Source organism: Salvelinus namaycush, chromosome 30 (assembly GCF_016432855.1).
Source record: "Salvelinus namaycush isolate Seneca chromosome 30, SaNama_1.0, whole genome shotgun sequence".
Lineage (NCBI taxonomy): Eukaryota > Metazoa > Chordata > Actinopteri > Salmoniformes > Salmonidae > Salvelinus > Salvelinus namaycush.
In genome coordinates this window covers 19,053,426-19,175,321 of record NC_052336.1, presented here as the reverse complement: position 1 = coordinate 19,175,321, position 121,896 = coordinate 19,053,426, and the positions used below count along the sequence as shown (strand labels likewise).

At 43.9% G+C, this 121,896-nt stretch overlaps 3 protein-coding genes across 9 annotated transcripts; all 3 read right to left on the bottom strand.

Annotated features, from left to right (window-relative positions):
- Positions 1 to 326: 326 nt before the first annotated feature.
- Positions 327 to 21,202, bottom strand: LOC120025041 (CTD small phosphatase-like protein 2-B). Of its 3 annotated transcripts, none has more exons than XR_005472966.1 (13): positions 21,015 to 21,202; positions 13,576 to 13,766; positions 10,472 to 10,610; positions 10,192 to 10,344; positions 9,691 to 9,924; positions 9,481 to 9,574; positions 5,044 to 5,155; positions 4,525 to 4,611; positions 4,254 to 4,316; positions 4,058 to 4,137; positions 3,661 to 3,787; positions 3,418 to 3,538; positions 327 to 3,162 (listed from the first exon to the last, which is right to left on the bottom strand). XR_005472966.1 is itself a non-coding variant. In XM_038969477.1 (13 exons), exons 2-13 carry the CDS (start codon positions 13,741 to 13,743, stop codon positions 3,097 to 3,099), a joined length of 1,419 nt encoding a protein of 472 aa, XP_038825405.1. In that variant the 5' UTR covers positions 13,744 to 13,766; positions 21,015 to 21,202; the 3' UTR covers positions 327 to 3,096. The 3 variants fall into 3 exon arrangements, 2 of the variants coding, with proteins under 2 accessions (XP_038825405.1, XP_038825406.1); XM_038969477.1 differs by having other exon boundaries at positions 3,418 to 3,513; XM_038969478.1 differs by lacking the exon at positions 21,015 to 21,202 and adding an exon at positions 20,723 to 20,881 and having other exon boundaries at positions 3,418 to 3,513.
- Positions 21,203 to 22,573: 1,371 nt separating this feature from the next.
- Positions 22,574 to 41,825, bottom strand: LOC120024929 (protein GOLM2-like). Of its 5 annotated transcripts, none has more exons than XM_038969297.1 (10): positions 40,382 to 41,825; positions 29,016 to 29,070; positions 28,578 to 28,680; positions 28,294 to 28,384; positions 27,928 to 28,033; positions 27,733 to 27,816; positions 27,330 to 27,626; positions 25,974 to 26,120; positions 24,962 to 25,129; positions 22,574 to 24,081 (listed from the first exon to the last, which is right to left on the bottom strand). In XM_038969297.1, the coding sequence occupies exons 1-10, from the start codon at positions 40,706 to 40,708 to the stop codon at positions 24,005 to 24,007; spliced, it is 1,455 nt and encodes a 484-aa protein (XP_038825225.1). In that variant the 5' UTR covers positions 40,709 to 41,825; the 3' UTR covers positions 22,574 to 24,004. The 5 variants fall into 5 exon arrangements, with proteins under 5 accessions (XP_038825225.1, XP_038825227.1, XP_038825226.1 ...); XM_038969299.1 differs by having other exon boundaries at positions 25,043 to 25,129; XM_038969298.1 differs by having other exon boundaries at positions 27,733 to 27,813.
- A 13,423-nt stretch (positions 41,826 to 55,248) lies between these two features.
- On the bottom strand, positions 55,249 to 82,335 carry LOC120024840 (protein FAM189A1-like). The gene is made up of 10 exons (XM_038969161.1): positions 82,231 to 82,335; positions 76,050 to 76,181; positions 71,249 to 71,356; positions 68,529 to 68,689; positions 61,368 to 61,521; positions 57,739 to 57,817; positions 56,872 to 57,570; positions 56,605 to 56,676; positions 56,051 to 56,370; positions 55,249 to 55,901 (listed from the first exon to the last, which is right to left on the bottom strand). The coding sequence occupies exons 1-10, from the start codon at positions 82,327 to 82,329 to the stop codon at positions 55,686 to 55,688; spliced, it is 2,040 nt and encodes a 679-aa protein (XP_038825089.1). The 5' UTR covers positions 82,330 to 82,335; the 3' UTR covers positions 55,249 to 55,685.
- Between the last annotated feature and the right edge of the window lie 39,561 nt (positions 82,336 to 121,896).

Genomic DNA, 121,896 nt, shown 5'->3' with positions numbered 1-121,896 from the left:
TATCAGGTAGAACAGAAAACCAGCTCCAGACCTCATAGGGTAAGAGTTGAATACCCCATATCTAGAGTAGGGTTTTCCCAAACTCAGTCACAGGGCCCCAAATTTTATTCTTGCCCTCGCGCCACACAGCTGATTTAAAAAACTCATCAAGCTTTGAAGATTTTAATCAGCTGTGTAGTGCTAGGGCAAAAACCAAAACTTCCACCCAGGGGATCCCAAGGAGTTTGTGAAACCCTGATCTAGAGAAAGTCAAGTGTAAATAAACTACAAGAGAGTTACAATACCATGTTCAATAGGAAAGAAAAACAGCATGCTGGATGGTTTAACTTTAAAACTTTGTTCAATACTTCAATGCAATTTGGTATGTACATTTTACAACATGGTTAACAAAGATGTCATTTTAAGCATTTAAAAATACATTTTAAATACACCTTAACGGAAATTGAAAAAAGTTAATTACCACAGTTGTTCTTTTCTGCAGAAAAAGTGCCAAGATTAAAATTTAATTCAGGACTTCCCCACAAAACAAGATTCTGTACATACATGCTAGGTTTCTAACAGTTCAGTGACACTGCCCTAACTAAACATACACAGATATTTGTAAGAAAAACACTCCCTCTGATGTAAAGTTAAATCTTAATGAATACATTTAAAAAGTAGATGACATGCCTTTTGAAATAAAAAATACAAAAAGATTTTCCTTTAACGCAAAGCTGCATGTATTGTACAATTTCCATTGTACAATAAAACAGGTAGAATTCACATAAAAATGAACTGGATGTACATGTCAAATAGCCCATCCTTAAACAATTACAAAGTAAGCTCTCCCTTGATAGAAAAGTGCCAGGCCCCCTTTAAGGAGCAGGTTCATCCTCCTAGGGGCCATGTCAGGCTTATGGGGCCAACTCTCAACCAACCGCTAAAGTGGGTATGGATAGGGTTGCATATTTGAAAATGCTATAGAATAGGGTGTTCATTATTTATATATATATATTTTTTTATATACAAATGGCGGAAAAAAATTACTCGTTGTGCGCGTTCAAAGCAGCAAAAATCTAAGAAATTGATAGATCCTTTGGATCATGGACTTTTGATTTGTTAATTCCCCCCCATTTTGGGATCAAGTGTGGGAAAAAATTACATTCATAGTCTGGAAATATTTAGGGTCGGCAAAAAAATCTAAAAACAAATATCCGCCCTGTAGTGTAACTCATCTGTCAGTTCAGTTTTATAGGGTGATGATTTCCAGAAAGGCAATGAGAGAGCAGGCTAAAAGGACTGGTATTCTACAGGGTTTTTACCCTCAGTCCTTCAGATGTTTGGCAAAATGACATGCATGATTAGCTGGGATAGGGCACAGTTGGATTCACCTAACAACTTTGTTCGCATGGCACAATTCAATTTAGAACAAAAATAGAGCAAACGGACCAGAATTTCCTTTCCGATTTGAGTGTTTTGATATTCGAGGGTTGATTGTCTCCGACTTAAACACTTCCAACAAGAGAGAGAGAGAAAAAAAGCTGACATGGGTGGCGATGTTTGATCATGTTAGGAAGGAGGTTTTTATGGCACCATATACATGACCAGCTAATGTACAAGTCCATAATATCAACAAAAGGGCCAAATGGACATGGAACGGTAACCGTTTTAGGTGTAATTTTTTCCTTACAGTTTATCATCAATAAAGTGTCTATGATCTGGTTAGGCCACATGAAATAACATGACTAGGTACAATATCTGACAATGCATCATGGTATATTTCTCTACAACTCTCCCAAGTCTGGGCAGAAACATCCAGACATTCATAACGAAGGTTCTCCAAAAACGCTGCTTCTTTCTACTGCATTTAAAAAGGCTTTAAAGCCATATAATAAAACCAATTCCTAAAACAAAAAAAACCTACTAGGCAGGTTGGGTTTATACCACAGTGCCGAGGCTTGCTGTTTATATGCTGGTGGTGCTACATTTTGGGCTGTTTCAGGACCCAGCCATCTATCCATCCATCCATCCATCCATCAATCCATCAAATTGCCCCCAGTAACAGACAGGGGTGAAATCTACATGAGTTATAATTCAATACTAGACATATCCATAAAAATAAAACCCTGGTTGAGTAAAAATACATTGAAATATATGAATGACAAATAAAAATGTTACTATAAAAGAAAAATGTCAACACGTCACTTGAGAAGCGGGGAACATTTAGTCAAACGAACTGTCTGTCCCTTGATGCAAATTTCTTGAACGTTATACTAATTGATTGATTATTGGCAAAGTGTCCTATTAATTCAAACAAAGCCAACTATTGTTTAAACAGAAGTACAAATTATACAGGAAGCTGTGAATTTGTTCAATTTGATTTGACATAGCATGGGGATATCCTACCATAACATCAATGTTATTTTCCAATCAACAGCCTTGGAGAACACCTACATAAAACATAGGCAGAAAAAAGCAAATGCAACATTGTGAAATGGGGTAAAATAACACATTGCGGTTACAACGAGTGTCTACAAAACAAAGAAATTCAGCTAGAGGAATGCATAATGAGATCCTATAGGCTACTGGTAAAAAGTTTGTAAAAACCCCAAGCTGGAAAGAAAAGATAAGCTATGTACCCACACACAAAACACACACACTTTACTGGCCATTCCTGTTCAAATTGGTCTGTAGCCAATGAGTGTCACTGTCAACAGTCCCATGAAAGCACCAAAGGGAGCAAGTATAATCCTCTTCTCTGTCAGCTAACACATTCAGTCCAGACAGACAGCACCTTGGCCCCTCCGATAGGAAGCAGGGAGAAAGAAACTGCTCATGAAAAAAAGCCAGTCAAAAGGAGGAGCCTTCTTGATCTTGCCCACAGTAATGTGATCTAAACATGTGGCTTTGTAAATTATTTTTAACCAGATGTTGCTTCAAAATTTTTACTTTGCATTGTCATTATCAATGAAAGAAAAAAAAACTATGTGGGGTAAAAAGAGAAAAAGCGAAACCTTAAACAGTAATGGCAATGTTGTAATCCAAAGAGGGCTTTTTACATGTCTGTGTTGGTTTATTCAATCATTCGTTATCTCTTCTGTCCGTCTATTCCAGGGATCAGTCTGGGGGAAGAAGCTCGTGCAGACGAAACCGTTCTCGAACATGTGGCCTCACATCCTCGTTCTGGAGCACAGGAGACAGACTATATTAATACCACAGTGATATGAACCTAAACCAATGATTTAAAGAGATGATTTCTCTGTAGTGGCGAGACCATTTCCTTTTGTAAAAGACTTTGGTAGCGGGCTACTAAAAAGGAATGTTGGGGGCATCGCAAAGCACATGTCAATGACAGCTCAAGCATGTATTACTTAGAAATAAACAAATGATTACTATCCAAGCATTAGTAAAACACATAAAATGTAGTTTTGTATGTACCAGCTCAACAAGCTTCTCCAAGAACGGGACAAGCTTCAGGAGTTCGTTGTCATTTTTGTCCATGAACCAGCTCTCAATGGGAATCCCATTGGAAAGCTGTAGGGATACAGGAAGGTATACTCTGTATTGGATTGTACAACAGCATATATCAATTCTGTGAATATCATTTAAAATGCAAACAATAGGCTTAATTATGCTGTGCTAGGTTGGGCTACAGATGTCACTTGGGACTGAAAGGCTCACCTGATATGCAAAGGCTTGTGGTGAATTGTCAATGATGACGGTCTTGGACAGGTCTCTTCCAAGGATGTTCAGGTCCTTGATGTAGTTCCCTTGTACGCAGACACAATGCTCACGAAATAACCTGTGTCTATGGTTGGTGGAGAGGAAAATAAATCAATCGTTAAGTCTAAAGGTCTGTTTATGAATAATTCAGTCAAAACAACAATGTTGACAACTGAACAGCCCCAAAACCACAATCAACAGACACAGCAACTGCAATCTCATACAAACAGAACACTATACATGCATGTCAAAGCTAAGGCTTGGTATTCTATTACAAAAACACAGCTGTTACAACATATTAGGACTTCCAATGCATCTAAATTAAGGAAGGGGTAGAAATAAACATTTAACTTACCTAACCAACTGTTTCTTGGGATCCAAGATGTTGAGCAACTTGTCTGCATAAACCTTCTTTGAGGCAGTGAAGAGAATGATCTAACGAGGAAAAGACAACTGAATACATTTCTCATTTCCGAGTAGCTTAATGCAAGTAACTGTACTCTTTCCATATACTGTTACAATTAAATAGGAGAAAAGGAAGCCCAGTTTACCTCATAGATTTGAGACGTGCGCTCCAGGAACTCTCTGAAGAACGGCCTTAAACGCACATACACCTGCAGACAAGCAAAGTATCAGTTATTTGTACAAAGTATTCAGAGGCCTCCGTTTCTCCTAGAAACTGATTCTGCATTTCCGACTTTCACCTGTGGCTGTCTACAATGGCACAGCTTTAGCACCCTCTGGTGGAAAAGTAAAATGCTTAATTATGTCCCATTTAAAACAGAAACGCCTCAATATCAAATCTCAAGAACTTCTGTATACCTGGTAAATTACATCTTGAAACAGGACCGGGAAGGTAAGTGCTGCATCGTCCAGCTCATTCAAGCTACAGTGCACCAATGTCTCATCCTGGTAGGAATCACAAAAATAGTTGTAAGTTGCAAACCACCATAACAATACCCGTTAAGTGGATGTACCATTTACAATAAAAATAAATATATGTTTGACCCGAAATATGTGGTCGGAGGCTCCATACGGAGGGTGTGACAATTGCAGAGCCTCCGGAGGCATGTAGAGGCCAAATTGAGCCTACCAAATTTTGGAACAATGCCGAGGGCTCCGTATAGCTTCGCATTGACATGATTGGTTGACGGCAGGTAGGGGGGGGGGGTCCGTCCTGTATAAACAAACTCACTTCCTTCACAACAGCTTGCTCAAAAGCTCTGAGCTGCTCTGGGAAGCGCAAGAAGTATGAATGCCCTGACATCTGCAGAGGCCGTATCACTGTAAAAACTGCACGGCCAATGTCGGATTGAAGAGCACCATGTAATCATCACTCACCAGGTCGAGAACCAGGGAGAACTCTGGTGTACTGCGGGTCTTTAGTGGGAGGGCAGGCTTCCTGGTCAGCTGTTCCTCAGTCAGTGGAGGTACATGCTTGATGAAGAAATACCTGGACAAACCCAAATCAAACCATTCAAAGGTAAATACAGGACGTTCAATGAAATCACACACAAAAAAAGAAACTTCACTGAACAAAAATATAAACGCAACATGTAAAATGTTGGTCCCAAGTTCCATGAGCACAAAAAGCTTAATACTCAAGTTGAGCACAAATTTGTTTACATCCCTGTTAGTGAGCATTTCTTTGCCAAGATAATCCATCCACCTGACAAGTGTGGCATATCAAGAAGCTGATTAAACATGATCAATACACATGTGCACCTTGTGCTGGGGACAAAAAGCAACTCTAAAATGTGCAGTTGCCACAACAATGCCACAGATGTCTCAAGTTAAGGAATTGTGCAATTGGCATGCTGACTGCAGGTACAGTTGAAGTCGGAAGTTTACACACACCTTAGCCAAATACATTTACACAGTTTCACAATTCCTGATATTTAATCCTAGTAAAAATGTTCAGTTTTAGGTCAGTTAGGATCACTTTATTTTAAGAATGTGAAATAATAGTAGAGAGAATGATTTATTTCAGCTTTAATTTCTTTCATCACATTCCCAGTGGGTCAGAAGTTCACATACACTCAATTAGTATTTGGTAGCATTGCCTTTAAAATTGTTTAACTTGGGTCAAACATTTCGAAGTAGCCTTCCACAAGCTTCCCACAATAAGTTGGGTGAATTTTGGCCTATTCCTCCTGACAGAGCTGGTGTAACTGGGTCAGGTTTGTAGGCGTCCTTGATCGCACACGCCTTTTCAGTTCTGACCACAAATGTTCTATGGGATTGAGGTCAAAGCTTTGATGGCCACTCCAATACCTTGACTTTGTTGCCCTTAGCCATTTTGCCACAACTTTGGAAGTATGCTTGGGCCCATTTGCGACCAAGCTTTAACTTCCTGACTGATGTCTTCAGATGTTGCTTCAATATATCCACATAATTTCTCCACCTTATGATACCATCTATTTTGTGAAGTGCACCAGTCCCTCCTGCAGCAAAGCACCACAACATGATGCTGCCACCCCTGTGCTTCACAGTTGGGATGGTGTTCTTCAGCTTGCAAGCATCCCTCCTTTTCCCTCCAAACATAACATTATTATGGCCAAACAGTTCTATTTTTGTTTCATCAGACCAGAAGACATTTCTCCAAAAAGTACAATCTTTGTCCCCATGTGTAGTTGCAAACCATAGTCTGGCTTTTTCATGGCGGTTTTGGAGCACTGGCATCTTCCTTGCTGAGCAGCCTTTCAGGTTATGTTGATATAGGACTCGTTTTACTGTGGATATAGATACTTTTGTACCGGTTTCCTCCAGCATCTTCACAAGGTCCTTTGCTGTTGTCCTGGGATTGATTTGCACTTTTCGCACCAAAGTACGTTCATCTCTAGCAGACAGAACACATCTCCTTCCTGAGCAGTATGACGGCTGCGTGGTCCCATGGTGTTTATACTTGCGTACTATTGTTTGTACAGATGAACGTGGTACCTTCAGGCGTTTGGAAATTGCTCCCAAGGATGAACCAGACTTGTGGAGGTCTAAAAAAAAATTCTGAGGCCTAGGCTGATTTCTTTTGATTTTCCCATGATGTCAAGCAAAGAGGCACCGCGTTTGAATGTAGCCTTGAAATACATCCACAGGTTCACCTCCAATTGACTCAAATTATGTCAATTAGCCTATCAGAAGCTTCCAAAGCCATGACAATTTTCTGGAATTTTCCAAGCTGTTTAAAGGCACAGTCAACTTAGTGTATGTAAACTTCTGACCCACTGGAATTGTGAAACAGTGAATTGTAAGTGAAATAATCTCGGTCTAAACAATTGTTGGAAAAAAAACACGTGTCATGCACAAAGTAGATGTCCTAACCGACTTGCCAAAACTATAGTTTGTTAACAAGAAATTTGTGGAGTGGTTGAAAAACGAGTTAATGACTCCAAACTAAGTCTATGTAAACTTCCGACTTCAACTGTATGTCCACAAGAGCTGTTGCCAGAATTTCATGTTAATTTCTCTACCATAAACCGTCTCCAACATTGTTTTAGAGAATTTGCAGAACGTCCAACCGGCCTCAACAGCAGACCACATGTATGGCGTTGTGTGGGCGAGCGGTTTGCCGATGTCCTTAGTAAACAATGTTGACAACTAAGACAATTGCATTTTTATCAATGGCAATATGAATGCACTTTCATTTATCCTTTATTTAAGTAGGCAAGTCAGTTAAGAACAAATTCTTAATTACAATGACAGCCAATCCAGGACAACTCTGGGCCAATTGTGCGCCGCCCTCTGGGACTCCCATCACGGCCGGATGTAATACAGCCTGCACATATGGTGCAGTCGGAAAGTATTCAGACCCCTTGACTTTTTCCACATTTTGTTACGTTACAGCCTTCTAAAATGAATTACATTAACAGAAGTATTCAGACCCTTTACTCAGAACTTGGTTGAAGCACCTTCGGCCTTCTTGGGTATGACGCTACAAGCTTCACACACACCTGTTCTTGGGGAGTTTCTCACATTCTTCTCTGCAGATCCTCTCGAGGATTGGATGGTTGGATGGGGAGCGTCACTGCACACTATTTTCAGGTCTCTCCAGAGATGTTCGATCGGGTTCAAGTCCGGGGTCTGGCTGGGCCACTCAAGGATATTCAGAGACTTGTCCTGAAGCCACTCCTGTGTTGTCTTGGCTGTGTGCTTAGGGTCGTTGTCCTGTTGGAAGGTGAACCTTCGCCCCAGTCTGAGGTCCTGAGCACTCTGGAGCAGGTTTTCATCAAAGAGCTCTCTGCACATTGCTCCGTTCACCTTTCCCTCAATCCTGACTAGTCTCCCAGTCCCTGCCGGTGAAAAGCATCCCCACAGCATGATGTTGCCACCACCATGCTACAGCGTAGGGATGGTGCCAGGTTTCCTCCAGACGTGACACTTAACATTCAGGCCAAAGAGTTCAATATTGGTTTCATCAGAGCAGAGAATTTTGTTTCTAATGGTCTGAGAATCCTTTAGGTGCCGTTTGGCTCCAAGCGGGCTGTCACATGTCTTTTACTGAAGAGTGGCTTCTGTCTGGCCACTACCATAAAGGCCTGATTTTTGGAGTGCTGCAGAGATGGGAGAACCTTCCAGAAGGACAACCATCTCCACAGAGGAAGTCTGTCAGAGTGACCATGGGTTCTTGGTCACCTCCCTGACCAAGGCCCTTCTCCACCGATTGCTCAGTTTGGCAGGGCGGCCAGCTCTAGGAAGAGTCTTGGTGGTTCCAAACTTCTTCCATTTAAGAATGATGGAGGCCACGGTGCTCTTGGGGACCTTCAATGCTGTAGACATTTTTTCTACCTTTCCCCAGATCTGTGTCTCAACACAATCCTGTCTTGGAGCTCTACGGACAATTCCTTCAACCTCATGGCTTGGGATTTGCTCTGACATAGACAGGTGTGGGCCTTTCCATATCATGTTCAACCAATTTAATTTACCACCAGAGCACTCCAATCAAGTTGTAGAAACAACAAGGATGTTAAATGGAAACAGGATGCACGAGAGCACAATTTTCAGTCTCATAGCAAAAGGTCTGAATAAGGTATGTAAGGTATGTTTTTTTTTTTTTTTATGTGTAATACATTTGCAAAAATATCTAAAAACCTGTTTTCGCTTTGTCATTATGAGTTATTGTATGTAGATTAATGAGGAACTTTTTAAAACTTAATCCATTTTAGAATGCTGTAACGTAACAAAATGTGGAAAAAGGGAAGGGGTCTGAATGCATTCCGAATGCACTGTAGACACCGTGACAAGATCCTGAGGCCCATTGTCGTGCCATTCAGCCGCTGCCATCACCTCATGTTAGAGCAGAATTCACATCCCAGTTCTTCCATGGCCTGCATACTCACCCATTGAGCATGTTTGGGATGCTCTGGATTGACATGTATGACAGCGTGTTCCAGTTCCCGCCAATATCCAGAAACTTCACACAATCATTGAAGAGGAGTGGGACAACCGGCCACAATCAACAGCCTGATCAACTCTATGCAAAGTACATGTGTCGCGCTGCATGAGGCAAATACTATTTATTTGGTTTTCTGTGACTAACAGTTGCATGTCTGTATTCCTAGTCATGTGAAATCCATAGATTAGGGCCTAATGAATTGATTTCAATTGACTTATTTCCTTATATGAACTGTAACGCTTTGAAATTGTTGCATGTTGAGTTAATATTTTTGTTCAGTACATTTTTCTTTTTTATATTCACAAGATCAAAATTAATTCTAAACATTCATATTTTGGCCTTAACTAAGGCTGGAATATTTTGCATAGAGGGAGCAGATTTGTACTTACGGGTCAAAGACCTCCCAGTCCTCCTCGTATGTCCCCTCTGCACGGGCTGTGGGCTGTGCCTCCACATAGCCTCCTTCTGGAGGGGCGTCTGGGGCTGAGAGGATAGGAAGGAGGAGACCAAGAGAAATGGGCAGGAGAGAAGTGAGCATGATCCTTGTCCATAATGACATGGACTCTACACCAAGAAGACATTTCTTTATCTCCAGCTACCTGTGAGAGGAGGCATGTCTGTGACGACCTCCTCTTCCTCGATGGGCACTTCTGGAGGGTGTGGGGGCCGCATGGGGGGCAGCATGTTGCTGGAGTAAATGGGCATAGTCGTACACACTTCCTCGGTGGAGGTGGCAGTGCAGGTGGGGGTCTCCTCCACCGTCTCCATGTCCAGCTGCTTGACGATCTCCTCAGCCTCCAATGCCTGGTCTGGGGAGTCCGAACCTGACGTGGCTGAAAATTACATTAGATTACTATATTTATACTACTTATTACCGTAGTTCTGCAGGGAAGTTAGATTTGACCACAATATATAAAATACAATAACATAAATGAGCATCATACAAGATTGAATGAAGACTGAGGTAATATAGTAGGCCATTTATCAGTGCAGGGAGTAGAGACAAATATGGAACAATGTAGACCAATATAACATACTTTAAGTCAAGTTTCTGCAGAGTAGTTGGCACTTCTCGACCTAGCATCATTTTGGGGTATTACCATTTTTATTTGCTGGTGAGAAGAAGTTGAAGACTGGAGAGAAGATGGTTCCCAGGAGTTTTGTTCTAGGCGGACTGGTCAAGGTCTCTGCCGCCTCCTCCAGCTTCCCATTGGGCTTCACAGGCTTACTACTCGTGTCATGGTTTGTCGCTTCTGTGGTTTAGGGTGAGGAGCAGGTAAGAACAACATGATATGTCGCTTTATCAAGGCATGCAAAGGCTTGTTGGTGTGGAAGGTATGATTACTGAACAGAATAACGTTTCACTCTTTCCAAACTCACCCCCGTTGACCGAGTTTCTCCTGCTAACCCTGGAGATTGTCCTCCTGGGGGCATCGCCGCCTTGTGGTGTGGAAGAGATCAGGTTGTCGTCTACGTCGCAGGTGAGCCGTGTCTTCTTTGCTGGGTTCTCCTGCTCTACCTTAAGTAGAAACACAACTCTCATATCAGAACTGATGGAAGGAGTATAACTTTAGAACAAAGCAAATTCAAAAAAAATCTTAGTGTTCAACATTTAATTTTGAATCTACCCACTAGCAGAAGGCCAAAGGAATTCTGACTCATATCTGGTTGGATGTACAATGGACTTATAGTATGCCAAGTGACAATGTTCCAAGACAAAGAACCCATATGCCTTCCCAGGGGGATCATTTCTCTCCTGAAATATTGTTTCAGCCAACCCTAGCTACCTACTTGGGCTGCACGATTAATCGAATTCAGATAGAAATTGCGATATTGATGTGCAATATCCATATCACAAGAGGCTGCGATTCTCTACTTTCTTTGACTCTAGACTACGGTACCTTCTCCAAAAAGATTCTCTAGACTCCATTTACTCTCTACATGCACAGAGGATGCTGACCAATCACAAGCGGACTCTCACTCTTTGTAAGGCATGCTGGCTAATCATAAGCATCCCACAGAGCACACAGTTAGATGCTGGTGAGGAGAGAAAGGGCTTTACCTCAGAACAGCGATTTGGTGCCAAAGGGCGCATCTTCAGTGGCATGGCAGTATTCCAGCTACAGATAACCGGTGTCAACCAAATGCACGTGGTGCAAAAAGTGCCTCAGAGTTGTAGCGACAACACAAAAAATGCATTCAATCTTTTGAAGAACCATCCCCTACTTCACGACGATTGCATGGTGGGAAAAAAAGCGCCCGACCGCAGCAAAGCCCCTCAGCCACAGCTAGCCACCTACGTTAAACAGGAATTGACGAGGGTAACGCCCTACGAAAAACATCCCGCAGGACACATAGAAATCACCCAGAGGCTATCACCCAGCCAAAGAAATGGTTCACATTTAGTCAGCAAAGTTATTTTTTTTTATTATTATTTTTTTTTTTTTAAAGAGGATAAACAAGCTGGACAGGACACAAGATTCCATCTCTCAAGTCACCATCCCAACGCTGTATAGCAAAATTAAGGGATAAGTTGAAACAGAACTCACATGATTATTACGTGACTACAACATAGGCCTGTCTTTGGTCTATTACAACAAAGGGATGGGATTTGCCAGGGACCTCACAACGCGATATCACTCTACTTAGGTGTCGATACGATATGTATTGTGATTCGACACTGATTTTATTGTGATTCAATGTTCCAAACATATTGCTTACCATATGTCTGCTGCAGAGGGATAAGAGAGCCATGTGAAAACGAGTTGAGCCATCAAGGAAATAAAAGTGCTGAAAAACTAAAATTGTTTAAAAAGATGTCGAACGAGCTATGAAAGGAAAATACTGGAGTTGTGCAAGTACAGCCAACTAGAGCAAAAATAATATTGTAAAAGTCAAAACAATTCGATATAGCGTTACAAATAACCCAATATGTAATTATCCCCCCATCACTAATAATAACAACCAAGCCCTACATTAGTTTGACAGTAGGCTACATTTTATTGATAAGAAGTTTCAACTGAAAGGTCCGTGCTTGCAAACATTATAGACTACTTCCCCAGAGATCACAAGAAAAAAAACATAGCTCTGGGGTTAAGAGAAGCTTTAGCCGCTTGAGGCCTGAACGAGGAGCATTAAGGGTGCATAACGATCACACATGGTGAAGGCCATCACGTTGAATGACTGGACCAGACTGCACCTTGTAAATTGGTAGGTTACATGTTTTTAAATGAACTTTGACTTATGTTTCAGCCTACTTATACATAAATACAATCATAAGCTTCCTATTCCATCTGCAGCTTATGGCTGGCTGAATAAATAATGAACTTAGCTTTAAATAATTAACTTATGGAACTCCATGGTAAAATAGGAACTCATGTTATTCATTGGTTAAATGAACAACATGCTACACTTATAGCACACTATATTTCAAGGATCATCAACTAGATTCAGCCACAGGACATTTTTTTCTTCAGTGGATGGTCAGGGGGCAAGAACATAATTACAAATAACTTGTAGGCTGCAAATTGACTGCAATAAGCTCCAAAAATATATAATATGACAAAAACATAATTTCAACTGTTTACATTTGTATACCTTCACATCTCTCTACCATGCGTGGGAATACTTGAGAAAATATTTCCTAAATTAAAATCACTTGGAGCTGATTTCCTGGTGTTTTTACAGTCTATTATGTGCAACAATGGGGGCAATGGGGCTCAGAAAACAAATGAAACCACCTGCAAGCCAAATCTGACCCACCAGTTGGGGAACCCTGCTATAGTTTGATGAGCATGTTAAATTAGGTTTGTTAATATGTAGGTGTAGTAATCCTATCATCATATGTATAACAATGTTGGAAAATATTTGCTTAATTTGGTTTTGTATTCATTTAGTACAGTGTGTATTAACTCATGATCTCATTTTAGAAATGTTGTTTTCTACCCAGAAACGTGTTTTAAACATGTCTGATGGAATTACCAAGTTTTCGCAATTACAATATCTGGCCCCCAAAAATTGCAATAATTTCCCCCCCCCCCCAAATCGTACAGCCCCACTACCTACTATCCTTCTACAATCTCTAGAGCCACCGCTAAAATTAGAACACTGCTGGAGTTCTAAGACAACCTGCTGCAATCCACCATGCATTTCTAGGGAAACATGACACTGGGGGTACTGAAACAGACTTTACTTCTTAAATCTGGACAGGGGCTAAATAAAGGTCTAGGGGGTGTGTGTGGGGTGCAAAAAGGTGCTGCTTACATAACACGTTGCTAAGATGTTAAGCTAAGGACTGCATGTAACTTTAGTGATCAAACAGCTGTGGAATGTTGGAGGGGGGAATATTACCATCGGAGATGGCACCCTATTCACTATCTAGTGCCCTACTTTTGACCAAGACTCACAGGGCACTGGTCAAAAGTAGTGTACTATATAGGGAATAGAATGCCATTTCGGAGACAGATAACAGAGAGACGGCTCACCTTGACAGCATTTCCTCTGATTAATTTCTTAATGGTGGACAGCAGGCCTCTCCCGCCACCTGTCGGCGTGCACTCCTCCACTTCTGAATGCCTCCGCTTGGTCCGGGATGGGCGGGGCGCATGGGCAGGACTCGACTGCTGAGATGCCTTCCGCATTCTCAGCCTCATTGTTTTAAGAGCCACATGTAAGACTGGAGGACAGACAGGGCAAAGCGGGTTGATGGGCAAAAGCGGACAAATGGGGGGAGATTGGGTGGGAAGAGAGAGAAAGGGGAAAACACTTAGTGCAAGACCTGATTTTGCCCCTCTTCATACGTTCACATAACATACAGCCTAACAGCTAAAAAGGCGTGGACAAGCTGGTGATTTGAAAACCCTCAGTGAACAAAAACACCAGCAGAAAAAGTACTGCTGCTAACATCTGGTTGCATTCAAGACACCATTTCCTCTGCATCACAGTACATCATCGCTGCCTCAGTGAGCCAAAGACCCATCACACGACCCGACAACTGAGTACTCAAGACTATTTCAGTGAATGTGTTTATCTAACAACTGAAAAGACAAATTGATCAAAAAGTATGAGGACATTAGAGATAAGATGGACCTATGGTTTTCATTAACGAAAAAAACATGCACAAGGAAAGTGATTTACTGTAAGTAACCACAGCTCTCTTCTCTCAAAGAGCACAACCCCCCCCCCCGTACTTACTCTTACATGCTGACCAAACCAGCTCTGCACACGTTGATTTTGAACTATTCCCACCAGACAGGTTCAATATCAAAACCAACTATATTAAATTTGGGGACAGGTCAAAACATGCATGGACATTTAGCTAGCTTATCGTCCTGGGAGATAAACAGTGGGTTATTTTACTTGAAATGTTCATGGTCTTTTTTGCTGGATCTTTGTAGAATTTCACCCATTGTGAGTAATAACCGTAGGTTCTCTTCCCCCAACAATTTTTCCACAGATAAAAATGGGAAACCACGTTAATTTGTTTTTTTTGATTCATCACTCCTTGTTCATTTCTCTGTGGATTTTATATGGCAACTTTATTAAGGTGCATTACTACAACCGAGTGGAGTGTGAACCTAATTTTTCTTTCAATTCACCCACGTGGGTTAGTATGCTCCTAAACACCAATGAGGAGATGGGAGAGGCGGTACTTGCAGCACTTCACGCATCTAAAATAGAACCAGGTTCTATTTTCGCACTTGGCTACAGACACCCATTGACGCGTGCAAGCTCGAGGAAATTATAAAGTGCATTTTGCAAAGCAAGTTTTGGTCAGCATCCTACATTACATAACTGTCTGAAAATGTGTTCAGACATGTCCAGGACCCATCAGGCACCATGCCAGACAGTGGACACACAGCCCTCTCTAACCACCACTCCCATTGCACTGCAGAGAAACCCACTGCTTCACTACATCTGCATTACATTACCATGGCGCCTGGCCTAAACAGTGAACACACTTTCTCAACAGATCCTAATATAACAAAGTCCATTTACTTCTCAGATAAACCTGGAGGAATGTGAACACAACATCCCCTTTTTCAGTCACTAATGTAAAGTTTCCATCCCTTGTCAAAACATGTGATGGACAATTTTTTATTTTATCACCCACATTAAATGAGCAGTTGATTACAGGGCAGGGATTCGGGGAACGTATGTGCCTTCAACAATATTTCCATAGATACAAGACAAGTAGCCAGACTTATTCAATACAAGCCACAGGGAGGATTATTTCCAAATGAACACTACAGTCTTCACCGTGACGAAGCAATAGCCGTTATGTTGAACTAGCATAACAGGGATGTTACGTGGTACTATTTATGTAATATGACAGCATTAGTGTCCTTGTAAAGACTGCAAGCCCCATGGGCACAGGGGTGCCAGTGTGAGCAATGCAATGCGACAATGGAGAGGTTAGCTACAAATCAGAGATTAAAAATAGCTTCAAATCCAGAGACAATATTTTTTTTACGCCTAGATAATAATATAGCCAGTAAATAAGATTATTTACGAATGAAGGAATGACCTAGCTCTCGGTTAGGCTAAGCCAGGGATCAAACAAGGCCCGTGGACCGAATCCAGCCGGCGCACTGATTTGGGGTGTCAATTCATTTTGGCCCGCTTCCACACCGCCCATGAAGCACTGCACTACAAGTCACAGGAAGCACTGCCAACATGATGCACGCCAAACAGCAGTGCATTGCCACACACACACAAGCATGCGGTATCATATCACTAAATGGCAGTGACCGAATCTACCGGACCGAAAGTTTAAAGGTGTGGTAGGCCATGCCAAGTGTCAGTTCCAACTGATCATTGCTGTAGCCTACAGAAAAAACAAACAATAGGCTATGTCTGGCCCGCAAATTTGTTGTGGTTTTTCCCCCCAATATGGCCCATGTGCTGATTGAGTTTGATACCCTTGGGATAAACCATCCAAGGAGCCAGCAAATCTTCCAATGCAGCAGAAACGGCATGCCTCAATTTTGCCAACAGAACTCAGCAAGGATGCAAGAGCCAATGAAGATGAATCACACATACAGTTCCTCTAGTCATAGCATGCCTATTTTTTACCACCTCAAAGCATGACTCATTCACAGCTTCAAACAACCCAAGGCTGCAGCCGGTAGCACCAGAAACACTATACTGGGGGAAGAGGATTTCCTTATTTCGCTTTCTTTCTAAGAACAAAGGAAATCTATGGATATATAATACACACATCAAGTAAGGTTGTGGATAAAGCTATATTTCAGAAAAGTATAGTACAGACTATCCATTTTCACTGCCCCCAGATTTCTGAAATTACAACCAGCTGTTACACATGCTACAAAGAAAACAACCTCTATAGTAGCTAGATGCTCACACACCATTATACACCATATGCTTTCTAAAACAAATGTAAAAATATATATATAAAAAAAATAAGATGTGTGAGAACCATTGAAATTGCCTCATGCACACACAGCTCAGTGGTGTGACCGTGATGTAAGTTGTTAAATTTAAACAGGTATTACCTCATTTTATCATGGCTCATTTTATCATGGCTCTGTTTACCCTACTGCACGGTTATTCAACTAAATTCTTACGGGGCCTAATTTGAAAAAGGTTGTTTATATTATAATCTTATGAAGCACTTTCATAAAAATGTCGCTAGAAGTTCATTTGCGTGCTTTAAGAGCAGCCTAATTCAGTGCATCAAATTGTTTAAATAATGGAACACATTTGTAGTTATAACAGTTTACCGCATTCACATTCATTAATTTCTACTTTCCTGTCTGTTTTACATGCATAGCTTCATTTTATTTTTATTTACACATAGGAAACCTTTAATGCATAGCATATCTCAGATGACCAGCATCAAATTATGTCCTATTTTCAATTTCTTCATTATTTTCTCTGTCTAGTTTTGTTATTTTTTACACATGGTATATCTCAGATGACTAGTTTTTGCAGAGCAGTCTCTCTCCCTACCGCGTCAGTAGAGAATGGGTGCCTTAATAAAAAAGCACCACCTCTGTAGGGACTAACATTACAACATTTTATGAGTTTGCTTTCAGTTAATCTAAAAACTCCAACATCACAGGAGTGATTTGTACTAATGGCTGAATATAGTTGCGCAGTGAAGGGAAAATGGAAGGTTTTGTTTGAGTTTAAATCAGGAGAAAAAAAACATTTTGAAAGTCTGTTTTACCAATCATGTCAATGGCTGTTTCATCCCTCCCCTGTAGTCCCAAATTAAGTCAATTCAATTGATTGAAGATGTCACAAAAACAAAACGTGATACGAGCTCCTCATGCATTTTCGCTAGATATTTGTTGGCTTTCTTGTGGTGGAAATCACAGAGAAAAGCAACCATCTCCTCCCAAAGATCACAATGCTCTCGAGAGCATTACCCTTGCTTAGCCATCGAACATCATTGCGTAAAAGTAGATCATGATGCTCAGCAGACTACAAAACAAGCAATGTTGCAGGCTAGGATGTTGATCAGATAAAGTTAATGGTAGTCCAGTGTTTTTTAACTCACAGCCGAGTTAAGCACAAAACACTCTCTGGTGTAGTGATCTCATCTGTGGTGAAAGAGCTGATAGGCGGGCAGACAGACCCTGTACCCGTTAGCAGCGCTGATTGGCTGTAACTGGTATGTTAGGTGATATTGACAGCACTTAATGGGCAGGACTAGAGGAAAACATTTCTTCCATTGGAGAATATTGAATGAGGGCTCCATTTGGTAATAAAAATGAAATTCTTGCTGGAAATGGTTTGCTTTTTTCATATGAATGTTCAGAAATGTATCAAAGGGCCATTCTAAATTGATAAACGGCCAGTTGAATAGCCCTGCCCTAGAGTATGACCAAATTAATAATTTCCCAAGGAGTACATGAAAAGTTCAGTTAAATTGTTTGCGTCAAGACCAATCTTGAGTTGATCTGGGATCCAAACTGAATATTAATATTCAGTTTGGATTAACCACCAACACTCAACGTTACTCACCAATATGATGTGTTCAAAATGTGAGCTTGTGTAATGTAGTAACACATTGTCCACATCAAGGAAGGTACCGCAACCTAAAATAATGAAATATGGCAACTTCCAATATTTTAATTTAGTATGACGCAAACTCAGCTGCACAATTTAGGTTGTGTAGCACTTATTTCTCAATGCCAGAAATGCATATAGATTTAGAGCACCCTAAGAAAACATTCCCAAATTACAAACTGTTAAACCAATTGTTATATTATAATGTTGATCGATCTCAACTTTTAGAGGTCTCCAAATAAACTGACCTCAGAAAAAAAATACCACAACACCCCGCGGTCAGCGTCACACGATGAATGTAAAACTTTGTAAAAAGTGGGATTAGTGAGAGGGAATAAACTGGGCGATTTGGGCATTTACTCTGCAGGTCACATTTCATCCCTGAGAACTTCCACGGCTATCAACAAAGGAAGGAGTATTTGAGCAAGAAGTTGCTTCTCAAAGTGGATGGTGCACCTCCCATCAATGTGGCTTTAAAGCATCAGGCAGCAGCACCAGCCGAGCATGAGCATCATCATGGGCTTCAGTGAGCATGGAAGTCAAGCGGGAAAGTGAAAGAGCAATGCTAACGTTAGCTAGCTATAACAGATTTAGCTCACGTCATCTAAATAACACTGAAAAATAAAACATGCTTTAGTTTAGTTCACGCAAATATATTCACAGAAATACATATTTCCACATATAATTGATTACATTTCTTCTATAAAGATTGTAATTGTGTCAATATGTTGTGAATATTTTAGAAAATTAGTTTTCCATATTAAAAAGTGGAGGTGCCACTTATCCGCTCACCATGTACAGTAGACTACAGGCAATATGTTCCTCCACCATGTACAGTAGACTACAGGCAATATGTTCCTCCACCATGTACAGTAGGCTACAGACAATATGTTCCTCCACCATGTACAGTAGACTACAGGCAATATGTCCCTCCACCATGTACAGTAGACTACAGGCAATATGTCCCTCCACCATGTACAGTAGGCTACAGACAATATGTTCCTCCACCATGTACAGTAGGCTACAGGCAATATGTTCCTCCACCATGTACAGTAGACTACAGGCAATATGTTCCTCCACCATGTACAGTAGACTACAGGCAATATGTTTACATTTACATTTAAGTCATTTAGCAGACGCTCTTATCCAGAGCGACTTACAAATTGGAAAGTTCATACATATTCATCCTGGTCCCCCCGTGGGGAATGAACCCACAACCCTGGCGTTGCAAGCGCCATGCTCTACCAACTGAGCCACACGGGACCATGTTCCTCCACCATGTACAGTAGACTAATATGTTCCTCCACCATGTACAGTAGGCTACAGGCAATATGTTCCTCCACCGTGTACAGTAGGCTACAGGCAATATGTTCCTCCACCAAGTGAATCATAGAAACTAAAATCTTGCGTTCAGGGCTTTCCTTATATGAGGGGTGCATAAATTGTAAACAAAGATATTTTAGAGTTAAAACCCATGTATATTTAAGCAGTAAGGCATGAGGGCGTGTAGTATATGTCCAATATACCATAGCCATGGGCTGTTCTTACCCACGATGCAACACGGAGTGCCTGGATACAGCCCTAGTGGTATATTGTCCATATACCACGAGGTGCCTTATTGCTATTATTGCCCTGAATGCCGATTGGCTGAAAGCTGTGGTTTTTCATACTGTATACCACGGGTATGACAATAAATTTATTTTTACTGGTCTAATTGCTACATGGACTTTAATTGGGGGCTCTAGAAAGAGTACCCATAGTGACTGCAGCAGCCCATTCATTCGCCCTCACTACTAATCGTTTGGTGGTGGCGGTCCATCGTTACATAACATGTGGAAGGTATGGTTATATGAGGGAATGGTCTAGCAACATGAGTGGCAAGTGGGAACACCACTCACACTTCATTGAAATAGCTAGTTAGCTAACTTGACAAAGTTTGTTTAAGTCTTCTGGCAAGTTAATCGAATTGTCACTGTTAAACATGTTTCTGATTCCTTCGTGTAATGGGTCGAAGCTGGTTACAATTCAAAAGAAAACATGTTAAGCTTTCGCACTTGTTCCGCAGCTAACCTAACCAACTAACTTCTGCTATGTCCATGGACGGGCAGCGCTAACCAGGCTTGCATACACAAAGTGGGCGGGAAATTAAAGCTTGCTACCGACCACTCGTGTCCAGGTAGAAGGCCGTAAAAACAGGGTACCAATAGTAACTAACTAGCTAAACATCACGCGAGTTCGCAAGCTGCTAACAAGTAACAAACATCGAAAGCAAGGCGCGAGGTTAGTTAACGGTAGCTAGCCGCTAGCAGTGGCGGCTAGCTCGCTAACTAGCAAAAAAAATGCAGTACCTAGATAACTAGCTACTGTACCTGACATTTCTCAGTCTATTTTCAATTGAGAAATGTTAGCTGTTTAGTTATGCTGTTAGAACATCTAGCTAATGAATTTAAACGTAGATTGTGAGAGGCTGGACAAGCAATATTTAGCCCCTTGTTCTGTCCAAAGGCACATTTGACTAGGTAGCTAACTAACATTAGCTAAACTTAATTAGCTAGCACTAGCCAAACTTTGCTAACTGATTAGTTAGATACCTACCTTGGCAACATGTATCTAGTCAATTAGCTGCCTTAGGCAATAGTTAGCCAAGACTGTTGTAAATGTATAAGAAATCAAACCAACATTCACAAAAACATTCAGTAATTTTACGCTGCGAAATGGTTACATGTTAGCAAACCAGGAGGCCGAGATTGTAGCAAGACATAGGGTCAAATTGGCTGGCTAGCTACTGTAGATTGTTTTTGTCCATGCCTTGGGGGCGAGAAAGGAAAATATTTATTTGTACGTCACTCACACATGCTGAAAGACGCTTGAAATAATCCCTACTTACTTTACAGTACTCCACCTTATCTAGAAAACGAGTTGACTGATCAAGCACTGCTGGCTGCCACGGTGCGGACAGCAGCTGCTTTTTCGTTTTTTTAGTTCCTCTTTGCTGTTTTTATGAACGGTCTAGTAGCTGATACTGCGATGTGCTCACAGACGCCATTTCCCGCCTCCTCACCCACACTCTCTCGATGGCAGATACCCGGATGACAGAGGACCGCTTGAGCCAGAGGCGTCAATGAGGTGGTTCGTTTATCTGGCCCGGGTTACCCCGGTGAGAGGAATTTGTTTGGGTGAAGTGATTGCATTCATTGTGGAACCGGACTGCTTCCGTGCGTGAGCCAGGTGCCCCGCTCTGGCGGACAGCGAAGTCGGCTCAAAACAAAAGTAACTTAATTAAGCACGAATTCTAAATCGAGTTTTGTGTTTTCACATTCAAAAGTGATTGCTTTGGATAAAAACCCTTTACCTGCCTTCCCAATGAAAACTAGTTTGAAAATTCCAACATTTTGATGGAAAAGAGATGTACGTTTCTGGACGATGCACCATGCTGACATGACCAAACGGCGCAGATTACTGTTTGATTTGAGAAGGGCGCCCCACCCTCCCGCTTTCGCCCTATAATGTGACGGGCCATTGCCCGGTTCAACCCGGGCCAGCGTAATATAACTCAATGTTTCCTTTGCTTGTGCACATGAACGCACACCCCTTTTATTTGAAAAACAGTACAATACCAGAGATATTCTGACAGTACATACCGTTACCTGGTCCTGAATCCCCCGAGCATCCATGCGTGTGGTTCCTTTCGAGGTGTCTTCACCCCGGGTATTTACTTGCAATTGCTTGATCTTTTGGGGTCTTCTATGCAGACTAATAACGCTTACGAATGTTGAGAAAAAAGAGCGAGTAAAATGTAAAATACTAGAAATGTTACGGTGGCTTTATGGGCATTTGAACTGCATCAAGATAATCTGGTGATATGGATTTTATTACAACAGAGAGGCTTCTGGTAACACTAACATAGTATACACTCAGTAAACAAAACATTACGCACACCTTCTCTTTCCATAACAGACTGACCAGGTGAAAGCTATGATACCGTATTGATTTCACTTGAAGTTAAATCCACTTCAATCACGGTAGATGAATGGGAGGAGACAATGTTTAATAATCCTTCTTTAACCTGAGACATGGATTGTGTATGCGTGCCATTCAGTGGGTGAATGGGCAAGGCAAAAACATTTAAGTGACTTTGAACAGGATATGCTAGTAGGTGCCAGGCGCAACAGTTTGTGTCAAGAACGGCAACGCTGCTGGGTTTTTCACACTCAACAGTTTACCGTGTGTATCAAGAATGGTCCACCACACCCAAAGGACATCCAACCAATTTGACACAACTGTGGGAAACATGGAGTCAACATGGGCCAGCATCCCTGCCAGAATCACAAGCAGTTTTCCCATTGCCAGTCACATTTTCAGGTAAAGTACAGTTCACATGCACATTCCAAAGAGGTTACAGAGAACAAAATATATATTTTTAACAAAATCATGGAGCAGAAGGCATTCAGGGGCAAACAGAAACAATCGTTTAATTACTTGCATCAATAATGACCACTTAAGAATGACTTATTCTTCAGTATGAAATGATAAATGAATTACCCAAAATCACAGTGATACCAACAGTTTTTAATAATCCCCAGCAGATTAGTAACATGGAATTTGAGGGAAAGCTTAGCTCGGAACAGACTGACTCCACAGTTTATCCATTAGCATCTAAATTGCACAGTTGTAACAATTAACTACACAAATATCTTAATTACATTATGATGATCTTGAAAAACCAAACATCAGCAGCGTACATTCATTATGCCGACCTTCCATATGAAAATCACCAACTTTTAAAAACACACAACTGATTTTATGCTTATTATTCAAAAGGAAGAATAGTCCCAAGTCCTACAGTTAAAATAGAAACAGTTCAAATATGTACATCTATGCCTACTGTAGTCCATTCATAACAGCAGGACAGATGTGCATTTAGTCTTCCACAGGATTCCTAATTCTAAACTGGTCTAAGTATTGCCTCCAGCTTCAAGACGTTCTTCAGGTTGATTAATAAAAATTACATGCATTAATAGCAACAGCATAATTGTAAGACAGAATGAGCACTTTGGAGAGTTATGTCTGTGACAGAAATAAGGTGAACAAATAGGTTTAAGAAGCCTTGAAGTCCTTGGCATAAGCGCTGAGTTGGTTGGCGCAGCGGTGTTCGAAGTGTGGGCATCCATACAAGAGTCCAACAATATGAGAATGTGCCAAAGAAACCATCCTGTCAAATTCATTGACACAGTTTGGAGCAATAGTTCTCAGGTTTTTTCTTTATCAAGCAACAGCTGTCCCAAATCAAAGGGAAACATATTCCGTTTTAGGTAAAAGACAAGTCAAATTAAAGTTGATAATTTCAAGCAATATGCCATGCCTGCAAGTCTAGGTGACAGGGTCAGCAACAGAGTCATCCAAGACAGCGAGGTTCTGGCCCAAACTGTCTCTTCCAGACCACTTCAGTCTATTCTTGCAGCTGACAGTTCATTCAAATTAGTAAACAAAACAAAAGTATCCATAATCTGTCATGAAAAAAACAAAAATGTACACTGTATAGCACTCTTGTACATTATATCATTGTAATCGCTAAGGAATTCTAATACCAAATAACTTATAAAACAAGTAGCTGCAAGTCAACAGCTGCACAGAATGATATCATGAACTGTTTTATAGATTCAATGATACATGGTTTTAGGTCAAACTGATTCATGGAATAATAATCTGTAATCGTATCTTCAGAATAGTCCATCGCCATAAGAGATGCCCCTAAAACGACTTCATGATTTCAACCAGTCCTAAGAATGACATCTGTAGCACCATTGAAACAATGCGGAGGAATAAACGCTTTTGTTAGAATGTTCTATCCCAGATCCTAGAGCAAGTTGAGAAGGTTTACAGAATGTCGATGGCTTGACGTCTCTTCCCATAGTCCACTGCCCGGTCTCCCTGCATGTCTCGATCTTCATCATCTGAAAGGAGATTGACGACAGAACAAATCAGGGAGTAGTCATCTCTCTCATCCCTAAATTACATTTGCTAGATGGGATTTCCTTTTTAAATCTAAAAGATTATCATTAGGAATGCTCCATAGAAGAGCAACATACTGTACGTATTAGTCTGGTGCCATATTGGCCATAGAATTCCTAACACTACTTTGTTATCACAGTAGCCTATTTATCAATGGCATTTTCAATAGCAGGGACAACAATAGCTGTTATAAATGTCAAGATGAAGTGGTTAAGTGACTAAGGAATAAGGACCTACGTGGAAATCTGTTCCATTAAAAGGGTAACACACAAAACACTTCACAACCTAACCCGTCGTGGAGAAATGAATGACAGCCGTACAATAATGACAAGACAAGAACGCACATGCATTTAAAACTTCAAGTACTACTCAAACACAGCATCTACTAATCTACTGCAGGTGTACACAGAGATGACCAGTGGGCACAAACAGGTGGTGGAGCACAGATAGTGGGGAAGCGCACGGCTGGATGAGGCATGCAGACATTGGAGTGGAGTCACAAAGAACCATAAGTCACCGAGGTGGAGAAGTGCCCCCCCCCCCCCCCCCCCCCCCCCACCACATGTAGAGGTAGGGCTTTATTGTGGTATACAATGATGGGAGGCTTGCCCTCCAGCCTAAATGACCCACTGAACAGTCCTCAGGCTTAGACCCTGAGGCGCGGTTGTTTATGGATGTTCCTGAGACAGGAATGGTGGGTAACTCAGGGTGCTGTGAGCTCTGGCCGAGCTGGTGGTACTCAGTCTAATGCAGGGACAGCAGGAGTGGAGGAGGGAGAAAATGGTGATACAGCTGGACTTGAAGACCCCTGGCCTGGCTCACCTTGGACGTCTTCCTCCCCACCATCACCATCCTCTTCCTCATTGTAGGCCAGCTCGGCCTGCTTGTCCGCCTCGTACTCACCCACGTTCCCATCGTCCCCATTGTAGTCCGCCAGCTTAGAGCCGTGCTGCGGATCTACAGGGGACTCGTTCTCATCAAAGAAACGGCCTGTAGAGGCAGAGAAGGGCCCCATCAGGAAGGGAGGGAAGCAAAGAGATTGTGACAGAGTCACAAGAGAAAGGTTGGAGAGAGTATGAAAGAGAGGATGATGAAACTAAGAAACGGAGGGGATCAGATGGACTGAAGGAGGTAGTGATGGTTTGGACTGTAAAGGTATGGGAGGGAGGCATAGTGTATATGTTTAAGGGGATTTTTTGGGGGACAATAGAGTCATTGGCAATGAAGTGATATGTGTAAAGAAACTTGTGACGAAAACAGGACGAGTGTGTATGTGTGGTGCAGAGTGTGTGAAGATGAAGCAAGGAGAGGGGTAGCTGGTAGGGCAGCTGGTTGGGGTATTGTTTGGAGAGTAGGCAGCGACGGGAGGGAGGGAGCAGAGCTGAAGCCAGGCAGGCAGCAGGAAGGAACACCCTGAGACCCTTGAAGTCAGGCGGCCTCTCCCACTGTGTGCACTCTGACATCTGGCCATCTCTTTCAGTCTGTGGCGACAGCACCTCTAATATGTATGACTTTATGAGCAGTGTTGAAGGTTTGTTAAAACCCTGATAGCTAGGGAAGGCAACCACTTATAGTAGACCTAACGCAGCCTTGAGAAAGAAAACTCTAGATAGGGCTCGGACTGTAGAGTGCGTTCAAAAATAACTTACGTAATTGTAAAGGTTATGTTGTAACCTTGACACATCTGCAAGTGAGAGAAACTCTTCTTACTGGGACGCTGCAGCTAAAGGTCAGAGTAAAGACACAACCACAGTCTCCATGTGTCACATCTCCTGTGTACTGAGAGGTACTCAGTCTCCCCCGCCCATCCCCATCAGCCTTTGGAGGCACTCACTCTGTCTGTGACGCAGGGGCTCAGCAGGCTTGGGGTCTCTGGCATGCCGAGGTTCTATAGGGTTGGGCACCTGGGCGGGGTTAAGAGGCAGAGGCAGTTCTGCCCCTTTCCTCTGTACACCATCTGCTTTCATCACATTGGCAGGAGCTTAAAGGAGACATCGAAACAGAGGTAGCATCAATAATGACTTTTTCCCCCGTTAGAAATATTTCACCTGAAATTTGGTCATCCCTTTTGGGCTTTTCATTTCTAATGTACAATAGGATAGAGGTTTAGGGTGCACTCTCTCCTGTAGTATGGAACGTGCTCCTTCACAGAGAGCTAGCCTACAGTCTGAAGGAGCATGTTTCAATCTCCGGGAGAAAAGGATGAATCACCTTTAAAAAGACAGAGGTTGCCAAACAGAGCAGAGCACTGCGCCAACGATACGTTTCCCTCCATTTTCTACACAAACAATCCATGAAAAAAAATCTGAACTGAAAACAGGAAGCCAGTATGGCTCACGTTTTATAGCAGCTAGTGTGGAGTTGGAGGCCAAGAACAGCAGGGCCTCTGCTGTACAGCCATTAAGAGCCCATTCAGAGCAGTATTTCTCCTGTCTCATCCGGTGTGAATTTAAATATATATTTATTCTCTCTCTCCCCCTAACCTCCCCTATCTGGCCTGATGACTTCTTGCTGTCCCCAGTCCAACTGGTCATGCTGCTGCTCCAGTTTCAACTGTTCTGCCTGCGGCTATGGAACCCTGACCTGTTCACCGGATGTGCTACCTTGTCCCGGACCTGCTGTTTTAGACCCTCTCTCAACCACACCTGCTGTCTCTAACTGAATGATCAGTTATGAAAAGCCAACTGACATTTACTCCTGAGGTGCTGACCTGTTGCACCCTCTACAACCACTGTGATCATTATTATCTGACCCTGCTGGTCATCTATGAACGTTTGAACATCTTGGCCATGCTCTTATAATCTCCACCTGGTACAGCCAGAAGAGGACTGGCCACCCCTCATAGCCTGGTTCCTCTCTAGGTTTCTTTCTAGGTTTCTGCCTAGGTTTTGGCCTTTCTAGGGAGTTTTCCCTAGCCACCGCGCTTCTACATCTGCATTGCTTGCTGTTTGGGGTTTTAAGCTGGGTTTCTGTACAGCACTTTGACATCGGCTGGGGCTTTATAAATACATTTGATTGATTGAGTACCCAGGCCATGACCTCAGGTCTCAAACTCAATGGCAGACACACAATAACAAGTCACCACTAAAGCATTACTGCTTTAAATAAGTGGCTTTGTCCCTGGGCAGCAAAACTAATCAAGTGAACTGAAAATGCAAATATGGAGTGTGTGGAGTGTGAGTTGACATACCTCTAAGTGGTCTGTGCTGCTCTCCGAACTCATCTGCCTGGATGGCTGCCTTGTTGTCCTCATCAAAGAGGATGGGTCTGTCTGCCACCGCCTGGGGGGGCTGCTGCTGGAGGGCCCCCGCTCGTCCGTCCATCCCCAACCCTAGGACCTTGTCCTGGATCTGGAGCACAGGCCGGTCCAGAGAGAGGTCTCGACCAGCCCCCTCACCTGCCCCTGCTCCCATACCGGCCCCCACCTCTCTTAACCCAGTATCAGGTATCTCTATGTGGTTCTGGGTGATGGCTGGCTTCTTCAGGGCTGGAGAGAATGAGGGGAGGAGGACAGTTCCAGTTGAAATTTCACACTAATCTTACTGCCAGAATCGTTATCAAAAGTAGAATAACCAGAGGGAATAAATACTCACCAAATTGCACATCATCTATTTTTCCCACTTCACTGTCCTCAATACCAGGCATACCAGCATCACTGCCAGGCTTTCCCAAAACTTCTATCCCAGGAGGGAGAGAGAAGAATGGATGGGGTGGAGGGAGAGAGAGTGGGTTAGCTCTGAAACATTACAGAGGCAGAACGTGGCAATATGAGCTGGTTGTAATGTTACCTTTGAGGTCAGTGTCTCGGTGTGTGGCCACAGTTGGGTGCTCTCCTGCTGTCTCCACCTCAGTCCCTCCTTCTGCAGCTCCAACCTTCCTGCTATCCAGCACACTCTGCAGAGGGCGGGCAGGAGGGAGGGAGGGACAGAGAAAAAGACAGAGGGGAGAGATGAATATAATCACCTTTACTATTGCTGGGTAAGTAAAAAAGTCACAATGACTAAGTGCAGAGCTGCTGACATCCAGGGCAAAGGATAATCCACAGAGTGTATGATCTATGAACACCAGCAGGGGGTGGTAGACAACTTACATTACTGGGGAAGGAAAGGAAAGGCAGGGACATCATGACTAGGTGCTCTGACAGAGGGCCTCACCTTTCTCAGCTTCACCGCCTCCTCCTCCAGGGTCTTTTTAGCTTCTTCATACTCGTCCATTAGTTGTGTGATTTGACGCCCACACTGCAAGCTATCATACACACAAACAATTGGTTAGACATTTTTTTTTTTTTATAAATCAGAGAGAAAAGCAACGATGCTCGTGTCAGAATTCACACCAATAGCTATATTGGTGCGATAGTCATCATAACCTGAACTTTGCTGTGATTGAGAGCCTAGAGCAAAAACATGAAAGATGTGTTGCAAGAGTTCATTCTCTCTACCTCTCATACTCCAGCTTCCTCTCCAGGTTGGTGCTGTTCTTCTTCACCTCCCTCAGCTGGATCTCCTGCCTCATAAACTCCTGTTTCAGCTCCTTCAGCTGCTCTACACCCCCGCCCCCCCAAATAACATTATAACCTTAGGGTTCATATTCTATGAACGAATACAATTTCAACCATGTAGTGATATTAGGCTACTGCGTTAGTGTTGAACAATCGTTCAATAAAGAAACTAGGATTGACAACATTGCAAATCTGTATGCATTAGAGTCCACTTGGCACACGGGGGACTTGAGATAAGATGTTTTAACAGCATTAAGCAAACTGCTGTTACTGCTCCAGGCTCCATCTGTGGTAATACAAGCCCATACTGCTTTCTGCTAGCCTAGCCTTAAGACTCCAACAGAAGTGTGCCCTCTGCTGGCCAGTGTCTGCTCTTACCTTTCAGCCTCACAACCTCTGACATCAGTGTTGTGACATCACCCTGCACCTTCATCTGGAAAGGAGAGAAAAGAACATCAGTCTGAGGAAAAGTCACCAGAACGCTTTGTTACCAGAACCCTTTATGTTCATTGTTACATTCCCCAGTTTCTGTGTTGTTGTGGGTTTGTAAGTGTGTGCATTTCAGGAAATGGCTTCCTGGATTCCTGAAGCAGCTGATTGGTTGGCCCCATTGCTGATTGGAGCTCTGACCCCCTCCCTTTCGTCAGGGAATACAGCTGTCTCGTCAATTACCAACTCCTTCTCCAGCTTGATAAAAACCAGTGTTCCTTTGTCAGAGAAAATAGCTTATTTTTATGTCCTGTTTTGGTTGTTGTGGCGGGCAGTAAAAGTTTTGTTGATATTATTTTGTAGCCCTATGCCAATAGGGCTTAGGGTTTTTGGCTATTGAAATTTTTCACTTAAAGTATTCTGTTTCATTTGTTCCCAGGGGGGAAGGCACCTTGGGAGTGTTTAGGCGAAAGGCCTGCGGGGATACATAACCAGTCGTATTTAATCTGTCTATGCACACTAGGTAAGACCTGGGCGGACCACCCCCTGTATTTTGGTTAGCGCGCCAGGTGGTGCTTAAGGTTAGGTAAGAAGTGGTAAGGTAGGAGAGGGGACTAACTTACTTTGGTTCCGTCCAACCCCTTTTCCCCACATTACCGTGTTAAGGAATAATAAACCCCGCATATGGTATTTTTCTCTGCCTCTGTCGTCCTTCCCCGCACCTACGATCACATACTATTTTCACTCCACGGGGAGTTGAGATGTAGCAGTGTGCTGCGTTCCATCCAAGAGGCGTACGTAACACTCCTCCTAATGACAAATACAACCGGTTTAACAGGACATCTACATTATTACATGGCTGAACTAGCCTAACTGGAAAGATATCATTTTTATACTATGTTCTGATGCAATAGCATTTGAAATGTCAGCTCGACAACAGTAGAGATATCTAGCTGCATAAAGGTTCTGTTGAGTGAAAAGTCTGCTTGCAAAAGACTCCATCTCATTCATTGCGTCTGACCAGCCGAGTGACTGGAGGACCATCTGCAGCCAGATATCGAGTCAGATTAGATGAATGAGAGATCCTAGGGGACAGCCAGGCTGAGGCAGTCAGAAAAGAGCAGCAGCCTTCATTAGATCCCCTCTCCCCTTCATAATGAAGCCTGATAGAGACCTAAGCTGAACGCATCTATGGCTCACTGCAATAGGAATATTTAAGATGAATAAGTTCACATTTAGAGTGATTGTATAAATATGCTAAACATTCTCTTTCTGTAATAGACTATTTGCATTGCCCCCCCTCCCCTCTTTTACGCTGCTGCTACTCTAGCTATGCATAGTCACTAACTACCTACATTGACATATTACCTCGACTAACCGGTGCCCCCGCACATTGACTCTGTACCGGTACCCCCTGTATATAGTCTCGCTATTGTTATTTTACTGCTGCTCTTTAACTACTTGTATTTCTTATTTGTATTTTTTAAACTGCAATGTTGGTTAGGTGCTGGTAAGTAAGCATTTCACTGTTGTGTTCAGCGCATGTGACTTATACAATGTGAAATGGTTTCTAGTGTTCCGTTTGTGACACTGGGGTTGATGCTCTAAACTGGATGCTGTATGTTATGGATCAAACTCATATCTGTTGATAGCGATTGATGCCAGACTGGAGGACACTGATTACGATTGTATTCTGTGAAACACTGATTCTGTAGCAGCTGACCAAGTCCATGCCTTTTGTTTTGACTTCCTAATAGCTTCTCGCGTTTACAGAACCATTGGCTGCAGTTTAGGATAAAGGGCCGTCTCAGAGAAGGTCAGTTAGACATTTTCTCTGCTTCTGTGTTCGAGGTGTCTCCCTGTTGCAACTTGTAATAAACTGGATTGATTTTTGATTGACTTTCTGTGACTGCTCTTTTGTGCATCAGGAAATTCATAATACACCCCCAGACCGCTTAGAGTGAAACCACCTTAGTCAGAACAATGCACCATTGACACATTACACACTGACTGGCTAAGGGGTTATTCAATTTATTTTCATACATGTACAAAGAAAAAATTAAATCTCAAGTGTTTTTGTTGCCTCCACCAGAGGAGAGCGGCTGTGGCTTTGAGGTAGATTTATGGAACAGTGGGAGGGGTGCAGGCGTTTGATCTCAGGAGACTGAGGGGAGGAGGTGAATGAAATGCAGCTGGGAGAGAAACAGGAAGGAAGGCCATCCCTGGGGCACCATTTATGCATGCTTAGAGGGACAGAGAACATGAAATGTCTACATGTCTGGTATCTGTATCCATATGCACACGTTTGACAGATATTAGCCTACGTGACCACACACACCTGAGCTGTATTAATGTATACAGTTCTTTGTATTGAACATAATAGAACACAGTAAGAGGTGAGGGTGTGGCAACATTATGCTACGCCAAATAAGAGTAGGTATTTGCGGATTTATTATAAAGGCATTGTGAGCTTAATTTATGCATACATCCTGTGTTCAGTTTCATGTCTAATTGTGCAATGGTTGTTTCAAAAGGAGACAAAATCCTAATTCGTCCAGTTCGCTTTCCTTTGTCCCGTCTTTCCCCTCCCCCTACCTTGACCACAATAAAAGACGGCTCAGCGCCCAGTGTTGCCCAGTGACCTGAAGAGGGAGCCGTCATCGCAGCGCTCCTCATTGGCAGTACATGTCGCAGAGGGGGCTACTGCACATGCACAGCCTAATACTTGTTAGATGTGCCACATCACATTTGCAATACTCATTTTGAATATATCAAAGCATATCTAATTGAAAGCACTCAAGCTGTCCAAAATCCAGCACAGGCCATATAGGTCCAGTCAGGTCAGTGGCTGAGAGGCCGAAGACAGAGAGTTCTGTCCTCCTGAGCCCGACTGATCCAGACAGGCCCCTGTCTGCCCTGCACCCAATTACCCCATCTCCCTTATCTGGGGTCTGACTAAGTCTCTACAGCCCAGCCAAACATATAACCACTCAGAATGAGCAAAACTGTCACCAGTGCAAGGACAGGAGATCCCAGCTGCTAGAAACACAGGCAAAGGACCATCAAACATAGGAGCTTCTTAGACCTACTGTATCCTACACCCTCAATGCATGAAATGAACATCAAAAGACAAAAACATCAAACCCAGCCCAGAGAAACCAAATCGATTTGAGCATGGTGCAGACACCAAGGGGATGCCTGGCTGGGATTACCCTTCCCAGGTGGCAAGTAACCACGTGTCAAAAGAGATCCCTACTTTGTTTGCCTGCGCCCTGGCCCATATGTGCAATCCAATACTAGTCTCTCCCAAAGCAGATTCTCTCTGATAGCTCCATTGGCCCAGTCACTAAACATTTTATAGCTGTGTGGCATAGTGGCTGAAGGAACCGTTATTTATAGGCTAATGAGGGAATAGTATCCAGTCAGGCACCCCTATCTGACTGTCCCAGAGACAAACTCCTCCACCACAAATGAGATTCACATCCCCATCAGTTGTCACTAGCCACCAATCAAATCACAGGGGTGGATTCTCCAGGGAGATCCAAGAGCTTGAATCAAATCCACACAGAGAGGGGAGGGAGAGAAAGAGGGTCTCAGAACTTTAATGAGGCAGAATGCACAGAGGAGTGTCAGTAATTACAGCATCAATGTCAGCCATTGTAGAGATAAAAGCTTCATGCTGTCACCTTCCCTGCAGAGAGAGACACTGAGTGATTCACAGTATCTCCACCAAATCTGCTGTGTGGAAAATAACAGTGCTCTTTCTAGGCACCCACAAAGCACACTGCAGATGTGGAGACCGAAACATTAAAGCAAAACACCTCAGACATTTACATTGTGTTGCTTCTCTATCCTTCAGCAGTACTAACATGAGAGGAGTATTGGCCTAACTAGGCTATGCTAATACAGCTTGATTACTACTACCACCACCACCGTAACTCAAATCCCATTCCTGATATGGTGTGTGACTGACAGTTGCTAACACTGTCCTTGGTAGTGGTGTTGACAGAGGCGTGGAACACCTGCACAGGAGGAACAGAGTAGAACAGGATGCTGGTTAGGGTTGGGCGATATTACGATAGCATCATCAATCGACGACGACATCATGATATGACAGACAGTTTATTAGTCACATGCACAGGGTCGCAGATGTAACCGCAGAGTAAAGTGAAATTCTTATGCTCTGAATGAGACATTAGCCTATTTCATTAAATATGTTAGTGTCTTCAGAAAGTATTCACACCCCTTGACTTTTTCCACATTTTGTTGTGTTATACCCTGATTTTTAAATGGATTATATTTCGATTTTGTGTCACTGGCCTACACAACATAAAACCACTGATAGTGACTTTTTTTTATTAATTAAAAATGAAAAGCTGAAATGTCTTGAGTCAATAACAGTTCAACCCCTTTGTTATGGCAAGCCTAAATAAATTCAGGAGTAAAAAACAAGTTACATAATAACTGCCATGGACACTTGTGTGGAATAATAGTGTTTAATAGGATTTTGAAATAACTACCTCATCTCTGTACCCAACACATACAAATAATTGTAAGGCCCCTCAATCGAGTAGTGCATTTCAAACAAGGGCACCCATTGGTAGATGGGTGAAAATATCCCTTTGCGCATGGTGAAGTGATTAATTACACTTTGGATGGTGTATCAATACACCCAGTCACAACAAAGATACAGGCGTCCTTCCTAACTCAGTTGCCGGAGAGGAAGGAAACCGCTCAGAGATTTCACCATGAGGCCAATGGTGACTTTAAAACAGAGTTTAATGGCTGTGATAGGAGAAAACTGAGGATGGATCAACAACATTGTAGTTACTCCACAATACTAACCTAAATGACAGAGTGAAAAGAAGGAAGACTGTACCGAATAAAAATATTCCAGAACAGTAAGGCACCAAAGTAAAATTGCAATTTGTTTTTACTTTATGTAAGGAATGCAAAGTGTTATGTTTGGGGCAAATCCATCAACATCACTGAGTGCCACTTCATATTTTCAAGCATGGTTGTGGCTGCATCATGTTATGGGTATGTTTGTCATCGGCAATGACTAGGGAGTTTAAGGATCAAAAGAAACTGAATAGACTTAAAAATGGCTGTCTAGCAATGATCAACAACCAACTTGACAGAGCTTGAAGAATAAATTGTGCAAATATACTACAATCCAGGTGTGCAAAGCTCTAAGAGACGTACCCAAAAAGACTCAGTTGTAATCACTGCCAAAGGTGACCCTAACATGTACGGACTCAGGGGGTTGAATACTTAATCTAGATAAGTATTCATTAATGTTAGAATTTTTATTCCACTTTGACAGTGTATTTTGTGTAGATCGTTGACAAAAAAAGGGACAATTAAATCCATTTTAATCCCACTTTATAACAACAAAAAGTGGAAAAAGTCAAGGGGAGTGAATACTTTCTGAAGACACTGTATGGGCTAAAGCACCCCATTGTGGCATCATGACTTCACATTTACTGTAAACAATGTAACTTTTGACACAAATCGGCTACTTTGACCACTTTACCAATAAATTAGACAAAATGTTATAGGGTATGACAGCTTTGTCTACTTCTCTGCTACTCAAATCTGGAACAGAAATATCTTGTAGAGATTAAACAAAACAGCTGTTTTAGTATCCGCATCAACAACTTTTTGTATATATATATATATATATGTACTTTAACAAAATGTGTTTGAGACAACTTTTCCTAACAAGTTATACACAATGTTAGAGGATATGACATCTTGGTCTACCTCTGCTATTCAAATCTGGAATCAGAACAAAAATATATTGTACATATCTAATGATACAGACGTTTTAGTATCAACATCAACAACTTGTTGTATAATTTTTTTAACTGCGGTTGACCTCTTTCCGAACTGACAAAAAGTTAGAGGGTATGAAATCTTCCTCCACTTCTCTGCTATTCAAATCTGGAAATAAGAACAGAAATTAGAGGTAGACCGATTATGATTTTTCAACGCCGATGCCGATTATTGGAGGACCCAAAAAAAGCCGATACCGATTAATAGGCCGATAGATAGATATCTATGTGTAATAATGACAATAACAACAATACTGAATGAACCCTTTTATTTTAACTTAATATAATACATAAATAAAATCTATTTAGTCTCAAATATATAATGAAACATGTTTAAATAATGCAAAAACAGTGTTGGAGAATTAAGTAAAAGTGCAATATGTGCCATGTAAAAAAGCTAACGTTTAATTAAGTTCCTTGCTCAGAACATATGAAAGCTGGTGGTTCAATATTCCCAGTTAAGAAGTTTTAGGTTTTAGTTATTATAGGAATTATGACGCATCGACTATTTCTCTCTATACCATTTGTATTTCATATACCTTTGACTATTCTATGTTCTTATAGGCACTTTATTGCCAGCCTAATCTTGGGAGTTGATAGGCTTGAAGTCAGAAACAGCGCTGTGCTTCAAGCATTGCTAAGAGCTGCTCGCAAACGCAGTAAAGTGCTGTTTGAATGAATGCTTACGAGACTGCTGCTGCCTACCACCTCTCAAGTCAGACTGCTCTATCAAATCATAGACTTAATTACAATAAAAACACAGAAATACGAGCCTTTGGTCATTAATATGGTCAAATCCGGAAACTATCATTTCGAAAACAAAACGTTTATTCTTTCTGTGAAATACGGAACCATTCCGTATTTTGTCGAACGGGTGGCAACCCTAAGTCTAAATATTGCTGTTACATTGCACAACCTTCAATGTTATGTCATAATTATGTAACATTCTGGCAAATTAATTACAATCTTCGTTAGGAAGAAACACAGTTCGCAACGAGCCAGGCGTCCCAAACTGTTGCATATACCCTGACTCTGCTTGCACTGAACACAAGAGAAGTGACAATTTTCCCAGTTAATAGTGCCTGCTAACATGCATTTATTTTAACTAAATATGCAGGTTTAAAAATATATACTTCTGTGTACTGATTTTAAGAAAGGCATTGATGTTTATGGTTAGGTACATTTGTGCAACGACTGCTTTTTTGCGAATGCGCTTTTGTTAAATCATCACCCGTTTGGTAAAGTTGAAGTAGGCTGTGATTCGATGATCAATGCGGCACCTGTTAAGTTATTATATGCAACGCAGGACAAGCTAGTTAACCTAGTAATATCATCAACCATGTGTAGTTAACTTGTGATTATGTGAAGATTGATTGTTTTTTATAAGATGAGTTTAATGCTAGCTAGCAACTTACCTTGGCTCATTGCAGCCACAAGGTCCTTTTGATGCTGCACTCGCGTAACAGGTGGTCAGCCTGCCACGCAGTTTCCTCATGGATTGCAATGTAATCGGCCATAATTGGCATCCAAAAAGGCCGATTAAGGATTGTTATGAAAACTTGAAAATCGGCACTAATTAATCAGCCATGCCGATTAGTCGGTCGACCTCTAACAGAAATATCTACTACCAATCAAGAGGTATAGCCGTTTTAGTAACAAACTAATTTAGCTAACTTTCTACTGTTGAATTAACTGCCATGAAACTTCAGAACATTCAAATTATAACAATGGGGGAGCACAGTCTAAGCATGAGAAAATGATTGTTTCTCAATTTGCATGCTACCGTGCTCCACACTCAAGTGCATTCTCTCAGGATGTTCTCTTAAGTACGTTCTTGTGAGGACAAGTGTGGAGAACGCATAAAACATTACATTTGAGAAGAACTCGCTGCACCTCCACTGAACCTTCTTCCAGCCAAGACAATGGCAACAATAGAAACTAAACAAGATACATACGCAAAACAAACATTTTACTTATCAGCTAGTTATATGTGAATCATAATAAATCTAGCCAGCTAGTGTAATAAATACCATTTAAAATAACACAAGCATAGTGCTATTACGTTGTTATAACTAACTTCTTTCAAAACAGGGTTTCTCACAAACTCATAAGCAGATACTGAGACCCACACACACCCAAGGACAGAGGGCTGGCACAGACCTTTCATAAACACTGATAAGGCAGGAAAGGCCTTGATCAAAAGGGTGCTTGGGTCTGCATTACACGAGATACTGAGACACACACACACCCAAGGACAGAGGGCTGACGTAAACCTTTCATAAACACTGATAAAATAGGAACATCTACGCACACACAAAATCTCCTGTTTTAGCTGAACATTTTACAGAGACACACAGATATGTCAAAATAGGAACATCTACGCACACACCTAATCTCCTGTTTTAGCTGAACATTTCTGAAGACAAAGAACTCTACTCAGAGCCAATGGGACAGTGATACTAGCCTGAAGTGGACCTCGCCCAACTCATCAGGACCAACCAGAAGACCAGATCTACCAGACTCAACCTACTTTATTTATCCAATATAATGTCTGCACAAAGTGTTTCGGGGCTTCTTTCTGATAGTTCCATTCGAGCTTGATGAACGAGTCCGTGCACGCTATTTCAGATATCTTTACCTCTGAATAAACTGCTTTTTATTATACGAATATCCACCCTGTCCAGAGTCTCTACTTCGTCTCAGTTCTCCAGTAAACTTGTGATATCAACACTAGTTCAACAGGCAACATGACCTAAAACTATTTTATGCAAGGTAGATGTAAAATCTTTGTAGGTAGCTAGCTAACAATTCTTCGTGGCTATCTGGCTAGCTAACAGTAGTAGCTAGCCAGTTAGCCCTATTGACTTACTATGGGCTTGCAATCTACACATACTACAGTGGGTATTGTAGGCAGGTAAACAAACCAAAATTAACACAGCATGTATTTAACGTATCAAAATAAATATATTAAAAGTAGTAGTTGGGCAACATACAAGATGTGAATAAGCAACATTTCATTCCGAAGTCAGAGTGCATTTTCTCTCGCTTCAGCTCAAATAATGACCGCCATTAATTTCAAGAAATGTTGCACAATTTTTTACGTGGTTGCGTCACCATTTGTGCATTCTTTCCGTTGAAGCTTGCGTCGATGCATGCTTAAAAATATATACAAACGGAGTACGCATTCGAAAAGATGATTTGGACTCATACTCTGACCCTCCCGTGCTCGGAGCATGGTGGTATGCATTTTGAGAAACAGCCAATGAGCAAATGTGTCTTTTGACAAATCAGCTACCTTGACCACTTTTCCCAACAACGCATCATAGATAAAAAGTTCAAGGGTATGACACCATGGTCTACTTCTCCGATATTCAAATCTGAAATCAAAACAGCAATAACTACAACCAATCACATAATACGCCAGTATAGTGTAGAGAACCATTGTACCATCTAAACCGCTGTGAAATACAATATTTTTGGTTATGATAAATGTATTTTCAGCTGGTGTACAAAACCAAAAGTAAGACCCAGAATAACTCAATTTAAGAATGGGAACCATAGCAATAGTGCACATAGAACCGATCTACCACTTCTTAAACTTGTTTTAATGACAAATCTATAACTAATTTCTATGTAAATTTGGTCAGGGTCACCCAAAAAGTTACATATTCCAGCTTTACATTTATTTTAAACTACAACAATGCCTCCTTGTTTTCTGTACTCTATTATTACAGTTTGCATATACACATACACTGTGGTATTGTAGTAAGACAGCGGAAAAAAGTGCGGTAGGCTAGTCAGTATAGTTATTTGTGATGAAATATGGGATCTAACTGCCTCACAATCCAAAGTAATAAGGTTGATAGTGTAGTCTATCAAAGCAAGACCATTTATTTTACAAAATCTAACTTTGAATATATATTTAACTGCTTGGCTTAAGTAAAACATTTTAAACTTCTTCCACAAAAACACTTGTAAAGAGTTAAAGCAAGTCCCACCAATTTTTCTTCATGGAAAATAACCATCTAGTTTATTTTTCTATTATTTTATGAGGGAAATAAAGCAATTATTAATCCATTCTGAAGACTGTAGACTGCTTCTATCCAGCCCATGATCTAGGCCTATAACCTAGCACACTATGGTAAGACAGCTCGTTCCTCATCAGACAGTCACTGCTGCTCCATCATGTGTTCGCCATACAGAGACACACAAACAAACCTGTTCTGCTACACCAGAAAGGAATATTAGAACATATTTGCCTTTGCCTGTACTTAGCTTTTTTCCAGGCTTTTAACATTATATTTTGTCATGATTCATCCAGTTGCATTCAATTTCACGACAGAGCCCAACAATTTTTTATGGGGGGGGGGGGGGGGGGGCGCAATAGGGGCATGTTTTATGGGTACATAATCACAATCGGACTAATGATGACATCGACCAAACCCTAACACTGGTAACATCAGAAAATGAGATCCTGATACGGGACACAGAGTAGATTAACGCTGGGAAAAATCTGGGATTGGCCTTACACTACGACATCCCTCATGTTGAACAGAAGATTTTAACTGTTGGACACCATTAACATTCAGGAAATGAGCTGTAATTAAAATATACAACCCGGTTTGGGCATGGCTAGCCCACACAATCCGAAGAGCAAACATCCGTGTGGGTACGGCAGAATGCTAATGAAAGGTAGGCACTCCCCCTCAGCTGTTCCACACCTCCTATGCAATCTGGTGAGACACATAAGCATACATTGAGGCTGTTGGGACGGGGGGGGGGGGGACAGGGGGGCTGACTGTAGTAAGGGTAAAAAGAGGCTGGTCCCCAGCACTGGGCACACAGATGGGCCCTTGCAGAGGGGACCCAGCTGGGACTCATAACCCCCATGTCTGCAGGGAGGGAGACTACCTCATGTAAAATGACTAATATAAGTGCACAAATACACACCAATATACAATGTGCAAACTGCAATGCCAGGTTAGCAGGCACTATTGTGATGGGGGAAAAATGAGTTAAGCTGTTACATGATATGGCTTTTGAAATCACCTTTGAGATTCAAAGGATCTGATGGGTATCACAGCTTAAGTAGATTAACCTACATTTAAAATGACAACAAGACTCATTCCATGAATTAGGAAGTAAATAAAAAAAGGTGTCAGTCACTTAGGTACACATCAGTACAACCTCAAACTCATCTGAGGCTTAGATGACCTGAGGCTTAGATGACAGTTAGTCCTATGGCACTGGGACAACCCACTTTCAACTGCTCAGTCTTTACCCATGTTGGTAGGTGTCACTAGGTTGACATCATTGGTTTTGCCCTCCACTGTAATACAACAATAGGATGCAGGTGCAAGGCTGCTTTCCACCTGTCAAACCTATGGCACAGTTAGTTAATAAGCCTGAGATCTGCAGGAACTATGAAGCATAGGTACTACGGATGGATGAAGTGATCTAGTATCGAGTCCTACCCACCTTTTCATCCGTACACTTTTTGATGAGAGCTTCGCGAGCTTGCAGCTTGCCCTCCAGCATGCTGTTATCTCCGTCCTTCTGATCGATATGTTTCCTGTGGGTGTCTACCTGCACCATCAGCTCCGAGTTGCGCTTCTCCAGTCGACTGCGCGCCGCGTCGGTCCGCTTCACCTGTGTCTGCACCTCCGCCAACTCGTCCAATAGGCGCCCTTGCTTGTTGGACACAGTCCAGTAGTTGAAAGACAGTATGGCAATGATCACAATCAGCGCGATCAGGATGAAGGAAGGGAGACGGCCTCCTCGTCGGTTTGCGCCAAAGCCAACCATTTCAGAATGTATTCGATAATTGATCTAGAAAACTAAAAAAGCTTATGCTTCCACTGGTTAGGTGACATGCCGTTCAATTACGGCAAAAATACAGCGACTGAGAAAGTCTATAAAGAAAGCATTTGTATCAAACGAGTTTCTTGCATTAGTTAGCTTCAGGGAATAGTTATTCACGCGTCTTCCCTCTTCCGCACAGTTGTCGCCTGTCTTGTTTGCATTCATCCAACGACGCTGTCAGTGGATGAAATGCATCTGCAGCGACGTGGCCTAAATGCAACAGCAAACGTGGACAAACACTAGCCAAGCACGCAAGTGACAAATTATTTAGCTATCTAACGAGTCCAGTGTCAAATTATCTGAGCGATTCTGGTGGGCCCTGAATCGTTTCAAGATAGATAGTGTATTTATCCACCAAATCGTAAACCTACAGTAGTTAGCTAACGCGCTAACACAGATGAACCAAACTGGTTTGGCTAGTTGCTTGTACTGAAAGTGCTAGTCAGACACACTACAAAACTACTATCGTCATCCTAATGATACATCTTGATTATGGATCTTAATTATGTACATAGAAAATACTGTATTCAAACGTTAAATCTAGCTAACCTTTCTAGCGATATCCAACGCAATTCAACGTAGTTGCTACCCGTTAACTGCTAATCCAAGGAGCTACTACGCAAGATAACGATAACCCTATATAGAGATTTTCTTTGTAGCTAGCTACTAGACCCATTGAAATAAGGTTACACGTGGTAAACGCTTATTTTACCGATAGATAACAATTTCCATTACTAGCTGGCTAGTTTGCTGTCAGATTCCTAATCCGATCAGTTTTGTTTTACCCCTGTCCCCTAAAGATAGTCCCCAGTCTCGAGCCTGTCTTGTCTGTTGATATGGTTACTTTAGCTACTTCCACCTTGGTTTGGCTGGCATATCCTCTGTTGTTGGTGCCTCTTGACTCGTGGATGCGAAACGCAAGCGACGTTGAAAACAGTGATTAGCTATATCGTTATAAAGGTTAGACAGTTAACGTTACATTGACAAATGCCTAGCTAATGTAGACACACAATACAAGCTAGTTTGTCAAACCACCCATTTCAGATTTCTGAAGTGTAGCCAAGGCGTGCAAGGTGCGTGGTTAGGTTAAAGTGACAGTACAATTATCCAATCATGACATACGTCTTGCAATAAAGAACACATTCTATTGGGTAGTTCTTGCAATTTTGGAAGCACATTGGATGAGAAAAAAATGACATGAACGGGGTTTTACAGATCATGAGGGGGTGTTGGATTCTGATTTCTAACGCGCTGAAGTTCCGTGTTCGTAGGCAATGCAGAACACAGCGGACAGAAATATGATATGATTCAGGATCATCAAGTCAAATGTATCAAAACTGCTGGTGTCTGACTCTGGTGGAAACGTGTGTGTGTGAAGGGCCGGTTCCAGGCATAAGCGAAATAAGTGGTCAATTAAGGGGCCCCAACCAATTATATATATATATATATATATATATATATATATATATATATATATATAAAATAATCATTTCAGTTTATGTGACAAAACAAGCTATGTCTAGTTTAGAGAATCATTGTACCTTCTAAACCGCTGTGCAAGGACTTTTCAGTTACCAAAAATAATGTATTTTCAGCTGTTTGAAGGTGTTGTACAAAACCGAAAGGAAACATGTAAATACCAAACTTAAGCACGGGACGCATAGAAATAGCGCACATAGAACAGATCTACCGCTTCTTAGACTTGCTTTCAATGTGAATGACATTGCTTTCAATGTCTATGTGGATTTTTATGTGGATTTGGTCGTCACCCAAAAAGTTACATATTGCAGCTTTAAGAATAGTAGATTGCACCAGGTGCAATTTCGAAATGGGGTTGTGCATTAGCAGTTTTTCTCTTATAATGTCTTTCTCTTATCACTCAATTATTATTTCTCTTATCTTATTTCTCTTATTTCTCTTATCACTCAATTATCCAGCTAACAATTTTTTGATTGGTATTTAGTCTAGCCAGCTATCTAAACTTGTAGTAATCATGGCCAAATACCAACCATACACATGCCCAGGGGCCCTGACCTCAAGGGGAGCCCCATTGATTTTGTTAGTCACTGTCACTCAGATATCATATAAACATGGCATAAGTAATTACAAAATGGGTAGAATTGCAGGAAATGAACTGTAAAACTGCAATGTTTTTCCCTGGCCCATGGCAGAATGTGTAGAATTGCACAAAACTTGCTGTAAAGGTGCAATGCAGTGTTTTTATCTCTATCAAATTATTTCTGGGTAACAATTAAGTACCTTACTGTGATTGTTTTAAATTAAAATGATAAAAAAATAACAAAAATAGCTTCTTAGCAAAGAAAAATTTCTCAAGGAAACATTTTGATAGGACTGTCTGGGAGTGGTCTGAGTGGGGAGGAAAAAACAGAAAAACTGTTATTGGCAGAGAGGTTTGGAACTCTTTCTTATTGGTATATTTAAGAAATAAGGCACGAGGGGTTGTAGTATTTGGCCAATATACAACGGCTAAGAGATGTTCTTATGCAAGACTCAACGTAGATGATGAAAAAATATGGCCCCGGGAAAACAAGGCTGACGGTTTACTTATTACTAACCAATTGTGTTTTTTTGTTTGTTTCTTTGCATTGGTTGTAACTTATTTTTTTAAACTTATTTTGTACATAATGTTGCTGTTACCGTCTCTTATGACCGAAAATAACTTCTGGACATGAGAACTGCGATTACCCACCACGGACCGGCACAATCCTTTTTTCCTTTAACGAGTCCGACGAGCCTGACGTGAATGATATACTGCTTCCCCGGGAACAGGCCCAGATCCCCATCATTTACGTGAAGAGAAGGTAGAGAAAAAGTGGCCAGAGGGCAGGCTGCCTTCTGAGAATTCGTAGGCAATCAAATAAACCCCCACTTCCTTCCATTCTGCTAGCAAAAGTGCAATCTTTGGAAAATAAAATCGATGACCTACGCAGAAGATTAAACTATTAACGGGACATTCAAAATGGTAAAATCTTATGCTTAACAGAGTCGTGGCTGAACGTCGACATTATCAACATACAGCTGGCTGGCTATACGCTGTATCGGCCCGACAGAACCGCGGCGTCTGGCAAGACAAGGGGCGGTGGACTATTTATTTTTGTAAATAACAGCTGGTGCACGATATCTAAGGAAGGTAGCACAGCCTGGAATATGTTCTGGGATTCCTCCGATGGCATTGAGGAGTACACCACATCAGTCATTGGCTTCATCAATAAGTGCATCGATGACGTCGTCCCCACCGTGACCGTACGTACAGTGGGGAGAACAAGTATTTGATACACTGCTGATTTTGCAGGTTTTCCTACTTACAAAGCATGTAGAGGTCTGTAATTTTTATCATAGGTACACTTCAACTGTGAGAGACGGAATCTAAAACAAAAATCCAGAAAATCACATTGTATGATTTTTAAGTAATTAATTAGCATTTTATTGCATGACATAATATTTGATCACCTACCAACCAGTAAGAATTCCGGCTCTCACAGACCTGTTAGTTTTTCTTTAAGAAGCCCTCCTGTTCTCCACTCATTACCTATATTAACTGCACCTGTTTGAACTCGTTACCTGTATAAAAGACACCTGTCCACACACTCAATCAAACAAACTCCAACCTCTCCACAATGGCCAAGACCAGAGAGCTGTGTAAGGACATCAGGGATAAAATTGTTGACCTGCACAAGGCTGGGATGGGCTACAGGACAATAGGCAAGCAGCTTGGTGAGAATGCAACAACTGTTGGTGCAATTATTAGAAAATAGAGGAAGTTCAAGATGACGGTCAATCACCCTCGGTCTGGGGCTCCATGCAAGATCTCACCTCAGAGGAAGGCCCTAAATATTGTCAAAGACTCTAGCCACCCTAGTCATAGACTGTTCTCTCTGCTACCGCATGGCAAGCGGTACCGGAGCGCCAAGTCTAGGTCCTAGAGGCTTCTAAACAACTTCTACCCCCAAGCCGTAAGACTCCTGAAAATCTAATCAAATGTCTACCCAGACTATTTGCATTGCCCCCCCTTTTTATACCGCTGCTACTCTCTGTTGTTATCATCTATGCATAGTCACTTTAATAACTACCTACATGTACATATTACCTCAACTAACCGGTGCCCCCACACATTGACTCTGTACCAGTACCCCCCTGTATATAGTCTGTTACTGTCCTGTTATTTTACTGCTGCTCTTTAATTACTTGTTACTTTTATTTGTTATTCTTTCTCATATTTTTTTAAAACTGCATTGTTGGTTAGGGGCTTGTAAGTAAGCATTTCACTGTAAGGTCTACACCTGTTGTAGTCGGTGCATGTGACTAATATCATTTGATTTGATTTGATTTGAGTGCTTGGATACAGCCCTTAGCCGTGGTAAATTGGCCATATGCCACAAACCCCCGAGGTGCCTTATTGCTGTTATAAACTGGTTACCTATGTAATTAGAGCAGTACAAATAAATGTTTTGTCATACCCGTGGTATACGGTCTGATATTCCACGGCTGTCAGCCAATCAGCATTCAGGCCTCGAACCGCCCAGTTTATAATAACTAATTTAGCACATGGTGATTTCACCATGGAAGGCCAAAACTCTATCACACCAAATATGGCTGACATTGTTGGTGGTCTTTTCAAACTGCTCTTACACTAAAATGGCATTATCATGTTCACAATTTCACAGTATTATTCCAACCTCATAATGTGGAAACATAAAGCACAGGACAATCACCTTTAAATCTGCAACGTTTTCTCTACGCCTTATGGCAAAATGTGTGGAATTGCAGTAAATGAACTTTAAAACTACAATTTTTCCCTCCACCGTCAAGAGGGGGGGCACTAAAATGTGTGTGTGTGTGTGTGTGTAATTTCTCATTGTATCTACAACCTCAAAGAATGAGAACCAATCAAGAATCAGAACAGACATTACACTGAAAGTGTCAGGGTGGCAATTGATAGAAAATACAGACAATTGACAGAAAATAAGCAATTTGATAGATTTAAATGGTGTTCAGCTTTTTTCTTAACTCTCAAGGAGATTTAGTTTATACTCCTACAAATGTTATATTTATATTGAGTGCTATTGATGTGTGGAAATGGTACAAAATGCACCAATGCTGTTTGGAACACAACAACCAATGTCATACCTGAGGGGTATACTACAAAGCAGGATCAATGAGTTAGCCAGCTAACTTTGATAAACAACCAGAAATAACTACACCTACTGATTTTCTGTTTCATTATGAAAGTTAAACTTTGATATGTGTTTTTGGCTGTTGAGTCAATTACACCATGTTATTTCAGAATATTGGGCAAGTTATCTGGCTAACTCATTGATTGTAGTATAACCCTCTGGTTAGTGGTCTGGCTCAATAACCTAATTTTGAAATGAAACAACCTTGTCACGTTGATGTAAGCTACAATAACCAGGTTTCCATCCATTATCTGTATACAATGACGAGATGCTCATATCTCCACGCTTACTGTAAATCCAAAATAAACACATTGGGCTTATTTTGGACAGATTTTGTTGAGAGTGAAACCTCTCGCTTTGCCTCTTGCTCTCTGTCTCCATCCAATAATTTCATGCGGATGGAACGTATAAAATAAGTCACGAGAGGCCTTATGGAAACAGCATATTTATCACTGTAGCTAAATTTCCATCCAATTGGCAACAGATTTTCATGTGAATATTTTAGAATCCGCATAAAAGAAAAGTGACTTTCCCCACCAGTTGTTTCCACCAAATGGACACGTTGCAGATAAACAGTGTGTGATGACGTAGTGCACACAATGTACTTTTGCGCTTAAATTTCCATTTACCAACTAAAAATCTACAGTTCAATGTGTTTCCATCACATTTTGAACCCTACCAATAGTTATGTCACAAAAACGTTTGCGTTAAATAGCCTACTCTGGTCTTGGTACGTGCGCTCTATACAACAGCTTGCAGATAGCCTACAGTGCAGGTAGGATGTGCAGGTAGTCTAGTCTACATAATGAGATTATGGATAAGAGCAAGAATGTTTTTATTTGTCAACCTGCAGTCAAGCATCGATCATCATGTAACCAGAATAAGATTGTCAATATTTATTGGAAAGGAGCATCAAGAGCACAGTGCACTTTCACCACCCTGTGGAGTTCATCATAGCATGTCATCTGTAGCCTAATAAACTGCATATTTTCCCAAGTTGTAGTGTGAGGACACAACATACGCATATCATAATGTTACTCCAAGTTTACTGGTTATTACAGTGGCTTGCAAAAGTATTACCCCCTTGGCATTTTTCCTATTTTGCTGCCTTACACCTGGAATTAAAATAGATTTTTGGGAGGTTTGTATCATTTGATTTACACAACATGCCTGCCACTTTGAAGATGCATAATATTTTTTGTGAAACAAACAAGAAATAAGACAAAAAAACAGAACTTGAGCGTGCATAACTATTCCCCCCCCCCAAAGTCAATACCACCTTTTGCAGCAATTACAGCTGCAAGTCTCTTAGGGTATGTCTCTATAAGCTTGGCACATCTAGCAATCTTTAAGTCAAACCACAGATTATCAATTGGATTGAGGTCTGGGCTTTGACTAGGCCATTCCAAGACATTTAAATGTTTCCCCTGAAACCACTCGAGTATTGCTGTAGCAGTATGCTTAGGGTAATTGTCCTGCTGGAAGATGAACCTCCGTCCCAGTCTCAAATCTCTGGAAGACTGAAACAGGCTGGAGCGAGAGGGGTTGAGACAGGGTGAGCAGGTCCGGAGGGGAATCCAAGGGGGTAGTTGAGTGAGGAATCCAGGACAGAGGAGCAGGATGATGAGACATGGAACAGGAGACAGGGACCAGAGTCAGAGCGGGCAGAACTGTAGCAGAGAGGAAAACAGCATCAGACAAGGAAAACATGCACAACAGGATAGCAGGCTCTGAATATTAACAAACGGCTAGCCCATAGACTGACTGAGCAGTGATTACGATCCGGCAGCATGGAAGTGGCAGGACTGAGTATTTGTAGAGGTGTTGGTTATGGAACGAGTTGCAGCTGGTGGGGGATCGCTCTGACTCCAGCACACCTGTCTCCGCCCACACAATCACACACACACACAGAGAGAGAGGAAGAGCGAGAGAGTACTGGCCGAATGGCGGCAGGTCAAGGAGACACAGGATGAGCAGTAGAGGGCGTTGCAGGAGCAGATGTGACACTTTATTTAACTAATTATGTGACTTCTGAAGGTAATTGTCACATCTGCTCCACCCTTCTTGACCTGCAGTTACTCCCCCTGTACACTCTCTCTCTCTCCTTGTCCCTCTCTGTGTGATTGTGTGGTTGGAAACAGGTGTGCTGGAGTCAGAGAAGATCCCTACCAGCTGCAACTCGTTCCATAATCAACACCTCTACAAATACTCAGTCCTGCCACTTCCACTCTGCCGGATTGTAATCTCTGCTCAGTCAGCTCATGATTCTAGCCATTTATTATTATTCAAGATCCTGGTACTCTGCTGTGCCTGTTTCCCTGCCTGACACCGTTTATCCTCTCATTGCAGTTACCGCTCTGTCTCTGACTCCTGTTCCACATCTCACCACCCAACTACCTTGCTCTCGATTTTACTCACCACCACTACCTTGGATTCCCCTCAGGACCTGTTTACCCTGTTCTACTCAGCCAAGTCCAACCTCAGTCTCCACATCTGGTTTTTCTGCAACTCATCCGAGCTTCCCTGGATCTGCACTCCATATCTCCCTGTGTAACAATACATATTTTGGTTCATTCATCCCTGTTTCCTCATCTGAGTCTGCTCTTGGGTTCCCCTGTGTCGCTCCACTTAACAGTAATTGGTTGCATCAGATCTTATTTAGGGGCTTCATAACAAAGGGGTGAATACACCTTTTGAAACAAGTTATTTTTTTCATTTCACTTCACCAATTTGGACTACTTTATATGTCCAATACATGAAATCCAAATAAATATCAATTTTAATGACAGATTGGAATGCAGCAAAATAGGAAAAACGCCAAGGGGTGAATACTTTTGCAAGGCACTGTATATGATTTTTGTTGTTGTCAATTGGCAGTCAAGCATCTATAATCATGTCACCAGAATAAGACCCTAGGATATTTATTGGAAAGGAGCATCAAGCTCATCACCTTGTACTTTCACCACCCTGTGAAGTTCATAATTTATTTAATCTGTAGCCTAATAAACTGTATGGTTTCCCGAGTCTTAGTGGGAGGACCACACACCATATGCATATCATCACGACCCCAAGTTACTATTATAACAATATTTGCATAAAGGCGTTTCCACCGCATAATTCATTTTATCGACACAAAAAGATCCCACCCTGTCGAATGAACAAATTATCTGTTTGCTTTTATAAAATTGTACCGAAACATCCTGTTTCCATCACAGCTGTCATTATGTTTTTTATGTGGTATGACTTTACTCTCATAAAAACTGTGGATGGGCCCACTTGTATTTCCAATTGAGTTTCAGCAGCTAAATGCTTCCATAGTATGTAAATGTGGTTAAAGAGCAACTGCCTTTAAAAAGCAACAAATCCCTTTGAAAACGGCCTATGTGGCATCGATATGAGCCAGAAACAGTTATTCTAGTGTCAAAATCAGGGGTGCAACTTTCCCTGGGGACGGGGGACATGTCGTTGTCGTCCCCCCCTCCCCCAAAATGAGGCATCAGTGTGCTTTAGGAAAATGCAGACGCCTCCGGGCAGTCTGGTAGGCTGTTTGGAGTGTTTGTCCGACTGGATAAAATAAAAAAAATATGTCCCCCCCACTTCTAAAACCAAAGTTGCGCCCCTGGTCAAAATAGACTACAAATTGTAAACAGGATCATTTTGGTCAGTCTCGTCTAAAACGGAGATTGGAACATCCATGCATCACGACCATTTCGAATCCCACCGTACCTTCTCCGCTATGCAATCTGGTTTCAGAGCTGGTCATGGGTGCACCTCAGCCACACTCAAGGTCCTAAACGATATCATAACCGCCATCGATAAGAGACATTACTGTGCAGCCGTATTCATCAACCTGGCTAAGGCTTAAGACTCTGTCAATCACAACATTCTTATTGGCAGACTCAACAGCCTTGGTTTCTCAAATGATTGCCTCACCTGGTTCATCAACTACTTCTCTGATAGAGTTCAGTGTGTCAAATCGGAGGGCCTGTTGTCCGAACCTCTGGCAGTCTCTATGGGGGTGCCACAGAGTTCAATTCTTGGGCTGACTCTTCTCTGTATACATCAATGATGTCGCTCTTGCTGCTGGTGATTCTTTGATCCACCTCTACGCAGACGACACCATTCTGTATACCTCTGGCCCTTCTTTGGACACTGTGTTAACTAACCTCAAGACGAGCTTCAATGCCATTACAACTCTCCTTCCGTGGCCTCCAACTGCTCTTAAATGCAAGTAAAACTAAATGCATGCTCTTCAACCGATCGCTGCCCGCACCTGCCCGCCCGTCAGCATCACTACTCTGGACAGTTCTGACTTAGAATATGTGGACAACTACAAATACCTAGGTGTCTGGTTAGACTTTAAACTCTCCTTCCAGACTCACATTAAACATCTCCAATCCAAAATTACATCTAGAATCGGCTTCCTATTTCGCAACAAAGCATCCTTCACCCATGCTGCCAAACATACCCTCGTAAAACTGACCATCCTACCGATCCTCGACTTCGGCAATGTCAGTTACAAAATAGCCTCCAACACTCTACTCAACAAATTCGATGCAGTCTATCACAGAGCCATCCGTTTTGTCGCCAAAGCCCCATATACTACCCACCACTGCGACCTGTATGCTCTCGTTGGCTGGCCCTCGCTTCATACTCGTCGCCAAACCCACTGGCTCCAGGTCATCTACAAGTCTCTGCTAGGTAAAGCCCCGCCTTATCTCAGCTCACTGGTCACCATAGCAGCACCCACCCGTAGCATGCGCTCCAGCAGGTATATCTCACTTGTCACACCCCAAAGCCAATTCTTCCTTTGGCCGCCTCTCCTTCCAGTTCTCTGCTGCCAATGACTGGAATGAACTGCAAAAATCTCTGAAGCTGGAGACTCATATCGCCCTCACTAGCTTTAAGCATCAGCTGTCAGAGCAGCTCACAGATCACTGCACCTGTACATAGCCCATCTGTAAACAGCCCATCCAACTACCTCATCCCCATACTGTATTTATTTATTTATCTTGCTCCTTTGCACCCCAGTATCTCTACTTGCACATTCATCTTCTGCACATTCTACCATTCCGGTGTTTAATTGCTATAATGTAATTACTTCACCACCATGGCCTATTTATTGCCTTACCTCCCTTATCCTACCTCATTTGCACATGCTGTATATAGACTTTTTCTACTGTATTATTGATTGTATGTTTGTTTATTCCATGTGTAACTGTCACGTTCCTGACCTTATTTCCTTTGTTTAGTCTTTGTTTAGTTGGTCAGGACGTGAGCTGGGTGGGCATTCTATGTTTTGTGTTTCTATGTTGGGTTTGTTGTTTGGCCTAATATGGTTCTCAATCAGAGGCAGGTGTTTGTTATTGTCTCTGATTGGGAACCATATTAAGGTAGCCTGTTTTCACTGTTTGTTTGTGTGATTGTTCCTGTTCCAGTGTTTAGTGTTCACGTTACGGGACTGTATCGTCTTCGTTCCTTTTTTGTCGGTTTGTTGTTTTGTTCGGTGTTTAAGTATTTTCCCATTAAATATGGATGATATTCACGCTGCATCTTGGTCCTCCTCTCTTTCACCCGAAGACAGTCGTTACAGTAACTCTGTGTTGTTGTATGTGTCGAACTGCTTTGCTTTATCTTGGCCAGGTCGCAGTTGCAAATGAGAACTTGTTCTCAACTAGCCTACCTGGTTAAATAAAGGTGAAATAAAACAATAAAAATAAACAATGGATAAAAGATGGTTGGGTTTTGATTTGAAGATGTCCATTTGCCCACTAACATGGGGTGAACAGCTGCGTTGATTGCTCTCTATCCAATAGCATACAGTGTGACAGACCTGCTCAGCAGCGCCGACTATTTACATAAGACAGCACGTCACCATTTTTTTAACTTGAGAAATACTGCACCAAACACCTTAGTTAGATGTAAAATTGTGCAACTAAAACATCATCTACAAAAAGGTAAAAAATAATTAGATTTCTTGAGTTATCTTAGATTCATTCTGGGGATTTTGAGGAAGTGATATAGGCTTCCGTGTCTACAGTGTCTCATGGGGGACAAACATCATTAACCAAATGAGGAATTGGTCAGGAAACACATTGCAAAGACTGAAATCTAATTTTTCTAATGAGCAACAGAAAAACGCACGTGCCAATCGGCGTGTTCAGTGGCTCTGAAATGTCAACAATACTTAATACGCTAGACAAGGGTCACGGATAGAAGGGACCCTAGACCAAGGTGGGATGTTGGCTGAAAATAATGCTGCGCAGTGATTGGCTTGAATTTACAATGACCCAGGGTAGCTTAAAGCGACAGCTACGGCTGGACATTAAGATTCGACAAGATATGTTGTTTGTGTTGCTCTCAAGAACAGGGCGCCATTGAAGGGAGTGATTACTGGGGTAGAGGCAGGGTTGAACATGGATCAGCTGAAGGGGAAGATTCCCAGTGTTTGTGATGCCTGCCATTTGATGCGACAGAGACCCTGTGGAGAGTGGGGTGAAATAGAAGAGTCACTGTCTGTTCTTTTGAGTTGATGATGTTGAGTCTTTACTTGACTAAGTCATGTTAGGATATATCAGTTATCCAGTACGAGGTTTTGTGCTGAACCTGCTGCAGTATTTCAGGTGCCAAGTGTATGGTCATGTTGCAACAGTGTGTAGGAGGAAGATTCCTAGATGTGAGAAGTGTACAGGAGGGAATGAGACAAAGGAATATGTAGTATCGGTGGGAAAAGTTGTGTGTGTTAACTCTAGGGGTACACATGGTGCTGGAGATCAGAAGTGTCCTCTGAGAGAAAGGCACATTGAGGTTGCCAGGATCAGAGTAGTACAGAAGGTGTCATATGCTGAGGCAGTGAAGAGGATCCCTGTGAGTAGGATAAGGCCAATAGATATTGATAGGAATAACATGTGCTTCATGTGCTGTGTTTCTTAGCGTCCATAGCTATCGTTATCATCTGTACCGCAGTAATAGAACGTAAATCTCCGAAATTAGATGTTGTGTTGGCAGCTGCAGAAAAGCACTTGGTTGTATGTGATTTTACTGCAGAAGAGTTACAAGGTGTGTTGAACGATAGTGTCCCGTCCTCCCAGGCTGCTGGTCTGCTGTAGGATCAGATAGTGGTGAGGTTTTAAAGGGTATAGGGTTAGTTGGTAGGGCAGTTTTACTCCCTTTTCCCCATCTGTTGTCCCATCCCTTTTTGTCTCACAAAGTGTAATGAATTCACACTCCAGAACAGTAGACGGAAACACAGGGCTAGATAAGATATATAGATGAATAGGGAGGCTGTGACAGTACAAATTTAAAGAAGAAGAAGGTCGGGGCAGGTGAAATAGATTATGCAACAATTACGATGGACACGCTTTTATGCGTGTCGTAAGCAGTTATGTTGTAGCCTACTACCACCACGACATGTAAAAGCAGAGTTTATAGGCAGAGGGAATAAGGTATGATGAACTTCATAACTTATTTCCTAACTTCATAACTTACGGTGGTTATGTGCACGGTGATGAGCTTCATGCACATTTTCTAATAAATATTGAGGGTAGGCTATCATTTGAATGATGCTGTAGCTAGCAGATTGTAATGGGCTAATGTGATGCTCCATTAGCCGTTACAGGATAGGTACTGTTTGGTGTAGCAGCGGATTTTTGACAAACCTTTTTAACTTGGCGAAACTCTCTTCGTTCTTGATTCAGCAAAACATTTATCTTCTAAAATGTCTGTGTCCAGTTGTAGGTGGTTCGTTAGAATTTTTTAAATGCTCTGTTATTAAAATAAATAAATGTTTTGCTCCATGAAGTAATGCAACAATGTGTACGCCGCCATTGTCTATTTCAAATCCTCTCTCATTGCTTGAGACAGGTGCGTCCATCCAGGGGTAAAAGTAAGGTGGTACGGTCTGGTACAGAGTCCCAGCAAAATAAATAGTGGGGGTACACCATACTGGTAAAACATGAGCCTATCATAATAATTAAAACAAAATGTCAACAAAACTGTATGCTATTACGCCATTATTAATCATTACCGTATGTCAGAGGCATGACAAATTTGCGATTGGACTTGAAAACGGTGGTATAGCGGCCTATACACTCCAAAATGTGATATGGTTCAATGAGAACACTGACATTTTGCCGAGGCAGAGATGAGTAGTGGCGGAAATCGAGACGCAGGACAGCAGTGGATGCATACATTTTAGCCTAATGACAATCACCAAATGACATATGTCATTATACTTTTTGGTGTTTTGTGTAACAGATGTCTCTTTTCATTTACCACTGTATGACGGCTGGAAATATGTTGCGAGTAGGGTGAATGTGCGCGGGTAGCCTAGTAAAGGAGCCCTTTGAAGTATGAATGTTTGAGAATCAGATGAAGACATTATGACTGGTTGTGTTAATGCCACAATAAAAGGTCATACATTTTAAAAGTTAAATGACAAATCTTTAGGACTAGGCCCACAGAAATCCTATTGAATTAATATGAAGTTCTATGATTTGGCCCATCATTTTTTGGGGTGTGTGCACACATTGTCCCGTACTGGGAAATGTAATCTACAGTTACCCCTGGGTCCTGCATGTCACGATGACACTCACCTGTCTCGATCAATGAGAGACATTTTTAAAAACATCTATAAGTGACTTTCTTGAGGTTCACAATCAATTTTAGATACTTTCACATGATTTGGAAATTATGCCCAAAAAAGTATAATATATATTTGTGCCAAAAATCTTAAAACGTTAGCATATGGAAACAGTACCAGGGAAATTAAACCAAAGCATGGATTGCTGTCATACCTTGTCCATAGAGTGCTTACATGGCAAGGAAACCAATATGTCATTTTGTAATTTGGGTAAACTATCCCTTTAAACTTCAATTGATTTATTCAGTACATGAAAACGTAAGTGCAAAAGTCATTTTATGTACACTACGTCATCACGCACAGCATTTTATCCGCTAATAAGTCAGTTTGATGTAAACACCTCTGTTGGGGAAATTTGCATATTGTTTCTATGCAGATTTTTGAATATTCACCCGAAAATTTGTCGCCAGTTGGATGGCAACCTAGCTCATTCAGAATAGTTTGTCAAACCACAAGTTCTTGATATTTCGAAAGTTACAATGAACAAGGTTTTCAAAATATTACATTTTTTTTTTTTTACTATTCAGTTGCGCCATGCATCTTCTGTAAGCATGGCTTTTGTGTCTCTCACGCCTCCTAAAATGTATGTAATGTTCAAATGACATACCGTTGTTGAAAGGAGGTCGACTACAACATAGAAAGTCATATTTTATTGTAACACTGATAAGAACTGTAACACATTGAGGTAAGTTAAATAATCCACTTTTGTAAAGTTCTCTGTCCTGCAGTGGCACGCAGTATTCAGCCAATCAGAATCCACAAAGTCTGCAGGAGCTAATACCATCCCAAAACTGTCCAGTTCACAGTTTTAATACAAAGTCGTTTTTTTCCCTTTTCATAAAGTAGAGCACTAGTTTTTCATCATGTCATCTCCATTTAGTTGGCTTACAAGTGTGTTTACAGGGTTGAGACTGTTAAAAAATCCCCTGAGGGAGAAGAGAACATTCTGCTGTTTTTGATATGAGAGAGAAAAGAAGCCAATCCACTCCAGACATGACCTACTGAGTTTGTTTCTGCTAAAGTCTTGGCACAGTCTCACAGGGATAGAAATAGAGGTTGAGTCCTTGGTGGGGAGGGAGGGCAGTCAAAGGATGGTCTCTCTACACAAAAGGCTTTGAGTGCGTTCAGAGGGTGAGGGAGAGGAGTCCAGGGAAGCAGGGGGGTTGGGAGGCCCTGGTGCTGTAGGTGGACGGCGCAGGGATGAGGAAGGGGAACTCAAGGCCCCACAGCTTTGGAGGTGCAAGTCTTCATGGGCACGCTTCCTTGGGCTGCCGATGATGCATTGTGACTGTGTCATCACCTGTGCAAAGTAACAGACACAAACAAACAAATCCATCAATATCACTGACCAACAGTTTAGACCAGAATGATCCAACAATGGTTTCATTAAGTTATCTGATCAGCTTATTTTGTATATGCATTCATACCCATGCCCATCAATAGGCGTACCTGATCTATGACATTGGCACTGAATATAGCTTCCTCCATGTGTCTCTCGTCAGACTTGATGACATACTTGATGCTGTTGACCACCTGCTGGACCTCTTGAGGTAGACTGCAGCTGGAGTGCTCCAGGAATTTGGCCACCAGGATTTTGGTGTCTTTATACGTCTTGAGGTCAGCCAGAGAGTGTGGGCGCTCGTTGGAGACCATGTGCAGGGCTCGCGGTTTGAGGCGGATGTCCACTTTCCTCCCCTCCTTCTGCTTCCTACCACTGCGGGTGCTGACTTTGGCAGCGGCGTGGAGAGGAGCTGCCACCTCTGTAGACTCTGAACACACCAAAGACACAAACATACAACAACATCCAATCAGGCGGGACTCAACATATTCAACACATTTGCACATTCAACGCTATTTTCACCTACGAGTCGCTGGTCTAAATGGGTGTTTTCACCAGGGGTATGTGTAGACTGCCAGGTTAGGTGGGGAGTGATCTGGTGGGGAGATGTGAAAGGCGTACATAGTAGAGAGGTGGTAAAAGGCTCTGGTGGGGTGGGCGTTACCTTGCTCTGGTGAAGTCTGAGGAGAATCTTCAGGAGGAGGGTTGCTTGCAGAGGGGCAGCCACAGCTGTCACCTGCAGAGGAAGATGTTAGCCTTATGGTGAACAAGTACTTATGCTAAAGTATATTATTTGCATTTCACCAAATGAAGTGATGCTAGCTGCCTATGTGGTCTGATTAACCTGGTTCATCTCAACAGTAATGACAGGATCTTTCCTAAACAACACATGGGGAGCAGTGCCGTGCCGACACAGGAGCAACTCACGTACTTCCAGATATGGAGGTACAGGAGATGGGGTCGCTGGTGGAGCGTACGATGCGAGCCAGCTTGCGATACCTCCTGCCAGACCGGAGTATGCGGGGTCGCTCTGCTGGCGCTGAGGTAGAAGGGGGCTGCGAGGCCGGGGAGGAGGAAGAGGAGGATGGGGACCACACACTGAAGCACAGCCGGGAGCCACGGGGCCGGGCAGGGGGGGACGGGGAGGGGCAGGCAGGGAGGCTCTGGGCTGCTGAGGCTACCTCTACGGAGGCTGTGGCTACGGCTGCAAAGGGGGAGGCAGAGGGCAGGGAGGGAGGAGTAGGAGGGACAGGAAGAATCAGCTGCTTCCTACTGGCTCGTTCTCTGAGGTTTGCGTGTAGCTTTGCTCCTCCCTTGGGCTCCTCGTGCTCCAGTATGTTGACGTTCTCTATGGACCAGTCTGGAGAGCGGGGTATGGAGTCCTGGGTGTGGGAGGACTCGCTGTAGCCAGTGTCGTCGAGCCGGGCCGGGCCGCCGTGGCGGTGGGAGAAGCGGGCACTAAGCTCTAGACTGATACAGCTGCCATCAGTGGGGGCGGTGTGCAGCGTGCCATAGGGAGAGGAGTCAGAGCCCTGCACCTCCAGAGAACAGAGATCCTCTGAGGAGCAACTGTGGTCTGGAATTTCTGCCACCTCCTCTGATACCATTAGAGAGGCACTGTCCACCGAGGCTGGGACAAGACACAGGAGAGCACAAGCATCAGCTGCACCAAATTACAGTACAGGCATAGATATCAAACATGGCTCACCCTTATGGGTGAGATACACCAGCCTGTTTACACACACAGTCAAAGTGGTGTGAGGGGTGGCTGTAGTGATAGTTATTAAGCCTTCCTTACCCTGAGTACTGAGACCAGCTGTGGTGTTTCTCTCACAGAGGCTGGACTCAGTGGCCTGCTGATCAATGCTGGTAGTGACCTGCAGAGAGGAGCACATGGACAGACAGACAGACAGACAGACACACACAAATTATTAGTTTTTACAGTTGACAAAGGAGACACACATTTCGAAAGGGATAGTGAGTGAGGGAACCAAATAATTCTGCCACTAGTGAAACCCTTGTTAAAGATGAGGAACAGGTGGGAGAGGCAGAGAATCCTTTTGGAGAACATCTGTCAGAGGCTGCTGCTTCATCCCGACACATCTGGCAACCATGTGCTCAGTACCACACTCTGGCCAGTAGAGAGCTCTCTAAGCACACATCACCCACTCTACATCAGGAATTCCATTGGGATTTTAGAGGTGGTGAACTGTCACTATAATGTGGTTTTCTTAGGTAATTGTATGCTTATTACGTTATATGTAATGTGTGCTTTCTTTCTCATCTCATCATGATGAGTATTTCTAAATCATAGCAGTGAATATGAAAAAGGATAATCAGGGTCATAGAAGCATGTAATGTAATGCCGTGTAGTGTCTTTAGTACCATTTAATATAAAGTATGTTCCAATACAATACCTCAGTCTTACCAATCATAAGCTGCAGTCACCTGTACAAACGGATCATTTCGGGTCTATACCTCTATTCTAGTCAACCTGCTAGGTGAGCGACGAGTGTCTATTCAAGGGGAATCTAGATCCTTCTATTGCAGCTGCTCCCCTATGAGGCATACATCTAACAGCAGCCAGTCCCCTCAGGTGCTCTCCCTGCATCAACACTTCAAAGGCATGTACTTCAGGTGAGAAAACGCTATATTGATTTGACCTCATTCACAGAATCTTTGTTGGAAGATCATTTTCAGGAGATCTGTGCAGAGAGCTCTAAAAGATGAGGGGAAGCCTTTTGGTATTACATTTTAGAGCAAATAATATATCTTGTTCTAAAATGTTGGTGCACAATGTCTCCTAAAATATCAAAGGGACACAAAAGGCACTCTTTTTGTGGAACGACGCAGCTTTGTTACAGATTGGATTCCTGTGTCTTTGTCTCCTGTGGTTTCCCTTCACTGTCATGTAAGAGACAAGATACCTTGTCTGTCTTAGGAGAGCCACAATGAATGTCATTTTTTGTGAAGCTTGCATTCAATTGCACTCCCTGTTGCACACAACAAGCTTCCATCCCCCCTGTCACAAGGGGATATATGGCTGATTTAAGATGAAATCGTCAACCCTGTTACAGTCAACCCTGTTACTTTATTTGGCACTTAATAGGCAATTACTATAGTATTTTTTTTATTTAACCTCAAGAGATGGAAAAACATGTTTTTTATGAAGTTGAACATGTGCTCTTTATGTCAATATTAAAATGAGATTTTTTTTTTTTACCAAGTATGACTTCTCAAAAGATACCCAATTGGTGGAACGACCCAGCGGCATTCAACAGAAAACCAACTATATTCCTTGAAGAAGTGACATCTCACATTTTCTCCAGGTGGACAACAATAGTACGTCCATGATTGAGTTCATAGGACAAACACCAAACTGAAATCTATACCTGCTCTGATGTTCTACCAGACAAGATGTGTCTTCTGTATCTCATCTAAATTAGACTTTTTCCATCACACCTACAGTGCATTCGGAAAGTATTCAGACCCCTTAACTTTTTCCACATTTTGATATGTTACAGCCTTATTCTAAAATTGATTAAATAAATTGTTTTCCTATCTACACACAATACTCCATAATGACAAAGCGAAAGCAGGTTTTTAGAAATGTTTGCACATTTACAGTATAAAAAAGATACCTTATTTTCATAAGTATTCAGACCCTTTGCTATGAGACTCGAAATTGATCTCAGGTGTATCCTGTTTCCACTGATCATCCTTGAGATGTTTCTACAACTTGATTGGAGTCCACCTGTGGTAAATTCAATTGATTGGACATGATTTGGAATGGCACACACCTGTCTATATAAGGTCCAACAGTTGACAGTACATGTCAGAGCAAAAACCAAGCCATGAGGTCAAAGGAGACGTCCGTAGAGCTCCGAGACAGGATTGTGTCGAGGCACAGATCTGGGGAAGGGTACCAAAAAATGTCTGCAGCATTGAAGGTCCCCAAGAACACAGTGACCTCCATCACTCTTAAATGGAAGAAGTTTGGAACCACCAAGACTCTTCCTAGAGCTGGCCACCCGGCCAAACTGAGCAATCGAGGGAGAAGGGCCTTGGTCAGGGAGGTGACCAAGAACCCGATGGTCACTCTGACAGAGCTCCAGAGTTCCTCTGTGGAGATGGCGGAACCTTCCAGAGGACAATCTCTGCAGCACTCCACCAATCAGGCCTTTATGGCCTCAGTAAAAGGCACATGACAGCCCGCTTGGAGTTTGACAAAAGGCACCTAAAGGACTCTCAGACCATGAAAAATGAGATTCTCTGGTCTGATGAAACCAAGATTGAACTCTCTCACCTGAATGCCAAGCGTGACGTCTGGAGGAAACCTGGCACCATCCCTACGATGAAGCATGGTGCTGGCAGCATAATGCTGTGGCGATGTTTTTCAGCGGCAGGGACTGTGAGACTAGTCAGGATCGAGGTAAAGATGAACAGAGCAAAGTACAGCGAGATCCTTGATAAAGACCTGCTCCAGAGCGCTCAGGACCTCAGACTGGGGCGAAGGTTCACCTTCCAACAGGACAACGACACTAAGCACACAACCAAGACTACGCAGGAGTGGCTTCGGGACACGTCTCTGAATGTACTTGAGGGGCCCAGCCAGAGCCCGGTTTTGAACCCAATTGAACATCCCTGCAAAGACCTGAAAATAGCTGTGCAGCGATGCTGCCCATCCAACCTGACAGAGCTTGAGAATATCTGCAGAGAAGAATGGGAGAAACTCCCCAAATACAGGTGTGCCAAGCTTGTAGTGTCATACCCAAGAAGACTCGAGGCTGTAATCGCTGCCAAAGGTGCTTCAACAAAGTACTGAGTTAAGGGTCTGAATACTTATGTAAATGTGATATCTGAAAAAAATAACTGTTTTTGCTTTGTTATTATGGGGTATTGTGTGTAGATTCCATTTTAGAATGAGGCTGTAACGTAACAAAATGTGGAAAAAGTCAAGGGGTCTGAATACTTTCTGAATGCACTGTATGTGTGTGCTGCTGTCTTAGGGGAGGCCTTATGAGGTCAGCAGTGAATTGGGTCATCTGCATAAGGAAATGTTACACATCTTTATTATGTCTCCTTTATTAGAGCCTGTGGCAGCAATTTACACAGAGAGAGAGGAGCATAAAATCCTCTCGCCTCACTAATCCTCAACCCAAATAGAAACTTTAACTGAGTCCAGCTAGCTAGCTTCTCTCTGTGTACTTCTCCTTCTCTCTTTGTGATCTCATACAACAACTTCTTCTGAAGTCAAAATGCCTTTCTTAGCACTCTCCTTTGTAGTTGTGTTCTTACAATGTGCATGTAAACAGGGACGTATTCAACAGTGAGAGGGGTTCTAAACTACTCTGACTGTGAATAGAGAACGTGTAATGTTAGAAAGAGGCTGGTATTCTATGGGGGAAGGATGGTAGTGATACTCACCTGACTGGCAGGGGTCTGCCCCATCCCCATCCCCATCCCCACCACAGACTCATATGACGGGGGCAACTCAGAGGGGTAGAGTGTCCCAGGGCTGTTGATGGGCACTCCATAGATGGCACTGAACGGGGAGTGTGGAAAGTCCAGGTGTAGACTTCTGAATGTGAGAAACATTATGGAGGAAAGGTGTGAGGAGAGAAATAATACAAATATCCTATTCTTCCTCAATCCAGCAACACTTCATTTTAGAGTAAACAAACACATTCAATTGGTTGAGAGACACATTGTTTTTCATGTGGTGTTAATTAAAAAATATCTCACCCATGCAAGAGCCATCTTTTTTAATTAAAACCCATTCTCCTGTGAAGTGGCAGAGTATAAAATACAACTTGAGTGTCTGAATCAATCATCCAGCGCATGATGATGTCATGACATGTTTCTGCCCTCAGCTAGGGGACTCTATAAAGGCTTCCTCTGCATGTTTCTATTTACAGCCTAATTGACAAGAACACATGGCATCTAGCCAACCAGCTGGATCAGCATGCCTTCAAAGATGTGGAAATGGAACTGATTGTCTTATACCAAGTGGAAGGAGATCAATGGCACATTTACACAAGGCCATGGATGTTACCAGTGCTCCTTAACAAAGCACTACAACATTCTGATAGTCCATACTAAGCATTGTGAGTGGCTTGGCCCAAGGGCTCCACAGAATAAATATTTAGGATCAAACTTGCTCTAGCCACTTACAAGATACCTATTTAATAAAACATATGTGTTTAGTTTCAGCTCTGTCGTCAATCACTAAAATAGAATATGATTCTTGGCGAGAACAAAACCAAATAATCAAACTAGGGAGTTGTATCAAACCTAACCTCGTCGTGAACCAGGCTTCCCTAAAACAGGAAACCTGGGGAAGTTCCATGGCAAAAATCAGCTAAAGAGGGGTGCGAACCAGGTGTAAATCACAGTGCAAAACACGCCTACACGGGAGCCCGGGTGAGATTAATCAGACCCCCTCAGTGCGTGAAGACAAAAAAAATCAATTAAACAAACACTGGTGACAAAACATTTAAGAATGTTTGCGGCACAGTGGTTTTTACAGCATTTCTCTGTTGTTTTGAGATGAGATGAAGCTGCAGCAAGAGGGGAGAAATGGTCTACAATGCTGGCCAGTTCAAGATTTCTTATTTGGACTTTTCTGGGGTGATATTTGGGTGTGCAGTGTTGCAAGAGCCCCGGGACAAGAAGTAGCTAGTCACAATGAGGTTCATTTTGAGAAAAGTCAGTTAACCTTGTAAGCTACCTAGGTATAACTAGCTACAAGCTAGTTCAATTTCTCTCAGGATTATAAAGGCAACAAAATGTTAATAAAAACAGAATATTATTGACCTAAAGGTTAGCTGTGTTAGCCCAGTATTTAGCTTATTCAGGGTCAGTGATACATAAAGCAACCATGGTACTGTCTATCTCCCTCAAACTCAACTCTGGACCTAGAAGCCAGTTCCACGGCTTTCACTGCTTTCATTGTTCCCCTTTAATCAGGGACTAATTTAGACCTGGGACACCAGGAGGATGCAAATAATTATCAGGTTTGAAGAGAAAACCAGCAGACACCGGACCTCATAGGGTAAGAGTTGAATACGCCTGGTCTATCTACTATGGGAACAACGACAACCTTTTTCGCAAGCAACATTGCTAAAATTAATAAAATAAAATGAACCTCAAAATATGTTACCTCTAATGCTCATCTCCTGTAACCGAATTGTCATCGCCTTACTTTCATACTGTACCTAAATTACAAGGGTTGGATTTTTACACTAAACAATTTTGTCAGCACTCAACCTGGTCTCAGAGCATTTTGTATTATTCTGTACGTAAATCCGTATGATATGTTATGAATTACAATTCATATTATATGTTACGAATTTGCAAAATGTACAATATGTTACGCATTTTCAAAATGTACAATATGTTATGAATTTGCAAAACGTATGATATGTTATGAATTCTAGCTAGGTGGCGAATGTTAGCTGGGCTAGGGGTTAGCGTTAAGGTCAGTGCTTAATTTGAGCCGGAACAGGATCCGGCACCTCTCCGTTCTTCTTTCCGGAACCTATTTGGCCAGATCTGGTACCTCTTGTGGCATGAAAAATAAGTGTAACTTTTTGCAATGTAAAAATTCTAATAAAAGCGATCAAAGTTCATTTGAGTTGCCTCTTCGTTAATTGTCCTGCTTTAATTGTTTTCCACCATTCATTTATCCCATAGGAGATTTTAGAAAGAGTTCAAATAAGGACTGTGTTTCGTGTAGACTTACGTGGCATTTTGATAACTGTGTAAATCTCTCTAGGACAAGGTGACTTTTTTATTTATTATATTTTTTACCCCTTTTTCTCCCCAATTTCATGATATCCGATTGGTAGTTACAGTCTTGTCTCATCGCTGCAACTCCCGTACGGATTCGGGAGAGGCCAAGGTCGAGAGCCATGCGTCCTCCGAAACACCCTGCCAAGCCGCACTGCATCTTGACACACTGCCCACTTAATCCGGAAGCCAGTCGCACCAATGTGTCAGAGGAAACACTGTGGTGCAACTGGTGACCGAAGTCAGTGTGCATGCGCCCGGCCCGCCACAGGAGCCGCTAGAGCGCGATGGGAAAAGGACATCCCGGCCAACCAAACCCTCTCCTAACCCGGACGACGCTGGGCCAATTGTGCGCCACCTCATAGGTCTCGCGGTCGCGGCCGGTTGCAACACAGCCTGGGATCAAACCCGGGTCTGTAGTGATGCCTCTAGCACTGCGATGCAGTGCCTTAGACCGCTGTGCCACTCGGGAGCCCCCTGACAAGGGGACTTTTATCAATATGTTATCCTGTATTTACTCCCCAAAAATGAAATGCTAATTAGCTGCTAATGTGGCTATCATAAAGAACTACAAATACCACGATCTGGATGAGACAGCCGAATCGAGGCAAAAAGGTAAGAATATCTGGATTAACTATCTAATGTTAGCTACATTTAGTCATGAATAAATTGGCTAAATGTTTTTAAATTCATAATTCTGTGAACTGTCTAAAGCAAGTTTTAAATTGACACAATACCTGTTAGCAAAGGTGTCAGCTAGAGGTGATGTGCACAAGCTTGCAGGGATTTGTAGTCTTGAATGATCTCTACTTTGATGCTAATTAGCATGTTAAAATCTGAGAATAAATAGAGCCAAATATATTGATAAAAGCCACCTTGTCCGAGAGAGTTTTATATGTTTATCAAAAAACATCACGCTAGGGTAAGCCTACGCGAAACACAGCCCTTATTTTAATTGTTTCTAAAATCAATGGTGGAAAAATGATTGGAACAATTTCTCTGTTTGAAACCGCTAGGTTTTATGGGTATTATGACACCTCCACTGTGGGGCTCTATTTGAGTGTCCCGGATGTACGTTTACTATGTTACGTCTAGTCTATGAGACCAGCCTGCAGCACTGGTATATGGTTTGCCTCATATATATTGTCTACTGGTATAATTTTAAATAAAGAACATATAGCTCAACATGTAAACCATGTGAGAGTTTAGCTATTCTCTGCTTCAGATGACAGATCCCCATAAGGCCAGTGGATTCAGATAGCTGATATACTGAGACAGAGTGACAATCAAATAAAACTGATTGGAGATCTTACAACTAGACAGACAAAAAAGACATGTTCATTTGAGAATACAACACAGAAACACAGACACAGAGACATAACCCCTTCCCCTCTTTATTGCAGGATTGTGATTCATCAACATTGACACTAGTTTATTTTGAATAATATTTTAACAATTAAAACAAGTTTAAACATTTAATCAAAAACAAAATGTCCAAATAAGCTAACTCGTATGTAAAGATTAGACATCGTAGTCTAAACAACAATAGAAAATTGAGTGATAGTAACACGTAGGCTATTATTACTAAAGCATAATTTCAGGTGAACAAAAAACTCCATACCAGCGGTGACTAACCTTGCTCCATTGATCCCTGATCTACTGGGTGAGCAGACTTCTGTTCCAGCCCAGCAATAGCACACTTGATTATCAACTCATTAGGTTTGATAAGTTGAATCAGGTGTGTTATTTCTGGGCTGAAACAGAACCCTGCACACCTAGCAGAACCCCAGCAGGGTTGGCCTTCTCCAATTCTAATAGGTTTATACATTGTGTGTGATGTTCAACTGTTTTTGTATACAACATTTGCTAACATAGGTAGGCCTACACATATAACCCAGGGCATATACAGTTGAAGTTGGAAGTTTACATACACCTTAACCAAATACATTTAAACTCAGTTTCTCACAATTCCTGACATTTAATCCTAGTAAAATTCCCTGTCTTAGGTCAGTTAGGATCACCACTTTATTTTAAGAATGTGAAATGTCAGAAAAATAGTAGAGAGAATTATTAATTTCAGCTTTTATTTCTTTCATCACATTACCAGTGGGTCAGAAGTTTACATACACTCAATTAGTATTTGGTAGCATTGCCTTTAAATTGTTTAACTTGGGTCAAACGTTTCGGGTAGTCTTCCAAAAGTTTCCGACAATAAGTTGGGTGAATTTTGGCCCATTCCTCCTGACAGAGCTGGTGTAAATGAGTCAGGTTTGTAGGCCTCCTTGCTCACACACACTTTTTCAGGTACGCCCACAAATGTTCTATAGGATTGAGGTCAGGGCTTTGTGATGGCCACTCCAATACCTTGACTTTGTTGTGCTTAAGACATTTTGCCACAACTTTTGAAGTATGCTTGGGGTCATTGTCCATTTGGAAGACCCATTTGCGACCAAGCATTAACTTCCTGACTGATGTCTTGAGATGTTGCTTCAATATATCCACATAATTTCCCTACCTCATGATGCCATCTATTTTGTGAAGTACACCAGTCCCTCCTGCAGCAAAGCACCCCCACAACATGATGCTTCTACCCCCGTGCTTCACGGTTGGGATGGTGTTCTTCGGCTTGCAAGCATCCCCCTTTTTCCTCCAAACATAACGATGGACATTATGGCCAAACAGTTCTATTTTTGTTTCATCAGACCAGAGGACATTTCTCCAAAAAGTACGATCTTTGTCCCCATGTGCAGTTGCAAACCGTAGTCTGGCTTTTTTATGGCAGTTTTGGAGCAGTGGCTTCTTCCTTGCTGAGCGGCCTTTCAGGTTATGTCGATATAGGACTCGTTTTACTGTGGATATAGATACTTTTGTACCGGTTTCCTGCAGCATCTTCACAAGGTCCATTGCTGTTGTTCTGGGATTGATTTGCACTTTTCGCACCAAAGTACGTTCATCTCTAGGAGACAGAACGCATCTCCTTCCTGAGCAGTATGACGGGTGCGTGGTCCCATGGTGTTTATATACTATTGTTTGCATACTATTGTTTGTACAGATGAAGGTGGTACCTTCAGGCATTTGGAAATTACTCCCAAGGATGAACCAGACTTGTAGAGGTCTACAATTCTTTTTTCTGAGGTCTTGGCTGATATCGTTTGATTTTCCCATGATGTCAAGCAAAGAGGCACTGAGTTTGAAGGTAGGCCTTGAAATACATCCACAGGTACACCTCCAGTTGACTCAAATGATGTCAATTAGCCTATCAGAAGCTTCTAAAGCCATGACATAATTTTCTGGAATTTTCCAAGCTGTTTAAAGGCACAGTCAACTTAGTGTATGTAAACTTCTGACCCACTAGAATTGTGATACAGGGAATTATAAATGAAATAATCTGTCTGTAAAAAATTGTTGGAAAAATTACTTGTCATGTGCACAGTAGATGTCCTAACCGACTTGCCAAAACTATAGTTGGTTAACAAGAAATTTGTGGAGTGGTTGAAAAACGAGTTTTAATGACTCCAACTTAAGTATATGTAAACTTCTGACTTCAACTGTAGTATACCAGCAGTGTTTTTGTATACAACATGTGTTAGCACATGTTGTATACAAAAACACTGCTGGTATACACAATTACTGTGTGAGAAGGTGTTAATGTTAGTCATTGTTATGTAAATGTAGGCTGAAAAGTACCAGTGGCCTGGCTTTGGCCCCAAGTGAGAGCAGGTCCACCGAAGTCATGGCCCAGACACGGGTGCCGGCCCACGTAGATGGAAACAAAAAAGTCTGAGCCTTTTAGGTAAAACACCCTGTCTGGAAACGCGCCATTAGTCTCTTCCTAGGCTGTTATCAACAAATGCATTTGGAAACTGTTTTTAATTTACAATGATTACATCAAGATACTGTAGTTAGGTAATAGAAAGTTATCTAGATGATGACATTTAATTCACTTAGCTAAGCAGTGTGTAAAGTTAGCTTGCTAGCTAGCAGCTCAGTTGAGTTAGCCTACAAAGTGGCCTACTAGAAGTGTAATACATAGTTTAACATTTCAAAATATATTTACTTACTTGAATAGTTTTTTGAGCCCTTATCTTTTATAATAATGGGCAATCTTCAAGATTTTTCGGTGGTAGCAAAGCGCAGCCATATGGACAAATGGAGACAAGGTAAAACGTGTGTTTGTCGACAGAGCAGTTTAGAACGTGTTGTGACGTTTGACTTAACCAGCGTAATCCACTTTCAATTCCAACAAATATAAATCGCAGATTGTCGGCCACACTTGATCATTTGAAAACGTCCACTTGAAACTACCAAACGCAACAACTCTACAAAATGTGTCCTACCCGGACAGAAAACAGTGGCACACATAACACCCCCCCCCCTTCTACGGGTGTGTGGGGAAGGGTTCTTAAAATGTAACAGCCAATCAAAATCTTGCAGAACTATTCATACCGTTTTTGCAATACAAAATTCCCCAGGCATGACAACAACATGATTTTGGAGGTATGGCAACGCAAGACTATATCAAACCCAATGTGACAGGTGCCAAAGGAGTTGCTACAGCCAGTCATTCAAACAGGCATGTTGCTATGTTGGTCAGCCAGGTTGTTAGGAGGTTGTTAGGAGGTCAGAGTGTTGTGCTGCAGCCAGTACATCTGTACATCTATCACCGAAGTGCAGGTGTTGTGTTGTGTTGCTTTGCTGTAGTACCTCAGTTCGCCCATCACCGAGGTCAAGGTGTTGTGTTGTGGTATGTTGTGTTTGTTCTGTTCTGTTGTGTTGTGTGATGTTTTTTTGCGATACCTCTGTCCGTCCATCACCGGGGTGCAGGTGTACTCTGGGGGGTAGTAGGGTGGTGGAGGGATGGGTGGGATGAACTCGTCAAAGTCAAGGGTCTGGTGCAGGATGGTGCCGCGGGGAGTCATGCAGTCAGCGCTCAGGGCTCGTGCTCTGTGTGGCATGAACTGAAACAGACAGAGAGACAGAGACATAAACCCAGCTTTTATTTCAGACACAGGAAACCTTTGTCTATTTGTCTCATTCTGAAAGCTTTATACTGGGACCATTGAATGTATCAATTTCAACAACATTCTGTAGAAAAAAGGCATCCAGAATAAGATTATCTTGCAGACACAATGATGTTTATTTTAGGAGACTTGGATAAGGGAACTATGCAGTAGCATGCGTCATTATCGGTGGCAAAGTCGTTAATGGCAGGGCTAATAAAGCCAGACACAATGGAGCAGTGGGAGGAAAAAACGCTTGCTAGATTAATACGTGTCAAGTGAAGGAAGCCTGCCTTGGCCTGGCCAGCACATTGTGCATTGGGTCAGTCAGGCTTTAGTAGGTAGCTAGCTTTGTTCCTGGGAGCTGAAATCTTTCCTTGTGAAATGGGAATGAAGCCAGATTGAGAGGGGCTCTGTGAGTGTACTGGGAATAGGAGGAGACAGGTCCTTTGTCATTCACCCTCCTGTGACCTTACGGCTGTACAGGCCAGTTTAATCTCTCCTGGTCTGTGTTTTTAAAACAGTGGCGTGTCTCACATTCCTCCTGCTCACAACCAGACGACGACGTGCCATTGAGAAGTTCCCATTCAGGACGCACTGCAGTTCAGCCTGTCTACTTTGAAGTTTAAATCTGACTTTGAAAAATGTGCCCATCTGTCGCTTTGCGTCTGCCATCAATCATGTGTCATACAAGAAAAGCATTGAAAGTTTATATAGATATATTCTTTATCAGTCAAGGACAAAGACATGAAAACCTCTCATTGAAATTCTGACTGAATAGTAAAACCTTGCCCTTACCAACCAAATGACTGTGATCTGTATCATTTTAGGTTACAAAATGTATTGTTTTGCAATTTTCTTCTCGCCACAAAAGATGAAGACACTGAACCAAATGCAAAATCAAACATATTGTCCTGCTCTTAAGCTTCTGGTCCCGTAGCTCATTGTGCCTGTGCGGTGACTGTGTAGCTGGGATCACTAGTGATGTCTTGCATTGCCACCTTGTGCTCCGAGATGAAACTAATCCTCTACTGCTCCAGTAGGCTGCAGCCTCCACTCTAGCCTCTGCAGCAGTCCCATTGCTAACCCCTACATCTGCATCAGCGCCAGGCAGTCCCAGCCCCTGCATCAGCCCCGGCTCCAGCCCCAAACTCCTGCCTCACTAATATAATTCAGCTCTATCAATCTCCCACCCTGGGCTTATCTGCCATATACCCATCTAGGAGGCCAGACAATTTACAGCTCAGCTCATAAACTGTATACAAAGCCTTCTTGTATAGAATGTTAAAACGTTATTTCTCCCCTGTAAAAAATTGCCCAGAGATATTAAAGGGGTGCAGACAACCTCCGCTGGTATCGCTAGTATCGCTTTGTTTTAATGGTGGCTATGAGGGCGCTACAGCCCACCAATCATCTGGGAAAGTCATTCTAAATGGGCTGAGAGCATTGCTCTGAAGGGCAAAGGGAGCACCCCGCCACATTGATTTCCCTGATGACAGCAAACCATTTAGGTTTTGGGCACAGTCATTGTTTCCCTTGTAATGCGAGAGGGTCGTTTTAAGGACAGCATGCCTTTTAAGGTGTACATATTACCAACTACAGTGAGGGAGAAGAATCATTATTTCCCCCTTTATTATTTCCCCCTTTAAAAATCCTCTGTGATTTTTAGTGTGATGTGGAGGTTCTGAACTGTTCTGGGATGGGTGCCCTTCGTGATGTGGAGGTTCTGAACTGTTCTGGGATGGGTGCCCTTCGTGATGTGGAGGTTCTGAACTGTTCTGGGATGGGTGCACTTTGTGATGTGGAGGTTCTGAACTGTTCTGGGATGGGTGCCCTTCGTGATGTGGAGGTTCTGAACTGTTCTGGGATGGGTGCCCTTCGTGATGTGGAGGTTCTGAACTGTTCTGGGATGGGTGCCCTTCATGATGTGGAGGTTCTGAATTCTTCTGGGATGGGTGCCCTTCGTGATGTGGAGGTTCTGAATTCTTCTGGGATGGGTGCACTTTGTGATGTGGAGGTTCTGAATTCTTCTGGGATGGGTGCCCTTCGTGATGTGGAGGTTCTGAAATCTTCTGGGATGGGTGCCCTTCGTGATGTGGAGGTTCTGAATTCTTCTGAGATGGGTGCCCTTCGTGATGTGGAGGTTCTGAATTCTTCTGGGATGGGTGCCCTTCGTGATGGGGAGGTTCTGAATTCTTCTGAGATGGGTGCCCTTCGTGATGTGGAGGTTCTGAATTCTTCTGGGATGGGTGCCCTTCGTGATGTCTGTTGACATTATCTAAGATGGTCAGACTGAAGACAATTTATTCCAAATCTGTATGGTACGACAATACCACTGTTACTACTACCGCCATATGAGGGGGAGAATTATGAAGCCAGCATTAGAAGGCCAGGCGTGTTTACCTTTCATGATGGTTCAGAGCTGCTCTCCATAAGGCTATAGATCAGTCTCATTGAGTCCAGGTCAGACAGAGTCAGAGACAAAGTGTCCATTGTGTTCTCTGTCACACTACTTACGATCTGTAGCACATCAGTGGAGACCATCTGCATGCAGCACATGGCAGTGGCCAGGGCACAGACGATGGTGGAGATGACATTCAGGGCGCACACACTAAACAGGAGCTCCTACAGGACCCAGGCAGAGGGAGAGAGGGAAGGGAGAGAGGGAAGGGGGAGAGAGGGAAGGGGGAGAGAGAAGGGAGAGGAAGTCACATTTGAGCCACAGTGAGGAAAGCTAAGCAAATATTACAGCATGAGAACACAAGAGAGGAGAGAAATATATAGAGGGAACAAATGAATGAGAGAGGGACTGAAGGTGACTAAGGACAATGGTGATGTCATTACCATGGCGACACAGCACAGCAGGGACTAGCTAGCAGGGGAGCACTGCAGAGGAAGGATACAGTACATCATAACAGCAGCAAATCGCCCCTTAAATCTGAGAATGATCCAACCAGGAACAAATTCACCCTAATAGCTCAGCACTGCATTTTCTGCAGCGCCATCCTCTTCCACTCATTAAACCATGTGGGAATGAAGCAATATGAATCCCTGCCGGCCCTGACACTTCAGGGCATAAAATCCTATTTACAGACAGCTAGCTAACTGCAGCCCAGACTTGCTACTTTGAACCCCGAGTCAGCAGCATTGCTTACAACCACAGGAACAGTCTTGAAAGAAATGAAATTGTGTGAGTTTGACATTTGCCCAAGCTCTCTTTTTATTTTGACATGCGTTCACCATTGGGAGGCAACCGATGTTGAAAATGGTTGAGGTTATAGCAATGGATTCCCATTGATATGACAGGTGAAGTCTCTGATAACCTTGGTGTTCTTGCGACCAGAGAGCTCGAGACTCACACAGCCTTTCACAGATGCAGCCTACATTTGGCAGGTGAGGTCCCGAGTCTGTGAAACAGATTCTTTCTCAGTCCCTTTGAGAAACACATTGTGTGGTGAGCAGGCAGCTTAAAGCTAACTCCTGCCTCTCTGGAGACTGACAGGAGAGGGGAATGAGGAGGGGCCTACCAGAAACACTGTGAAATAGAACATCACGGCCCTTGGTAACCAACCAAGACCATGAACAGTGCCTTCTACTGTTGAGGTGTGATATAATAGGACTGCATGGCTATAGGCCCAGATGCTCAGGTTGCATGTCAAGAACAACTCTTGTCCCGAAAGAAATCTCCTATAAGGTTGGTATGTTGAGTACTTCAACACAGCTTAACAATAGTAGCGCCATTGTAAAGAAGCATGGATCAACAGGGAACCATCTCTCTTCCTAGTCTCTAGGTAAGGTGATAATAGCCCCCTGAAGAGGTGTCAGTGTTCCAAGGTTATGCACTGACATAATCTGATTTATTGAATTCTCAGCAATAATAAATATGCATACTAGTGAAATGGAACCCCATGCAACCTGAAAATAGGCTCTTGATTTCCTTCCATGTTGCTTTTCTTTGTTACTTGGCTAGACTTCAAGGTGAAATAATAAGCCGGTAAGTGTCCTCACCCATACAGTGCTTTTTCTAATAGCTATCTTCTGGCATTCTGATCATGTGGATACTGAATAGGGAGAAATGCACAGCCTGAGCTAAGCACAGTGAAGACCACAAATTACCATGGTATTTGACTCTCATACTAAATACTTTATTTTCATTTTCAAACAGACAATGGAGGGCTATTATGGATGAACAATGTTTGTCTGGAACACAGTATTATTTCCTAGTGATATTTACTATACATACTAGTACCACAGTATGGAGTAATGTCATTGTAGCTTTGGAGAGATTTGACAAGCAGTGTAGACAGACCTATAGGTCAAACAACAGGCAGATCTGTCACTTCTGGCCTTCAACTATGTTCTATCACTTCCCTGTCTGGCCTAATATGATCAATCCCTAACACGCATACAGGATCATGTTATTAGTTCTGACTCAGACACTTTATTTGACACTTGGGAACAAAGTGCTAGCTTGGCAGAGATGCTCCTCTGTACTAAGAGAGGTGAATAATACATGGAGATTGGTACTTCAGTATAAACATGCATAGTAACTATTTTCAAAGTGGAGACATTTGGTTTATTTTCCTTTTCTTGTTTGAGGTGTTGACACAGCTGATTTCTCCTCATCTTTTTGGGATACGTTTCTGTTTCATGCCTTGCTAGTCACACAAACCCAATCCAGATACTGGGAGTCACAGGAGACCCATGTCCTCATTCAGCGTAGCCTATTTCATTATTCAGTTCTCTTTGCAGTGTTGCATCACCGTGGGCATCAAATCTACCAAACAAACCGGCATCAATGGTAAGTTCAATGGCTCACTCCGGGGAAAGGAATAGAGAGAAGAGGATGCCAAATGAATGATTCTTGAGCTTCAAGAGAAAAATAGACTGAGATCTAGGCATTGAACATGTACTGTACATGTCATTGTCCAGTCTCATCAAAAGCAGAACGTGAAATAAAAGTATAGATTGGAATTCAAGTTTTGAAAATCCCAATGTTATGTTTTGTGGAGTTTCTGGTAGAATGTTATTGCTGTTTTGTTGCTGTGCGAAATCATGCTGTTGCTTTGTGAAGAAAGATTAGTGTGCATAGCGTATACATTTACATTGAATCGTACATTCATAAAGAAAACAATAAAAATACCCTTCATGAGTCATGGGCTATATTGAATATAATGACTTCTAAGTGTTTCTAAATGCTACATACGTGTATTTCCTGAAATATATATACATTTTTTGTATTTTACCCCCTTTTTCTCCCCAATTTCCTGATATCCATCGCTGCCCAACGGGCCCAGGAGAGGCGAAGGTCGAGTCATGCGTCCTCCGAAACAGGACCCACCAAACCGCGCTCCTTAACATCCACCAGCTTAACCCGGAAGCCAGCCTCACCAATGTGTCGGAGGAAACACCGTTCAACTGAAGACCGAAATCGCTAGAGCGCGATGAGCCACGTAAAGCCAAACCCGGCCAAACCCGGCCAAACCCGGCCAAACCCTCGACGACGCTGTGCCAATTGTGCGCCGCCTTATTGGACTCCCGGTCACAGCCGGTTGTGACACAGCCTGGAAACGAACCCGGGGCTGTAGTGACACCTCAAGCACTGAAATGCAGTGCCTTAGACCGCTGCACCACTCGGGAGGCCCCCGTATTGCCTGTATTTTATTGAATCATTGAAAAATGTACAGGTGAAACTGTACACAACTTCTCTTGTAATTAAAGCTCTGCCTTTTCCTACAAAGGAAATTAGGAAAACCAATGCAGGAAATATAGGTCTGTGAAAGAAATTAACACATGCATTTGGGCCGTGGCAACACACTATAAATCACATCTTTCTAAACAAAAAATACAACTGCATATTATTGTTCCATTTTCATTGGTTTTGGGCGATCCTAAAACTCAGACAGCACATTTGTGTTGCAGCTGTGTTGTATACATCTGCCTTGCAGATGTGAGAAGAAATATTACTTGTGTGTGTTTTCCCTGGCGACTAACATTTGCATATTGACATGGTAAATCATGTCAGGGTAGCAACTGTAATAATACCTTGAAGGAAGCTGTTAATAAGGTGTTCATACAGAGTTGAACCTCCCTGAACACAACAGCCCTGCCTGCGTACCTGGAGCCAGGCTGGGGTCAGGCTGGGGTCAGGCTGGGGTCAGGCTGGGGTCAGGAGCTCCACTGCCAAGGTTACATACCCCGCCTTCACTCAGGAATCCACAAATTAACTGAATCCTCATTCCACACTCATTACTCATGGCTTTGGGCAATGACAAGAAAAATTCAGGAAGAGGAACATGTGATTGGAAGCACTGTGAATGAAACCAATACTTTGGGGTATAAGTATTAAAATATCTATGGGGATATGAACCTATTCTGTTTTTTTACAGAAAAAAATGGTTCTGGTTTTACTTGTTCTGGTTTGAAATGGATAGTTAACTGTGAACTGTGAACTACATTGATACGCCAAAGTGGTGACATACATGCATGTAACTGACTTGTAAAGTATAATTTTTCAATCTAGGCTGTGTATTGGAGGAACGTTTCGACAGACAGCAGCAGTATTACTTAATATTAATATCTAGACAGAGGATAATGGAGAGCCGTGATGGCCATTGCCTTATGTGACATCTGACATAACTCACCCTATCTGACTTCCTTAGCACATAATACAGTTTTATAGTGTCCATTCTGACATCTTTTTAATGGTCTATGATCATGATGACTAACAGGGTTGGATCTTTCCTCTTTCATACCCATGCTTCATTTTAAAGGGACTTTTATTTAGTTATCAATGTCTTATAATCAATCAGTGGCATGAAATGAAAGCATTTGAACACTGTAATCCAATAAAGATGTAGCGGCATATAGATCACCATGCCGACAGAAGGCTTTTCAGTTTATATAATCTCCAGAGATCATGAACTGAGCGAACTGGCAAAGCCAAGTTGACAGACCATGCAATTAATATGACTAAGAGCTATGCGTGGATTAGAAGACAAATGCTGTTGCCATTCTCAATTTCCTGTTCTACTATGAGCCTATAAGTTTCCACTTGTGTTTTACATTGTCTGTGTATCAGCTAAGCTCCCACGACTTGTTATTCATTACACCGAGGTATACCAGTACAGAGTAGGAGAATATTTCAGCTTGAAGAGGTTCGGAGGATCAAGTTATATGAACAACATAACATAATAGGAATAATTTCCATAGAACGAGGCTATAGAGTACACATCAAAGAAGAAATGGTGTAACATATACATAACTGTCTATTCACACACATGCACGCGCACACACACACTCTCTCACTTCCACCCACCTTGAGGTGTTGGCGTATGGTGTCGCAGTCGCTCAGTGGGTTCAGTTTGAGCGTCTCTCCTAGGTTGTTGCAGCTGGAGCTCTGGTGCTGCAGTTCACAGCACACACACACACCGTCACTGTCGAACTTTATCTGGGGGAGAGAAAGGACAGGGGTAAGTAAAGGGGCTATTGGATATCAGTGAGAACTCACTGTACTATTTCCCACACTTGATAATGTTACAACACACCCTAGCCCTGTGTCTTCTCTTCCTCCCTTGCATAAAGCAGAATCTTAATGCTTCTCTATGATGGAGATCAGACTTGCACCTCTGTCTCTGCCCGCTCTGATACTTTCCTTGCCAGAATAAACTCTTAGAAAAAAAGGTGCTATCTAAAACCTAAAATGGTTCATAGGAGAACCCTTTGAAGAACCCTTTTTGGTTCCTGGTAGAACCCTTTTGGGTTCCATGTAGTACCATTTCCACAGAGGGTTCTCCCTCGAACCAAAAAGGGTTCTCCTATGCGGCCAGCAGAAGAACCATTTTTTCTAAGAGTGTAGGTCTCTAACATGACAACGGAGGAATCTACAGTACAGGAGGATTACTTAACACAGTGAGTTGTAAGGCAGAGTTAACAGGGGGAGGATCTTGCTGCTACAACGACTAACTATGTGACCCAGATTGTAAGAAGGCGGGACGTGAACCTACCCATCATGGGTTAATTGCATGGGGGAGTGAAGTCCATTAATATTTCAGTCATAGCGCGGTATGTATGGTCTCCAAGGAGCCGTGTACAGTAGTAAAGGGAACTGGGGAGAGGCATTTAGTCTTGTATGCTAATCACTCAGTCAGGAGTAATGATGTGCTGCTGGTGAAAATGACAGATCTCTGGACCATTGTTGTAGTCTGGCTCTATACTCAACACACTATGAGGAACGCAAGAAGCTCTACAGGGCAAATCTCTCTCCTGCTCTCTCTCCTGCTCTCTCACTATCTCTCTCCTGCTCTCTCACTATCTCTCACTATCTCTCTCCTGCTCTCTCACTATCTCTCACTATCTCTCTCCTGCTCTCTCACTATCTCTCACTATCTCTCTCCTCCTCTCTCACTATCTCTCACTATCTCTCTCCTGCTCTCTCACTATCTTTCCCCTGCTCTCTCACTATCTCTCACTATCTCTCTATCTCTCTCCTGCTCTCTCACTATCTCTCTATCTCTCTCCTGCTCTCTCACTATCTCTCTCCTGCTCTCTCACTATCTCACTATATCTCTCTATGCTCTCTCTCTCTCTATATCTCTATATGCTCTCTCTCTCACTATATCTCTCTATGCTCTCTCTCTCTCTATATCTCTATATGCTCTCTCTCTCTATATATCTCTATATGCTCTCTCTCTCTCTATATCTCTATATGCTCTCTCTCTCTCTCTCTCTCTCTCTCTCTCTCTCTCTCTCTCTCTCTCTCACTGTGGAGATCCTTGGAGGAAGTAGGCTCATATGTGTTGATGGATGATGTGGTGTACATGATGACTAGATGGACACACAGGGGGTCTTGCAGTATGTCAGTGCCATATGAAGGAACAATTAGATCAGAATATCTAAGTCAGCAGAGCAGCACAGCCATTGCAATCTTGTTTTCATTTTGATAATCTATTCATGCATTGCTTTTATTTAATGGTGCAGTGTATGACAAGCTCTCTATATCTGCAGATTTCTACGTTTTGGATGTGAAACGGCGCGTGAAACAGTGATTTGAACGTCTGATGTCACTAGACACAACCGGAGTGGTAATCTACCAGCCTTAGTCACATGAGCACTCCACATAGGACCCATCATGCATTTCACCAGCCCATCTAAGACAGGCTTGATGAGACAAGTGGTTTTTCATTAGCCCAGAGAACCACCAACAACAACGGAGCACGCCTTTCAGTTCACACACACAAACACCTCCTGCTCTGCTCTGGTTCCTGCTTTCCATTCCAGAAGCGTTGAAAAATCAATTTCTACTCAGAAAGAAACTGCATAAAAGAGGTTGATCCTTGCCAAAAACGTGGGATGTCTTCTAAACTAGTTATGCCTTCTGAACATATTATGCACCTCACCTAAGCCCAAAGAATGCCCAGGGAATGCTACCGTTTTTTCCTCGCCATACCTTGGAACTCTATCAGGTAGGCCAGCAGTCCTGATGGTGATTTTAGTGTAGATCATGTGCAGGGCACTAGTGATGCCTGTCACATCCACCCCCTCCCTCCTTCCTCCATCACGTTCAGATTCAGAAAACCTCAATGTCCTCAATGGTGCAATTCATTTTGCAGCAATCACAATACATACAGGTTGAATCCCATATTTAAAAACAATAACATCAGAATAGAAAAGGATATTTACAATGAAGTCCCTGAGAAAGAAGTCTGGTTCTCCTCGGCTCTGCAGATCATTCTTCTTCCCAGAACCTCCCTTCTATGGGCCCAACACACATGTTACATCACAACCCGTGTCACCCGTCCCTAGTGTTGATGGCGGGCGTAAAACATGCTGACAAACGTCTTGAGATGTAATGCCACGCCAAGCTACATTGGGCATAAGTAAAACATGATTCAAGGAGAGGGCTTCGGCAGTGTGTCACAGGGAGGGGAGTGGTGCCATGCTAAACCTGATGGCACACTCTCTGTGTGACCAGGTCAAGTAAACCATTACGTCACCCCAGGAAGAACACCATTTACAAAGTTGAGTCAACAGCTCAATATGACATTTATGGACTTTTAATGTATACATTATTTTGATTTATTCACTATGCAAGATGGAGGCAGTTGAATATGACATTGGTTGTTGATGGTGATGAAATACCCCAGTCGGTTGGACTGTACAGGTGAATTACAGCTAACTGGAGAAAGGTCACCTCAGGAGCCTGGATGGAATAATAGATAGTCCTTACTTATTCACGCTCCCTTATTACTGCATAAGGAATGGAAACTAATTCAATAAAGCCTAGCAGTGTTTATGTATCCACTGCAAAGCCTGCAAACAATGCCAGAGTGTTTAATTGATTAGACCAACTAAATTAGAATTCCCATGTGATTAATGTGGCTAGAATAGCAGATCCTCAGTGTAATTACCAACAGCAGTCATGTGAGGAGAACCATCCTCAGTTTAACTACTATGATGATTAGCTTTCCTCTTATCCTTTCTGCTTGACAGATTTGTGTTATTTGCAATGTTCTAAAATGATAAGAATAAACTTTTTTTTTTGTTGTTGCAAAGAATCAATATAATTAGAGCCTAGTTGTCTTTGCTTCCCCGGCTACTGGGTCTGTCTGTGCTACTGGGTCTGTCTGTACTACTGGGCCTGTCTGTACTACTGGGTATGTCTGTGCTACTGGGTCTGTCTGTGCTACTGGGTCTGTCTGTACTACTGGGTCTGTCTGTGCTACTGGGTCTGTCTGTACTACTGGGTCTGCCTGTGCTACTGGGTCTGTCTGTGCTACTGGGTCTGTCTGTACTACTGGGTCTGTCTGTGCTACTGGGTCTGTCTGTACTACTGGGTCTGTCTGTGTTACTGGGTCTGTCTGTGTTACTAGGTCTCTCTGTGTTACTGGGTCTGTCTGTGTTACTAGGTCTGTCTGTGTTACTAGGTTTGTCTGTGTTACTGGGTCTCTCTGTGTTACTAGGTCTCTCTGTGTTACTGGTTCTGTCTGTGTTACTAGGTCTGTCTGTGTTACTGGGTCTGTCTGTGTTACTGGGTCTGTCTGTGCTACTGGGTCTGTCTGTGTTACTAGGTCTCTCTGTGTTACTAGGTCTCTCTGTGTTACTTGGTCTGTCTGTGTTACTAGGTCTGTCTGTGTTACTGGGTCTGTCTGTGCTACTGGGTCTGTCTGTGCTACTGGGTCTGTCTGTGTTACTGGGTCTGTCTGTGCTACCGGGTCTGTCTGTGCCACTGGGTCTGTCTGTGCTAATGGGTCTGTCTGTGCTACTGACTGTCTGTGTTACTGGGTCTGTTTGTGCTACTGGGTCTGTCTGTACTACTGGGTCTGTCTGTGCTACTGGGTCTGTCTGTACTACTGGGTCTGTCTGTGTTACTGGGTCTGTCTGTGTTACTGGGTCTGTCTGTGCTACTGGGTCTGTCTGTGCCACTGGGTCTGTCTGTGCTAATGGGTCTGTCTGTGCTACTGACTGTCTGTGTTACTGGGTCTGTTTGTGCTACTGGGTCTGTATGTGCTATTGGGTCTCTCTGTCCTACTAGGTCTGTCTGTGCTACTGACTGTCTGTGTTACTGGGTCTGTCTGTGCTTGGTGCTGGGGCAGACTGAAGCTGGGGAGAGAGATGGTAGAACGGGGCCGTATTCTGGATAAGGGAATGCAGGATATCCTGTGGAGCCGCCGCTGACTGCAGTGCTGATTCAACCCACACAACACAGTGGTCACAGAACAGAATAGGCAGGCTAGGGGCTTGAGCTGTTGTTCTGCTATAAATATATAGCCATCCATATATATATAGCCATCATATCCATCCATTCAGCACACACAATACACAGTATACATGCACATTGCGCTATTCAGAGCTGGAGCCATGTAGAGAAGTACTGTATTCAAATATTTTTTCAATTTTGAATCCCCCAAAAGCTATTCATTATTTATAGCTTATTAAACACTAATTAAATGAGTCCAGAATGTATGGATTTCAGTCTTTTCTTTTACAGAGAAAGCCCTTTTAGAGGACTTTGAGAACTGTGATTTTCTATGCCCCTAACAGCATAGTTGATGTAGGAACTTTACTCTTGTCATGAGTCTGTAGATTCATGTAATCTATGCAAGTATGAGGTACGCAACTCCTTCCCTAGCCTGATCCTGACACATACCTTCTGCCACGCCGTCTGAAAACGGGAACAGAAATGAAACCTGCCGCAGACAGCAGACAAATTGAAAGCGCTCTCTCCCCAGACGGCGGATTATTATGTTTTTCTTAATAATTAAACTATGAGCTCCAGTGGGTAATCAGACAGACAGACGGCACTGAGCCCTACTATTAAGAAGGACGTGGAAGTGGCTGGTGTTAAGATGTATTTTTTAATGTGAGCTGGGCGGTACTGGCCCCTGTAGATGGGAGAGATAGGGAACCAGTACTGGCCCCTGTAGATGGGAGAGATAGGGAACAAGTACTGGCCCCTGTAGATGGAAGCGATAGGGAACCAGTACTGGCCCTTGTAGATGGAAGCGATAGGGAACCAGTACTGGCCCTTGTAGATGGAAGCGATAGGGAACCAGTACTGGCCCCTGTAGATGGGAGAGATAGGGAACCAGTACTGGCCCCTGTAGATGGGAGAGATAGGGAACCAGTACTGGCCCCTGTAGATGGGAGAGATAGGGAACAAGTACTGGCCCCTGTAGATGGGAGAGATAGGGAACCAGTACTGGCCCCTGTAGATGGGAGAGATAGGGAACAAGTACTGGCCCCTGTAGATGGGAGAGATAGGGAACCAGTACTGGCCCCTGTAGATGGGAGAGATAGGGAACCAGTACTGGCCCCTGTAGATGGGAGAGATAGGGAACCAGTACTGGCCCCTGTAGATGGGAGAGATAGGGAACAAGTACTGGCCCCTGTAGATGGAAGCGATAGGGAACCAGTACTGGCCCCTGTAGATGGAAGCGATAGGGAACCAGTACTGGCCCCTGTAGATGGGAGAGATAGGGAACCAGTACTGGCCCCTGTAGATGGGAGAGATAGGGAACCAGTACTGGCCCCTGTAGATGGAAGCGATAGGGAACCAGTACTGGCCCCTGTAGATGGAAGCGATAGGGAACCAGTACTGGCCCCTGTAGATGGGAGAGATAGGGAACCAGTACTGGCCCCTGTAGATGGGAGAGATAGGGAACCAGTACTGGCCCCTGTAGATGGGAGAGATAGGGAACAAGTACTGGCCCCTGTAGATGGGAGAGATAGGGAACCAGTACTGGCCCCTGTAGATGGGAGAGATAGGGAACCAGTACTGGCCCCTGTAGATGGAAGCGATAGGGAACAAGTACTGGACCCTGTAGATGGGAGAGATAGGGAACCAGTACTGGCCCCTGTAGATGGGAGAGATAGGGAACCAGAACTGGCCCCTGTAGATGGGAGAGATAGGGAACCAGTACTGGCCCCTGTAGATGGAAGCGATAGGGCACATGCAGGGGGGACAGAGGGGGTAGAGGGGCAGGGCACTGGTCTCTCACCAGCTGACAGTCCTCCAGAGAGTTGACCAACTGAGCGTTCTGGCAGGACAGGATGGAGCCAGCCAGGTTGAGCATCACACACACCGCCGACAGCAGCATGAAGAAGGTGATCTGTGGAGAGACAGAGTAGAGATGTTGAGATTTATAGAGCAACAGTAGACCAACACAATACAGCCATAACATGGGTTATTCCTCTAGGGAATGTACAGAGATTCACCAGTTGATTTAATGTTCATGTTGTCTTGTGGTAGGCAGTAATGTGTTTTTTTATGCATGGCTACAGTGAGAGGGAAGGCTTCACCAATCAATATTGACTGATTGACTGATTACATTGAGTCGTCAGGGGGAGAAAAGGCAGCAGATGATCACAGAAATCAATAACCCTTTTTCTCAAACTAATTAAGTCCATCTAAGATAAACTTAATCTAACCCATGGATAACCCATCTGCTCAGAGGTTAAGAGCACAAACACCACACATACATATTGACATTTGACAGACCAACTCTTTACATTGCTACCAGTAACATTGTCCCTTATAGTTACAGGACTGTCCTTGATACCCATATATATTTTCTCACAATGCCTTTCGTATCTAGTGTCACCTGAAGACCTAAAGCCCTGATGACGGATGGTCAGGTAGAGGAACCAATCTCCTCCTAATTCCTCAGCCCAACTCCAATCAACACTACTGCTTCCCAACAGCTTGATATATCTCTTCTGTGGCAATTTCCCCCCTCTCTGCACTGTCACCAGAGTAGCTACCTCCATGTTCCCCTTATAGTCTCCCATTAAAAACAATTCTCTTTATTTCATAGCTTACAGTCCCAGGAAATACATCCTGTGAGGAGAAATAGAGTGAACATTTGGGCTCCTTTAAATCCCAGTTCAAGTGTAATAGAATGGGTTTAAAGCAGTCAGAGGCCTCCGCCAGTAGATTACAAGGCAGAGCAGGGTCCTGTATATTTACATTTACATTTAAGTCATTTAGCAGACGCTCTTATCCAGAGCGACTTACAAATTGGAAAGTTCATAGATATTCATCCTGGTCCCCCCGTGGGGAATGAACCCACAACCCTGGCGTTGCAAGCGCCATGCTCTACCAACTGAGCCACACGGGACCACGTACAGGGACAGGCCTGGCCTTCGTCCACACATAGCCTGTTTGATTTACAGCTCTGGTCCTGGTCCTGGTGCTGCACCTGATGGAACATTAACCTAGACTGGAGGGCCAGGAGGGAGGGGAGGACACAGGGGACACCAGCCCAGCCTGGGGGTGGGGGGTGGGAGGGAGGGAGGGACAAGACACATTTACTGAAAAAGAGGTTGACAAACAGACACAAGTACAGATGGAGAGGAGGAGAGGGAGCGAGGGAACGAAGGAGGGACAGAGGGAGAGATGGGGTAAACAGATGGAGAAATACATTTAAGTGCTTTTCACCATGTCAGGAAATTGTAGGATTGAAAGGTTGATCGGTACGGTTCGATGGAGGTAGACCACTATATCAGAGGATAAACACACTACCCCAGGCATTATTCCCTGGCTGTGTGCCCTGGAGGAAATGCCCGGGGTACAATAACACACAGAATGACATTGGCATGACACTGACAGTAGCTGGTTGTCAGTAGAAATATAACTACATCCAATTAACTCCATGTCTTTAAATAAGAACCATGACGTAATAGCCAATAAGGGGTTGAGACGGCTAGAGAGATGGTGGTTTCAGTTGGACTTTAAGACTCAGGTCTTTAAGACTCAATTCAGCTGCTACAAATCTATTCATTAAAAACTAAAACATGAGGAGGGATGGAGAAAACAGTTTGAAAGGAAGAGTTAGATCAGAAGATCAGAGAAAGAAAATGTATTGAATATTTGTGTGTCCATGGGGCGGTTTCACAGACACAGATTAAGCCAAATCCCGGAAAATTATTTTCAATGGAGAATGTCCATTGAGGTGTTTTTTTTGGTCCAGGACTAGGCTTAATTTGTGTCCCGGAAACTGCCCCTGTATGTATACGTGTACTCTCTGCCCCTGTATGTCTACGTGTACTCTCTGCCCCTGTAAGTATACGTGTACTCTCTGTCCCTGTATGTATATGTGTACTCTCTGCCCCTGTAAGTATACGTGTACTCTCTGTCCCTGTACGTATATGTGTACTCTCTGCCCCTGTATGTATATGTGTACTCTCTTCCCCTGTATGTATACGTGTACTCTCTGCCCCTGTATGTATACGTGTACTCTCTGCCCCTGTACGTATATGTGTACTCTCTGCCCCTGTACGTATATGTGTACTCTCTGCCCCTGTACATATACGTGTACTCTCTGCCCCTGTATGTATATGTGTACTCTCTGCCCCTGTATGTATATGTGTACTCTCTGCCCCTGTATGTCTACGTGTACTCTCTGCCCCTGTATGTCTACGTGTACTCTCTGCCCCTGTAAGTATACGTGTACTCTCTGTCCCTGTACGTATATGTGTACTCTCTGCCCCTGTAAGTATACGTGTACTCTCTGTCCCTGTATGTATACGTGTACTCTCTGCCCCTGTATGTATACGTGTACTCTCTGCCCCTGTATGTATACGTGTACTCTCTGCCCCTGTACGTATATGTGTACTCTCTGCCCCTGTACGTATATGTGTACTCTCTGCCCCTGTACGTATATGTGTACTCTCTGCCCCTGTATGTATATGTGTACTCTCTGCCCCTGTATGTATATGTGTACTCTCTGCCCCTGTATGTATATGTGTACTCTCTGCCCCTGTATGTATATGTGTACTCTCTGCCCCTGTATGTATATGTGTACTCTCTGCCCCTGTATGTATATGTGTACTCTCTGCCCCTGTACGTATATGTGTACTCTCTGCCCCTGTACGTATATGTGTACTCTCTGCCCCTGTACGTATATGTGTACTCTCTGCCCCTGTACGTATATGTGTACTCTCTGCCCCTGTACGTATATGTGTACTCTCTGCCCCTGTACGTATATGTGTACTCTCTGCCCCTGTACGTATATGTGTACTCTCTGCCCCTGTATGTATATGTGTACTCTCTGCCCCTGTACGTATATGTGTACTCTCTGCCCCTGTACGTATATGTGTACTCTCTGCCCCTGTATGTATATGTGTACTCTCTGCCCCTGTACGTATATGTGTACTCTCTGCCCCTGTACGTATATGTGTACTCTCTGCCCCTGTACGTATATGTGTACTCTCTGCCCCTGTACGTATATGTGTACTCTCTGCCCCTGTACGTATATGTGTACTCTCTGCCCCTGTACGTATATGTGTACTCTCTGCCCCTGTACGTATATGTGTACTCTCTGCCCCTGTATGTATATGTGTACTCTCTGCCCCTGTACGTATATGTGTACTCTCTGCCCCTGTACGTATATGTGTACTCTCTGCCCCTGTACGTATATGTGTACTCTCTGCCCCTGTACGTATATGTGTACTCTCTGCCCCTGTACGTATATGTGTACTCTCTGCCCCTGTATGTATATGTGTACTCTCTGCCCCTGTACGTATATGTGTAGTCTCTGCCCCTGTACGTATATGTGTACTCTCTGCCCCTGTACGTATATGTGTACTCTCTGCCCCTGTACGTATATGTGTACTCTCTGCCCCTGTACGTATATGTGTACTCTCTGCCCCTGTATGTATATGTGTACTCTCTGCCCCTGTACGTATATGTGTACTCTCTGCCCCTGTATGTATATGTGTACTCTCTGCCCCTGTACGTATATGTGTACTCTCTGCCCCTGTACGTATATGTGTACTCTCTGCCCCTGTACGTATATGTGTACTCTCTGCCCCTGTATGTATATGTGTACTCTCTGCCCCTGTATGTATATGTGTACTCTCTGCCCCTGTATGTATATGTGTACTCTCTGCCCCTGTACGTATATGTGTACTCTCTGCCCCTGTACGTATATGTGTACTCTTATGCGCTTTTCATTTCTAGCTTGAAACGTGCATGAGGGTGCTTAAACGCGGATCATAAAGTGCACCTGTATTTCCATGTTGATATGTTAATTAACCTTGGCTTGTCACATCACTGAATGTGTGTGTGTGTGTGTTACTAAACTAAACTGCCATATGGTAAGAAAAGACAGACTGCTTTAGATGTTGACCTTCAGAGAGACTGTGACGGTCAACATCTTCAGAGTACAACACTCCTTCCCATGCTTCAAATGTCTCATCACTGACGTTAAAGGAAACAGGCAGCAAGCTGAGAACTGACAGTTTTATTACTTTGTGTAAAAACATATTATCGCTTGACTAAGAATAGAACGAGGCTATGACAATGACCATTTTGTAAGGCAGAGATTGAGCAGAGAGACCGTTCCTCCAACATCAGTCGTAAAACGCCTATTAACGGGCACCTCTGAGTCTTCGCCTCATCGCCAGCTGAACACAGCCAATCAAATGAACTGCTCAATCTCACCAGGTTTTCTGCTGCTCTCTCTGTGGCAATTCACACTGGGGGAAAATGCCCCATAGTGTGAGGGATATTTCCATAAAACAATCATATATATACACAATCATACTAAATATGTCGTTACAATGTGTGTTTACTGTTTAGATTGTGGTGGAACTCACAAATTCCCTTTCAATATTAAATCAGGCTCACCAAGGATGCTCTGACAAGACATCACAGGTCCAATCTGAGACGAGCAAAACCAGCATTCTATTCTATGATATTCTATTTGTTTTAATTCGTTTCTGTTCATTTATTTTCCATCTTTGTTTCCATTATCTTCCTTTTTATTGCTTTCCATTAATTTGATTCAGCACCGATGAGAAGGCAGGCAGGTAAGTGTCTGCAGTAAATCTCATTAATAGCTGAGTTTATCGTCTGTGCCTTATAGCTAACCTGACTGAATGGCTGTCCTTTTAGAGGATGCCATATTCACCACACATACCTGTCTCCTGGGCCAATGAAAATGTGTGGCTCCACACTGGCTCTGTGTTCTAATTTGGGATCACATTTCACTGTTTAACAGACACTCATTAATTACCGTCCGCCACCATGCCCCCAGCATGACACACAGACTGATTGACAGACTGACAGACACTGCTAGGGCATGCCATCAGAGTTAGGGTCAATTACATTTTTTATTCAGTCAATTCAGGAAGTACACTGACATTCTAATTCAGTTGACTTCCTGGACCCCAACTCTGCATGCCACTGAGGGACTGAGGAGATTTACACCACGTGTCGCAGTCACCATTTAACACTCGCCAGGACACCAATATATCACCACCATTTTGTTTTCTGATATCAGTGGACAGGGGATGGAAAACACACAAGGCCCAGGCATGGACTTTTTCCATCAGGGCGCTAATCATTCATACATACAGTCATTTCCCTGATGTGTAGTATGGTACTGTACGAGGACCCATGTGTAGTATGGTACTGTACGAGGACCCATGTGTAGTATGGTACTGTACGAGGACCCATGTGTAGTATGGTACTGTATGAGGACCCATGTGTAGTATGGTACTGTACGAGGACCCATGTGTAGTATGGTACTGTACGAGGACCCATGTGTAGTATGGTACTGTACGAGGACCCATGCGTAGTATGGTACTGTACGAGGACCCATGTGTAGTATGGTACTGTACGAGGACCCATGCGTAGTATGGTATGACCACCCACAGGGATGTGTACAGTTGAAATACTGTATGACAGGAAGTTTGAGTCAGCCAGACCAGTCACACAGAGGGAGAATGAGGGAACGATGAGAGGACTGTCTGCAAGCTGCAGAGACATGCAACGGACTGCAGGTCTAACCAACTTTAACCATAAAACAAGAACTAAATAAAACACATCAAATAATCTGTATAATACTCAATTAGTAGTTTTGTACAAAGATGCAGTATGCCTACACTTCCATAATGAACTAATAGACAGCTAGTGTGTAGAGGGTTGAGGAGAGCAGTCAGACAGTACAACTGGGATGTTTTTGAAGAGCTTTTGAAAACTGAAGGGTGCTTAGAGAGGACAGCTTTGACTTCACTGGCTAGGACATACATGTTGCTGGTAAAGCTGCACGTAGAATGGCTCTAATTTGGACAAAGATCGTTAATATCTTTCCACTTTACAACTCTCCTCATCCGTCAATGTCACAAACCGAAAAACAACACCATAAATATTGTTTATAATCTGTTAACCTGCAGGGTAATGCGTCGTATTGGGGCTCTTAGGTCTAGATTGCTGTTGTTGTCATTCCCTGAATGGTGTTCAAAGCCATGCGGCCCCATGCAACCCCGTCACCCTATAGCAGTGTCCAGCTCAGTCAAATGTAACATGATAATTGCAGTGTTGATAGAGCATTAGCATTCCATAGGTGACACGCCTGTCTCTGACCCCAGTAACACTGCAGCCCACCAGGCCTGTCTGTCTCTGACCCCAGTAACACTGCAGCCCACCAGACCTGTCTGTCTCTGACCCCAGTAACACTGCAGCCCACCAGGCCAGTCTGTCTCTGACCCCAGTAACACTGCAGCCCACCAGACCTGTCTGTCTCTGACCCCAGTAACACTGCAGCCCACCACACCTGTCTGTCTCTGACCCCAGTAACACTGCAGCCCACCAGACCTGTCTGTCTCTGACCCCAGTAACACTGCAGCCCACCAGACCTGTCTGTCTCTGACCCCAGTAACACTGCAGCCCACCAGGCCAGTCTGTCTCTGTCCCCAGTAACACTGCAGCCCACCAGACCTGTCTGTCTCTGACCCCAGTAACACTGCAGCCCACCAGGCCAGTCTGTCTCTGTCCCCAGTAACACTGCAGCCCACCAGGCCAGTCTGTCTCTGTCCCCACTGCACTGCAGACCGACAAGCTCATTAGTCACAATGGCACACAGACAGGGTCCTATGAAGTCCTCAAAAACGAGTGTTGACGCAACAACAAAAAGTAGCTTTGTCATAACAGCTAGCTATGTTGCTAGATTGTCATACAGGCACAGGGGCAATGCTGCTACCAACTATATAATGCAGAACATTACCCTTGAAAGATGTAATCTTGGAAAATGAGAAATATGCATGTGTAGTAGAGGCAGAGAGGATGCTCTAGTCTACCCAAAGGCAGCTGCTTGTGTTCCTCTGTGTGTATGAGTGCAGAGCCAGGCTGTGGGACAGGCAGAGAGGCCCAGTCTAAACAGGGTCCTGCTCCCCAACAGATGGCCTGAGATGTCCTTTCCCCTGACCCTTGACCTGAGGGAGGGGGTTTATGGGAAGGTAAATAAACCAGAAAAGGCACACATTGTAAAAACAATGGCCTCTAACTGGGGGTCAACCTCTAGAATAACAACCTGTTGACACGTGCCCATGCCAGGGCCTGTTAGGGTGGGACTCCTGGGGACTGGAAGCCTGGGGACTAGAAGCCTGGGACTGGAAGCCTGGGACTGGAAGCCTGGGGACTAGAAGCCTGGGGACTGGAAGCCTGGGGACTGGAGAGATGAGCTGGGGGTGCTGGGGAATTTTGTCGGAGCCGGATGGAGCCGTTAGACCGAGGTGGAGGTATAGGAGCGCAACTCTCTGAGTCCTCTGCTCTGCAGCACAAATGAGTATTTAGTCTGCAGCACTGCTACGACAAGACATCATTTATTTTCAATTATCTCAGCCCAGAGAGAGATTTGAGAAATGTTGTTGTGTTCTTCCTCTTTCTCTAACAAGCCTTGTGATTGTGTTTGCTGCCAACACATCCATTCTGCGTGTCTCTGCAGGGCTGCTAAACTCTATCCAGCAGTGCCGTCCCCTCTCAGCCAGACACACTTTGATTTCCCGACTCACTCTGTACATAACTAACTTCACACTCCACTTTTCTTCTTTACGATTGTCTGTTTAGAGAACAACTAACATAGTGGAGTATAGTGGGTTTGTATTACAATAACCCCGGAGGGTAAGAAAAGCAACATTTGCAGCACGCACTATAGAGTCTTTAATCAGGCAAAGAAAACATCGTGTATTTTTCATATTTTCTTTCCACCGTTTCTGCGCTATCACCCCTGTTGACTTGATAAATCGTGGAGACTGAGGGTTAAGGATGGATTTATGGCGGTCCGGTTAGCAGGAAGCCCAGGGCGACAGCAGCTGGTTGCAATATCACAGGGCAAAACAGGGAGGGAGTAACCCTTTCCGTCCGGCCTCCCCTCCCAGCCCTCCACCTCCTAGACATCCCTTGGCTGTAAGATATGCATGCCCACAGCCATATTGAGTTACCCCGGGTGGCCGTGCACCACAGCGCATGTTTGTACTCCATCACCATGAATATGATCAGACAAACAAACCCTGGTGGTGTTGTTACAAACCCTCAACAGGCAGGCAGGCAGGCTAAGCAGGGAGTACTGACTGACTGGGAGTCAATCTGAACCAGGCATAATGGATTCCACAGACCCTCATCCCTCAGGGGCAAATGTTTAAAGCATGTGAATAGGAGATCACTTACACGTTCCTTCATTACCTGGAGAGGCTGTGGATCCTGATGAGGGTCCCAGTAACTGAGATCTATCAGAGTCGACTGGGAGTGAAAACACTTTCTCTGTCGTGAGACGGCGACCGCGTCCGTCATGGAGGCAGCGTGAATTCAGAGTGACCCGTCTGCCAGTCTACGTATCTGCTAGGGCTGATAAGAGGTCTCAGGGAGGACAGTATGTAGAGAAATACAACAGCCAAACACCCTCTATAGGATCAGACCTCATTGAGCTATAATGGCACCAGACCGGGCTGCACATTTCACCCCTCCCATATGTTCCCCTCCCACAGTCTGTTTCTAACTGTAACACCGTGCCCTGCTACCACACAGTCTGTTTCTAACAGTAACACCGTGCCCTGCTACCACACAGTCTGTTTCTAACTGTAACACCGTGCCCTGCTACCACACAGTCTGTTTCTAACAGTAACACCGTGCCCTGCTACCACACAGTCTGTTTCTAACAGTAACACCGTGCCCTGCTACCACACAGTCTGTTTCTAACTGTAACACCGTGCCCTGCTACCACACAGTCTGTTTCTAACAGTAACACCGTGCCCTGCTACCACACAGTCTGTTTCTAACTGTAACACCGTGCCCTGCTACCACACAGTCTGTTTCTAACAGTAACACCGTGCCCTGCTACCACACAGTCTGTTTCTAACAGTAACACCGTGCCCTGCTACCACACAGTCTGTTTCTAACAGTAACACCGTGCCCTGCTACCACACAGTCTGTTTCTAACTGTAACACCGTGCCCTGCTACCACACAGTCTGTTTCTAACTGTAACACCGTGCCCTGCTACCACACAGTCTGTTTCTAACAGTAACACCGTGCCCTGCTACCACACAGTCTGTTTCTAACTGTAACACCGTGCCCTGCTACCACACAGTCTGTTTCTAACTGTAACACCGTGCCCTGCTACCACACAGTCTGTTTCTAACAGTAACACCGTGCCCTGCTACCACACAGTCTGTTTCTAACTGTAACACCGTGCCCTGCTACCACACAGTCTGTTTCTAACAGTAACACCGTGCCCTGCTACCACACAGTCTGTTTCTAACAGTAACACCGTGCCCTGCTACCACACAGTCTGTTTCTAACAGTAACACCGTGCCCTGCTACCACACAGTCTGTTTCTAACAGTAACACCGTGCCCTGCTACCACACAGTCTGTTTCTAACTGTAACACCGTGCCCTGCTACCACACAGTCTGTTTCTAACAGTAACACCGTGCCCTGCTACCACACAGTCTGTTTCTAACAGTAACACCGTGCCCTGCTACCACACAGTCTGTTTCTAACAGTAACACCGTGCCCTGCTACCACACAGTCTGGAGGGGTGAACCAGAGGTCACAGTAGAATAGAGGTCAATTGCGGCATTAATCAACACTTGTTCTATCAATCTATATCCACAAATGTCCAATGAATCTTAGAATAGAATATAATGGAACAGAGCTAACTGGAAAACATTAGAGAGATAATGAAAGTAGGGCCAGAGAGGAGCAGCCCAGGTGATGAGTCCACAGACAGACATACAGCAGTGGAGACAGGGTAGTAGAGTAGTGTGGTATCTGCTATGTTGACTGCCCAGGGTAACTGGCCCATAGGAGGAGCACATGGTCCGAGCCACTGACTGAAGCGGAATGAGGGCCACAATACAGCCCAGGGGGGTCACCATGTGATTAGCCTCCACTTTTCAACATTTAATCAGTTCCTGACCTCAGCTAAAACAAGGAGGCCCAGCCCAGGCCACCGCTGAGGACGACATAATGAGTTTGGGCTGTAATGGCTCCGTCTCCCTGCAGGTACAAACCTCTGGTGACAGGGGAGAGAGAGAGAGAGAGAGAGGGAGGGAGGGAGAGAGAGAGAGAGAGAGAGAGACAGAGGGAGGGAGGGAGAGAGAGAGAGAGTGGGGGCGAGAGAGTGAAAGAGACTGCAAGAAACTCAAGAGGTGAGCCAGAAGTCATGTCCTTGCGAGACATAGGGTGTGATCCCAACGCACCAGTGAAAAGGGTTGACTATTTCAAACTGCTGCTTCAGTACAGAGAAAGAGCGAGAGGCCTATTGGTGCTACTACTTGTGTTTGTGTTCATACCATCTCCTCCAGTCAGAGACATCTCTGGTTCAGTCTGAAGGGCACAGTCAGACGATGTTGGGGAACAGATCGGCTTCCCTCTTTGGAGAGCAAAACACTGGCAGGAAACAATAGCAGGATAATATTCTATGGCGGTTGCTGAGAATTGCTATGGCAGCATGGATCATCACAGTCTGGCCAATAAACCATCAGATAAGGAGGCTAATTCATATTCTAATGAATATGGATTCACAGTCCCTGCTCTGGAGGGCTCTAGGGGAGGACATCATTCATCAGCCTTATCTATCTCAGAGAGAGAGAGAGAGCTGGAGAAACACTCCTCCATACATTATCCTGCACCAAGTGCCCTCATCTCTTGTTCTCTCTCTCGTCCCTGTGATTTTGATGCACAGAGTGTGTACTGTATGTGATAGAGAGACAGTAGAGGAGGGTGGGGGGTTGGGAGACTGGGAGAGAGTTGTTTGAGTGACTGGGAGGAGAGAGAGAGAGGGAGAGGGAGAGAGAGAGGGAGAGGGAGAGAGGGTTTTCTGATTGTTTATTTCACTTGTGTTGTTTATTATCTATTTCACTTCCTTTGGCAATGTAAACATGTTTCCCATGTCAATAAAGCCCTTTGAATTGAATTGAGAGAGAGATAGAGTGTGGGAGAGATGTCCTTGAGTCTTTCTGAGAGAAGCAACAGGATATTCTGTCCTAAACTCACTCAGCTGTATAGCCTAGTTCTTATTCCCACCCTGCCTCCTCATCTTCATCATCTCTCAGGTAAATTACCAAGTCTCTCGCTCTCTCTCTCTCTCTCTCTCTCTCTCTCTCTCTCTCTCTCTCTCTCTCTCTCTCTCTTTCTCTCTCTCTCTCTCTCTCTCTCTCTCTCTCTCTCTCTCTCTCTCTCTCTCTTTCTCTCTCTCTCTCTGGAATCTGTGTGCAAAGCTGTTTGTCAGTGTCTGAAGAGCAAGAATCTGTTCCCCTGGTGTCACCTATTCGAACCTGTGACTGATAATGTAGCCTTGCTGGAGGTGGTACACTCTTAAAAATAAAGGTTCTTCAGAGTGATGCCATAGGGCACGTGTCAAACTCATTCCAGGGCCGAGTGTCTGCTGGTTTTCGCTCCTCCCTTGTACTTGATTGATGAATTAAGGGCACTGATTAGTAAGGAACTCCCCTCACCTGGTTGTCTAGGTATTAATTGAAAGGAAAAAACAAAAACCAGCAGACACTATGCCCTCCTTGGAATGAGTTTGACACCCCTGCCATAGGGGAAGCATTTTAGGTTATCTGAAGAACCTTAAATGGGATGGTTCCTTGAAGAACCATACAAATTCCAGCTAGAACCCCCCCCCAGAAATGTTTCAACCCTGGAACAACCATTTCAGTAATGGATGCAATAAGTCCAAGTAACAGATTGAAATAGTGTAGAAAAATGTACGCTATTTATATTTGAGTAGCATAAGATTAATTAATCAATGTACATGCAAAAACATATATATTGAAACAAACCTGCAATAGAGAATGCTGGGAAATATGATAATGATGGGCATGGTTTTGGTTCATCTCCGGTTATTAGCACAAACACTGAGATAATTTTACACCAATGAGTGTTTATTTAACTCTTTACAAGTGTTAATTTAACTCCTGAATTAACACTAAAAATGTTACACTGAAAAATCAACACTAGATAACACTGGCCAATTTTCTGTGTGCTATGAAAGGGACACATCTGCAGGCTTCCATACATTTCAAGAACCTTTTAGAATTATGAAGAACCGTAGATGCCATTAAGAACCTACATTTTTTCAGTGTAGGCAAACTGTAAGGGATTTTGACTGCTCCCCTCTGCTACGAGGCTGCAGAGTAACTGTTGGGTGAAGCAGATCACACACAGATACAGACAGACAGATACAGACAGACAGACAGACAGACAGACAGACAGACAGACAGACAGACAGACAGACAGACAGACAGACAGACAGACAGACAGACAGACAGACAGACAGACAGACAGACAGACAGACAGACAATCTGAAATAATAGGCACTTATAGTCTCATCTGTTGGCCTCATCAAAGCAGACTGGGCACAGACCCAGCTTATAAAGCATCATCCAGCAACACTGTAACAAAGACAACACCACCTACATCAGTCGGTACTGGCTTTTATGGTTTATTCTCCCCAACATTGGAAATGGCAGTTGAACTGTGGGGGAGTTTGATGGGCTACAGGCCCAGTGGGCTAGGGCTACAGGCCCAGTGGGCTAGAGAGAGCCAGGCTGCTCAGGCGGTGATATGATGTCACTTCCTGTGGGCTCATTCTGTAGCTGCTTGCTCTCTGTAGGGGTCAGGGAACGGTGAGGAGTTCCACAGTGTCAGTTCCAGGCCAATGATCACAGAGCCACAAACTAATTACTCACCTCTACTGCTTCCCCCTTTCCTTCCCCCCATCAACCCCTCTCTCCTGTCTCTGGTACCCTGCTGCTTCACTGGGGGGGACATCAATATTCTTCCTGGCCCATGACACATCTGTGGGGACATGTTTATCGCAATGGAATCAGAGCCTGTCCTGAGCCCATTGACTCTGAATGGGAGGTAATGCAGGATCTGTGAAGCCTTGTTGTTTTTGAGTGAGAGTGAACTGAGGCTATGGTGCGTTAACACATAACTGAGGCACGGAGCGTGTCATTGGCTCTGAGATTTCCGAGACAAGAGGAAAGAGACCCAAATGGGAGTGTACACTGAGTGTACAAAATATTAGGAACACCTGCTCTTTCCATGACTGACCAGGTGAATCCAGGTGAAAGCTATAATCCCTTATTGATGTCACTTGTTAAATCCACTTCAATCAGTGTAGATGAACAGGAGGAGAGGCCTTGAGACAATTGAGACATGGATTGTGTGCCATTCAGAGGGTGAATGGGCAAGACAAAATATTTAAGTGCTAATTGAACTGGGTTTGTTAGTAGGGGCCAGGCGCACCGGTTTGAGTTTGTCACGAACTGTAACTCTGCTGGGTTTTTCACACTCAACAGTTTCCCGTGTGTATCAAGAATGGTCCACCACCCAAAGGACATCCAGCCAACTTGACACAACTGTGGGAAGCATGGGAGTCAACATGGTTCAGCATCCCTTGGAATGCTTTTAACACCTTGTAGAATCCATGCCCCAATGAATTGAGGCTGTTCTGAGGGCAAAAGGGGTGCGACCCAATATTAGGAAGGTGTTCCCAATGTTTTGTACACTCAGTGTACATATCCCATGGCCACATTGTGATACATTTTCTCCACTTCTTCTCTCTGTAAAGCAATTCCCCATTCCCCTTAGCCTTGTGCCTTCAACCTGACGCTCTGTTGATCAGGACGGACCAACTCTCTCTCTGTTGCTATAGCACATCCTGACAGGCAGTCCTCTGGGGCCCGTCTCCTGCTAAAGTTTACACATCTGGGTCAAGGCAAAAAATAACAGTACTCTGAGGAGGATGCGGAGAGAGAGGAGAGGAGAGGGAGGACATAAACACACACTTCCAGACAGATATGGAGCTGTGAAAGTAGGGAAGCAGTGTGTGTGTGTGTCTGTGTCTGTCTGTATCTGTGTGTCTGTGTCTGTGTGTGTGTGTGTGTGTGTGTGTGTGTGTGTGTGTGTGTGTGTGTGTGTGTGTGTGTGTGTGTGTGTGTGTGTGTGTGTGTGTGTGTGTGTGTGTGTGTGTCTTTTTCCTGACAGTCAGGCAGGGCTATATAAAACCTGGAGAGCCCACAGCGCCCTAATTACTGGAAAATGACAGACAGCAGCAGCATCATTAACACCATTCTAATACACTCAATGATTCCCCTGAAATGCACTGCTCCTCTAGGCTTGTCCAATTGACTTTGTTAGCTTCAATTAATAGAACTGACTGTACTAATGCACAACATGGGAGAATGCAAATGTATACTCTCGTGGTAAATAGGCGAGCTCTCTCATTATACGGACAATGAAGATAAGCAGGAAGAGACTCTGTGGGTAAACAGAACAGAGTGTGTGAAAATGTGTGAAAGAAGTGTGTATGATATAAATCTTGACAGAATACAAATGCCTCACACAGCCAGAAATAGCTGCTCTATACAGTAACCAGCTTCAATTTGTGGAAACAGAGTCTTTCATTTGAACTATTCCGTGCATCTTATACATTTCCCACATGATAGATGTACCATTTTCTACTCAACTAAACGTGTTTAAAAGACCAGAATAGAATGTTATGACACACATCCAGAAGGCTCTAATTAGATGTTCTTGTTAGACCTCGGAAGAGCTGTGTTTAGGAGTGTGTAGCAGTTACAGTTGGTACACACATCATGTTCACAACTGCACCCCTTTTTTGTGACTTGATCAGGAAAAACTCCAGGCCCCTAGTCCTGGTCAGGTCACATGGTCAGGAAAATCTCCCGGCCCTAACAATAATTCACAGCCAGAATGAATGTTGAGAAATGTCAAAGCGAGCATGACATCAATTTGACTGCATTTGTACAGTAGCAGGCCCAAGAGACAACGGGCAACAGTTAAACCTGATCGCTTTGGTTGCTCCCAGCTAGTAGTATCCCATCCTCATGGAGTGTGTTGTGTTGTACTGTCTTACTGCTCAATAGCATTATAAGGTCTATTGATAACACATTCAAAACAACAAACATGGGCCCGATCATCCTGAGGGCATTGAATGTGATGTCATTCATATCTATGCTACAGTACCAAGTGAAAGCCAGGACAGTTCATATGGGGCGGCAGGTAGCCTAGTGGTCAGAGCATTGGGCCAGTAACCGAAAGATTGCTGGATCAAATCCCCGAGCTGACAAGGTAAAAATCTGTCTTTCGCCCCCTGAGCTAGTGGTTAGAGCATTGGGCCAGTAACTGAAAGATTGCTGGATCAAATCCCTGAGCTGACAAGGTAAAAATCTGTCTTTTGGCCCCTGGGCTAGTGGTCAGAGCATTGGGCCAGTAACTGAAAGATTGCTAGATCAAATCCCTGAGCTGACAAGGTAAAAATCTGTCTTTCTGCCCCTGAGCAAGGCAGTTAACCCACTGTTCCTCAGGTGCTGTGGATGTCAATTAAAGGCATCCCCCTGCACCTCTCTGATTCAGTTGTACAACTATGTGAATCATGTGATTGGTGTCTTGGATTCCACCAGCAGCCACTGTACCCACGTCTGTCTGCTCCTAAGCCCATCTCCAGAGACAAGCCAGCTTTCATTACTTTTATTGGTGGAGATGTAATGAACAGCTGGGTGAGAGGCTGAAACTGGGGCTGGGTCTCCCTCTGTACAGTAACAGATGCACATAATTTGGTGCCAGTCTAATCAATACAGGTCTTTCTTTAGTTAAGACTCCACTGACTCCACTCCCAACCCTCCAGTCCTTTATAACCAATAATAGGGGAAGCAGAATCCCTGGGCACATGACTCCTCACAACATTGTCATCTCAGCTCTGCCAACAGAGAGTTGGAGGGTTTCCCTGCAAAAGTTGGCTACTGAAGTTAATTAATTAATTCTAAAACACTTATTTCTCCAAGTCCCTTATTGGCAGGCTGATACACTGTTTATTCATCCCTACTTGTCCAGCCAGTGACAGTAAGCAACCTTACTGTCACCTTACTGCCTCAGTCCAGTCATGTGTGAAATGTTGTATTTGTGCTAGCCACTATTACAGCTACAGACGTAGGATCTTAATTTGATCCAGTTTGCTGCAGCAGGAAAATAATCCTGCAGCAACAGGAAATTTGAATTATTATGTGGATTATAATTCATGGGCATATTTGTAGGGTTTGATATATTTTTCTTAAGGGAAAATCAAGTCTGCCATTTCAAAGTGAAAATTACAAACTTCAGAAGCATTTTTAAACCTCAAATAATGTCTCCTGCAACAGGGTGATGAAATTAAGATCCTACATCTGTAGCCTTGCGAACCCCCTGACTGCACCCTGCTAGCATGGCTTGTTCTTTTAAGTAAACAACATGAGCTAGTAAACTTAGCATGAAATACCTCTGTTTTCCCAAAACACAAAATTATGTTGTTGACAAAAACTGTCCCACGGTTTGCTGAAATCAGGACTTTATCTTGAAATGGCACAAATATGAACAGGAAGTGGGAGAATGTTCCATTGTGGATAATAGGGGAGACCTCTTCTACGATATGTTACTCCAAATATCGCCTTATCCGATCTAATCATTTGGCCCTGTTAATGAATAGATCATTCCTAACTGTGCTTATTTACGATACTACTATACTAGTCCATTCTTATTAAATAATCTTTGTGTGGCCAAAAAAAAGATGTCTTAATTCATTCATTTAGACTTCATTTTCAACATATTGTTACAGCCTAATTGATAAAACTGCACAGTTTGTATTTGTAAAGTTCAAACAGAGTATAGTCAGAGTAATATCACGATATTCAATTGAATCATATATCAGTCATAGTCGATAACAATAACTGACACGCCATGCTAGTGAAATGTACAACTCCATTATAAGTGGTTTGAATTCATGAGCATCTATATGTTCCACTTACACGTGCTTGAAATTGTCCTTTTTTGTACCCTACTAAAAAGGAACGCAGTGAAACCTTCTACCCAAACACAATTTCAGTCCTTTGTAAGATAACAGTGTGTCCTGAGAGTGAAATGTGTTTTCCTCGTTATTCGTGAGGATTTCAAAGACAGCTGAGTAGAACATGTTGCTAATCACAAGGGCGATCTAGAGGTTGACTCCAGCGTGAATCACTTCCTGAATTTGCCTGCCCTTCACAATAGAAAATGGAGGCTAATCATGAATGACGTGCTGCACTGCATTCTGAGTGACCACTTCGCTGTCGACTGATTAGAGGCCTTAAACGGCTTGGCAGCAATCAGAGCTGTCAGGCTCCCCTTCCCACCTCTTCCCTGAGCTAGCCTCAGCTATAGCCCCTCTAATCAGTAGCATCCAGGCTAGATTAGTCAGATCCCCATCAGGTCCTGTCCTGTTAGACCTCCCAGCGCCGGGCTCAGCACCTCCAGCCATCCAGACAGACAGACAGACAGACAGACGGACAGACAGACACACACGCTACATGAACACACACATAAAGATAGAGAAAGCACACACATAGAGAGAGAGAGAGAGAGAGAGAGAGAGAGGGAGAGAGAGAGAGAGAGAGAGAGAGAAAGCGAGGGAAAAAGAGAGAGAGAGAGAGCAGGTGTCCACACCAAACAGTAACACATCATTATCAAAGAGCAGGGATTTAGGACTACAGTTAATCCAATGTCTCCTCCATCCAATGTGGAGCAGACAGTTCAACATGTATGGTACTGTACTGTAGGGCTCTCCTGCTAATTGATGGGTTATTCCTAGCTGTGACAAGTGAAGGATGAAACGTTTGACTTGAGGATCCATAGACCTTGGAGTTTCATTTCACTCTCCAATTAATTTGATGGGTGCCTAAAAGAGGAGAGTGCTACTGAGAATGTAGTTGTCTATCCCTCCTGTACTGTGTGGGAGAGAAGACTCCTATTCCATCACATTTTCATTATATTCTTTAATGATGAATTTTACCTAGTTGGGATACCATATTTACTAAAGGAGAATTTCTGAAGAAATCAGTTCTTTACACATAGAGATTGGCTGGAGCGGGAAAATATTGAAAATATTGAGGGTAGACATGCAAGTAAATGAGTTTTCTTCTCCCAGAACAATCTCCTTGGTTTGTGTTACAATGTCAATGTGTTGATCGAAACTTCATTTACTCCTGAAGAGGCTTTGCTGTTTGAATGGGAGTCATTTTCTTAGGTAGGTTTTCAACACGACGGGAGGTTCTGCGACAGGACATGGATGCCAACACATAACACTGTTTGGTAAGAGCCAGACTACAGTGGGGATATAAATGGTGTGTGTGCGTGTGTGTGTGTGCGTGTGGCCGCAGGGCCACAGTAAAGCTTACCGTATGCTTCCCAGTCGAAACAGTTTGTCAGTATATTATGAGGAGCAAATCAAACCTAGTACGGGGACACCTTAAGGCCTAGGTTTCTCAGAGGAAAACCATGTCTTCTATAGAGTAAGAAGCAAACATCCTGTCATCACGCTGCCGGGGCAATGACAGGTGACACAACAGCAGCAGGCAGACAGACAGGAGAGGTGAGGAGGTCTGCTGGGCTGAATGATGACGGGACACTTCTGTCCAGGAAGCCAGGCAGGCAGTATGGTGATGGGACACTTCTGTCCAGGAAGCCAGGCAGGCAGTATGGTGATGGGTGTATAATAAAACTCCTGGCTGCAGATCCAGAATCCACTGATGAATCTGTATTCAGTGGTGTGAATGGTGGGATCCTGCCGCTGGTCCTTTATTGTTGTGGGTAATATCCTGGCTCTCAACACGAGCTCCCTCAAAACCCACCAGAGGGAAAGATTTGTCAGCAGATTTCCCCTCATTGTATTTATCTGCTCTCTCCCTGACTGGCTATCGTCTGAGCTCTCACTGGGAGTAACACAGGAGAGGCTAAGCCTTCTCTCAACCACAGCACAATAACACCAGACTGACTGATCACTAAGGCTAGAACTGATCTGCTGTACACATGCATAGGAAACATTTATTTACTCATAATAAAGAAATATAACAATAAGCCGGCAATATGGCGGACTGTTTGTCAAATTTACATAATTAATATTTGACGAGGACTACAGCAAGTGCATGATAAAGGGGTGTGTATCCATTTCAGTGTGTGTGTCTGCGTGTGTGTGTATGTGCTGCGTACCTGTGTGCGTGTGTGTATGTAATGAGAAGTCTAACTGAGAGCAGTTTAGTGCTGGGCTCCCAGATGGCAGTGGTTCAGTGTGTGGGTGTCTGGGTGTCTGGGTGATTATCTCAGGGAGTTGCTGTTTGTTAGCGTTAGAAGTCTGTTCTCACTAAGATAAAGACTTTGTTCCTGACGCATCATGCATGCATCCATCCAAGCACACTTCACTGGTGCCAAATCAAAGCACTGGCTTTCTGCTTCACACACACGGGGATGGAGTGTCACGCCCTGGCCTTAGTATTCTTTGTTTTCTTTATTATTTTAGTTAGGTCAGGGTGTGACATGGGAAGTTTGTGTGTTTTGTCTAGTTTAGGGTGTGTGTATTGTTTAGGGGGTGTTGAATAGTGTATGGGGTTGTGTTCAGGAGAGAGTTCTAGGAAAGTCTATGGTTGCCTGGTTTGGTTCTCAATCAGAGACAGATGTCATTAATTGTCTCTGATTGGGAGCCATATTTAAGGCAGCCATAGGCTTTAGGTGATTGTGGGAGATTGTCTATGTGTAGTGTTTGTGTCAGCACTATCTGTATTTATAGCTTCACGGTCGTCAGTTTTGTTATTTTGTTAGTTCGTGTATAGTTGTTCGTTTCTTGTTTGTTTTCTCTCTTCTTATAATAAAGAAGATGTATTTTGCACACGCTGCGCCTTGGTCCAATCTTTCACCTCAAGACGACCGTGACAGAATCTCCCACCACACATGGATCAAGCAGCGTGAGCGGAACCAACAACAGCGGCAAAGTAACCAGGACTCGTGGACATGGGAGGATGTATTGGACGGCAAGGGTTGCTACACATGGGAGGAGATCCGAGCTGGAAGAGATCGCCTTCCATGGGAACAGCTGGAGGCGATTAGGAGAGCAGAGGCAACCGGAGAGAGGAACCGAAGATATGAGGGTACGCGACTAGCAAGGAAGCCTGTGAGTAAACCCCAAAAATTTCTTGGGGGGGGGCTAAGAGGTAGTGGGCCGAGGGCAGGTAGGAGACCTGCGCCCACTTCCCAGGCTAACCGTGGAGAGCGGGAGTACGGGCAGACACCGTGTTACGCAGTAGAGCGCACGGTGTCTCCTGTACGTGTGCATAGCCCGGTGCGGGTTATTCCACCTCCCCGCACTGGCAGGGCTAGATTGAGTATTGAGCCGGATGTCATGAAGCCGGCCCTACATATCTGGCCACCAGTGCGTCTCCTCGGGCCGGTTTACATGGCACCAGCCTTACGCATGGTGTCCCCGGTTCGCCTACATAGCCCGGTGCGGGTTATTCCACCTCCCCGCACTGGTCGGGCGACGGGGAGCATTCAACCAGGTAAGGTTGGGCAGGCTCAATGCTCAAGGGAGCCAGTACGCCTGCACGGTCCGGTATTTCCGGCGCCACCTCCCCGCTCCAGGCCAGTACCACCAGTGCCTACACCACGCACCAGGCTTCCAGTGCGTCTCCAGAGCCCTGTTCCTCCTCCACACACTCTCCCTATGGTGCGTGTCTCCAGTCCAGTACCACCAGTTCCGGCACCACGCACTAAGCCTCCTGTGCGTCTCCAGAGCCCTGTACGCACTGTTCCTTCTCCCCGTACTCGCCCTGATGTGCATGCCCTCAGCCCGGTACCACCAGTGCCGGTACCACGCACCAGGCCTATAGTACGCCTTGAGAGTCCAGTGTGCCCTGTTGTTGTTCCCCGCACTAGCCTGAAGGTGCATGTCCTTAGCCCGGTACCTCCAGTTCCGGCACCACGCACCAGGCCTACAGTGCGTCTCAGCTGGCCTGAACTGCTCGTCTGCCCAACGGCGCCTGAACTGCCCGTCTGCACAACGGCGCCTGAACTGCACGTCTGCCCAACGGCGCCTGAACTGCCCGTCTGCCCTACGCCGTCTGAACTGTCCGTCTGCCAAGTGCCGCATGAGCTGCCCGTCTGTATTGAGCCTTCAAAGCCGCCCGTCTGCCATGAGCCTGCAAAGCTGCCCGTCTGCCATGAGCCTACAGAGCCATCCGCCAGACAGGAGCCGCTAGAGCCTTCCGCCAGACAGGAGCCGCTAGAGCCTTCCGCCAGACAGGATCAGCCAGAGCCTTCCGCCAGACAGGATCAGCCAGAGCCTTCCGCCAGACAGGATCAACCAGAGCCTTCCGCCAGACAGGATCAGCCAGAGCCTTCCGCCAGACCGGATCAGCCAGAGCCTTCCGCCAGACCGGATCAGCCAGAGCCTTCCGCCAGACCGGATCAGCCAGAGCCTTCCGCCAGACCGGATCAGCCAGAGCCGTCAGCGAGCCATGACCAGCCAGAGCCGTCATCCAGCCATGACCAGCCAGAGCCGTCATCCAGCCAGGATCCGCCAGAGCCAGCCAGCCAGGATCCGCCAGAGCCAGCCAGCCAGGATCCGCCAGAGCCAGCCAGCCAGGATCCGCCAGAGCCAGCCAGCCAGGATCCGCCAGAGCCAGCCAGCCAGGATCCGCCAGCCAGCCAGGGTCAGCCAGCCAGTCCGGTGTTGTCCCTCAGTCCGGAGCTGCCGTCCCTCAGTCCGGAGCTGCCCCTTATCCTGGTGCTGCCCCTTATCCTGGTGCTGCCCCTTATCCTGGTGCTGCCCCTTATCCTGGTGCTGCCCCTTAGTCCGGTGCTGCCCCTTAGTCCGGTGCTGCCCCTTAGTCCGGTGCTGCCACTTAGTCCGGTGCTGCCCCTTAATCCAGTGGGGTTAATTTGGAGGGTGGCCATTTGGAGGAGGATACGAAAGCGGGTAGTGACTATGGTGGGGTGGGGACCACGACCAGCGCCAGAGCCGCCACCGTGGACAGACGCCCACCCAGACCCTCCCCTAGACTTTATGCTGGTGCGTCCGGAGTTCGCACCTTGAGGGGGGGGTTATGTCACGCCCTGGCCTTAGTATTCTTTGTTTTCTTGTGGAAACTGGAAATGGTACTGTACTCACTTCATGGAATAAGGATGGATAAGTACACTGATGCCACTAAGACTGAGATAGGAAGTGTCTGATCCACCAGACCTGTTGATCAGTGTATTGGTGTTAATCAAAATGATTTATGATGAATCAGTATGAATCAACCTCTTCAAAACATTCCAACTGACAGGTAGTGGCCCACTAGGGACAACGTGTTATAGCCTGAAAACATCCAGCCAGCCAGCCAGCCAGCCAGCCAGCCAGCCAGCCAGCCAGCCAGCCAGCCAGCCAGACAGACAGACAGACAGACAGACAGACAGACAGACAGACAGACAGACAGACAGACAGACAGACAGACAGACAGAGAACAAGGTCATCCCACTGTGATGCCTCCTTACTGGTCATGCTAAGCCACATGGACGGGTATTGTAATGCAACTGTATAGTTCTCCTATAGCCTGGAGCCTAGTGTCACCATCCCACCCTGTACAACACAGCCACAATAGAGCGGCCTAATATAAACAATCCACTGGTGAAAAATCCAGATAAAAACCTCAGTGTTCATATTGGTGGAACGTTTAAGACTAACATTTCCCTCATATGATTTTTCATCCCGTTTGAACTAAATGATTTAATGATTTCATGGTTTTAAGAGTGGTGCTGGTGGGGGGGCAGCAGCTCAAAGAGAGACAACCCCGCTGACTCATTAGTGACAGAGCTGAAAGCTCAAGCTTCTAATTGGCTAATTTTAACCATAATTAGCGGATTAATGTGGGTACTTAGGCCTTGCAGCCAGGGCCTTGGCCTCCTCAACGCTGTGACTCAGTGGGAACAGTGCCAGGGCACACTCACTGACTCTTTAGTATAATGATGGGAATTAGTCACTTGAAGTCAATATAAATCAAGTAATTAAATATCCCAAATCTGGTCAACAAGGAACATACACTCCAAAGTCAAATAAAACACAGCATGACTTATTTGGGGGCCATGTTTTATTTTATTTTAGTAAAAAATAATATAGACATCTTTTAGATGTGGTGTTCAAGCCTCCATCACTGGTCTTACCAGTATGTATGAATAGTGAGGGACAGTGGGCTACTACTTAGCACTTCTTATAAATGACTTCCATGTTGCAGCCGTCCTGTTGCTATGGTTATTAGATGATGTGATCAGTAATAGAAAGCCCTGGGGTGTGATACGCGCTGTGTGGTGCAGGATGGTAGGGGCAGGGTGGGGCAGGTGGCTGACAGTTAAAAGGGCCAGCTGCTCCCCCCATGATCACACTGCCAGCTCTGTCAGGGTTTGATAAGGGGACATCAGCATACAGCAGTAAACAAGAGAAGGCAGGATGGAGGAGGCAGGCCTGCTATGCCCTGAGCTGGGGCTCAGAGATTTACAGGTCTCTACAGACAGCACCTCCATAAATCACACCACATACACTGTGCTCTTCTCTAAGCCTCCTGTCAACACGGGTAGGGCTAGGACTGGAGGAGCCTGTACTGTTAGTGTCGTACCAAGACTGGATTTGACTGTTTGCATAAACAGCACTGTACTTCAATAATGTAGTTGTTTCACCATGTAGACTACTTGTTTTGTCCAGATAAGAGGTTGCGAGAGATGTCGGAATGGCCGGCTGGAGCGAGAATCTGTGTTGTTAACACTCTCGACTTCATGCCTCTGGGTTGCCTTGGCGACAGGGGACGATTGTGAAGTGGTTGCCGCTGGTGTATTCAGATGTTGCTACAGAAACAACTCTCTCACTTTTAAACATTCTCCCTCTGTATTCATGTCAGTGAAAGATACATTAAACGTGAGTTTCCATTGAGTAAACAGCCCAGGGAAAACCCCCAGGCAGATCGAAAGACAGAGCAGAGAGAGGGCCAGTGGTGTGTACTGACTGACTGCTTCCTCATATTCAACAGGCTGAGATGGAGCCCAGTCCAGCAAAACAGAGTAGAGCAGAGTATACCCAGGCCCTGGAACTGTGTGAGTGAGCTGCGCCATGCAGTACAGAGACACCACTCCTGGGAGGGCTCTCTCCACATGCTGCCTAACACACAGTGGTTGTACTACTACACACTACTGTTAACTTCTCTGTCTATACACTCTCAGCACCATTAAAGATTCATCCAGGTCCTGAGACAGTCTTGGCCAAAAGTCCAAAAATGGCTTTAAATATTTTGAAATTACAAATTAAATCAGTGATTTCCCTTAGGGTGAGAGGGGAGTTATCGTACCATAAGGAAGCAATCCTCTATTTGTGTAGGAGTGAAAACCAGGTGTGTGTATCCATAACTAAAGGTCCGAGCTATAGCTGTGGCTCTGGCACCAGTGAGGTGAATGGGATATTGGGGTGGAGGTGAAGGTAAAGGTGGCTGTGGGGGAGATGAGTGGTGGGTGTGTTAATATCCTGACATGCCTCTCCAACCCCTGAGAGAGCAGAGCAGAGCAGTGGAGCAAGGAGAATCCCTTCAGATCACAGATGAGACACGCATGGAGCTCTGCTCTCTCCGTCTCCTGAAAGGTTAATGAATGCAACAGTAAAGACGACAGATGGAAAAGGCCATTCTGTAATTTCAGGTCGGGGCTCCTATGTTTTCTTTAGGTCTTCTCCATATACACCCTACAGATGTAGGATCTTAATTTGAGCCAGGTTGCTACAGCAGGAAAATAATCATGCAGCAACAGGAAATGTGAATTATTATGTGGATTATAATTAATGGACATTTTTGTGCGGGTTCATATGTATTTCGGAAGGGAAAATCAAGACTGAAATCTCAAAATGGAAATGACAAACTTCAGAAGCCTTTTTAAACCTCAAATACACTGCACGTTTTACATTTCCTGCATTGCAGGAAAGTTCTCCGGCAACAGGGTGATCAAATTAACATCCTTCACTCTTAGAAAAAAGTATTCCAAAAGGGTTCTTTGGCTGCTCCAATAGGTGAACACTGTTTGGTTCCAGGAACAACCCTTTTTGGTTACACTTAGAATAATTTTGGGTTCCATATAGAACCCTCTGTGGAAAGGGTCCTACATGGAATCCAAAGTGTTCTCCTATGGGGACAGCCGAAGAATGCTTTTAGGTTCTAGATAGCACCTTTTTAGCAGGCTATCATTGATAATAATTATGGATATTGTAGCCGTCCCGTTCAATGCCTCTATACACTAAAATGTCAGTACAAATGTAGGCCTTGTTTGAGGACAGACGTTTTGAGATGAGACGCAAGTACAGGGAGTGAATATTTAATTAATAAACAGACATGAAACAAGACAGGAAAGCATCTGGACATGAAAAACATAACGACATTAATGCTGACACTGGGAACAAACTGAGGAACAGACAGATATAGAGGGGGCAATCAACAAAGTGAAGGAGTCCAGGTGAGTCCAATATTGCGCTGATGCGCGTAAAATATGGTGACAGGTGTGCGTAATGATGGCCTGCTTGCGCCCTCGTGCCCCAGAGAGGGGGAACCGGAGCAGGCGTGACACCTTGTGATTTTTGAGGACTGGACGAACATAGGAGACACACAGATTTATCATTAACGAGTTAAATAATTAAATAAACCAACATACAGTAAGCATCCAGGCAATTGAACAATTAATGGACTCGTCTCATATCTTCAATAAATGTATGGAGTTCTGCAATTGATGCAAAGCTAGTTTGAAAGGGCTTTTACATTTTCAGCCCTTTGCAAAACCAACAGCCACTTGAGACATCGAGTAGCAGCCAGAGACTGTATGTTTGTGCTGATAAGTCAACTACGAGCTGCTATCTTCCACTGGAGAGTGACATTATAATCCATCACAGTCAACAGAGAAAAACACTGCCTGCATCTCTCCACAGCAACAGTCAAAACATGTCAGATTCACATCAGTATTGATAAGAGGAGCTAACCCAGAGTTTCCCAAACTTGGTCCTCGGAACCCCAAGGGGTGCACGTTTTGGTTTTTGCCCTAACACTACACAGCACTACACAGCACTACACAGCACTACACAGCACTACACAGCACTACACAGCACTACACAGCACTACAAATCATCAATCTTTGAATCAGCTGTGTATTGTTAGGGCAAAAACCAAAACGTGCACCCCTTGGGGTTCCCAGGACCAAGTTTGTGAAACGCTGAGCTAACCTAACCTAACATGTAGTAATGGGAACAGACTCAAGAAATTACTCAATAAACAATAAATGAATGATAAAAGGCATTGGACAGTTTCTATAAAATATTATCACATTTAGAAACATGTTTATTGATTGCAGTCTCTGAGTAGCCTACAAGCTTCTCTACATGCTCTCAATCTCAGTGAGAAACTCACTGCTTCCAATGCAGAGCATCTTTTTAGATAAATTAAAAGTATTGGTCCAACTGCTAGCTAAATATTTTATAAGCACAGTTTGGTTGAGTTTAATAATGTTTACAGCCCAGCATTTTAAGTGGGCCTCGGCCGCCCCTATTCCACTCACGCACCAAGAGAGAGCCATACACAACAGCTATTTATTATTACTTATACAGCAATACAAACAAATATTTCATTTTCATTGTTGAATTATTTATGCTGAAGTCCTCTTATACCTCCATATGGCTCTTTGGTTCAGTAGCCAGACCACCTACAGATGGCACAGAGATGCCAGGGCTGAGAGAGAGAGAGTATCCAGGGTGGCATATTAGTCACATACCACTTTCTACTAGAGAGAGTGAGAGATGAGGCTGGGGTATGGCAACAGCTAGAACAGCTACTGGACAGAGTATAAACATAGCTTTAAATCCCACAAAGATCATGCTAGTGTTATTGTCATAGATCAGCACCCAGAGAGAAAAAGTTCAATCTTTCTTAAATGGTTTTTAAGACTCTTTAGGCTCAGATGAATATAATTCAGGTGTGTTCATTTCATCTCTCCCTATTCATTTATTGCCAGAAGAAGCAGTACAAAAAAGTGGCAAAGAGATCTCAAATGTGACTTGTTTCATGAAACAAGGCGTATGTCTCGTGTCACTACTTCACAGGAGAGCCATTTGAACGTAAACTTTTTTTTAAATCAAAATGCATTTTTTGGGCAGAAATGCCGTCTAGAACGTGGACTTTCATGCGCCTTAATAACAAACTTGTATGCCATGTGTAAATACAAATAAATTAAAAAAATTACGAGCTTAGTTGGTTTAGCCACAGAAAAAGTCAGCAACCTTCCTGCTACCAATGATTGGCTGAGATAATGAATGGGCTGGACATCCCGAGAGATGAGTTTGGATTGGTCTGCCATGTAGCACGCTTCTGTCTATTTGAGCTGGTCAGTATGTGTAGATAATAGGGGTAAGATAGTCTAGTTAGCTACATTTTCAGATATTACACATTTCTAATTTTGTCAGAAAGTCATTTTCATTTAAATTTAAAGTGTACTGTTAGCTAGCTAGCTAGTGTTAGTTGGCTGGCTCACTAGCTAACGTTATGTGTATGATCTGTGTAGTAATATTGTAGCGACCCGCACAGACAGCTGTGTGTTATGTGTTAGGCTAGTAGGTGGTTGTGTTGTACTGACCAGTACCCAGTGTTCGCGGGGTCCGACATGTCAATCAACCTGCTATCTGCCAATCACGGGAATGCCTGGAATGTTCTGATGCCGGGCATCCTGGCGGTTGGCGGAGTGGCGTGGAGGGGGGTTGGGCAGGGGGATGGAGCATTGGAAGTTAAGACCAGGTTCAGCCTTTGTTCTCTCTCTTACGTCTGGGCTTCACAAGAGAAGGTCACGATTGGCTTGTGGGTTATCTTCCATTTATTTGGCGTGGGCTACGGCCAAACAGTAGCCTGTGTAAAGTTGGTTTAATAAACCGTCAATTCGCAAACTCAATCCTCTGTCTGGACAATTGTTCATTTATGATCTAGTCAGGTCATTACAATATTATTCGTTTCTCAGAGCCATTTGCTTTGCTAGTTATAACTTCATGTTAGCTAGCTAACATCGAACCTGGTTGGTTAGCTACCTGCAGTTTCATGCAGGGTAGTAATGTCATGAGTTGGGATTATGGTTTATTATTTGCTAGCTAGCTAACCAAAATACTCCACTATGCAAGTAACCATTTCAATAGAATGTTCATGATGTCACCCTGACAACCGTTGAAAGACGTAGCTGGTACATTTGCTCTGGCTATATACTCCGATTTCAGAGCACTCTTGTCTGAGTGTGCCAGAGCACAGAATAACCGACAAATTTACGAACGCTCAACACCCGTTGAATATGGCCGGTGTCAGTAAACATTGGCAAAAAAGTGTAAATTGTTGCCAGCAGCACAGTTGCAGTCACCAACGCTCTGGATAACATAAAAACAGCCTAACCAGCTCTGCTAGGGCAAGTAAAATGATCAGAGTGAGCTGTTCTCTCGTTTGTGTCTGGAAGTAGCTAGCCAACGTTAGCCAGTTAGCTTGGGTGCTTGACTGCTGTTGTTAGGACAGAACGCTTGGATCAACCCTGCTCCTAGGCCTCACATGCGTATCTTTAAAGAGATGGGTAAAGCTTAAGAGGGTGTGAACGATGCTAAATGGGTGTGGACAAAAAAGAGCTCTCCAGTAGGTGTACCAAAACATTCAAAGGCCATTTTCTCAAAAGTGAGGTTACAAGTTAATCAACTTTCAAAGCAGAATTACTTTCCCATTGTTCATCAACTGTCGTGTATGATATACCATTTTCTTGCTCAAATTTTGCTACATAAGACCGAATAGAGCCGGTCGGTCACATTGGTATTTTTCCTTTCAATCATGTGACACTTCTCCTGGTCACATCATTCACAGAAACCTTTCCTGTTACCAGTGGTGGTGTGCCCATCTTTCTCCCCCCACCCAATATTTGGATGGACAGAGGGAGAGAGATGAAGGGAAAGATGATTGAACAGCGGGTAGAGTGGGGCTGCTGTTGAGATGTATGTTGCATTCCCAGAGTGCATTAATATGGCCGCCCTCCCTTACCTCCCACCCCCCATGTGACTCTGATTAATCCACTCTCCTGGTCCACCACAACCCCAGCCCTCCCAGCTCTCCCAGCCCACAGGCGCCTACAGCCCCCCACCCCGCCTGCCCCCATGGAAGGGAGAAGGAGAGATGGAGAGTCCTCATCATTCATCTACCGCCATCAATGACAGCTTACTACTGACGAACACTTCCACATGTCCTGTGATCATATTAAAGCAGCCCAATCAGTCAGCGGATCATCAATATGGAGCCTGTGTGTGAGCGGAACAGAGCTGTACAGTCTGTGCTGGTTCCTAGGTACTGCAGAGTGGAGAGGTGGCGGAGTTAGTATTCATTAGACAGCAGCACCGGCCTCTAGACAGACCTGGCTAGTGGAGCATAGAGAACACAGGCTCTGTGTGTGACTCATCAGACCTGGCTGATCCCCTGTCATGGGTCATTACTGGTAGAGGCATCCTTGTCTCCCCCCTTTGTCTCCCCTGCCCCTCTGCGACAGGCCACTAGGCAGTGGGCAAGGCCACATTCAACACTACCTCCAGCCTTCCCTAGAGTACCATCACACACTGACTGACTCCAACACTAGTTTCAGGCCACTCTACTGTTACAGAATAATACAGCTCTAGCCTTATTCCTGTTGGCTGTTCCATCGACAGGTATCACATTAATATTAACATTGTGGGAGAGGTGAGCATTCCAGCCACACTGCCATTGTTATGAAGGAGTAGAAATGGGACTATATCTGCCTATGCCTTGTACATTGAGAGCTGATCGATCTAGCTGCTGTACCATAGAGGTGATGTGACAAAGAGGCTGAGTCTAAATAGCCTGTCTAGGTATACTGTAGGGCGTGGTTACCGTCAGTTGTGGTTAGCGTCATTCCATGTTGATATACACTGAGTGAACAAAACATTAGGAACACCTGCTTTTTCCATGACATAGACTGACCAGGTGAAAGCTATGATCCCTTATTGATGTCACTTGTCAGATGAAGGGGAGGAGACAGGTTAAATAAGAATTTCTACACCTTGAGAGGTTGAATGGGCAAGAAAAAATATTTAAGTGCCTTTGAAAGTGGTATGGTAGTATTGGCCAGGCGCACTGGTTTGAGTTGGTCAAGAACTGCAACGCTGCTGTTTTTTTAACGCTCAACAGTTTCCCGTGTGTATCAAGAATGGTCCACCACCCAAAGGACATCCAGCCAACTTGACACAACCGTGGGAAGCTTTGGAGTCAACATTGGCCAGCATCCCTGTGGAACGTTTACAACACCTTGTAGAGTCCATGCCCCGAGAAATTGAGGCTGTTCCAAGGGGGAAAGGGTAGGCAACTCAACATTAGGAAGGTGTTCCTAATGTTCTGTACACTCAGTGTATAATACAATATCTGACAATATTCATCGTTACTCCATTCATTCCTAATTTCTGCACGCAATGCATAGACACAGTCATTAAATAGCCTTCATTGTAGCGGCTACCGTGCCTACGCAAATCAACACAATCAAATGTTATTGTCATATGTACAGGTTTGACGTGGTATAGGGTTCACAGTTCAATAAAATGCTTCCTGGTTTGCAAGCTTATTCACTCATCATGAGGCTATGTCATATTTATCATGTCATGTTCAGTGCACGTTTGCAGTCTAGGCTTTATGTTTGGTTTGGGGAGTGTAGCCCACGGGCCTACTCTTTCCCTTTAACATATTGTGATGCGTCTTCTTCTCTCGCTATCGCTCTCTCAACTCTATTCATTCTATTAGAATGTATGGAACGCCATATAACACCAGAGCGTCTTTCATGGTCATGGGATGAGAACTCCCGTCCTCTAGTCTACACAGGCCTATTGATGTTGTGCTGTTCCCAGCTATATGGTTGCATATTGCATCCTCTCTCTGTTGTTCATTCTGTTAAGCCTCTACTCGACTGAAATGTTGTTTACGAAAGTTCAATCAGGAAGGCTGGTCTGCATACTCATTTAACATCATCAAGCAGCATAACATAATTCACTATGCTTCCTATTATACAGGCATAGAGGGAATGAATACAAATGTATGATCATAAACATAGCGTCTCGTTCTTGTCCTCTTCCTATGTGCGGAATGTCATTCACTTGTTTACCCTCAGCCTACAAGCACGGCACAATAATGCACATTCCGCACCCTTGCTGTTTAACCTATGGGCTCACACTTGCAATTATCACTTTCCTTTCTCAACCAATGGGTGTACATGTTGGGATGTATTTATATGTCAACTTGCGCATGTTCTCACTTGCTGTTTTTCAGCAACAGTCTTGGACGACCATCATCCTCCCCACCACCACAAGCTACAGTGCCTTCAGAAAGTATTCATACCTCTTGACTTTTTTTGCTGTGTTACAAAGTGGTTTTAAAATGGATTTAATTGTAAAGAAAATTCAACGATCTACACAAAATTCTCTGCAATGTCAAAGTGGAAGAAAAATGCCATTTTTTTTTATGGAAGAATAAAACACTAACATATCTTGATTAGATAAGTATTCAACCCCCTGGGTCAATACATGTTACAATCACCTTTGGCAGCTGTGAGTTTCTGGGTAAGTCTCTATGAGCTTTGCACACTTGGACTGAACAATATTTGCCTATTATTCTTTGTGGTGGTGGGGAGGATGATGGTCGTCCAAGACATGAAATCCAAGATGGCGTAGCAGTGTAGACGTGTTTTGTTTCGTCCTCTCGTGGACGAACCCCCAGTAGCTAACCAGCTAATCAGCTACAAGCTATTTAGTCATTTTTAGCCGCTGCTAGCAGCTTTTACCTTCTGCACAGACACCAGCCCTGTTATTAGCCTGGATATTACTCACCAATTTACCAGCACTCGACAACAACGCCGGATTCCTGCCGTAATCCCTGAGCCACTACTTCTGATCCTCACAGCTAGCTTGCAGCTAGCGCCACTGCCACGAAGCTAGCACCAGTTAGCAAACACAATTCTACAATTACAACCTCTCTTTCGCCATCGCCATCCGGCTTGGATTCTCTGTCGACACGACCACGTCTGGTCTGCAGACGAATACCCCATCCGCTGTGCCCTCAACCGGCCTCCATCTGAGCAGACCCCCTCCGTCTGAGCAGACCACCCCCCGGGCTACTAACTTTAAACGCCGCGTGCTAGCGTAGTGGCGGCTTCCCTGCTCCATTTACGGCTGCCCCCTGGACACTATGATCACTTGGCTACATAGCTGATGCCTGCCGGACTGTCCATTAATTCACGGTACTCCATTCTGTTTATTTGTGTTTTATCTGTCGGCTCTGTGTTTTAACTCAGGCTCTGTGTGTAGTTAATCCGACCCTCTCTGCCTAGTCGTCGCCATTTTTACCTGCTGTTGCTGTGTTAGCTGACTAGCTGCTGTTATCTCACCTGTTGTTTTAGCTAGCTCTCCCAATCAAGACCTGCAATCACTTTATGCCTTACTGTATGTCTCTCTCAAATATCAATATGCCTTGTATACTGTTGTTCAGGCTAGTTATCATTGTTTTGGTTTGCAATGGACCCCGTAGTTCCACTCTCCGTACCTCTGATACCTCCTTTGTCCCACCTCCCACACATGCGGTGACCTCACCCATTGAGACCAGCATGTCCAGAGATACAACCTCTCTTATCATCACCCAGTGCCTGGGCTTGCCTCCGCTGTACCCGTGCCCCACCATACCCCTGTCTGCACATTATGCCCAGAATCTATTCTACCACGCCCATAAATCTGCTCCTTTTATTCCTTGTCCCCAACGCTCTAGGCGACCAGTTTTGATAGCCTTTAGCCGCACCCTCATCCTACTACTCCTCTGTTCCTCGGGTGATGTGGAGGTAAACCCAGGCCCTGCATGTCCCCAGGCACCCTCATTTGTTGACTTCTGTGATCAAAAAAGCCTTGGCCTCATGCATGTCAACATCAGAAGCCTCCTCCCTAAGTTTGTCTTACTCACCGCTTTAGCACACTCTGCCAACCCTGATGTCCTTGCCGTGTCTGAATCCTGGCTTAGGAAGGCCAGCAAAAATTCTGAGATTTCCATACCCAACTATAACACTTTCCGTCAAGATAGAACTGCCAAAGGGGGAGGAGTTGCAATCTACTGCAGAGATAGCCTGCAAAGTTCTGTCATACTTTCCAGGTCTATGCCCAAACAGTTCGAACTTCTAATTTTAAAAATTAATCTCTCCAGAAATAAGTCTCTCACTGTTGCCGCCTGCTACCGACCCCCCTCAGCTCCCAGCTGTGCCCTGGACACCATCTGTGAATTGATCGCTCCCCATCTAGCTTCAGAGTTTGTTCTGTTAGGTGACCTAAACTGGGATATGCTTAACACCCCGGCAGTTCTACAATCTAAGCTAGATGCCCTCAATCTCACACAAATCATCAAGGAAATAACCAGGTACAACCCTAAATCCGTAAACATGGGCACCCTAATAGACATTATCCTGACCAACTTGCCCTCCAAATACACCTCTGCTGTCTTCAATCAAGATCTCAGCAATCACTGCCTCATTGCTTGTATCAGCTACGGGTCCGCGGTCAAACGACCACCCCTCATTACTGTCAAACGCTCCCTAAAACACTTCTGCGAGCAGGCCTTTCTAATCGACCTGGCCCGGGTATCCTGGAAGGATATTGACCTCATCCCGTCAGTTAAGGATGCCTGGTCATTCTTTAAAAGTTACTTCCTCACCATATTAGACAAGCATGCTGCGTTCAAAAAATGCGGAACTAAGAACAGATATAGCCCTTGGTTCACTCCAGACCTGACTGCCCTCGACCAGCACAAAAACATCCTGTGGCGAACTGCAATAGCATCGAAGAGCCCCCGCGATATGCAACTGTTCAGGGAAGTCAGGAACCAATACACGCAGTCAGTCAGGAAAGCAAAGGCCAGCTTTTTCAAGCAGAAATTTGCATCCTGTAGCTCTAACTCCAAAAAGTTCTGGGATACTGTAAAGTCCATGGAGAACAAGAGCACCTCCTCCCAGCTGCCCACTGCACTGAGGCTAGGTAACACGGTCACCACCGATAAATCCGTGATAATCGAAAACTTCAACAAGCATTTCTCAACGGCTGGCCATGCCTTCCTCCTGGCGACTCCAACCTTGGCCAACAGCCCCGCCCCCCCCCCCGCTGCTACTCCCCCAAGCCTCCCCAGCTTCTCCTTTACCCAAATCCAGATAGTAGATGTTCTGAAAGAGCTGGAAAACCTGGACCCATACAAATCAGCTGGGCTTGACAATCTGGACCCCCTATTTCTGAAACTGTCCGCCGCCATTGTTGCACCCCCTATTACCAGCCTGTTCAACCTCTCCTTCGTATCATCTGAGATTCCCAAGGATTGGAAAGCTGCCGCGGTCATCCCCCTCTTCAAAGGGGGAGACACCCTGGACCCAAACTGTTACAGACCTATATCCATCCTGCCCTGCCTATCTAAGGTCTTCGAAAGCCAAGTCAACAAACAGATCACTGACCATCTCGAATCCCACCGTACCTTCTCCGCTGTGCAATCCGGTTTCCGAGCCGGTCATGGTTGCACCTCAGCCACGCTCAAGGTACTAAACGATATCATAACCGCCATCGATAAAAGACAGTACTGTGCAGCCGTCTTCATCGACCTGGCCAAGGCTTTCGACTCTGTCAATCACCATATTCTTATCGGCAGACTCAGTAGCCTCGGTTTTTCTAATGACTGCCTTGCCTGGTTCACCAACTACTTTGCAGACAGAGTTCAGTGTGTCAAATCGGAGGGCATGTTGTCCGGTCTTCTGGCAGTCTCTATGGGGGTACCACAGGGTTCAATTCTCGGGCCGACTCTTTTCTCTGTATATATCAATGATGTTGCTCTTGCTGCGGGCGATTCCCTGATCCACCTCTACGCAGACGACACCATTCTGTATACTTCTGGCCCTTCCTTGGACACTGTGCTATCTAACCTCCAAACGAGCTTCAATGCCATACAACACTCCTTCCGTGGCCTCCAACTGCTCTTAAACGCTAGTAAAACCAAATGCATGCTTTTCAACCGTTCGCTGCCTGCACCCGCACGCCCGACTAGCATCACCACCCTGGACGGTTCCGACCTAGAATATGTGGACATCTATAAGTACCTAGGTGTCTGGCTAGGCTGCAAACTCTCCTTCCAGACTCATATCAAACATCTCCAATCCAAAATCAAATCTAGAGTCGGCTTTCTATTTCGCAACAAAGCCTCCTTCTCTCACGCCGCCAAACTTACCCTAGTAAAACTGACTATCCTACCGATCCTCGACTTCGGCGATGTCATCTACAAAATAGCTTCCAATACTCTACTCAGCAAACTGGATGCAGTTTATCACAGTGCCATCCGTTTTGTTACTAAAGCACCTTATACGACCCACCACTGCGACCTGTATGCCCTAGTCGGCTGGCCCTCGCTACATGTTCGTCGTCAGACCCACTGGCTCCAGGTCATCTACAAGGCTATGCTAGGTAAAGTGCCGCCTTATCTCAGTTCACTGGTCACGATGGCTACACCCACCCGTAGCACGCGCTCCAGCAGGTGTATCTCACTGATCATCCCTAAAGCCAAAACCTCATTTGGATGCCTTTCCTTCCAGTTCTCTGCTGCCTGCGACTGGAACGAATTGCAAAAATCTCTGAAGTTGGAGACTTTTATCTCCCTCAACAACTTTAAACATCTGCTATCTGAGCAGCTAACCGATCGCTGCAGCTGTACATAGTCCATCGGTATATAGCCCACCCAATTTACCTACCTCACCCCCATACTGTTTTTATTTATTTACTTTTCTGCTCTTTTGCACACCAGTATCTCTACTTGCACATGATCATCTGATGATTTATCACTCCAGTGTTAATCTGCTAAATTGTAATTATTCGATTTATTGCCTATCTCCTCATGCCTTTTGCACACATTGTATATAGATTATCTTTTTTTCTACCATGTTATTGACTTGTTTATTGTTTACTCCATGTGTAACTCTGTGTTGTTGTCTGTTCACACTGCTATGCTTTATCTTGGCCAGGTCGCAGTTGCAAATGAGAACTTGTTCTCAACTAGCCTACCTGGTTAAATAAAGGTGAAAAAAATAAAAAATAAAAAATAAAATGATTCAAGATCTGGCAAGTTGGTTGTTGATCATTGCTAGACAGCCATGATCAAGACTTGCTATACATTTTCAAGTAGATTTAAGTCAAACTGTAACTAAGCCACTCAGGAACATTCAATGTCATCTTGGTAAGCAACTCCAGTGTATATTTGGCCTTGTGTTCAAGGTTATTGTCCTGCTGAAAGGTGAATTTGTCTCCCAGTGTCTGTTGGAAAGCAAACTGAACCAAGTTTTCCACTAGGATTCTGCCTTTGCTTATAGCTCTATTCTGTTTATTTTTATCCCCCCAAAAATCCCTAGTCCTAGCTAATGACAAGCATACCCATAACATGACGCAGCCACCTCCATGCTTGAAAATATGAAGAGAGCTACTCAGTGATGTGTTGTGTTGGATTTTCAACAAATGCTTTGTATTTGTATTCAGGACAAAAAGTTAATTTCTTTGTCAAATGTATAACTTTAGTGACAAAAAGGATCCATGTTTTGGAATATTTGTAATCTGTACAAGCTTCCATCTTTACCTGTCATCGGCATCCTTGGAGACGAGGCCATACCCTAAACTATTTGATAATATTCCATATTACATTCTGCCTCTGTTTTTTCATTCAGTTAAGCCTGTCCTCGATTGAACAATCATGTATCAGACACCACAAGTCTAAATCCTTCCTGTCCTCTTCCATGCACCACCAACACTAATTACAGCACACTGCAGGCACCACACACCTCTAACACTAATTACAGCACACTGCAGGCACCACACACCTCTAACACTAATTACAGCACACTGCAGGCACCACACATCACTAAGACTAATTACAGCACACTGCAGACACCACACCACTAAGACTAATTACAGCACACTGCAGACACCACACAGCACTAACACTAATTACAGCACACTGCAGGCACCACACACCACTAACACTAATTACAGCACACTGCAGGCACCACACCACTAACACTAATTACAGCACACTGCAGACACCACACATCACTAACACTAATTACAGCACACTGCAGGCACCACACCACTAACACTAATTACAGCACACTGCAGGCACCACACACCACTAACACTAATTACAGCACACTGCAGGCACCACACCACTAACACTAATTACAGCACACTGCAGACACCACACATCACTAACACTAATTACAGCACACTGCAGGCACCACACCACTAACACTAATTACAGCACACTGCAGACACCACATAACTAACACTAATTACAGCACACTGCAGGCACCACACACCACTAACACTAATTACAGCACACTGCAGGCACCACACCACTAACACTAATTACAGCACACTGCAGGCACCACACCACTAAGACTAATTACAGCACACTGCAGGCACCACACCACTAACACGAATTACAGCACACTGCAGGCACCACACATCACTAAGACTACTTACAGCACACTGCAGGCACCACATCACTAAGACTAATTACAGCACACTGCAGGCACCACACCACTAACACTAATTACAGCACACTGCAGGCACCACACCACTAAGACTAATTAGAGCACACTGCAGGCACCACACCACTAACACTAATTACAGCACACTGCAGGCACCACACATAACTAACACTAATTACAGCACACTGCAGGCACCACACCACTAACACGAATTACAGCACACTGCAGGCACCACACATCACTAAGACTACTTACAGCACACTGCAGGCACCACACATCACTAAGACAAATTACAGCACACTGCAGGCACCACATCACTAAGACTAATTACAGCACACTGCAGGCACCACATCACTAAGACTAATTACAGCACACTGCAGGCACCACACCACTAACACTAATTACAGCACACTGCAGGCACCACACCACTAAGACTAATTACAGCACATTGCAGGCACCACACCACTAATTACAGCACACTGCAGGCACCACATCACTAACACTAATTACAGCACACTGCAGGCACCACATCACTAAGACTAATTACAGCACACTGCAGGCACCACACATCACTAAGACAAATTACAGCACACTGCAGGCACCACATCACTAAGACTAATTACAGCACACTGCAGGCACCACACCACTAACACTAATTACAGCACACTGCAGGCACCACACCACTAAGACTAATTACAGCACATTGCAGGCACCACACCACTAATTACAGCACACTGCAGGCACCACATTACTAACACTAATTACAGCACACTGCAGGCACCACACCACTAACACTAATTACAGCACACTGCAGGCACCACACATCACTAACACTAATTACAGCACACTGCAGGCACCACACTGCTAACACTAATTACAGCACACTGCAGGCACCACACCACTAAGACTAATTACAGCACATTGCAGGCACCACATCACTAAGACTAATTACAGCACACTGCAGGCACCACATCACTAAGACTAATTACAGCACACTGCAGGCACCACATCACTAACACTAATTACAGCACACTGCAGACACCACACATCACTAACACTAATTACAGCACACTGCAGGCACCACACTGCTAACACTAATTACAGCACACTGCAGGCACCACACCACTAAGACTAATTACAGCACACTGCAGGCACCACATCACTAACACTAATTACAGCACACTGCAGAGACCACACCGCTAACACTAATTACAGCACACTGCAGGCACCACACCACTAACACTAATTACAGCACACTGCAGACACCACACCACTAAGACTAATTACAGCACACTGCAGGCACCACACATCACTAAGACTAATTACAGCACACTGCAGACACCACACCACTAAGACTAATTACAGCACACTGCAGGCACCACACCACTAACACTAATTACAGCAAACTGCAGGCACCACACACCACTAAGACTAATTACAGCACACTGCAGGCACCACACCACTAACACTAATTACAGCACACTGCAGGCACCACACATCACTAACACTAATTACAGCACACTGCAGGCACCACACTGCTAACACTAATTACAGCACACTGCAGGCACCACACCACTAAGACTAATTACAGCACATTGCAGGCACCACATCACTAAGACTAATTACAGCACACTGCAGGCACCACATCACTAAGACTAATTACAGCACACTGCAGGCACCACATCACTAACACTAATTACAGCACACTGCAGACACCACACCACTAAGACTAACTACAGCACATTGCAGGCACCACATCACTAAGACTAATTACAGCACACTGCAGGCACCACATCACTAAGACTAATTACAGCACACTGCAGGCACCACACCACTAAGACTAATTACAGCACACTGCAGGCACCACATCACTAAGACTAAATACAGCACACTGCAGACACCACATCACTAACACTAATTACAG

What these genes read in the sequence shown, in the direction of transcription:
- LOC120024929 (XM_038969297.1), bottom strand. Translation starts at nt 40,708, where the DNA reads ATGGTTGGCTTTGGCGCAAACCGACGAGGAGGCCGTCTCCCTTCCTTC. An exon ending in AGAGGTTGTGAGGCTGAAAG is followed by an intron (nt 28,681 to 29,015) that starts GTAAGAGCAGAC and finishes GCGGGGGTGTAG; the next exon opens with AGCAGCTGAAGGAGCTGAAA. An exon ending in GCCCCTGCGTCACAGACAGA is followed by an intron (nt 25,130 to 25,973) that starts GTGAGTGCCTCC and finishes CTGCCTCTACAG; the next exon opens with GCCGTTTCTTTGATGAGAAC.
- LOC120025041 (XM_038969477.1), bottom strand. Translation starts at nt 13,743, where the DNA reads ATGAGGCTGAGAATGCGGAAGGCATCTCAGCAGTCGAGTCCTGCCCAT. An exon ending in CCCAAGAAACAGTTGGTTAG is followed by an intron (nt 3,788 to 4,057) that starts GTAAGTTAAATG and finishes CACCAACCATAG; the next exon opens with ACACAGGTTATTTCGTGAGC. An exon ending in CACAAGCCTTTGCATATCAG is followed by an intron (nt 3,514 to 3,660) that starts GTGAGCCTTTCA and finishes GTATCCCTACAG; the next exon opens with CTTTCCAATGGGATTCCCAT.
- LOC120024840 (XM_038969161.1), bottom strand. Translation starts at nt 82,329, where the DNA reads ATGCTGCTGTCGGCGGTGTGTGTGATGCTCAACCTGGCTGGCTCCATC. An exon ending in CCACTGATGTGCTACAGATC is followed by an intron (nt 68,690 to 71,248) that starts GTAAGTAGTGTG and finishes TGTCTGTTTCAG; the next exon opens with TTCATGCCACACAGAGCACG. An exon ending in AGCTGGTCTCAGTACTCAGG is followed by an intron (nt 57,571 to 57,738) that starts GTAAGGAAGGCT and finishes GTCTTGTCCCAG; the next exon opens with CCTCGGTGGACAGTGCCTCT.